The 144179-nt window shown below is 38.3% G+C and overlaps 12 protein-coding genes across 17 annotated transcripts in view; 4 read left to right on the top strand and 8 right to left on the bottom strand.

Annotated features, from left to right (window-relative positions):
* Window positions 1–24728: 24728 nt before the first annotated feature.
* LOC125234047 (protein ENL) lies at window positions 24729–28851 on the bottom strand. Its single transcript, XM_048140226.1, has 3 exons — window positions 28712–28851; window positions 28398–28588; window positions 24729–27518 (listed from the first exon to the last, which is right to left on the bottom strand). Exons 2-3 carry the CDS (start codon window positions 28579–28581, stop codon window positions 25453–25455), a joined length of 2250 nt encoding a protein of 749 aa, XP_047996183.1. The 5' UTR covers window positions 28582–28588; window positions 28712–28851; the 3' UTR covers window positions 24729–25452.
* Window positions 28852–29120: 269 nt separating this feature from the next.
* On the top strand, window positions 29121–29635 carry LOC125234036 (39S ribosomal protein L34, mitochondrial). The gene is made up of 2 exons (XM_048140218.1): window positions 29121–29272; window positions 29343–29635. Exons 1-2 carry the CDS (start codon window positions 29235–29237, stop codon window positions 29575–29577), a joined length of 273 nt encoding a protein of 90 aa, XP_047996175.1. The 5' UTR covers window positions 29121–29234; the 3' UTR covers window positions 29578–29635.
* On the bottom strand, window positions 29626–38845 carry LOC125234035 (mitochondrial outer membrane protein SLC25A46-like). Its single transcript, XM_048140217.1, has 7 exons — window positions 38579–38845; window positions 37418–37515; window positions 37042–37220; window positions 33518–33574; window positions 32831–33046; window positions 31981–32188; window positions 29626–31094 (listed from the first exon to the last, which is right to left on the bottom strand). The coding sequence occupies exons 1-7, from the start codon at window positions 38745–38747 to the stop codon at window positions 30810–30812; spliced, it is 1212 nt and encodes a 403-aa protein (XP_047996174.1). The 5' UTR covers window positions 38748–38845; the 3' UTR covers window positions 29626–30809.
* A 284-nt stretch (window positions 38846–39129) lies between these two features.
* LOC125234027 (nonsense-mediated mRNA decay factor SMG5) lies at window positions 39130–48891 on the top strand. Its single transcript, XM_048140206.1, has 6 exons — window positions 39130–39383; window positions 39568–41788; window positions 42295–42481; window positions 43128–43282; window positions 45886–46099; window positions 48427–48891. Exons 1-6 carry the CDS (start codon window positions 39310–39312, stop codon window positions 48480–48482), a joined length of 2907 nt encoding a protein of 968 aa, XP_047996163.1. The 5' UTR covers window positions 39130–39309; the 3' UTR covers window positions 48483–48891.
* Window positions 48892–49516: 625 nt separating this feature from the next.
* LOC125233997 (poly(U)-binding-splicing factor half pint) lies at window positions 49517–64221 on the bottom strand. Of its 3 annotated transcripts, none has more exons than XM_048140177.1 (12): window positions 64163–64221; window positions 60772–61015; window positions 59305–59361; window positions 58765–58984; window positions 56573–56693; window positions 55475–55624; window positions 54956–55099; window positions 53931–54131; window positions 52934–53206; window positions 51924–52178; window positions 51248–51368; window positions 49517–50699 (listed from the first exon to the last, which is right to left on the bottom strand). In XM_048140177.1, exons 1-12 carry the CDS (start codon window positions 64172–64174, stop codon window positions 50590–50592), a joined length of 1908 nt encoding a protein of 635 aa, XP_047996134.1. In that variant the 5' UTR covers window positions 64175–64221; the 3' UTR covers window positions 49517–50589. The 3 variants fall into 3 exon arrangements, with proteins under 3 accessions (XP_047996134.1, XP_047996132.1, XP_047996133.1); XM_048140175.1 differs by having other exon boundaries at window positions 60772–61021; window positions 64163–64192; XM_048140176.1 differs by having other exon boundaries at window positions 60772–61021; window positions 64045–64180.
* Window positions 64222–64541: 320 nt separating this feature from the next.
* LOC125233888 (ubiquitin-like protein 7) lies at window positions 64542–77126 on the top strand. Its single transcript, XM_048140043.1, has 8 exons — window positions 64542–64819; window positions 65747–65961; window positions 66532–66763; window positions 69651–69775; window positions 70776–70926; window positions 71363–71479; window positions 76168–76278; window positions 76665–77126. The coding sequence occupies exons 1-8, from the start codon at window positions 64669–64671 to the stop codon at window positions 76718–76720; spliced, it is 1158 nt and encodes a 385-aa protein (XP_047996000.1). The 5' UTR covers window positions 64542–64668; the 3' UTR covers window positions 76721–77126.
* Window positions 77127–77130: 4 nt separating this feature from the next.
* LOC125233889 lies at window positions 77131–84811 on the bottom strand. Its single transcript, XM_048140044.1, has 3 exons — window positions 84584–84811; window positions 84360–84490; window positions 77131–79571 (listed from the first exon to the last, which is right to left on the bottom strand). The coding sequence occupies exons 2-3, from the start codon at window positions 84479–84481 to the stop codon at window positions 78758–78760; spliced, it is 936 nt and encodes a 311-aa protein (XP_047996001.1). The 5' UTR covers window positions 84482–84490; window positions 84584–84811; the 3' UTR covers window positions 77131–78757.
* LOC125234199 lies at window positions 77994–78614 on the bottom strand. The gene has a single exon (XM_048140407.1). It carries the CDS (start codon window positions 78612–78614, stop codon window positions 77994–77996), a length of 621 nt encoding a protein of 206 aa, XP_047996364.1.
* Window positions 84812–85920: 1109 nt separating the features above from the next.
* On the bottom strand, window positions 85921–87389 carry LOC125233998 (2-oxoglutarate and iron-dependent oxygenase domain-containing protein 3-like). Of its 2 annotated transcripts, XM_048140178.1 has the most exons (4): window positions 87130–87389; window positions 86617–87046; window positions 86300–86452; window positions 85921–86222 (listed from the first exon to the last, which is right to left on the bottom strand). In XM_048140178.1, the coding sequence occupies exons 1-4, from the start codon at window positions 87228–87230 to the stop codon at window positions 85938–85940; spliced, it is 969 nt and encodes a 322-aa protein (XP_047996135.1). In that variant the 5' UTR covers window positions 87231–87389; the 3' UTR covers window positions 85921–85937. The 2 variants fall into 2 exon arrangements, with proteins under 2 accessions (XP_047996135.1, XP_047996136.1); XM_048140179.1 differs by lacking the exon at window positions 86617–87046 and having other exon boundaries at window positions 87102–87213.
* A 198-nt stretch (window positions 87390–87587) lies between these two features.
* On the top strand, window positions 87588–100490 carry LOC125233930 (conserved oligomeric Golgi complex subunit 1). Of its 2 annotated transcripts, none has more exons than XM_048140103.1 (13): window positions 87588–87874; window positions 87967–88134; window positions 89412–89557; window positions 89989–90143; window positions 90895–91123; window positions 91758–91890; window positions 92208–92380; window positions 93127–93417; window positions 94192–94432; window positions 95389–95713; window positions 96047–96487; window positions 97204–97383; window positions 99947–100490. In XM_048140103.1, the coding sequence occupies exons 1-13, from the start codon at window positions 87738–87740 to the stop codon at window positions 100103–100105; spliced, it is 2778 nt and encodes a 925-aa protein (XP_047996060.1). In that variant the 5' UTR covers window positions 87588–87737; the 3' UTR covers window positions 100106–100490. The 2 variants fall into 2 exon arrangements, with proteins under 2 accessions (XP_047996060.1, XP_047996059.1); XM_048140102.1 differs by lacking the exon at window positions 97204–97383 and adding an exon at window positions 96809–96988.
* Window positions 100491–101132: 642 nt separating this feature from the next.
* Window positions 101133–113172, bottom strand: LOC125233931 (glycine-rich cell wall structural protein-like). 2 transcript variants are annotated; one of them, XM_048140104.1, is made up of 6 exons: window positions 113043–113172; window positions 108090–108238; window positions 107501–107694; window positions 104490–104567; window positions 102029–102130; window positions 101133–101289 (listed from the first exon to the last, which is right to left on the bottom strand). In XM_048140104.1, exons 1-6 carry the CDS (start codon window positions 113052–113054, stop codon window positions 101171–101173), a joined length of 654 nt encoding a protein of 217 aa, XP_047996061.1. In that variant the 5' UTR covers window positions 113055–113172; the 3' UTR covers window positions 101133–101170. The 2 variants fall into 2 exon arrangements, with proteins under 2 accessions (XP_047996061.1, XP_047996062.1); XM_048140105.1 differs by lacking the exon at window positions 104490–104567.
* Window positions 113173–143489: 30317 nt separating this feature from the next.
* The window catches only part of LOC125233936, a 2769-nt gene continuing 2079 nt past the window's right edge, over window positions 143490–144179 (bottom strand). Inside the window, exon 2 of the mRNA XM_048140111.1 lies at window positions 143490–144179. This exon is cut by the window's right edge and continues 131 nt beyond it. Within this exon, the coding sequence (XP_047996068.1) occupies window positions 143792–144179 (388 nt within the window). The 3' untranslated portion in view covers window positions 143490–143791.

Raw genomic sequence — 144179 nt, 5'->3', positions numbered from 1 at the left:
AATTTTATTTGCGACTGATTATTTTAGTAAAATTTACTTGTTACCTGGTAAAAATGTTGACTTCTAAGCTTTCAACTTTTGGTTTATTAATCGTGAAGCAAAATACCATCATATTTCTCATATTATGTTGAAAACATACAAAAAAAGTTATTATTTGGGTAATTTTAATCCTCAAGGCCAATCCGGCCGGATCCGTCCGGATCCGCCGGATTGGGACCAAAATCCGGCCGGATCCGGCCGGATCCGGCCGGATTGGGTATCAGACCGGATTGCAATCCCTACTCCATACAAAGATAAAAAAATTTTTTGCGAAAAAAAAATTTTATCCTACTTTTTCCTAATGAGAATACGATACTGAATACGCCCTTAAACGGATCACCACCATTTTTGTTACACCCTGTATGATGACAGTCAATCTCCTTGCGTTATCTCGGCATTCGCCGCGGCTCATGGGACCCTGGGGTCCGCTTTGACAACTAATCCCAAGATTTGTCATAGGCACTAGTTTTACGAAAGCGACTGCCATCTGACCTTCCAACCCGAAGGGTAACTAGGCCTTATTGGAATTAGTCCGGTTTCCTCACGATGGTCGTTCGAGATTAATTCGTGGATCAATTGCAAATCCGTGGTTGTTGCAATATGTCTCTTTTATTAATACCTACGCCTTTTGTGCGAACTACTCTTAGACCTCGCGCCACACCTCTGTTTGTTATCCCAAGCACCAACACTGTAGCTTTAGATTCCAGCCCTTTGTATGTAGCACTGAATCACATTAATAATATTCTTTTGTTTGACCCCCAGACTGACATATTCTCATAAGGGGAACCGAAGCTTCTAGCCACTGCTATTCGGTATTTTGAGTCGATCTCCACTTCTACAACTATAACGTCATAGCGTCATTGTTATAATGTACTAATTATGTAGGTAGGCTAATTAGTTAGTAAGAATAGTAAGTAGTATAATAAGTTGGTATGTTTAAACTAAAACAGTGTATATGTAATATTGTGTAGTCCTGTCTAGTTCGTTAATTTTATTCAATGTACCTACAGAGTTGTGATTTAGTGCATAGTGTAATGTAACCTATAACTTACATGTATGGATTACCTGTTAATGTAAGTTTGTTGATAATAAATGAAATGATATTTTCCTTCACCGAAAAGCGACTGGTAAATATCGAATGACATTTCGCACATAAGTTCTGAAAAAAGAGCTCGTTGGTAAGAGCTGGGGTCGTTGGTATGACAATAAAAGTAAAATACAAAAAAAATTATAATTATAAAATCACAAAAACTATGGACGCTGCGCGCTGTAACCAAAACTACCGCCTGCAGCAACTGACTCACTTCGGCTAGATGGGCAGGATGCAAAATACCAACTTCAATCTCTCTTATTGAAGCAGAAAGCATTGCAAACGAGCCATACGTATTATATAAGTATTTTTTAAATATCATAATCGTTTTTCCCAAAGAGTAGCACAGCAACAGACCTTCTCGTTTGAATTCAGCCGTAACTAACTAGTTTCTAAAGTAGGTACCTATTACGCCGCTCGATTTACAGAGTGGCGTATCTCTTATGTAATTTTACCTGTTCTTTAGTTATAATACCGCGGTGAGCTCCAATATGTAGCTCATTTTTATTCTAATGCCTATCTATTAATGTAATAAGTAGGTAGGTACCTACTTATAGGTAATTGAATCAATTGTATTGTATCTTTTCTGGTAGTAACTGGGCTAGTCAATCGGAAAAATTACATTACCTAAGTAGCTATGTTTACTATTATTGCTAGCTACCATGCCATCAATGTCATGCTTATTTTTGCGAATTTGTATCAATATTTAGCTTCCACCTAAACTAAGTTTACATCGAATTAAATAGAATGAAGACAAAATGATAGACATTATTTTTCCATAGAAATATACGTATATCCGCACCATGTACCACGTGTCATTAAAAAGAGGTAAGGTGATTTCCGTCTTTATTAGAAGACAAACATATCATGAAACTGCCTTATCCCAACATCAATCTCATTATAATTACGACACGCTTTAGCTATTCTTTGAAAAGGTATGATTGCTGTATCAAAACATTCAAGTAAGTATATAAGTACGTATATCCAATTAACACGGTCCGTCGTGATATCGCTCCATAATCCGGGCCAGCAATCTGGCGAACGCCATATAAACCAGGGATCGGAACCCGTTCCCAAATACCATTTGATATCGTTCTTAAACCGTTACCTATAAATTTTGTTCAATGGGAACAAAATAATTTCGGTTACGGTTCTTATATCGTTCCCTAAACGAACGGTTCATTATAAATTTTGTTCAGTGGGAACAAAATAATTTCGGTTTCGGTTCTTATTTCGTTCCCTCAAAGAACAGTTCCTTACAGTAACGTTTAAATGAACGAACAGAATTTTAGCGTTCCTAAAACCAATATTATTTCGTTCCGAGCCGCGCGGGAGTAGGTATAGCGACTGTAGCGAGCGCCAGAGCCGAACGTTTTCGCCGACGCACGAGCCGCTTTTCGCTGTCTCTTTTTCACACGAAGTTCATGTATATTTCTGTTTCGGTTAGCCGGCCGGCCGCGGCCGGCAATGAAGGTGAAGGTAGGTTGTTTGTTTTGTTTACTTCATTTACTTGAGTTGCAACTTTCGGCGTATAAACAGCGAACGTGCAGTGATAGTGTATGCTTGATATTGAAACTATTAGGATAGGAAGTTAGGAAGAAACAGCATAGAATATACACCATGTATAAAGGGCGGCAAATTTTAAAATTGTAGGGCTCACCGGCCAATTGTCTTCATAAAACCTGTCTACTTAAAGTTTCACGTTAACGGAATTATTAAAGGATTAAGACGATACAGGAGGCAAGCACGAATTCAGATTTTTAGGTCTTTATCGCCGTCGCGTTGACGGGGGCGGAACCCACAGAGAGGCCCTGTATAGTAAAGTTGTGTGTGCGCATGGCGCACGCACACAGACGCGTACGCCGGCGGCGCAAGTACTCGCGCTCGAGCCGACCGGCGCCCGCAATCGCTCTCTATAGTCTCTATCTATATTTTTCTAGTTTTGGACTTCTGATTTGCGTATAGTTTTGGACTCCGTGAAGTATACTCGTACTGATTTGAATAGAATGCAAATTTGTCATATTTTAGGTATTCTAAATATTATTCCTTACCTTATACATAATGTAATTATCTTAAAAGGAATCATGATACCGAAATAAAGTTATTCGGTATGTAAAAAACTAAAGCCTTTTCGATGTCAAAAAGAAAGTTTAAAATAATTTTGTGATAAAGTAAATATTTTCTGAAAGGATTGGGTTATACCTAGGGATTGCAATAATATAAAATCCGGATTTTCGGATTATTTTTAGTGCAAAATCCGAACTCCGGATTAAATCCGGATTTTTTTTAGTAACTAAAGCCTGACAAGTTTTTATTTGACCCTGGAAGAGTGTCGCTACAAATCGTTTTCATATGGCAATAATGTGCCGACGTCATGTATAATCGGGACAGCGAGTACTGGGTTTCGTTTCGCGTTAATATTTGTAGAAAATTAAAGCATGGTTTTAGAGAATGACAATTTAATAAGCTAGGTTTGAAGACTTGCTACTTCCACACAGCCTAAAATTCATGAAGCTTGTGCCTGTATCGAAGTCGTCGATGTTTATTTTCTTCTTACGTGGGACCTTGTTTTGTACTGGTGGCGATGATGAAACGGCCTCCTTATTTCTTTAAATATTTTTCACGGCAGAGCTAAATACAGACACCATAAATAAGAACAAAAAATATATTAAGCTAAATCGAAACCAACTAATCATTGTACTAGTACAAATAAATCCTCTAACTCTTTCGTGTTGTTAAACACGGATGAGGCTGAAGTTGAAAGGATTATCATGAGCCTGAAAAACGATAGCGCAGTTGGTTGGGATGGCATATCGAATAAAATACTAAAATGTTTCAGACATATCCTAGTCCCCCCATTAGCGTTCATTTTCCAAATGTGCATCTCTGAAGGAATATTTCCTAAATGTCTAAAAAAGTCCATTATAATTCCGGTTCATAAATCTGGTAGCAAATTTCAAGTGACCAATTATAGACCCATCTCCATTTTACCGGCCACATCTAAAATTCTGGAAAAAATTATTAATAATAGACTTGTTCAATACCTAGAGATGCAGGCTCTATTAGCAAAGACGCAATTTGGCTTTAGAGCCAATTTATCAACCGCAGATGCTGTACACGAACTAACGGACTACTTAGTTCAGGAACTAGATAAGGGTAATAAGACAATCGGTATCTTCTTGGACCTTGCAAAAGCATTTGACACCGTTTCTACTGCAATCTTACTGCACAAGCTTGAATTACTTGGTATAAGGGGCACACAAAACAAATTAATCGCGAGCTACTTAGACGAAAGAACCCAATGTGTAAAAATAGATAACATTATCAGCTCCGACTTAAAAAACACAGTTTTTGGTTTACCACAAGGAAGCGTTTTGGCCTCTACCCTATTTTTGGTTTATATTAATGACTTATGCAATCTAAACTTGACTGTGGCAAAATTATTTCATACGCAGATGATACTGCCCTACTTTTTTCCGCAAAGTCAACAAATGAGGTACACGAGCATGCCCAGCACGGATTTAATATTGTAACTAACTGGCTAAAACTTCACCTACTAACATTGAACTCTGACAAAACGAATTTTATAAGTTTTGCCATGCGGAAATCCTACCCGATTCCCAATAATCTAAAACTCTACGCACATACTTGTGAGGATACGACAAACAACCATTGTTTATGCCCGTCTATAGCCTGTACAGATAAAATCAAGTATCTAGGAGTGATGATTGATGAAACCCTCTCTTTTAAAAATCATATTGAAGTACTGTGTAATAGAGTTAGGAAATTAATTTATGTATTCAAGAAACTTCGTTCTATCAGTGATCACAACTTAATCAAGCAAGTTTACTTTGCCCTGTGTCAATCGATATTAATATATTGCATTTCATCTTGGGGTGGCACAGCTAAAACCACTCTATTAAACTTAGAAAGAGCCCAGCGAGCGGTGCTAAAAGTAGCTACTTCCCGACCTTTTTTATACCCTACAGATCTTCTTTATCAATCATGTCAAGTACTAACTGTTCGTCAATTGTTTATTTTAAGCGCAACATTAAAGCAGCATGGCCGAATATCCTTCAACACAGATTATAATAACAAAAGGCGGAAAGATATCGTTTGTATTCAAACCGTACATAGAAAACACGTTTTCTCATCTAGATTTTTCGTCTTTCTGGGGCCATTTCTGTACAACAGGTTAAATGCAAAATTAGACTTATATCCACTTAGCTATGTTTGTTGTAAAAGTGCTCTACGACGAGGCCTGCAAAATATGACGTACGATGATACAGAAAAGTTACTTATGGTCGTAAAATAATTACCTATTGAATATACAATGAATATATATGTAATGTAATAGTTCGGAATCTACGAAAATAAGTCTTGTGTTTATTTTCTTATAAGTTTTATTTTAGTGAATAATTAAAAATAAATCACTAATTTAGTCCTTCCTCTGCCTGAAACACAGGAACTATCCTAGCTCAGGCATTTGTATAAAACATCTCTTATATGTATAACAATTCTTAGCCTTTAAGAACAATCACTGTACAATTATGTTTTTATTAATAAATTATTTGTATTTGTATTTGTATTTGTATTGCATGAGAACATTATTAGGGTGCCCGCCCCCCTACACGTAAAGTGGGGAGAGATTTTTTTTTCATTTCAACCCTGACGTGTGATATACCTATTGTTGGATAGGTATTAAAAAATGAATAGGGGTTTACTACTAACATTTTTTGATATTGTTAATTTTTTCGGAAATAATCGCTCGGAAATGTATGGGACATTTCAGAGGTAAACTTTTGTATGGGCTTTGTCAGTCCCGGTATCTATCGTCCTTGATATTAGGCAACTACTGAAATAATATTTGTGTGCTCTAATTCAATGTGCACCTCTAACGACTCTTACGCAGTGGCCATTGAGGCCAATCAATTAAAGGTGAGGAAACAGTCTCAGCTGTTGCCATTAGATTTGGTGAAAATAACATTGATCGCGTTGGATATGGTAAGTATGGTTAAGAAACTAAAGCCTGACCAGAAATATAAATAACTATTGTCAGGCAGGAGTGCGCTGTTATTCTGATGTATGGAGTGACAGTTCAGTATAGTATGATGACTATGAAGAAAATAGTTTTAATGAAATTCCGCTACATGGCGCGTAGTCATATATTTCTGGTCATGCTTTACATGTGTATAAAATAAAACAAAACTTATGAATCTTATGATATAATCTTTCCAGTAATTGCCTATGGGAAAATAACAACTTAGTGGTAACTCTGACTAGTGGAATAACCCTTATTTTATAACGATATTTCACTAACGAATGTACCAAAATATGATTGACTTTTACACTGAAGCTATAATTATGATAGAGTACACATAATCATGATACACATTTAATAATATTTTTCTATTTTATTTTCGAGATCTTCTAAACAAGCCCGTAAATTCTCTTCGGGAACTTGTTCTAACTTTTTTCTTATAACGACTGCAACTATATTACGCTTGCATGAACAAGGGCACATCGCGTCCGGTTCCGGTTCACTATATAAATGGATTGCATGGGTTGTGCTCTCTCAAGGACTGCATCTTGGTCCTTAAAAACATTTAAAAACATATCACTATTACAAATTCACACAGATTAAGTAACACACATATTTATACAAATTAGTGCAGATTATATTTTATACAGCTTTCTCACACTATAAGCACTTACATCCAACTCAAGGTCATCAGAATCGCTTGGATATGGGGTAGTTTTTTCTCTATATATATTTTTTTGAAGGCTAGATCTTCATCATCTATGTCAAAGCTTTTATCTGCAATAAAAATATCTTATTTATTTTGCATAAGTACTTACATTTCTAGAAAATTATTACAATAAGTTACAAGCTTTTGAGAATTGGGCCCTTGGTGTATCTACATGGAATACACAACTGTAGTTGGCGAGTGTATTAGTGTCTACACTGTCTACAGACGACCAAACCGAGCAAGGTCCAACAAGTACGGGATTGTAAGAGCGGGAGAGCTACGTCAACCGGGGTGGCTTTAGGAAAATTTGGGGTTACTTTGATGGTATTTGAACGGCTTTAAAATTAACATCATTCATTATTTACTGAAACTGTTCATGTAATTAGTAGATAGATAATAGATCAATAAATATTCTTGTAAATCTACCATAGGAAATCGCGAATTTACTTACAGTATGACTTTAAAACTAAATTTTCAAAGTCACCCCTGCGTTTTAAAGCCACCCCGGTTGACCGTATAAGGCTTTCTCATTTTTTTACAAATAACTGCGTCCCTAATTGACATATGTCGGTACGGTCGCCTGTAAGTACCTACTTTAGGAGTGACACCGAATAGGGCTTGTATTGTAATCCGGATATATCCGCTGATTTTGAAATTCGGATAATTTGCACGTTAAAATCCGGATAAAACGAATAATTCGAATATTGTGAATGACAGAAATACCATTGCAATTTTTAAGAAGCTCATTTGGAAAACAAATTTTAAAGTAAAATTAACACATTTACGATATTAAAGCGATTTATATCAAAAATTACTCCTTGAGTGGCACTACTACCTTATTTAATAATAGTCATACTAGTTATGAAAAGAAAGCTGCACTTTTGGATGGAAGCAAGTCGCTTTGCATGGTGATAGTAGACATCATAGTAAACGATTTTTTCCGAGGATATCGAAATTTCATCCCTTAGGAAGCCGAGCGTAGCGAGGTGTTTTATGAAAATGAAAAAAATTCTATCTTTTTATTGTATCGTCCGATTTTGACAAAACGTATCTCAAATGAAAGGTATTAATTTGTGTAATTAAAAAAAAATACAAAGAAAAAAATTTAAAATAAAAGTAAGAAAAAAATAAAAAAAGTAAATTTCCGTCTCGCACTGAATAACTTCAAAGAATGACAGACAAAATGTACAATGTCGATATACAAGTTTTTTTTTTAATCGAAGACAGATAAATTTTTAGTTGAAAACTGAAGACCGCATCGAAATCAGATCAGCATTTTTTAAGATACAAGTTGCCAAAGTTGGGAAAGATCGCTTTATATGGCCACTTTGAAATTCCTTTGCCAGAAAGTCAGAAATAATATGTTTTTCGGACACAGAAAAATACATAGTAACAGTACACATCAAAATAAAATTAAAAATTCCGAGGATATTATAATTTCATCCCTTAGAACGACGAGCGTAGCGAGGTCGGTTACGAAAACCGAAAAAAAAATCTCATTTTTTTGTACGTCGTCCGATTTTGACAAAACATGTTTCATTTGAAAGGTATTACTTTATGTAACTTAAAAAAAATATTGAAAAAAATTGGAAAAAAAATGTAAGATTTAAAAAAAAAACCTTAATTTTCGTATCACACTGAATAACCGCAAAAAACGGTAGACACGGTGTATAATTTCGATATATGATTTTTTTAAATTAAAGACAAATAAATGTATGATTATAAACTAAAAACCGAATCGAAATCGAATCAGTAGTTTTTAAGATGCAATTTGTCAAAGTTGGCTTAGTTTGTTTATATGGTCGCTTATAAATTCCTTAGCCAGAAAGTCAGAAACATTATATTTTTCTCACAGTTAAAAGTATGCATAGGTAATAGACATCATAATAAATAATTTTTTACGAGGATATAAAAAATTCATCCCTTGGAAAGCCGAGCGTAGCGATGTCTGTTACGAAAAACAAAAAAAAGGCAGTTTTTTTTATTGGATCGTCTTTGTAATGGTTTCTAAGGAATGAAATTTTTATATCCTTGTAAAAAAATGTTTATAATGATGTCTATTACCTATGCATACTTTTAACTGTAAGAAATATATAATGTTTCTGACTTTCTGGCTAAGGAATTTATATTATAACTATTATAAGCGACCATATAAACAAACTAAGCCAACTTTGACAACTTGCATCTTAAAAACTACTGATTCGATTTCGATTCGGTTTTTAGTTTATAATCATGCATTTATTTGTCTTTAATTTAAAAAAATCATATATCGAAATTATACACCGTGTCTACCGTTTTTTGCGGTTATTCAGTGTGATACGAAAATTAAGGTTTTTTTTTTAAATCTTACATTTTTTTCCAATTTTTTTTTAATATTTTTTTTAAGTTACATAAAGTAATACCTTTCAAATGAAACATGTTTTGTCAAAATCGGACGACGTACAAAAAAATGAGATTTTTTTTTCGGTTTTCGTAACCGACCTCGCTACGCTCGTCGTTCTAAGGGATGAAATTATAATATCCTCGGAATTTTTAATTTTAGTTTGATGTGTACTGTTACTATGTATTTTTCTGTGTCAGAAAAACATGTTATTTCTGACTTTCTGGCAAAGGAATTTCAAAGTGGCCATATAAAGCGATCTTTCCCAACTTTGGCAACTTGTATCTTAAAAAATGCTGATCTGATTTTTTTTTTATACCACGTCGGTGGCAAACAGGTATACGGCCCGCCTGATGGAAAGCGGTCACCGTAACCTATGGACGCCCGCAACTCAAGGGGTGTCACGTGCGCGTTGCCGACCCATTAGAAACTTGTACACTCCTTTTTTGAAGAACCCCATACTGTAGTTCATCGGGAATACCTCGACAGGGAGCTCATTCCACACCCGGAGCGTTCGTGGGAGGAAATTCCTCTGAAACCGCACGGTGCGCGACCATTTAGGTTGCAAGGTGTGTGGATGAGCGCCCTGTCGATGGCGAGCGGTGCGATGATGAAAAGTGGCCGTTGGCATCATGTCAAACAGTTCTTCAGAACACAACCCATTGTACAGGCGATAGAACACACATAAGGAGGCGAAGCGAATTTCGATGCGGTCTTCAGTTTTCAACTAAAAATTTATCTGTCTTCGATTAAAAAAAACTTGTATATCGACATTGTACATTTTGTCTGTCATTCTTTGAAGTTATTCAGTGCGAGACGGAAATTTACTTTTTTTATTTTTTTCTTACAGCTTGCAGCTAATCAAAAGTTATTTGACAAATAGACAGCAAGCTGTGCTTATTGAAAATTATGACAGGCAAAACAAAACGATTGAGTACATCCAATCTACTTTTCAAAAGGTTGTTCTGGGGGTACCCCAAGGAAGTGTGTTGGGACCACTTCTTTTCCTTATTTATTTGAATGAACTTCCAAATCAAATGGAAGAACCATGTGTGATGTTTGCGGATGACGCAACTATATTGTTCACAAGTGAAAATAGGGACACAGATATGAACGACATAATTAAGCGCAGCCTTAGATCACTTCTGGAGTGGCTGGACACTCTAAATCTAAAAGTCAATCTGTGTAAAACGAAGCTGATTCAATTTAGGCACTATAAAACTCCAGCAATTCCACTAGATGTATCGGATGCATTAACTCCTATTGAAGAAATTACCAGTGCTAGTTTTCTTGGGATGAAAATAGACTCTCACTTAAATTGGAAGTCTCATATTGAGCATATAAATAATAAGATATCCAGTAGTTGCTATGCCTTATCTCTACTTGCTCAAACATGTTCCGAAAATATTGTACTAAATGCTTACTATGGAAATGTCTATCCCTTACTTACATACGGAGTTATCTACTGGGGTAATTCTGTAGATGTTCATAAGACATTCAAATTACAGAAAAAATGCTTAAGAACTGTATATCGTATGTACACAGAAGATTCACTTCGTGACGTATTTAAAGAAAAACGTATTTTGACATTAGCAAGTATTTACATCTTAGAGCTATGTATATTTATAAAGAGTCAAGCTGCATATTTTGTTAAAAAGTCTTCATTAAAAAATAATATAAGAGACCAATACAAATATGACCTATATCTTCCACGGGTTAACAACTCTATGTACAAAAAGAGCACGTTTATTATGGCTATCCGTATTTTCAACCATCTTCCTCTCAATATCAAAGCGCTAGACGGAATTATGTTTAAATGTAAGCTCAAGAGTTGGCTGATTGAGCAAGTGTTTTATGACACAAAAGAATTTTTTGCTAGTTAATAAGACACCTATGTAATGTTAGATAATAAGCTTAGTTATAAAATGGGTAGGTTACCTACCATAATTGTACGCCCTAGCAGGCAACTGTTGATACTTCTTGTATAAAAAAACACCTATGCATGTACACAGTTATACAATAAAATTCTATTCTATTCTATTCTATTCTTACTTTTCTTTGTATTTTTTTTAAATTACACAAATTAATACCTTTCATTTGAGATACGTTTTGTCAAAATCGGACGATACAATAAAAAGATAGAATTTTTTTCATTTTCATAAAACACCTCGCTACGCTCGGCTTCCTAAGAGATGAAATTTCGATATCCTCGGAAAAAATCGTTTACTATAATGTCTACTATCACCATGCAAAGCGGCTTGCTTCCATCCAAAAGTGCAGCTTTTGGCCAAAAATTCTCCATAACAAGTATGACTATAAGTAAATAAATAATAAACAAAAATATTGGGGGACATCTTACATAGATCAACCTAGCCCCAAACTAAGCAAAGCTTGTACTATGGGTGCTAGGCGACGATACGAATACATACTTATATAGATAAATACATACTTATATACACAGAAAACATCCAAGACTCAGGAACAAATATCTATGCTCATCACACAAATAAATGCCCTTACCGGGATTCGAATCCGCCGGGACCGCGGCTTAGCAGGCAGGGTTTTTTTCATGAATATTTGTGGATAATCTCATGTAAATGTATATCAATTTAACTCAATCAATCAAGTGACACTGAGTACCGTATCAAACGCTGCACTTTCATTATTGTTAGCATCCGAATACATTATAAATAAATAAATAAATTGCAAACAGAACTAAAACTGTTCAAATTTTCTGACAAAAAGAAGTCTTCTATGTATCCCGCGGCGGAAGACCTGTTTAGTATTGAACTTCAGAACAAGATGAAGTAGTTAAGCAGATACGCTTTTACATTTTATCCTTTCAAAATAGGTTGCAAGTGTTGCAACACCAAAACTTTTTCGCTGTATACGTAACGTAAGGCCCTCTGGCTAAGAACGTCTACCCGAGAGTCCCAAGTGTAACTGGAATGGAGTCACGAAGTCATCAAAGATAAGAGGTGAAAATTATTAGAGAGAAAGATCATTCAGCCTTGTTATTTAACAAAGCTAAATGGTGTTTGTAATATGTCATAGTTCTTTTTGCATTTGAATAAATCGGCAATGAAAACCTCGTAAATGCAATCTGATATTTAAACAAGGAGTAGGTAGGTAATACCTTTTTTAGGTAATATTCGATCTAAACGATCACAACATGACGTTTTGCCTCATATGGCAATCAGATTATGTCTCTAGCATTAAAATTCATTAATATCAAATATTAGTCAAAATTACATAAAAATAAAATCATATATCTTATGGGCAACTGAAGTCATTTCATAAAAACCGGCCAAGAGCGTGTCGGGCCACGCTCAGTGTAGGGTTCCGTAGTTTTCCGTATTTTTCTCAAAAACTACTGAACCTATCAAGTTCAAAACAATTTTCCTAGAAAGTCTTTATAAAGTTCTACTTTTGTGATTTTTTTCATATTTTTTAAATATATGGTTCAAAAGTTAGAGGGGGGGGGGGGGGGGACGCACTTTTTTTCCTTTAAGAGCGATTATTTCCGAAAATATTAATATTATCAAAAAACGATCTAAGTAAACCCTTATTCATTTTTAAATACCTATCCAACGATGTATCACACGTTGGGGTTGGAATGAAAAAAAAATCTGCCCCCACTTTACATGTAGGGGTGGTACCCTAATAAAACATTTTTTTCCATTTTTTATTTTTGCACTTTGTTGGCGTGATTGATATACATATTGCTACCAAATTTCAGCTTTCTAGTGCTTACGGTTACTGAGATTATCCGCGGACGGACGGACGGACGGACGGACGGACGGACAGACAGACATGGCGAAGCTATAAGGGTTCCTAGTTGACTACGGAACCCTAAAAAAGGCAAGAATGAAATAACTAAGTAACCTAACCTAACATTAAGGTTACGAACAACAGCTCAAGCCTGATTATAAAATAACAATTTCCTACGACGTGTTTTTCGTATCGTAGTACATAATTATGTTACTAATTATGAGATTTATTAAATAAAATATAAAATATTCGAAATATCCATTTTATCCGAATATCCGGATTTTAAAATATCGAGTCGAATCATCCGGATTTCGAATTGGACGGATAATTGCAAGCCCTAACACCGAACCACCGGGCAGAGTTTCAGTATTTAGGTTTATGAAGGTTTAGTATAGGTAAGTACTTACTCAGTGGCTCATTCTGTGCATCGATCAAGTCATAAATATCATCATCATCAAATATATCATATCAAATATCATATATTAGTGCCCCTTTCACTCGCAGCAGTATAAGAACATTGGATGAATTGGGATTCTTCGAGTTCTGGGACACGGGAGTGTTGAATACTAAAAACAATTTATTTTTGTGACTAATTGCACATTTCACATCTTTCATTGTGACGTTTTTAGACTAAGGGCCCGTTGCATCAACCACATTTGACACACACATCATCGTCACGCAGCAGACGCCTATGGAACTGTCCATACAATAAAATTTAACGAATGCTTTAACGGTGACAGACGGTTTGGTGCAACTGACCCTAAAGGTCCATTGTTGATAGTAGCTGATGTATTTTCTATGGTAATTGACTATCTACAGTACCAACGACACAATTAATGGGAAAGTAGTGTATATTGTACACACGCACACGCACACGCACACGCACACGCACACGCACACGCACACGCACACACACACACACACACACACACACACACACACACACACACACACACACACACACACACACACCACACACACACACACACACACACACACACACACACACACACACACACACACACACACACACACACACACACACACACACACACACACACACACACACACACACACACACACACACACACACACACACACACACCTGAGATGACCGTACCAAGGTCAAATAAGGACGCTCGCTCTTGCTAATAGCGGCGTCCCGTCCTTATTTGACCTTGGACTGTACGATTGCCTGTAAATAAATACTTAAGCGTCGTGACATTACTTAAATTTTAAAATCGGTAAAATTGAAAGCACTAAGTTAAACGAAAAAAACTTACTTCATTGTGGTTGTGGTGCAGAATGTTTTCGACGTATTTGTTTCGTTCGACGCCACGTTTACTCACGCTAGTCTCAAATCAAACTAAAGTTACTAAAGTGATGGCCGTGGCCGACACCGCTTGCACTGTTCGTTCAAATTCTTGGAAATAGAAAAACCGAAATAATTTCGTTCCTGCGAACTGTTCTTTAAAGAACGTATCATTTAATTCCGTTCCCGCGAACTGTTCTTTAAAGAACGTATCATTTAATTCTGTTCTTCGGAACAGTTCTCACTCATAAACGTTCGTTCACTGAACGAAAAAGAATACCGGTTAATGGAACCAGAAACGCTAAAGTAAAGTTCTCGGGTCAACGTACGGAACCGTTCCGAAAAAAATACCGGTATCCGATCCCTGATATAAACACAACAACTCAAAGCCGTATTAAACTTACAACGAGACCCTTTCAGGTGAACACCGAGTAAGACAACTAAAGGGCTCCGCTTAAGAGCTCATTCCGCGAAATTAAGCAAGGGAACGCGTCTAAGTCGTAGGGTTACCGGTTCGGCGCGAGGGATGAACGGAGGCGGCGGAAGTCTGTTGCCTCGGCCACGAAACGTAAACTACTTGTAGGTACAATTGACTTAAAAATTTAATTAATTTATTAATTATTCTCAGTTATTATTTCATTATCTCTTTTGTTTGTTGTTATTGTTTTGTTACTTACCTTTTTATTGTTGACTATTTATAATGTACATATAATTGTATTTGCATGGCTTTCGTGTCTATATTAGCAAATAAAGAACTGAATACTGAATACTCGACGCTGACGCCGTCCGCCATGCACACTGGGTGGCTAGCCGAATGGCACAATCGCTCACGAAACGCTCACGAAACGAAGCGCTAGTAGATATCTATCTCTATCGCGCTTGCGTATTGGCGCGACAGAGCCAGCGGCGTATCGCTTTCGTTTGGCGTCGGAGAAATGCCATTTGGCTACGGGGCCTGGTGTCTTTCGGACGTTAGCAAAAACAAAAAACACTAGTCTCTTTCGAACGTCAGCGCCTGGACAGTGTCAGTGCTATGGAACATGAAGACGGAGTTGCTCGGATGTTGCGTCAGCGTCGAACAGCCTTGACCTTTCTGTTCGGTTTGCATCCATTACGCAATAGTGGCACAAGTGTGGAAAATTTGATGTGATGTGAAAAAAGTGATGATTTAAAAATTTTAAGTGTGATTAATTTAATCTATAAATATTAAAATAAAGAGGAAAAAGAATGACTTCCTGATTCTAATTTTAATTATTAAGTCTTTCGTGACACTGATCCGATCCAAATCGCGTCTAGAGTTAATTTTTAACACAATTCGAATCTGGATGTCCGATGGGTGACGATTACGTCTAAAATATAGATAACGAACTGTTGGATGCTGAAACCGGGCCATTCTAACTTTTTATCTCAAACCTGCCGTCGCCTGTGATCGACACCACAGCCGCCGGGCAGAGCCTTAAATCGCGTTAGTGTCGACCGAGTGTTTATAATCGGCCCTCCCCCGCACGTAGCGCTCAGAGCGCACTACTTACAAGCTTTACTAGATTTAAGCTTGTCAAATTGGCACGGGCAATTTGTTTTTAATTGATTACTGGGTTAGGTTAAGGAGGCGCTTGGAAGACCGTGATGAAATGACCTCGGCGACCTTCTTAAGCTGCACGTTCATATGATCAACCAAAGGATCTCTATTCTGTCCTGTGATATAAGTACTTAAAGCTCGCTCGAAGTTTAGTTTTGGAATATACCGCTTGCTCGGGTATCAATATGCCCGGGTATATTTTTGATTTGATTTGTATTTTTTTTTTGGTTCATTTTTGTATAATTTTAAGTTCATTGATCTTACTTGTATTCTTTGTTATCATTTTGTAAAATTTGGAATTGACGATCTTTAAGTGAAAGCCTTTGTTTTACAATTGTGTGAAATACTGTGTCTTTTTCTTTAAGAAATAAAGATCTATCTATCTATAATATGGGTACAATATACGCTCCGTAGAAACCAAACGTCAATTTCTCTGTCACACTTATGGAAAAGTGATTGCGATGATTACCCACGCTACGCTACCATACGGAGCGTAAAACGTTTGGCATTTTGGCTAAGCACCCAGAACACGCATGTGAAGTAAGAACTCGTACCTAATTACTTACCTACTGGTAACGCGACAATGGATAGAAACGAATTTTCAACTGAGAACATTGAACATAGGCATACAAAGGTAATTACTGTAATTAGGTAAGGTAGGTATTAACACTCCTCTTATTGTAGCTACGCTGATGAACTATTTTTATATAATCAAGTTTTTTAACAACTTTTAATTGACCGCAGCGATAGCAAGGTCTACGTTTTAACACGAGCAATTTGCTTTTGTATGTCCGGATGTCTCGCTCTACAGGTCGTAATTTTGAACTGATTCGCGTGAAATTTTGTGACCAGATTCTATGACTCAATAAAATTTTTTTGTCGTCCCAGATTTTGGAAATCGCTCAAAATGAGAAAGTCATGCGGCCTCGCGCCTTAACTAATAGCCTAATTGATATCAAAAAAGTTTTGTCTTTTAGGTACATGTAGATAGAGTCCTTTTTTAAAAAATTCAGACCTTTTGGAACACGGGTTTAGACGGTATATAAATATGTAAAATTGATTCGTTAGCATAAGTATTATAATTTCACCAGCCTACGTATGACACGCTATGGCGCAGTGATAAACCTTTTGCTTTGCAGTCACGAGATTGTAAGTTCCAATTTCCTGAATGCCATAACTTTTTGTATGTTTTTGATTTTTGTATTTTTGTTTTTGAATTTTAATATCATATCTTTAAGCTAGAGGAAAAAGAGGTTATTAAATATATATGTTTTTTATTTTATTTTCATATGTTCAACTGAATTTCATACTATTTGAGTTGAATCATTTTTGACATGAAATATGGGTAAACGTCTTCAAAAAGTAAAGGAATAAACCAGATTTATTCAAAATACATATTTTTGAATAAATAAATTGATTTATTTGAGCTCTAGAAAATACAATAAAATTCTTTCAGTCAAGATTGACTGCCATCTCTCGACAGAGGGCTAAAACATTTTCAACCTCAGTTTTGACATTTGTCTTTACTTAATACAACTTATTACGACCTGATATGTATCAATCCTAAAATCCTATATGGCGTTGTTACTACTGAAATAAATGCGTATTACCTATGGTATTACTGTTCACAAAGTCATGAGTCTCAATTAGCATTAAAATATTGCCAGGATATCAGAAATTGCCCATCCTTTCTTAGTATAAATCCCTAAAATGCGGGATGTCTATAAGATTTAGTTATTTTGCATTTATCAAACATCGTTGGTGCAAAACAAACATTTTTCACACACGCTGAGCTGGCGTTTTTAACAAGCTTTTATTAGATCGTCGTGTATATGTAACTATGTAATGGAATCTAAGGCAGCTAATTTAACCATCTTTCACGAGTCGTAGCGTAATGAAAATTGACAGCTGTATGTAATAGTTCTGATGAAAATACAATAATATGGTACTGTTGAACTGATCTGATGATGTAGCCGGAAGATATGAACTGGATCTACATGATGGAACATAGTATCATAGCTGTTTTGGGTTTCTTAGAAAAGTCTTGTAATGAACTTTGACTACGATTAGGCTTCAAGTTCTGATGATGGAGCCGGAAGATATGAACTGGAACTACGTGATGAAGTTTATTACAAGACTTTTCTAAGAAACCCAAAAACACCTATGATACGAACTTTGACAACGATTAGGTTTCAAGGTCTGATGATGAAGCCGGAAGATATGAACTGGAACTACGTGATGGAACATCATAGCTATTTTTGGGTTTCTTAAGGTGAAGCCCCCCGCAAAAAAGAAAGATAAACGTAGTGTTTAAAACATGTTGGATTAGGGTTTTCCTGTGACCCTTAAGAGCAAATACAGGGGGGCTCGGGGGGCGAAGCCCCCGCAAAAAATAAAGATATACGTAGTATTTAAAATAAGTTAGGCTAGGGTTTTTTTGTGACCCTTAACAGCAAATAAAGAGGGGGTTGGGGGGCGAAGCCCCCCGCATAAAAGAAAGATCAACGTAGTATTTCAAATATGTCGGGTTAGGGTTTTATTATGACCCCTAAGAGCAAATACAGGGGGCTCGGGGGGCGAAGCCCCCCGTAAAAAAGAAAGATCAAAGTAGTATTTGAAATAAGTTGGGTTAGGGTCTTCTTGTGACCCTTTAGAGCAGAAACGAGGGGGGCTCGAGGGGCGAAGCCCCCCGCATAAAAGAAAGATCAACGTAGTATTTAAAATATGTCGGTTTAGGGTTTTATTGTGACCCTTAAGAGCAAATACAGGGGGCTCGGGGGGCGAAGCCCTCCGTAAAAAAAAAAGATCAAAGTACTATTTGAAATAAGTTGGGTTAGGGTTTTTTTGTGACGCTAAGGTTCAAATACAGGGGGACTCGGGGGGCGAAGCCCCCCGCAAAAAATAAAGATAAACGTAGTATTTAAAATAAGTTGGGTAAGGGCTTTTTGTGACCCTTAACAGCAAATAAAGGGGGGCTCGGGGGGCGAAGCCTCCCGCAAAAAATAAAGGTAAACATAGTATTTAAAATAAGTTGGGTTAGGGTTTTTTTGTGACACTTTAGAGCAAAAAAGAGGGGGGTTCGGGGGGCGAAGCCCCCCGCTTAAAAGAAAGATCAACGTAGTATTTAAAATATATCAGGTTAGGGTTTTATTGTGACCCTCAACAGAAAACATAGGGGGGCTCGGGGGGCGAAGCCCCCAGTAAAAAAGAAAGATCAAAGTAGTATTTGAAATAAGTTGGGTTAGGGTTTTCTTGTGACCCTTAAGAGCAGAAACGAGGGGGGCTCGGGGGGCGAAGCCCCCGCATAAAAGAAAGATCAACTTAGTATTTAAAATATGTCGGTTTAGGGTTTTATTGTGACCCTTAAGAGCAAATACAGGGGGGCTCGGGGGGCGAAGCCCTCCGTAAATAAGAAAGATCAAAGTAGTATTTTAAATAAGTTGGGTTAGGGATTTTTTGTGACCCTAAGGTGCAAATACAGGGGGGCCCGGGGGGCGAAGCCTCCCGCAAAAAATAAAGATAAACATAGTATTTAAAATAAGTTGGGTTATGGTTTTTTTGTGACACTTTAGAGCAAAAAAGAGGGGGTTCGGGGGCGAAGCCCCCGCTCAAAAGAAAGATCAACTTAGTATTTAAAATATGTCGGTTTAGGGTTTTATTGTGACCCTTAAGAGCAAATACAGGGGGGCTCGGGGGTCGAAGCCCTCCGTAAATAAGAAAGATCAAAGTAGTATTTTAAATAAGTTGGGTTAGGGATTTTTTGTGACCCTAAGGTGCAAATACAGGGGGGCTCGGGGGGCGAAGCCTCCCGCAAAAAATAAAGATAAACATAGTATTTAAAAAAAGTTGGGTTAGGGTTTTTTTGTGACACTTTAGAGCAAAAAAGAGGGGGGTTCGGGGGGCGAAGCCCCCGCTTAAAAGAAAAATCAACGTAGTATTTAAAATATGTCGGGTTAGGGTTTTATTGTGACCCTTAACAGAAAATAAAGGGGGGCTCGTGGGGCGAAGCCCCCCGTAAAAAAGAAAGATCAAAGTATTATTTGAAATACATACACACATCGCGGCTGTGAAAAATCGTCAGGTCAACAAGTCTGCCGAGGCTGAACTTTTATTAGAGTCAGGACCAAACCACTGAATCGAACTACATGACCCTAAGGACTAAAGGACTTTACCTTTCCACGGAACGCTATTTCTACAGTAGAAAAGTGCGTGGAGACATTGAAATCAAAAAACATCGCAATTTCAATCGGGACGAAGGTTTTAGGATCTCATCCACATGGAATCCTGTCATTAATAAGTGTAAGCGGAAAATAATATCGACAGTCGTTAAATCGAATATCGTCAGTGTTGTATGTCGACAAAGTAACATCCCTAGTGCGCAAACAGTTCAAGTTGATAATCAAAACCAAGTGCGGGTAGTTCGAAAAACTCGCGCGGCTGTCAGAAGGTGATGTCATTTCAAGCCAGTCTTCTCCGAGACCACGGGGACAACACCGTCCTTGAAACGTTGGAGGTCAGTTTAATATGTAGTTATACGCGATTAAGTCCCGATTTTAAAAATAATTATGTGTAATAATCGTGAAAGTTTCAATCAGTGTTATTTGAAGTAAGTTGGGTTAGGGTTTTTTTGTGAGGAGGATGCTCCAAATGGGCTTGTAAAGCCCATTTGAGACGCATTTCGGAGGACTGCCGTGGGAGGGAAGATCCGGCAGTATGGGATGCCGCTCTGTGCCCTCCTTCGGTAGCCGAGGTGGGATCGCAGGGGGAGAGGCGTGATGGTATAGCGGTGCGCCACTCTCCCTACCCCCTGCGACCTTGGCGGGGCCGCTCCGCTGTAGCGGCATTGGTGGGGCCGCAAGGGAAGAGGAGTGCCGGTATTACGGTGCGCCGTTCTCCCTATCCTTTGCGGCCGACTTGGTTAGCGGTGGAACCAAAGACCATGTCCACCGCCGGGCGCCGGAACTCTTCTGGCGCCCATGGAACCTGCGGGTGATGGATCGGGAGTCCCATCACCCGCCTAAACGAGGTTCCGAGCTGGAAGGCCCTCCCGTGTTCCGAGGGCCTTTAGCGCAGTAAGCTGCATAAGCAGCCATTGAGAAGGGCCCGCAAGGGCAACGCTGACGGGGTATCGGAGGCCTACAACCGAGTGCCCGAAACCCCGTCCAAACAGCGAGCGGCGGAACGCCCCAGGGGGTTTAGTCCGTGCGAGTCGGACATACCCACTGGCTTCTCCCGGGCCAGTGGGATCCATAATGGATTCCCCCTGGGTCATCAAAAAAAAAAAAAAAAAAAAAAAAAAAAAAAAAAAAAAAAAAGGTTTTTTTGTGACCCTTAAGAGCAAAAATAAGGGGAGTTCGGGGGGCGAAGCCCCCCGTAAAAAAGAAAGACCAACGCAGTATTTAGAATAAGTTGGGTTAGGGTTTTCCTGCGACCTTGAGGAGCAAACAAAGGGGGGCTCGGGGGGCGAAGCCCCCGCCAAAAAGATAAACTAATTCAGCACCAATTTCAAATAAGTTAGGTTAGGGTAGTTCTTGGGACCCTTTAGACAGTTTAGACTATAAATAAGGGGGGCTAGGGGCGAAGGCCCCCGCAAAATAGAATGACCAATCTAAACTAAATTAGGTCAAGGTCTTTTTTGTGACCCTTATGAGCGAAAATAGGCAGCCCGCTTCCCGGGCTAGCGTCGATACGCTTACAAAACAAAAATTGATAGCAAAACTAAAATGTGGGACGGAAGGCGGAGCATCCACAAGGGGGGCAGCATTGCTAGCATGATAGCTCCGCAGTTTTTTATTAATTTTGTTAAATGCAGTAATTGCCATAAAAGGGTTTGAGTTAAGTTCCTACAGCGTACGAGTCATATGTCGCTTGAAACTGTCACAGTCGTGATTGGACTGTGACAATATCTAAATATTTTTCAGCTTTGCGTTCTCTAAGCATGTCGCGAAGGTCTACAGCTCACAGAGCCACTAGTTATAATTTAAAATAACAATTGTTATTAAAAATCAAACGATACCTACAGGTCAGATGAGGGCAAGGTGTCCATTCACAGGCGAATTAATTAAGATAAATAAACTTTAAAGTAAACTTAGATTTAGATAAGACATGAATCTGAAACCTTTTATCAAATTAAATTAATATTATTTTTAGCTCCGATGCCCTTCTATAATCCTGAAGGTAATTACTCATAATGAATTAATGTTACGATTTTTGAAAAGTCTATACATACATTATAGACGGTCAAGGGTCAAGCTAAGCAAGTCTTGTCACTGAAAAGGCGGCGAAAAATGTATGGCTCACCGGTAGGTTGTCTACATAAAACGCGTGCCGTGCCTTCTTACGCCGTGTCTTGCGTGGGCGATGGTCGCGCGACCAGCGCGCGACCGTCGCCCACGCAAGCCACGGCGTCAAACCTTGACGTAGGCGGAATCATCGACGAGCAGTAAACATTTAAAAAATATATTGGCGACTATTGAAAGAATAGTACATTGTGTCATTTGTGTCACAAGGGAGCAATTTACGGCGACGGCATCCATTGAAACCTGAATTAAGCAAAGGATCATATATAATTAAACCCTGAGCTTAGCGAAGGATTTAAAAATAGAACCCTGAGCATAGCGAAGGATTGAAGTGTCAACGGCATGCACTCAAAGTGAAAATTATTTTGATACCTACCATGTGACACATGTTGCTGTTCCCATAACCTACGAGAATATTATTATGTTCATTAATCTAAGATATAAGTAACCACTCATACAAATACGAACTTAATGGACAAAACATCGGTAAATGTTATGTGAAAACTTTTTAGATAAAAGTAAGGTAAGATAAAGGCTTGAATGGAATAATACTTACCACTTTGATTTTTCATAACAAGGAAGAAAAGTTATCTTCCCAGGTGTGACCTGAAAGAATATGTAAATAAGTATGAAGATAGCAACAATACTACGTCAGAAGATCTAGGTTCGCTTACCGGCTGCTGCGAGTGGAGTTGCTGACAGCGGCTGCTGGTAGTTCTTCTGCTGTATTTCCGGTTTAATTTGTAAGTATTCAATTTACAATGATATTTTTGGCTGTCGCATAAACAGATTTTTAACGTTTGACATTTATCTATATACTTAATAATTTTTACTAGCAGGCCAGTAATCGCGCTAGAGCCATGAGGTAGTATAGCTTTACCAAAGAAAAATGCTATATTCTAAACACCGGGCGATGTGAAAGCGAATCTTGAATTTGGAATGAGAACGTTGAACATTTTCATTAGCTCGCTCAGACCATTGTAAAAAGCTTTGTATCGTATGATAAAGTTCTCGTTTAACTTTGTCCGAACTAGCGGTGATTTCTCCCTGGAGGCCCAACTGTCGCGCAACTCGAGTTACAGTTCGAATCACAAGTTAAGTGCGAGCGCCAGGCGAGCGCCCTCGTCAGCCTGTCAAACTGTCAGCTCACCTGCTGTTCTCTAATCGGTCAAAGACGTGGCACGACTGTAAATGAGACACAGTTATTTGCTATGAATACCTACTTGAAGAAGAAACTGCCAACGAAACATAGCAAAATGGTTTCTAACGCCATTAAAAGCTATTGCCAACGTTTTAGGTAAGTGTTTTACAACGCCCATATCGTATCCATGGGTTAAATATGTATTAAAATTAGCCATTGTCATTGTAGGTACTAACTTCCGTTCACATAATCAAGTTTTCGTCCACTTGATGGAATAACGAATCACGATGTCGAGGAACTTTAACTTTAAAAAATGTAGTTATATGTAGTATTATATGAATAGTCGAACACAATGAATTAGGCCTAATTTAGGGTTTCTGCTTGAGACTCAATCTCGAGAATTCTCGAGAATTTCGTCTTCATTCGAGACGAGAAAAAAAGGCCAGGTACGCGAGACTCTCGAGTTCCGAATGTACCTAAAGTACGAACTGAAGCGAAATGCTATTTTTTGCCGGACTCATCGCGAGGCTGTGGTGGCGGCGTCGACGAACGGGGGCCATAAATTGAAACTAGATGAAGTGATTTAACCTCTTGTCCCCCCATTACTTACTTACAAAGCGCCTTTAGAAAACATAACATAGTAGTTAAATAATGTAATGAGTAAACTATAACGAATAATGAGTATAGAGAAGTATAGATAAATAGGTATGCAATTGCCGATTACTTAAGTACCTACTTTTCTTTAAAAAGGCAATGCATACGTAAAGTGTTTTTCTCCCATGGGGAGGGACTATTTTCCCCAGGACAGATCTCCCCTATTCGTAAGTATATGTATAACAGCGCCACCTACATGCTGCGACCGGAATCGAGACGCCGTCGGACGAAGAAGTCCTCGCTCGCGTTTGCTCTCTACATACATACTTACGACTTTGCTGCTAGATGACACGCTAAACACGAAATCAACTTTACATTTTTGATAAGAAAATGTATGCTCACCTCTCCGCTCGTAAATAATAGTGAATTTGGCGTTATAGTATTTACCCCATGGTATGGCCCTAGGCCCTATTAGCATAGGCCTCACAGTGGGCATCGTACTATAGGGCAGCTCCAAAGCGCCAAACCCGCCGAACACCTCCAATATATGGACGTTTGCGATATCGATGATTATCTGTTGATAATCAATAAATCGATAAAAATTTATGCCAGCCAAATGGGCAACAATATTGCAATATTGCAATGACAGCAATATTGGCGACACGTTTCTCTATAGTTATTATATTATAACCTAGGTGTGAGGAGCCGGATTCCCCCTTGTTTCACCCCGCTACTGCCGGACAAGCATTAATGTAATAAAATAAAACAAGTTATTTGTATCATACACTCTTTAATATATCCCTAAAATACTAGATAAATTAAAAAATAAGTTATGTAACAAACATAATTTACAACGGTGTCCAAGCTCAGTTTACAAAACTAGGGCCTATGAGCAAACACTGCCAGATAATTTCGAAGGAGAACCCTCAAGGTGAGATTTCTTCACATCCAATCGTTGGAACTGTTAATAATTACAGCAGTTAACCTAAGCAATGCAAAAATAATGCAATCTTTAGAGCTATAAAAAGAAGTTAAAATTAACAATGTGCACAAACTTAACCATGTGAAGTTTTAGAAATGCAGATTGTAAAATTCATTTACAATATTATATTATGTAATCATAATTAAATTTTTGTAGAAAGTCCTCACAAAAACAAGTATATCTAACCTTATAATGACAAAATATTAACATACTATAGTTAAAACCTCTGAGTTCAGTAACTTATATAATAATGAATAAATACAACAATAACGCACAATAAGTGCATTACCACTTTTATACAATCTTTCAACAGTCTTATATCTTTATAAAGGTATCTTTATACAGTATTGCACTCAAAACTCAAGTGAATGAGTGAAGGTATTAATTAAAATATTATGAGGTTTCCTTACTTATTCCATCGTTCAGGCTCAGTGACATATACCTTTAACAACTCTGTACAACTGCTTCGAACTATCTATAGCCATAATATTTACATTAAAAGATTGAAGTGAAAACTAGCATCCGACAAGTTGAATGAGCTGCTGTACAGTAGATCGATCTAATAGGCACAAATCAAAATCGAATGTTTGGGTTGTAACCTCATACCTCCCAGTTTCGGCTATTAGATTCACAACCCTTTCAAGTTCTTCATTGTTTTTAATCATCATTATCCTCTTCTGTAAGCCCTTTAGTTGCACCATGTAGTCTGGGGAAAGGTCTCCGGGTTCCGCATCCTCCCCTAAGCTGCTAGATACTCCGTTGTCCTGAACTTTAGTTTCAATGATGGATCCGCTGCTCTCGCCGCGTTCTGTCTCATGATTAGAAGGCCCGGTGTCGCTTTTGGCGAGTTTTCTTTTATCTGTGTCTTCTTCCTCGTTAGCTTTCCGTTTGCGTCGTTTCTCTTCTTTTTTATCTTTCTTGTCCTTGTGTTTCTTCACCTTTTCTTTATGAACAGGAGCTTCCACAACAGGTTCTGGATCCGGTTCCGGTTCCGGTTCTGGCTCAGGTTCAGGCTCTAATTCTGGTTCAGGCTCTGGTTCCGGAGAAGGATCACGTTTGTGTCTCGCTGGGGATGCTATTTCTGCTTTAACTTTGGTATCTTCTTCATCAGCAATCATAGAACTTTCCGAATCTGAATGGCTACTGTGGATGTCCTCTGCACCAATATGAGACATTTTTGCTACACCACTCTTTGAGCTGCACTGGGAAGCTGTATCTAGAGATATAGGAGAAGCTGGTTCGGGGGGAGGTCTTTCCTTGAAAGTGGGTGTTTCCCTGCGCTCAATGACTTCTGGTTTCTCTGGTGGCAATTCTCGATTTTTGTCATGCTTGTGTTTTTTCTCCTTACTAGAATCTTTGTGTTTTTCCTTAGATTCATCCCTCTTTTTATCTTTTTTCTTGTGCTTATGTTTTCTCTCAGATTCACCCTTTTCTTTAGATTTATGACTCTCGGATCTCTCTTCATTTTCTGGTGGTGGAGGGCTTTTCCTAAGGTTCTCAATAGAAAACTTATTGATAGGTTTGTCAGGTTTGACAGGTTTCTCTCTTACTGGTTCTTTAATGATTTCTTTTTCCTTTGGAATTTCTCTAGGTTTTGACATTTCTTTGATGATTTCTTTTGGAGTCTCTTTAGTTTTATGACTTTCTTTCTTATGTTCTTTTTTCTCTTTTCTTTCTTTGTCCTTGTCATGACTTTTCTTCTCCTTTTTCTTCTTTTCTTTGAGATCTTTATCAGGTTTGACTTCCTCTATTTTGGAAGGTTTTTCTTCAATTTTCGGTTTCTTATGTTCAATTGGATCTGTGCTGTGTTTGGGGGGCTTGTATTCTTCCTTGATGCTAGAGGCACTGCTAGAGCGAGGCACTGGACTAGCTGCTTTTCTGCTAGGGCTTACTGCAAGCCTTTTTTTAGGAACTTCAGGTGAAGGTGGCCTATCACTTTGCCTTTTTTTGCTCTTTTCTTTAGATCTCTCTGGTTCTTTGCTGTGACTTTTGACTTTCTCTGGTCGAATTTTCTCTTTTTCCTCTTTTAGTTTAGCCTTCTCTGGTTTTAATTCTTTATTCTCGTACTTCGACTTCTTATCAGAGCTGCTCTTGTCTTTTTCTTTTTTATCGGGTTTAACAACAGTACTAGATTTTTCAAGTTTCTTAGGGTCAGGTGACACTTTAGGTGGCTTCTGAATGGGTGGACCAAACAAGTTTTCAAAACTACTAGTTCTGTGTGGTAGTTCCTCTTTGTGCTCTTTAGATTTGTGTTTTTTGACATTATCTGAAGAAAGTTTTGACTTACTGAGTGGTTTCTCATTAGTAAATGAGTCTCGACTTTTATTCTCCTGATCTGGATTGGTATAAAATGAGTTATTAGGTAGAGGTATCCCTCCTCCTTTCAACAACTTCTTTCTGAACTCATCATTAGGGGTTTGAAAAATATACCGGTCCTTAAGAACACCACCATGTGCTAAATTTAAGTCATAAGTGAATGTTATTCTTTTAGGTTCATCCTTATTTTTCAGGAATATTTCAATTAGGATCATGAAACCAGCATATCCAGATTCCTTAACCGAAAATGGTGGTTCTTTAACAACTGAAAGAAAGACAAAAAAAATTTTTTTTATTAAAAATTCAAATGTCAGCAGAGCCATGCGTGACGGACTCCATACAGCTTTTAAATGTCAGGCTTTTGAAGCCTGACCAGAAATATATGACTATTGTCAGAAGGGCGTTGTTATTCTGATGTATGGAGTGACAGTTCAGTTTAGTATGAAGAAAATAGTTCTAATGAAATTCCGCAACATGGCGCGTTAGTCATGTATTTCTGTTCAGGCTTTAATTCTTGTTTACAGACCAATTTTTATTTTGTTTTTTATTTAATTAAAACTGACAACAAAATAAATATCAGGCTGTATAGTTTACATTTTTCAATCATTTTAAAGTTTGATAGAGTCAGTACAATATAATTTGGCAACAATTTTGAAATTTTGCCTCGACAGTGCAAATGTTATATTTACATCAATCTTCAATGAAATTAAGATGTTTACTTAACCCTTGGAGGCGGGGCTATCATAATCCTTGTCAACTTGTTTTCTAAATTTATAGACACAATAAGGTCATTGTGCTAGTGTCTACTCTAGTTTTCATCCAGTCGGAAATAATTTATTGACTTTATAATATTGACCATCTAAATATTAGTTTGATGAAGATCAGCTGATAGTTTTATACTGTTAAGACGATTTTGATTCAGATTCATTCTTATCACTTCAGGAAACACCAAATTAATAACTGATATGATAATAAAACTATTGCAATAATATTGACTAAGCAGATAATTGTACAAGTTGATTATATTACAATTGAAGGCCTCATCAAAAGTACCATACCATAATCAAAGTAATACCGCGAAAATACCATAATGTGGTATTAGATGACCATTTAGTTAATCTTATAAGATTGTGGATAATCTCACCTCTCTTAGGTTTCGGGAAAGTTTCATGCAGGTTGAATATCACTTTGTCAACAAAGTGGCTGATATCTACACCTTCCTGTCCCCGCAAGAAGACTTCCCAGTCATGAGTAAAACCTTCTGGGGTCTTCTTCGTGCGCAGTGATGTTTCGTGTCCGATCTCGAAGTTCACCTTTATTGCAGACATATTTATACTGGAAGGCAAAATAGAAAATGTAACATTAAAGAATTACACATAAAACAAATAAATCACGGAACATAAAAATCGGATTCTGTTTACAAGTCATGACTTGTGAAACGAACGTGAAAATACTTACATTTTAAAACATTTGAAAAATTAGCTATGTAAAAGACTGCATGTATCAAATCTATGATATAAAACATCAATCAGTCACTGGCTCGGCGATTCAATCACAATTTAGCGACAATATTCTTTTAGCGCCCTTGTTATTTTGGTCCGCCATATTAATTTTCATTTCGATATCGACACCGACAGTAGGGGTGCCCCGAAATTACCGGTTTTTTCTAATACAACGAAAAGGACGATAGTTTTGCTAGAAGTGCCTTAAAAATGTACAATAATAACGTCATATAATTGATAATATTCAATCATAAAATATCCTCAGTTAACGAAAATTAGTAATAATATAATATTGTGTACGCAAAGAGTAATATAATATATGTGTACGTCTCTTTGTGTATTACTTAGCAACACTGACCGTTTGTACGTCATGTATGACAGTGACATAACATCCATCGATTCGTACCGGAGTTTTATAGTCTAACACTGAATACAGTAATAAAATAACCTATACGTTGCACTAAAAGAACAAATTTATTATGTCGGGATTATTAGCAGCAGTGTTACAACCTTTGCGGTGAGTTATGCTCGATTTGAAAGCAATGGTACGCATTAAGTGCACATAATAAATAACAAACATATTTCAGGTTTCTACGACAAGGGCTGCATACTATCAGTCAAGTCACTCCAACCACTAGTTTAGTGAAGCCAGACAGCTTCTCATTGCAATCAATCAGGACAAATGTTCGCTGTTATTTCCCAAGACCCAACGAAGTGAAAAGAGTCCGTCGTCACGGTTGGAAAGCTAGGATGTCCACACCAGCGGGCAGAAGGATCATCATGAGGAGGTTATTGAAAGGCAGATTTGTTTTGACCCACTAAACATAAGCATTATCGGATAAATAGTTTTAGAAAATAAAAAAGCTTATAAAAATTGCAACAAATTCTTTATTGAATCTCTTTTTCCAACTTGGTTTTTATGATTAAAACTTCTTTTTACAGTTTTGAACTATAAGCATTTTACTTAACAATCTACTGTAGAAAAACATAAAAACAAACAATGACTATACATCATCTGAAATGACATGGTATTATAATGGTTTTTGTGAATATGAGAAGAAGGTTGTTGTGCCTAGTCAGATGTGATAATTAGGATTAGATTAATGCAATCAGTTATTTGACAATGGAAAGTATTTGCCTTTCATATTTCTGAAGATGTTTTTTTTTTGTCCTGTAGATATTTTGGGCATTCCACAAAAAATGTCTAGTTTGCTGAGGATGGGATGGGCATATGGCCTTCAATATGCAGAAATGTATATGTCGTATAATTATATTATACTGTTAAATTTAAAGCTACATTACTAAACCATATTTCTTGTTCGAATTATTGTATCAGTTGTTGGAATGCCCCATATGATGACTTGGACTTTAATAATCACTTTGTTATTATTGTATTTACCATTTGTCTAGAATCTCATAGTTTTACTAATATTTTAAGTTAAGAACAATCTGTATACTGACTTTGTTTCTAATTTGTTATCAAATTGCAGAATTAATGGGTTTTTTAGTAAACTATTTCAGGAAGCTCTCTCCAAGATACTCATATAGAACTCTTTGTAACTAAGCTGCAAAACAAATACAAGGGCTGCCTGCTATCCACACCCTCATGTTTAGTATTGATTCAGACAGTTGTTTTTAGAACCTAGACAATTGTCAATAGTATATCTCTATAATTTTAATTTTTTAAGTTGTTTTCTGTAAGTCTATAATTGAAGATTATTTTGTCTCATGGCAGCACTACATGGTATGCCTATTTGTCAGCAAAACAGCACATGAAGAATGTGTCATGTCCTAGATCTGACTTCCCTAGGAAAGCAGTGCCAACTGGTACTTTTCAGTGCCTATTTATTTATACTTTGTTCCAACATTTATTGAAAAACATCAACAACAATTATAAACCTGTGTTGTCACCATACCAAGTAACTAGTCTATACACCATTTTTCTCAGTAACAATGAGATAGTTGATCAATCCATATATAAAAATTGATTAATTATACAGAGTTAATTTCTGTGTATTACTCTTAAAACAAATCCCGAAATTGATCTATAATCTCTAGTTAAACAAGTATTTTTGCTGAGAGTGAGCAGAATCTTCACTTGTGGGAGTCTTGGCAGGTTTGAGAAGATTAGATACTTCCGACACAACCAAGGTTGTCAATTTGATTATGGCCAAATGGGCTGCTAGCTGCAGTACAAGGGCTCCGAAACCTTTGTAGAGTCCGGACAAGCCCTCCTTGGCTATTGTAGTGTTGTAGCAATCCATGAAGCCTTCGTAGCCGGTCAGGATCGGTGTCACGGACGTACCAGTGTCGAGATTGTCGATTATTGTTCTGGTACCCTAAAACAATTGTTAGATGAGTATATATTTGACTGATTATGAGAACAGTTAGCTCAATCTCGAGAACTCTAAGCTGAAAAAACTAAGAACATATTTCTTGTTGCACTTTAACACTTTCGAAACCGGGCTCTACGCGGCGCTACGACATTTTCGCTACATACGGGGAAACCCATGTAATCGGCTACGCTTCTACGAGCGGTGTGCCCGACAGTCGGGTTCTTGGTAGCGAAAGTGTTAACAGGGAATATACCTTACACCCCCAATGAGCCCTTCAGAAAACCCTGGCAAAGAGCTCATTTCAGTGGAGCATCCCTTTAATAGCTTTTTTTTATTCCAAGTAATTTCAATAACTAGACCATCATCATCCTCCTTGCGTTATCCCGGCACTTGCCACGTCTCATGGGAGCCTGGGGTCCGCTTTGACAACTAATCTGAAGATTCGGAATAGGCACTAGTTTTACGAAAGCAAATGCCATCTGACCTTTTACCCAATGGGTAACTAGGCCTATTGGGATTAGTCCGGTTTCCTCACGATGTTTTCCTTCACTGAAAAGCGACTAGCAAATATCACATGACATAAGTTCCGAAAAACTCATTGGTACGAGCCGGGGTTCGAACCCGCGACCTCTGGATTGAAAGTCGCAACCTCTTACCGCTGGGCCACCAGTGCTCAATAACTTAGACCATCTATACTAATATTATAAATGGGAAAGTGTGTATGTCTGTTTGTTTGTCCGTCTTTCATGGCAAAACGGAGCGACGAATTGATGTGATTTTTTAAGTGGAGATAGTTGAAGGAATGGAGAGTGACATAGGCTACTTTTTGACTCTTTCTAACGCGAGCGAAGCCGCGGATAAAAGCTAGTCTTACATAAATGAATAGTACCTGTATATGAAGTCTATGTATGATAGTCTCGACAGGATAGAACAGTATCTCCATGGTAATAAAGGAGAAGATGTTGGCCTTCAAGTTGATGTCCTCGATGAGCGGGTTCTGTGACTGCCTGTAGTTGACGTTGTACGAGTCGCTGAGCTCGTGGCGGTGGCGCTGTTGGAAGCGGAGGATGCGGACCGTTATGCTTTTTAAAGTTATGCTGAAACAGTAAAAAATAGTTTAAATATGCAGTGTCCAGGGTATCATTACTACACCTAAGGCTAGTTTTGGTGTCACGCGGACCGACCGCGACCGAGCGATCCGCACTGGACTATTATGTGTTAACTTCAGGAAGCGTTTTAGAGTGGCACGGACGACAACATCAACTTCATACTGTCACACTAAAACCAGCCTAAATGGTAGCGCACCGTGCGGTTTCAGAGGGATTTCCTCCCGCGAACGCTCCGACTGTGGAATGAGTTTCCTGCCGAGGTATTCCCATGAACTACAGTATGGGGTTCTTCAAAAAAGGAGTGTACAAGTTTCTAATGTGACACCCCTTGAGTTGCAGGTGTCCATAGGTTACGGTGACCGCTTTCCATCAGGCGGGCCGTATACCTGTTTGCTACGACGTGGTATAAAAAAAAAGGTATCATAATAAGAAAGTAACGTAAGTTTGGTAAGTCGATGGCAGCTGCTCGACGCAATACTGGCGCAAACAGTGCTGACTAGATGCCAACTAAAAAGAGGCTGTATAGGGTCTTTAACCAGAAAATGACCATACTAGCTGTGGTATGATCTAAGAGGAAGTCATCGTTGGCCATTTCAAGTTTTCATCTATACATCTCAAATGAGAACTTACTGAGCCAAATACTTCGTAACTCCAAACGCAGCAGTTGGTCCGACTATAGCCCAAATGGGGAGCATCCTGCCTCTGCTAGGCGTCCCCCACTCCAGTATACGCACGAAACCTTCTCTGAACACATCCAGGAGAGCTGGCTTGTCACTGGCGATGTCGCTTTGAACTGTTTCCACTAGACTTGCCGAGTAGAATGGAGTGATGATGGCTAGGCTTATGCTGAAAGTAGAAATGTACTAAAGTTGGGACTGGGAAATATAAATGAAAAAAATATTTTTATGCAGGTATAAAGTAACTATTTTTTCCTTCAAGAGGTCAAGCAATATTGATGGTCTTTCCTTAAAAGTAGCTATGGCATCTGAAGTTTTAGTATGTTTTTGGCAATATAGGCTGGTTTCAGTGTCACGCGGACCGACCGTGCGGATTAGGCTTGTGTAGGACATGTACCTACTAATAGTACAAAAGACACAATTCCCTGATGGCGATACTTTGCACGGTTAAATGTATATTCATTGTCTAGATCCGCGTCTGCGGTCGCTCGACGGCGGACGTCCGCGTAATATGTTCCTAGCTTAAAACGCTCCCTGAACTTGATACATATTCCGCTCCGCGCGGTCCGTCCGCGTGACACTAAAACCAGCCATATAAATATGCATTAACAACAATCTAATCAAGAAATTGAATAATTACCATTTTAGGGTAACATGTTGCAGAAACTGCAGTACTGAATTGCACTTTGAAGCTTCCCTGCAAATACAAAATTAATGAAAAATTAGTGGAACAGTGGTAAGTACGTCGACTACAAAAGATATCCAATCTTTTGTAGTCTGTTTTTTTTTTATATAAATAAATAAATATTATAGGACATTCTTACACAGATTGACTGAGGCCCACGGTAAGCTCAAGAAGGCTTGTGTTGTGGGTACTCAGACAACGATATATATAATATATAAATACTTATATACATAGAAAACATCCATGACTCAGGAACAGTTATCTGTGCTCATCACACTAATAAATGCCCTTACCGGGATTCGAACCCGGGACCGCGGCGTAGCAGGCAGGGTCACTACCGACTGCGCCAGACCTAAACCTATTTTAAACATAACTATGTTTAAAAATATTTTATGCACGTGTTAAGTCGATATAACGTTCGACATATTTCAATTATGTTTACAGCTCAAGCTTATGTTATTATTAATTAGTATCTATAGGTTTTCTAGCGCAACAGACTGAGGAAAGTCCGATATCTACATTCATTAGCTAGATCGGTAGATTGACAAGAACAATATCAATAAAATACTACAGGACAGGAACTAGTGTTGACGACCACTTTGGGTTGCGGAGACAGTGAAGTAAGTATATGAATTTGAGAATAAAGTGCACAAAACTCATTTGTTAAGCCCAGTGGTGGGCAAACTTTTTCCGTTCGAGGTCACAATTTGAAGAAATTTTAGGAGTTGGGCCATATTTACACCAAAAATGCATTATTTTCACTGTGCTGGCCATATACCACAGTATTTAGAATTTGCAATTGTTCTTTTAAAAATTTTAGTATAATTTCTCCATTCCTTTTTTTATGTAATATATTTTTCAGTACAGATGGTATTTTTTTAACGCACTAGTGCGAGAAGTGGCCTACAGGGAAAAGAAAACGCCATTGCATATGGCTTTTCTGGACCTACAGAAGGCTTTTGACTGCGTACCTCGACAGGTAATCTGGTGGGCTTTGAAGGAGAAGAATGTGCCACAAACCTATATTGACATTATCCGAGACATGTACCACAACTCGGAATCCATAGTGAGGACCGCCGTTGGCGACACTCACCCATTCCCGATCACAGTTGGTGTTCACCAAGGCTCAGCCCTGAGTCCTTTTCTGTTCAGTGTAGTGCTAGACGTAGTTTCAGCAAAAGTCCATGAACCATCTCCATGGCTTATGATGTACGCTGACGACATTGCACTGACAGATGAGGACAAACAGAAACTGGAGCACAAAGTGAACCAATGGAAGGGTGCGCTAGAGGACGGCGGTCTGAAACTAAATGTTGCGAAGACCGAGTACATGGCATGTGGCGGCACAGACCCCGACCCCATAACGGTAGGAGGCGAATCTGTTCTGAAAACAGATAAATTCAAATACCTTGGGTCTGTGCTGCACGAATCAGGCGAAATAGATCACGACGTCCAGGCCCGAATTAGCGCTGCTTGGGCAAAATGGCGAGAAGTAACCGGTGTCAGCACCGAAGACATATTTTCGTTACTGTAGTGTTTATGGGTGTATGGAAAGTTCTCAAAATGCGGAAATGTCATTCTTTAGAATTCCTAGACACCCAGAAAAGTAAGTGGTTGTTATATATTTGCAGTGTTAGGTACATTATTGCTTACGTAAATGGCGTAAAAGTGAGATTTAAAGCTAGAATGACACATTAAAATCAATAAGGATTTATCTGTAACGACATTTAGGTAGATGCTGCGATCTATCTAGCTCGAAAGTTTGGTACCTACTTAAATATTGTGCAAACATCTATTCAAACATTTTATGTAAATATGATTTCGTCAGTATTTAAGAAACAAATACGTACTTGAATCTTTATTAGATAAAAAGGTAGAAAGAGCGTTGGTACTAGCATAGCGCCATACACAGTTACTAATACGAGTAGGACAGTAGGTACCTACGTTTCTAGTTCAAACGAATCTTTTTTTTATTGTGATGGATTGGGTGTATTCTAGAGAAAACATATAAAATGAACACTTAAATTAACGCTTTTGCAATTATTGTTACACAATCTACTATTGCGCGTATGAGAGTAATATATTTATAATGATTTTTTGTGTCTTCAATACTGACTAATGTGGTGTCATGACGTGGTATTGTTATACTAAAACCTACTTACAGTTAATAGTACCTATTAGATTTACAACAACTTACATTGTACGAAGTCGATTATAGTAACGTTGTACATGTACAACCCTGCGTGACCTTGCGCAGTAGTAACGACCGCGCCGCCGCTGCCGGAGATTAACTACTGATATATCCTTTATACTGTGGTCTTGTGTACAAGAGCATCATCCGACCAGTCTTACTGTATGGTAGCGAGACCTGGCCTGCTCTCGGAAGGCATGTCCAGCAGCTTCACGTCACAGAGATGAAGATGTTGCGGTGGATGTGTGGCGTTACGCGACTAGATCGCATACGTAACGAACACATCCGTGGCAGCCTCGGAATCCGTGACGTGGCGGATAAGCTGCAGGAAAGTCGCCTCCGATGGTATGGCCACATACGCCGCAGACCGGTAGACTACGTCGGAAACAGATGCCTCAACCTCATCGTCCAAGGCCCTAGGTCACGCGGCCGCGGTAGGCCTAAGAAGCGCTGGCTGGACGTCGTGACAGCGGACATGGAAGAGAACAATCTTTCACCTCAGGATGCCGAAGACCGGGCAAAGTGGAGAAGGCTGAGCAGGAAAGCGGACCCTGGCGCTAGGCCGGGAAAACGCTAGGTTGAAGAAGAAGACTAGTGCGAGAAGTGGTTCATTATATGCCAGGTCGAAACTTCGGAGGCTCATCTGCACTGAAAAACGTCGTACGATACACGTGCAAAAAGGAAATTCGTAATACAAATCGTGCAAAAACTTCCTTTTTTACGCACTTGTATCGTAATGTACTATTTCAGTACAGATGGTGTTTTTTTTACGCACTAGTGCGAGAAGTGGTTCATTATATGTCAGGTCGAAACTTCGGAGGTCCATCTGTACTGAAAAACGTCGTTCGATACACGTGCGAAAAGGGAATTCGTAACTCGTGTCGATTTAAAACACGACCGAAGGGAGCCACTCGTTTCGAACTTCCTCTTTTTCGCACTTGTATCGAAATGTACTATTGTTTATACTCATAAATTATGTCAATTATGTGTGTATTTATTTAATTATTTGTCTTTCTGGTACCTTGACTACCTTGTTATACATGTTGCTGCATTTGTCACCCATGTTGTGCATCTCTTGTTAGTGAATGAGAATTCACTCAAAGGTTAACTGGCAGAAATCCCTCAAAGTGGATAGTTCGCCTTTGTACTGTTCTGTACTGTATATTTATTTATTTATTTACTACTACTACTATTTTGAAGGATTGGATAGCTTTCCTTCATGGGCCAAATTAGGCCCACAGGCCATACTTTGCCCACCAATGATTTAGCCACTACAATTTCTACTAACTTGGGCCACCCTGTTGCCTTAGCCACCACATCTTCCACAGCCAAATTGAGCCCTTTGACAATGCAGGTTGAGCCAATGCCCTTCCACAATGTTGTGAAGTCCTGTCGCCGATGCAGCCTCACCACAACCGGCATTAAAGTGTATGGCACTATATGGTAGTTGCGGAGATTATTGTGTACCTGTTTAAAAGATATATGAGATGAGTATCTATAGCTTTCACTGTTATAAATTATAACTAAGTTTTGTCCAAGATCAATATTTAAGGTCATTCACCTGACGCGGCACTACCTATTCCGATCACTATGAGTAAATCAAGGGCAGTATTGCTTCCCAAGGGTCTACTTAATTCACTAATTAGAACTAATAAAACACATACCTGGCATTGCCTCCTTAACACAATAAATGGATGGCTGAGGAGATTCTCAGTGATTAGACTGGCAACACTAATGGCTGTTGTAACATATGCATTGTTATCTGAAATAATAATGTTATGTAAAGATGTCAGCATTTAAGTTTTCATGAACAGTATATAACTAATTTCTAGCAAAAAGTACAAAAGGCAGATATAGTGCCTTGGTATACATCTTCCAGTCCAACATAGGTAAAGTAAAAAATGATAAAAAATATAGTGGTAGTGGTAAAAAGTAGTGGTAAAAAAAAACCGGCCAAGAGCGTGTCGGGCCACGCTCAGTGTAGGGTTCCGTAGTTTTCCGTATTTTTCTCAAAAACTACTGAACCTATCAAGTTCAAAACAATTTTCCTAGAAAGTTTTTATAAAGATCTACTATTGTGATTTTTTTCATATTTTTTGAACATAGGGTTCAAAAGTTAGAGGGGGGGAGACGCACTTTTTTTTCCTTTAGAAGCGATTATTTCCGAAAATATTAATATTATCAAAAAACGATCTTAGTAAACCCTTCTTCATTTTTTAATACCTATCCAACAATATATCACACGTTGGGGTTGGAATGAAAAAAAATATCCGCCCCCAGTTTACAGGTAGGGGGGGTACCCTAATAAAACATTTTTTTCCATTTTTTATTTTTGCACTTTGTTGGCGTGATTGATATACATATTGGTACCAAATTTCAGCTTTCTAGTGCTTACGGTTACTGAGATTATCCGCGAACGGACGGACGGACGGACGGACGGACGGACGGACGGACGGACGGACGGACAGACAGACATGGCGAAACTATAAGGGTTCCTAGTTGACTACGGAACCCTAAAAATTAGGTAACAGTACATATAAGTTAAGCATTTGTATTCCTAGTAAAGTAGTCTAAAGTAGTTTTGGACTACTGACAGATTTTAACCATTGATTTTTATTCTTAGGTCTTCTGGCCTTCATACATAAATAATCTATTGACAACTTTATAAAACAAAGTTAAGGGAAGAAGAAACAAAAACTGTAAAACAATTTGTCCATCAAAAGATCGAAGTTTCGCCAAACCAGAACGTGAGTACGTTTCATAGTAAAGTATTAAAAACAAACGAATGTATGCAAAATATGGTTCTCAAGAGGAAAATAGATTACCTTCTTCAGAATTATCATCCGTAACAAGAGGAGGACCCTGGTATTCTTCTGTTAGAGGTGTGTGATATCCGTATATTTGCTGATAGCGGGAATCGTACAAGTCATTGCTTTCTCTGTTGGGATCCAACCCATACGGCCTGTTGTAACCAGTGTAATCAAAACCAGCCATCTTAGCACATTATTTTTCTAATAAATATTGCCTAAAAATAAAATTAATAATACTTCTGTAAAAAAACGTCGGCCAAGAGAATGATTTCTGTTGACCAAACTTGACATTTCAGCTGTCAGACAGACTGATTGACCATACGATTCCTTTGACCAATAAGAAGACGTGTGCGATAATTATTCACTAATCAACGTTAAAATTCCCGACTTTAGTACTATTAAGATTTATGATTGGTCATTGAATGATAAAAGACAACAAATATAGTCTGACAAACACAATATTTCATGGAGTCCGGCTCACAGGTTGGATAATGAGTAGCATTCTTTAGTTTATGGTACAACTATTTTTCTTTTTTGTATTTGTATTTTATCTGTGTTTCTTATCAGCAACCATGCTTATGGAGGCTGATTGTCAAAGCAAAATTAAATTTTACGTAAACGAAAAAAAAGGAAAACCATGATCGTAGGGAAATGACCTGGAATTTAAGGATTGGTGAACAATTTCACCCCTGGGACTAACAGTGTTTTCAATCAACACCTTGACAAGTTCATAAAATGACTTGAGGATGCAGACAGGATGTAGCGATATTTTGGAGGCTAAAGTTGCTGAACGCAATGAAAAAGCCAAAAAGCTATATCGGTAAGTAATCTCAGTGTATTAGCTAAATATTATCAATTTGTATGGTCTCAGTAAATTAAATATCCAACTCTTTTTGAAAAGTAAAAGGTCAAAGGTGACAGCTGTGATGTGATTGTAAACAAGGTTTCCTAAATTGCGTGGGTTTTATTTTATGGCACGTAAATAACTTACATTTCTATTCCAGGTATGTGAGTGACGCCGCTAGGCGCGTTGACGAGGCGTCAGCGGCCAGCCGCTCTATCGTCGACCTATTTTCCACCAAAATAGAAGTTCTACGTCAAAAACTTAGAGACTATTGCGAAAAGTTGCTCTTCCTCGATCCAACAAACTATGGGAAAAAATCTCTTGAACTTCTATGGAGGAAGGGATACTATGAAACTGTATCCGCAGCAAGGAAATATCAGGAAACAGATGCTGCGATAGATAACTTTCTGTTTACTCATATTGGGTGTGGAATAGGTCATTTTCACCACATATTGAACAGGATGCAATCTATAATGAAAATTTTGCCTGGAGAATTGGACTATGAGCTTATGCTTGAGGATGGAGAGACAGAGAGTGAAACCCAACTTAGTGAAGAAGAGATACAGCTAGGCCGATATGTAATCTATCAATGCTTGATCTACCTTGGGGACTTGTGCCGGTATCAAGTAGAAATATTCCAAAATTATGAGCCTTCAACAGCCGCTCGCTATTATCTCCAGGCTGCTCATATTGACATGTGCTCCGGAATGCCGTTTAACCAACTAGGCAATCTATATCTCGATAAAAATTACAACTTGGACTCAGTTTGCTATTACATCCATTGCCTTAGCTGCACAACACCATTTGAAGGTGCTACTGGTAACTTGTTAAAGATTCTTGAGAAACAGACACAATATTGTGAAAATTTAAATGATGCTGAAACTTACACACAAGCAGAACATATACAAAACACTGTTGCAAACTTCCTATCGCTAATTGACATATGGTATAATAGCAAGAATGACACTAATGTGCCACAGAGGTGTAATAAGATAGCCCAAGATCTGAGAATAGCAATGGAATTCTCAAAGTCCCCTTTTCCTGACATGAATAAGAATTATACTGAATATACACAGGCAGTAGAAGAAGAAAGCACCACTCCTTCCTATTTAAATGGCAATCTTGTCCATAAAATGGTACAGATCTGCCTGTTCACAATATCAAAAATGATGGAAATAGACGAGCAAAAAGCATTTGCAGGTAAAGCTTTCACACTGGCATTACTATCCCAGCTGTTACAGAAATTACTTAAGCAAATGGAAGAACTTGGCTTTAAAAACCCTGCTCGAAAATATAGAACCAGATCTGTATCAATCAATGACATAGAATCTGAGAAATCAGACAATCAAGCAAATAATACTAATGATTCTGAAGTAATTGAAGATACAATTGATAAAGTGAAAACCCCACCACTGACTGAAACTGAAGATGCAAAAAACATGCCTAATGGGGATAGTAAAAAATTGGAAAATGGTGATAGTAAGCCTCTTAAAAAGACAAAGCGCAGACGCAGGAGGAGAGTTGATTCCTCTGAGAGTTCAGATTTCAGTGGTGCAGATAGTGAAAGTGCCAGCATGACTTCAGACGATGCAGGCTCTAATGATGACAATGATGATGATGATGTATCAGATTCAACTTACAAGTCTGATGATGATTCTAGAAGTGATGAATCCGTATTTGAGGATTCTGATGAAGAGGAAAGAGTAGAACAAAATGGAGATGTGGAAAAACATCCTACGCCAATTGAAGATGACAATGCTACTCCTGTTGCTAAAGTAAATGGCATAGATCATAGTCATAAGAATAACACTAAAAAACCCGAAATTGAATTGAAAGAAGAAGAAATTCAAGATTTCTTAATGGGTGATAACTACTTGCCAAGCATCAAGCTCTTGCTAGACTGGGTACTTTTAGAAAAAGAGTTGATTCTATCTTGCGGAGAAAGTGGTGAATCACTCTTTCAATGTGTTGTTGATCTGCTAAATATTTTCACATTCTACTTTTACCCCAAAAACAATGAAGTCCCTGGAAATTTGAAAATATTATCATATGCTAAACATATTGCTATGAAATTAAAGTTAGAATACAAAAAGATACCCCTACCGGAAGACCTAAATTTACGGGGAACTAACATCTGTAAATTTGACAAAGATGCTGCGGAATGGCAGATATTAAATAAGTACCAACCATCAGTATATGAAGAAAATGTAATAAGGATCCTGAATTTTATTGATTTTGGCAATCAAATTGCGAAAATTGTCCCTAAAATAAGATTTAACAGGTCCATGAAGATATTCTATTTCAAGAAGACATCTGCTCCGAAACTGAATACCAAAATAAACCACAAGAAAAGTAGAGAATGGCATAATTCAAAGACACCTGTAAGTATAAAATTATATAACAGTATGTGGTACATGGTTTATATCAAGATCATAAATACTTTCTATATAATACTATAAATTGATGTATAGCAGTATAGCAGAGATGACTCACCCAGTGACCCTTCTTGTAAACAACTTTTACAAAGTATCATGCTGCACTTGAATTGTGATTACACAAACTACATGGGACTCATAAATGATTCTTGTATTGAGGCATGTATGTGAGATTGATTAACTTCTCCATAATTTATTATATCCTATCTATCTTATTGTGATTAAAGTAAGATTAATTATCCTACCCAAGTTGTATATCTTGAGGGCTAGACATTAGACACAGTTGCTCAAAACAATGTGTGCTATGTATAAAAATAAACCATAACAAGGCTTTTTAAATTAGGTATTTTCCTAAGAATCTTTCCCTGAATAAACAAATTTAGATGGAAACAATTTGAAAGAAAGTTTACTTAGTGGATGTATGTATTTAACAAAATGTATTTATCATAAAGGAGGGCTCCGGCGGTCTACTCCGTCGTCTAGGGCGCCTCTGGCTGACCGCGCAAGTTCGCGAGCTAGAGCGCAGCCCGTCCGCGCCTTCGCTGCTTGCTCTGGATGCAGCGGCCATGCACCTACATCTGCGGAAGGTGAAGCAACTGCTGAAGGCGCGTTCGTTCGTGCTACTGGTGCCTACTGTTGGTAAGCGATAACACTGATAACCAAAGCCTAGGGAACAGTAAATTCACCATTGGTGCCAGGAGTTGATGGTACGTTCGTGAACTAGAACGCAGTCCCCCATACCGTACACTTTGCATATTATGTCATGGAAACATTACCATAACGTGCGTGCTGTCTCGCGACGTGCTTGCTTTGTGTGGGCGCAACTATTAATCAGACTGTTTTAAGTTTAACATTAGTGACAAACATTTAAATCCTCCTCATTTAAGAAATGATCCTTTTTTAACTTCTATGACAATTTTCATAATAAATAAATAAATATTGGGGGACACCTTACACAGATCAACCTAGCCCCAAACTAAGCAAAACTTGCACTATGGGTGCTAAGCGACGGTATACATACTTATATACATAGAAAACATCCATGACTCAGGAACAAATATCTGAGTTTATCACACAAATAAATGCCCTTACCGGATCCGAACCCGGGACCGCGGCTTAGCAGGCAGGGTCACTACAGGCCAGACCAGTCGTCAATAATAGCTGTGATAATAAAATTATTGCGATGATAAAATTCCTCTATAGAAAAATGTTCTGTGACAGGATTTATGATAAAATAATGCACATATTAAATAAGTATAATATAAATAAATACCTTCCATTGCAGTGTTACAAGAGCTAGACGACCTGAAGCGCTCTCAGCACAGCGCTCGCGACGCCATCCGCTGGCTCGAATCGGCCCTGCGGAGCGGATCGCGGTTTCTACGCGCGCAGAGACCCGGGCAGTCACGCCCGCTGCCTTTACTCAAGTATCCTAAGAAGGTGAGTATCCATAGGTTAGCTTACGAGCCCCAATGCAAATGATATCGTCTAGTCACACTTCAACGTGCGATATTTATTTCCGAAACTGGTATTTAAACCCAGATTGACTTTGATGATAAATGGAATACACGACACACTAAGCCATTAAAACTAGTTTAATCTTGCGCCGTACAAAATGCCCTAATGTTATATGTTTTAATATAATCATATCATAAAAATAACATATCTAAAGCAAAAAAATACGCCTAGTTCATATTTGAGGCATAATAGGTCGTCTATTTTAAATAAATATAGTTTAGTAAGATTAATATTATACAATAATATTTTAAATTGAATTAATAATATTATAAGTCGTCTGATATGATATACGGTTACATAAAAAGGTAAATTCTGTAAAAAATATAATTATTCTACAACATTTTTATACCAAAATAGCAAGAGGTATGTCGGTGCCTGAATCAGTGAGGAAAATTATAATTTCCAGTAACAATAGCGGCAAATCTACGTTCCAAAATATCCAAAGATCTTTTTTGCCAAGATCTACGGCGCATACAATCATCCAGCATCAACTAAAACACGGAACCGTCTCCTGTTTAAATAAATCTGGCCGTCGAAGAATAACTGCCAAAGAGAAAACAGGATTTTGAGGAGCATCATCAGGAAAAATCGTCATGCAAGAGCAGGAGAACTTACCTAACTATGGCATGACGCGATCAAAATAAACATTTCAGTCGATACCTGAAAGACAGTAATGAAAATAATGGGCTTCGGTTTTCACACCGCTAAACAGAAACCATTACTTACTCAAAAGCAGAAAACTAACAGGTTGAAATTTGCACAAAAGTACAGAAACTGGACTGCCGATCAGTGGCGAAAAATAATATGGAGCGACAAATCCAAATTTGAGGTCATAGTTGGCGATGAACGAAGTAAAGTCATTCAAGATAAAGGAGATGCATTTCACAAAGACTGTCTTGAACGCAAGGTGTAGTTTCCAGCATCTTTAAATGATTTGGGGCTGTATGTCGGCACAGGGTGTGGGATGTCTGCAATTTATAGATGGAACCGTCAATGCAGAGAAATACAAAAGCATCTTGGAATAGAGTTCACTACCGTCTATAAGAAAGTTCAAGTATATAAATGGATTTACTTTTCAACGAGATGGTGCCTTATGTCATGCTGGCAAGACAACGATGGAGTGGCTGAAACAAAAACAAATTCCTACCATATCATGGCCATCCAGCAGTCCAGACTTGTCTCCCATAAAAACTTTGTAGTGGTAAATGAAGAAAAAGTTGCGAAAAGATCCTTCTAAATCCAAAGCTGATTTTAAGGAGAAACTTGTGGGTGTCTGGAATGGAATAACCCCTGAGGAGTATAGACAGTTGGTAGATACAATGCCGCTCAGAATTAAGGCCGTTTTAGATGCAAAAGGTGACGCCACCAAGTGGTAGTTGTTCTTTTCTGCATCGGCTACGCTGAAGACGAACATTTTTGCGAGTGTTACATTTGGTGAAATTATGTTTTTTTGTTTACTAGTGAGGAAAATTGTTAATTTATGTTTTGAATAAATAAAATATGCATTATAAGCTCTCTTGTTTTTATGTTACATGTTCTACTAATCATCTAATTCATCCTGAATTTTGAGGTCGAAGTTAGGACATAATATTTTTTTCATACTAGACGATATCATTTGCATTGGGGCTCGTATAATAGTTATAATCAGGGCCCGCTGGGCCCGTAACTTTCATGCCGATGACATAAATTTGACGCCACGTGAGTGTTAATTAATAATTAATCATTAATCATCAATAGTTTTAATCATGACTTAAAAGTAATTTATCCATCCATCCATCCATCCATCGGTTCCATCTATCGGTTCGATGCGACGTCTACGACGTACTCTCTCAATTTAAAAGACCTCGGATATATAAACGGAACAAATAATAAATTATTTGTTTATTTTTTATACATATTTTTAATTAAATAGTTAGATTAATGAACTAAATAAAACTTTGAATTATCCTATATGCAGCATGCAGCGTGACGTCAAACTGATCTCATGCATGCATGCATGCATGATCTCATGCATGCATGCATGCATTTTCATCGGCATGAAAATGACGGGCCCTGGTTATAATTTTAGCTCATACGGGATATCAGAAGTGGGATATTTGAATTCTTAAAAAGTAACTACAAATCTAGTCAGGTCGAGTATTAAATTGTAGCTGGTGATGCTTGTAGTCTTGTTTTTTCAGGTCCCAAACAACAAGCCTAATTTATCAGGGGTAATCATTTCATAAGGTTTACGAATGATTACTAAGATACAGCGGGGCAAATCTCGACTGGGGGGCAATTGTAACTGATCCATTTTTCCATTATTACACTATGATGTTGAGTTCTACATGTATCCAGCGAACACGCCTACCATATATAACCGGTGGCCACTCTATTTAATAATGCAAACATTGTAAAACATGAAAAAATGGACCTAAATGGTCAGTCGAGATTTGCCCCGCTGTATCTTACTTGGTTGGCGTTATGCGCTCACTATATAACGTAACAAATCAGGATGTATTTAAAAATTAAATTCGTTTCAACAGGCCCCTCCACACGTGACAAACTTCATCCAAATCCTCGAGTTCTGCCACCATCTAACTGCAGACGAGAAGCAAAGCGGACAGGGCGAGCCCGACCGTGGGAAAAACAGCAACTTGCTTATACTACTGGTCGGCAACCAGCCGGGCAACGACGAGTATAAGGAGTTCAGCGTGACGGGCGCGGCTCAGGCGGCTGGCGTTACTGTGCAGTACATAGGTATGTAGTTGTCTTTAGTTAGTCTCACTCTAGAAGGAAGGCCAGTAACCTACTAATACTACTGGTGGGCAACCAGCCGGGCAATGACGAGTATAAGGAGTGATAGGCGCGGCTCAGGCGGCTGGCGTTACTGTGCAGTACATAGGTATGTTGTCTTTATCAGCATAGCATAAGTCTCACTCTAGAAGGATGGAAGGCCAGTCACCTACTAAAGCTACTGGTGGGAAACCAGCCAGGCAATGACTAGTAAAAGGAGTGATGGGCGCAGCGCAGGCGGCCGGCGTTACTGTGCAGTACATAGGTATGTTGTCTTTATCAGCATAGCATAAGTCTCACTCTAGAAGTATGAAAGACCAGTCACCTACTAATACTACTGGTGGGCAACCAGCCGGGTAATGACGAATATAGGGAGTGACAGGCGCAGCGCAGGCGGCCGGCGTTACTGTGCAGTACATAGGTATGTTGTCTTTATCAGCATAGCATAAGTCTCACTCTAGAAGGATGGAAGACCAGTCACCTACTAATTCTACTGGTGGGCAACCAGCCAGGCAATGACGAGTATAAGGTGTGATGGGCGCAGCGCAGGCGGCCGGCGTTACTGTGCAGTACATAGGTATGTTGTCTTTATCAGCATAGCATAAGTCTCACTCTAGAAGTATGAAAGACCAGTCACCTACTAATACTACTGGTGGGCAACCAGCCGGGTAATGACGAATATAGGGAGTGACAGGCGCAGCGCAGGCGGCCGGCGTTACTGTGCAGTACATACATGCAGTACATACCTATGTACTGGACAACATACCTATGTTGTCTTTATCAGCATAGCATAAGTCTCACTCTAGAAGGATGGAAGACCAGTCACCTACTAATTCTACTGGTGGGCAACCAGCCAGGCAATGACGAGTATAAGGTGTGATGGGCGCAGCGCAGGCGGCCGGCGTTACTGTGCAGTACATAGGTATGTTGTCTTTATCAGCATAGCATAAGTCTCACTCTAGAAGGATGGAAGACCAGTCACCTACTAATTCTACTGGTGGGCAACCAGCCGGGCAATGACGAATATAGGGAGTGACAGGCGCAGCGAAGGCGGCTGGCGTTACTGTGCAGTACATAGGTATGTTCTGTCTTTATCAGCATAGCATAAGTCTCACTCTAGAAGGATGGAAGACCAGTCACCTACTAATTCTACTGGTGGGCAACCAGCCGGGCAATGACGAATATAGGGAGTGACAGGCGCAGCGAAGGCGGCTGGCGTTACTGTGCAGTACATAGGTATGTTGTCTTTATCAGCATAGCATAAGTCTCACTCTAGAAGCCGGATGGAAGGCCATTAACCTACTAATACTACTGGTGGGCAACCAGCCGGACAATGACGAGTATAGGGAGTGACGGGCGCAGCGCAGGCGGCCGGCGTTACTGTGCAGTACATAGGTATGTTGTCTTTATCAGCATAGCATAAGTCTCACTCTAGAAGGATGGAAGACCAGTCACCTACTAATTCTACTGGTGGGCAACCAGCCGAGCAATGACGAATATAGGGAGTGACAGGCGCAGCGCAGGCGGCCGGCGTTACTGTGCAGTACATAGGTATGTTGTCTTTATCAGCATAGCATAAGTCTCACTCTAGAAGCCGGATGGAAGGCCATTAACCTACTAATACTACTGGTGGGCAACCAGCCGGGCAATGACGAATATAGGGAGTGACAGGCGCAGCGCAGGCGGCTGGCGTTACTGTGCAGTACATAGGTATGTTGTCTTTATCAGCATAGCATAAGTCTCACTCTAGAAGGATGGAAGACCAGTCACCTACTAATTCTACTATTCTACTGGTCGGCAACCAGCCAGGCAATGACTAGTATAAGGAGTTCAGTGTGACGGGCGCAGTGCAGGCCTCTGGCGTTACTCTGCAGTACATAGGTATGTTCTGTTTCTAACAGCAAGACAACTCAACCTAAGTACACGCCTTTAGCTAAGACAAAGTGTAGAGACTACAGATATCAGCCTATGAACATTATCTGTTAAAGATGGTGCAAAATCACGTGGACCACCTTGGATTTATTTCTTTAGATCAGTGGCCCGTTTCTCGAAAGGTACAAGCCTTGTATTACAAGTGCGCGAACTGTCAAATCGTATGGGTTGTCATGGAAACACACTTGTAATACAAGGCTTGTACCTTTCGAGAAACGGGCCCCAGGGGTTCCCAATCTTGTTCAGTCCTCGGCTCATTTAAAAGATTATATTTTTGTCTACGGCGCTCCAAGGACCCATGTTCACAGTTAGGGAACCTTGCTTTAATGATACTTATAATCGAAACTGCCCTTTTCCAGGTGACTTCTATGCGAAGTGGCGCCAGACCATAAACAAAACCGGCAAGAAAAGATGAACCCGGTTTTGTCGCGTCTCGGACTTGGCTGAACAAACGAGGATCGAATGGGAGATCGATGCGAATCGCCGCGGCGAACTAAGGGAATCGATATTCGGTCTATAATCGATGGTCATACATTATCTATGGTCTTTGTAACTTTTTTAATGGAACCATTTTTTTATTTTAGAAAACGTAATAGCATAATGCATTTTTATCTTTTCTAGAATTATCGTTGACAATATCATTCATTTTAAGAAATAACCATTTTACATCGTCATCATTCATTATCATTCGTGGGGATTTTTCATGAAAATATTCATTTTTGACTGCATAACATCCATTTCAGATTTTGTACGTTTTATTTGGCTTATGTATTGATTTCTTAAGATATAGTATTATTCATTTCAATAAATTTACGTTCACAAAATGATGTTTTATTAATCTGTAGGCCTAGCACTACATGATTGCCGCGAGAGCATGTCGCCGATGGTAGAGTAAATTGCCAGTAACTGGCCACCTTGTACTAAAAATGAACTCTGTATACTGATAAACAGAATTCATTTTAGCATAACGTGGCCAGTAATATACATTTTTAGTCTAGGGTGGTCAGTTACTGGCAATTTGACAATATTAGCGAAGGCTAATATTGCCGACAGAAGTGTCGGTCATACACATTTGAAAAACAGGCAGGTAGGAAAATAGATTACCTAATTTCACAACTTGGATTATAGTATGTTCCATTGAGCCTTTTCCATGCCCCACTAATTTCGCGAGATTCCCCAAAAATGCTAATTATATTCAAATCTAGTTTTGATGGTTAATAGATGCGAAATCCCTTTATCCAAAATTTTAATAAAATATTGACTCGTAAGGTTGATATTCTATTGGCGCCTTTGTAGTAGCTGGGTGAACTAAGTGCCAGTAAAAGGTGTAACTTAAAAACCATCTTGCTATGATATTAGATTTAGATATGATACTAGTTACTGGGTGTTTTTGCTCATAAACAGTAGAATGGGTTAAGTTTATTGGAGGATGTGAAAAGTAAACCAGAATTGTCTTACAAATAATTTATTAACAATTATAATCATACGTAAAACTAGTTTTATTATACTTAGATCTTTTGCCACCAATCTTCAGGGTCAAAACGAGTTAGCGTAAAAAAATCTAACAAGAGAAATTGTTAAGTGCAAAAATGTTATTTAAGAAGTATCTTAAACCCACAAATTATAAATACTCATTCTCTTGTTACAAAATGTGGTACTAATACGTTCTGACATACCAAGTAACATTTTACAGTTTATCAAACTAAGTCAAAAATTGTATACAACTTCCAATACATACTGGACACTAACTCATGGATAATTTTAGTAACTTTTTACCCGTTTACATAGTTTTATTTCATTGTTCCGTTTTCGTAACTTTTGATTTAAGAAATAAAATACAATTTACACATGAAAGAGTTCATTTAAACGATTTTTACTTCAGTAGATGTAAATAAAATAAATGTAAATTTTAAATATAAAGTCTTTGAAACGATCGAGCAAGATTCAATATTTCTGCCTTTAGTACATTAATCAGAAAATAGTAAGTATAGTTACGAAAAAGGAACTAAGTGTCACACATTACTATTCGAATACATTTTACAACCAATGTTCGTGGTGAGAGAAATACAGATATGTACATGTAGCATCGTATTTTCTCGTTATTTTTCATGCTAGTTCAGTCAACCGTAGTAAGTACTTATTTACTTTTGCATTAGACTGACTGAAATAGCATGACATATTTGTACGTTTTCCAAAAAAATACGACGGTAAAAGATTATGCACTATTTATCTGTATATAAACGATGCCAACGTACAACTTAGACGACAATTTTATACTTCGCTTTATTGTTGAGCCTAGATTACAACAGGAGTATTTACACGGCCGGTGGTGGCTAGCCGGAGGTCGCCATGGTCGTAGAACGCGAATGATACAAAGTGTACGCGTCATTGCAAATATGTCTCAAATCGTTGGCGTTACAGTCATGCACGGAGCGAATATCGATAACGATGTTTCTTCTCTTGTCAGTTGTCTCTTTATTGTTGAGCCTAGATTACGCGGGGAGTAACGCCACGGCTGGTGGCTAGCCGGAGAGGTCGCCGTGGTCGAAGAGTTCCTGGTCGTAGAGCGCGGCGCGCACGGTGCGGCCGCCGAAGTAGCGCCCGTTTAGCGCCGCCGCCGCCGCTGCCGCCTCTGTACAACATAACATAGATTCACTTTTAATCCTGACAGGGGTAATGCAAAATTGAAAATGTGATGGGGTCCGCTGTGACAACTAATCCCAAGATTTGGCGTAGGCGCTAGTTTTATGAAAGCGACTGCCATCTAACGTTCCAACCCAAAGGGTAACTAGGCCTTATTGGAATCAGTCCGGTTTCCTCACGATGTTTTCCTTCACCGGAAAGCGACTGGCAAATATCAAATGACATTTCGCACATAAGTTCTGAAAAACTCATTGATACGCGCCGGGATTCGGCGACCTCCGGATTGAAAGTCGCGCGCTCTTAGAGCTAGGCCACCAGCTCTTATTTTTGCACCCATTTAAATTTATTTTGTTTTTATTATGATTGCCCAAATAATTATAAAAAATAAAAATGATGAATATGGGCTGTGGGCTAAGAATAGGCAGGCTCTTTTGCCGAAAACGATATTTGATTTTACTTTAGTTTCTGTCAAAAAATGGATTTTATGCTCAAACTTGTCAGCATTTTTACTAACTATAGATACTAGTAGATACTGACCGTCGGGGTTTTGGAACTGCACGAATATCTTGACTAGTGCGTGCGCGGGGTCATCGTCCTCGCTCTGTCGCTCATTGTAGATCACTAGCCGCTCCACCGCGCCCCATTTGCCGCATTCCTCCTGTTAACAAAATATCAAGATAAGACTTCAGTTGCAATAATGTTACTAGTAAAATATTTCGAGATGAGAACAAATTTCGCGTAGCGGGCTGTTTCTTCTGTTTGTTTTTAATTTCTTGGCTTTTTACCCCCACTCAACTCTCTCTAATAGCCGGGTCCACACTGGCCGCACGCCTCGCGCGCAAATGGACCGTGCTCATGCGCGCACGTTTGCCTCGTCCGAGGAAAATTGCTCGGCAAGATGGCCGCCCTCGGTCAGCTGTTCAAAATAGTTCTGCACGAGAACCACTGCATGACTAAATGCCGCTCTGACTGCCGGAGATGGACAAAGATTCTTGCTGTTGCAGTGTGTTAGACAGTACTTATAGAGTATACTATACCTGAATTTCATGATTTAAGGCCTCGTCGACCTCCTCAGGCGCGACCATGTTGGCTAGTAACATAGTTCGGGACACACGCCGCCTCATCAGCCGCTGCATGACTAAAAGCCGCGCTGACTGGAGATGGACAGAGATTCTTGCTGCTGCAGTGTAGAGCAGGTATAAGTATACTGTACCTGAATCTCATGGTGTAAAGCTTCATCAACCTCCTCAGGAGCGACCATGTTGGCTAGTAACACAGTACGGGACACACGCCGCCTCATTAACCGCTGCATGACTAGATGCCGCGCTGACTGTCCGGAGATGGATAATGATTCTTGTTGTTGAAGTGTGTCGGGGGAGGAATCCAGGAGTTTCTTCTGAAGGGCTGCTTGAAGGCCGGCTTCGCCTGTGGCTGCTGCTGATGCGGCTGATACTGGTGGTGGTTGGGCCTGGAAAATTATCGTTTATTAAATACAGCTACGTAAGAAAATCGAGGTTAAAGAAATGCTTGACGGCAATTTTCACCCCACAAGATCCTTTTGAGACAGATCGTGGCAGATTTTTAGACAAGATAAAATAAAATAAAAAAAAGGGTACATTTCCACCAATTTCTCAGAAACGAATACATTTATTTAACAAAAATACATCAGTTTAATGAAGAGTTCAGGCAGCGCGTCCCCACTTAGGCGTCGCGTGTCTCGCGGCGCGCAACGAACGTCTCTGCCTGAATGTAATTCAAAAAACGTCTCCTCAGTACATTTTGTATAGGAAGGACGTAAGACGCGCCCCAGGCGGCGTGGCGGTGGCGTGGCGCGCGCCGCGCCGCCTATTGAGGAGACGTTTTTTGAATTACATTCAGGCGGCGTGGCGGAGACGTCCGTTGCGCGTCGCAAAACATGCGTCTTATGAGTGTGGATGGTAGCTTAAATCGGCGTTAATTCGGGTCGTTCGCATCCGATCGGCGGGGGATTTCCAACGTGGTGGTGCCGGGTGGTAATGTGGATAGTGACATTAGTGACACGCTGATAACGTCCAGCTTTGTAACATGTAAGTGCATTTTCACATTATCCGATCCGATATCGGATGTCGGACCGATATCCCATACATTACAGGCGCCATCTTGGATTTTTTCTATTGAAATTCTCCCGACTTCCGATATCGGATCGGATAATGTGAAAACGGACTAAGGCTTAGCTTAATTTACCTGTGGAGGCGGCTGCGGTCTCGCGGACACGGGCGGCGGCGGGATGACCACGCCGGGCGGCGGCAGCGCGGCGGGCAGCGCGGCCGGCAGCGCCGCGGGCAGCGTGACGGGCAGCGCCGGCAGCGCCGCCGGCAACGACACGGGCAGGCTGGCGGGCAGCGCCCCGGGCAGCGCGGCCGCGAGGGAGGGCAGCGCCGCGGCCGGGGACACGCCGAGCGCGTTCAGCTTGGTCAGGCCTAGTGCGACGGCGTTGCTGGCTACGGCGTCCATTGCCTAAGAATAAAGGTACGAGTAAGTAATTTTTCATCACACCCGCACTTTAAATGTGCTATTGCACAGAGGCGGACCGTGAGTTATAGAAAAATCGGTCTCCCAAGGGAATAATGACATTTCTTGTACCGTACTTAATTTTTTTACATCTATTTACATATTTTTTACATTGCGTGATGAAAAACATTGTGTGTAACTCGGGGAGTATAAATATTACTAACTTAAGCCTTTAAATCGCTCCGGCAAGCCGTCGCGATTTAACTTACTCTCGTTAGTAATATTCAACTTCCTCCCCTTGTTGCACAATGTACTATTATTGTACATGCAGTTATTAACTTACATCTTAGTGTCGTTCCGCTAACTTACATTCTTTACCATAGTTCACAGTTGTACTAATTACGACGAAAATGATGTTGTAATCTTTATTACAACCATATTTTCCGCATAATTAGTAGTAGGGTGAAGATTACAATGATATGAAAGAGACGATACTAACGATATTGCTACATGTTAATTAATATTTTGCGGGGCCGTAATGTACTTTTTAGGAAGTATTTAACTTTTTTATTTTATATAAAAAGTAATCGGCAGCAGCGGGCCCGCCCACGCATGCGGAGTAATAGCGCGGCCCACAAGGAGGTATCGACCGCCCAAATCGAACAGAGGTACTAATCATCTTCTAGTGAAGTATAGAAGACACGCGAGCAATCAGTTGATAAGTAGATACCTGTATCTTAGCAGTGGCGGCGGCGGCGGCCACGGCGGCGGCGGTGGGCATGGCCTGCGGCGGCGGCGGCCCGGCCAGCGCGTGCGGCGGCGTGATGGCGCGCCCCACGCGCAGGTACTGCCCGCCCAGGTCGAACAGGTTCATCGACGCTATGGCTTCTAGAGCCGCGTTCAGGGTCGCGTACTCTAGGAATCCGTAGCCCTGTGAAATGACTTTCAAGTTTTAAAAGCTTTATTCGAAAGGGTTGTAGAATCGATTTATAATTTACTTTTGATTTACAAGTCAACAAAGATGGATATAAATACGGTTTCGGCCCCATTTGCGTATGTATATTAATTAACAGGTTAACTGAAAAACCGGTTTAAGCCGTTCATTCACGCCAACCACATCGTTGGCGTCCAGAGTCCAGATATCGACCATAGCTATGAAAAGTGCCTACAAGGTGGACTGATGACCTGGTGAAAGTCGCAGGAGTCCACTGGATGCGGGTGGAGCAGGACAGGTCATTGTGGCAATCTTTCGGGGAAGCCTATGTCCAGCAGTGGACGTCTTTCGGCTGATTCTTCTTCTTCTTCCTCGTTCCCTCAATGCTGAGGATCGCGACCAGAAGTAGCGTGTCTCTATTGAACGCGGTCATAAGCCATGTGGACTGCACGATATAGGCTGCCGCCAGTTGACTGCTTCACACAGTCAGACCATCTCTTACGAGCCCCACCCCAAGCGCGTTTACCATTCATTCGCCCCAAGATGATACACTTCTCCATATTATGCATTGGTGATCTCATGATTTGACCGAAAAATCTAAGGGTTCGCTCCTGGCATATTTTGGAGAGACGTGTGGTGATATTAAGTTCTTCCAAAATAGAGATGTTAGTTCTTCTTGCTGTTCAAGGTATACGTAGCAGTCTTCGCCAGCTCATCTCAAAAGCATCAATCTTTTCGGCTGATATGATGATGAAAAGTGCACAATAATTTTAATAATATGAATTATGTAAGAAATGAAAGGGATAAGAAAAAGTTCTAACCTTATGCCTGGTAGCCTGCGCACCATGCGCCAGCCTGCAGTACGTGACGGGCCCAAACGCCTCGAATACGTTCTTGATGTCGTCTTCACTGAGTTCGGGGTGAACTGACGCTACGTAGATACGGTTGTATTGCTTTGCCTCCTCCTGCAATCAAATTGGTATTAGTCGTATCATAATTATGTACCAACATAGAAGCAATAAAGAATTGAATTGAATTGAATTATATTTAGTTGTGTCAGAAACAGTACCTACAATAAAATATTATAAGCTTTTAAGTGTAATAGTGCTGCACATATTTATTCCTGTGGCTCATGATTAGTGGTTTTTGGGTTTCTTTTAGATATGAATTGAAATTAAAAACACTTGTGCAGTATTATTTTGAATAGCTGACTGAGGGCCGCCATCTTGCCGAGCAAATTCGCTTACGAATACGGAATTGCCTCGCGAGGCTGTTAAATCAGCGTAGACAAAAATTTTCAAGACAGTATTCCAGTTACCTTATTATAATGTTAAACCCACCTGTATCTCATCAATGACGGCCTGAGCTTGTGGCATATTGCTGGGCCGCCCTACGACCTTGATGTTGCGCCCGCCCAGCATCACGCCGTTCATCTGTTCCAAGCTGAGCTGTGCCGCTTCTGGTATCTCGTATTCGACGAATGCAAAGCCCTGGAGAGAAAAAATTTAGTTTAAAAATTTAGTAAAATAGATGCAAGCTTCATTTATCAGGTCCACACAGAGCGAGGCAATGTGCTCGCCTACCAAATAGCCGAGACAAGTTGCTCGGCGAGCTGCCTCGGCCAACACACGCACGAGCTGCCTCGGCCGAGGCACGTCTTCATAGCATGTTTGCCGCGCGAGCAAATTGCCTCGCGGCACTCTGTTTGGACCCGGCTATTTGCTCAGCAGTCTTCGAATTTCTTAATCATAAAAGTGATTCCAAAATCACTGACTGTACACGAAATAAATGAATAAATTATTATAGAACCTTATTAGTTATTACACAGATCGCCTAAGCTTGATGGTAAGCTCAAGATGGCGTGTATTGTGAGTACTTTTCTTAGACAATGATATACAAAAACAAATACAAAAATACTTAATGTATCTAAACATCATTTTGCCCGTATGGTGACGGGTTAAGAATTTCACCACCCCCTTTCTTCCCGTGGGTGTCGTAGGAGGCGACTGTGGGATATGGGTTAAATTGTGGCGTAGGCGAGAGGCTGGCAACCTGTCACTGCAATGTCACAGTTTCGTTTTCTTTCAACCCCTTATTTGCCAAGAGTGGCACTGAAACCTAAGTAGTTTCATGTGCTCTGCCTACCCCTTCATGGAACACAGTCGTGATTGTATGTATATATGTATGTATGTATGTATCATTTTGATGTCTTGTATATTTTTTCTGGTAGGTAGTACAATAAAAAGTTTACTTACTTGCTTACATCCATGACACAAGAGTATACAGATATTCTGCTCTGCCAATGAGCACAGGCTCATCACACAAATAAGTCTCAAAGGGATTCGAACCCAGGACCATCGGCTTAGTGTTACTATCCACTAGGCCAGACTGGTCGTCAAACTAAAAATAATCTTGAGAAAATAAAAGTAAATTCATACCTTATGTTTTTGCGTGACAGGGTCCCAAGACATGTTGATGCTCTTGATCGGGCCGAACGGTAAAAACGCTTGCCGGATTGTGTCTTCCTTTAACTCGAATGAGATGGAGCCAACATATACTCTGCAACAAAATGAGTGATAACCGATTAATAATATTTTTACTGATTTCATGTTTAGATTTTATAATTGACTCGGTTTTATAATATCGTCTTCGGTTATCGCGATAGTTACTCATGAAATGAAACTATAAAAACTCTGTTTTATTTACGTCAAAGTCACGATTTAGAAAAAAATGTGTTTGCAAAACATGGAGCACACTCAATGCCTCGTAATTGGCGAAACGCTTGGAATTGGCTCAGATCTTTTCAGCTTTAGAGGTCACAGGTTCGACCAGCGCGAAGCGGGAGCCTACCGGTATCGCTCTCATCATTGCCATGATTACATTTATTCAAAATTAACATCGAAATAAACAATTGCATTAATAAAAAACCGGCCAAGAGCGTGTCGGGCCACGCTCAGTGTAGGGTTCCGTAGTTTTCCGTATTTTTCTCAAAAACTAACGAACCTATCAAGTTCAAAACATTTTCATTTTCCTAGAAAGTCTTTATAAAGTTATACTTTTGTGATTTTTTTTCATATTTTTTAAACATATGGTTCAAAAGTTAGAGGGGGGGGGACACTTTTTTTTCCTTTAGGAGCGATTATTTTCGAAAATATTAATATTATCAAAAAACGATTTTAGTAAACCCTTATTCATTTTTAAATACCTATCCAACAATATATCACAAGTTGGGGTTGGAATAAAAAAAAAAATCAGTCCCCACTTTACATGTAGGGGGGGATCCTAAGAAAACATTTTTTTCCACTTTTTATTTTACCACTTTGTCGGCGTGATTGATATACATATTGGTACCAAATTTCAGCTTTCTAGTGCTAACGGTTACTGAGATTATCCGCGGACGGACGGACGGACGGACAGACAGACATGGCGAAACTATAAGGGTTCCTAGTTGACTACGGAACCCTAAAAAAAGAACAAAGATTGGGTGTCATTCCAATAATCGGCTTCTGGAGTCTCAAGGCTGTTTATGCTTGGAATCATTGCAATATAATGGGCTCTTTATAGAATTCTCTACAGTCCCAGCGCGGGCTTAGTCGGGCACTGACTTATTGATATTAGATGTGATGATATTCATATTCATTTTATTGGTAGTGTTCAATTATATATTAACTGCACAATGATATAACTGGTTTTTGGCGACACTCACAGCTCAATGTAATATATGATATACCTACACATGAGAGCCAGCCAGCCAGCGCCAGCTGAACCAGCGTATCATCACCACCATCAGGACCATCTTGATGCTATGTAGGCTTGTGCAGTACATATACTAATAGTACAAAAGACACGATTCCCTGCACTGTACTAGACCGAACTACTCCCAAATGATTCTGCTCTCTAGTACATTTAGTACACTCACACACACGCAACAGAATGGGAGCGAAAGGAGCTGAGTCGAGAAGTCAGGGCATTTCTCAGAGCGTTAAATTTTTTTTTATTTCGGTGGCAGCATTTTTACGTGATTCAGATTCAGATTCAGATTCATTTATTTCTCAATAAGTATTACATGTTTTTATTACAAACGAATATAAAAATGAATACATATTAAGATCGTCAGAAATATAGAGATTCCAGTGAAAGTCACATGAAATTTTGTCAATTTAAATAGAAGTCGCGGATTTCTACCAGAAACAAAGAAAACTCATGCTACGCTTACGGGGTTCGGGTAATAATGCTGCCACCGAAATCAAAAAAGTTGAAACGCTCTGAGAAATGCCCGACAATGACAGCAAAGCGATCCGTGTGATCCGACCACAACCGAACTAGAACCGACTGACTCGGACCGAGAGCGCACGAAAACGGCCGATCAGCGCTCGGCTAGTACGAGCGAGCGTTACTGTACGTCAAATGCACAATTTGTCTCTCGCTATCTCGGTGTACTACTGTCCTAAATGTCCTAAAAGAACGAACTAGTACACTTCGGAGATCGTACTAGTTGGGAGCGATCTTTTCAGTGAACGAGCAGGCACAACTCTAATGCTCTGTTCCATCGCGTACTTCTTGGCTCGCTGGACAGACGAGGTAGTGAACGACCAAGGATTACAGGAAGAGTTAGGAACGTATGATATACCTGCACATGAGAGCCAGCGCCTGCTGCCGCTGCACCTGCGTCCTCTGCGAAGCCATCTGCTGCTGCTGGTGAGCTAGCGTCTGCTTCATCAGGACCATCTTGATGCTCTGTTCCATCGCATACTTCTTGGCGCGAGCGACCGCGTCCGCTTGCTCGCTGGATAGACGGGGTAGCGAGCCGCCGAGGATCGCGGGGAGAGTTGAGCATTTGGCGCCTGGGCCTGATGAGAAAAGTTAAAGTTAAACCAAACTGTTTTCATGCAGTGCTAATTCGGCCCGTAATCTCTGTGCTAAAAGTAATTGAAATCCGAATTCCACTCCTATTGAACAGATTAAATTGGACTCCCAAGGTTGAAATTCTATTGAGCTGAGGCGAAAAGTGAAACTAGTGAAAGGCATGTTATTGTTTTCTGCGTTATATAACAAGCTAGTTTCTACTCTTTCCTCGAAATTTGTTCTTGATTTTTTTTTAAATAGAACTATATTTATGTTACAACAAGGCTAAAAGCAAAGTTTCAGAATCAATTTATAAGTTACTTACCAGTGTAAACATCGCCGATCTGCTGCAAATCGTAGATAGGTGCATTGAAGTCCCCGCCTGCAACAGGAGTATGATTAGTGAAAGAGTTGGCATCTCGCCCTCGCGAGCCACACCACCGTACCGGATCTGGGATCTAAAGTAGTCCCTTAATGTCACCAACAACCTTTTTTGTCACATATCGTTAACCTTTTGAACGCCAGACTGTGAAGAAATGTGCCCTGCCCCGGTCGCCAGGAAATCGCAATTCTTTAAGCAAAATTGAACTTCTTGGAGTTCGTAATTGCATTGGCGAATCTGTCGGCTGTGGCCGTCATTGGATTCCTATGACGACCACAGCCGACTGAGACGGTCAAAAGGTTAACTATACATATTTGTAATTACAAACACCTATGGTAATTAGAGACCGTTTATCTGACATTTTAAATGTCATTAGTCGTTAGTGAAATAAGATCTGTATTAATTTTCGTGTGTTACCCAGTGTATCGGTATGGTGGTGTGGCCCCCATGGACACTGTATTAATGCACCCAACATACACACTTCTACTGTCATCCCGCGCGTCCTGGCCGGTATAGGAACCCAATTGGGCTAAACTTTCTTTGTCTTTCTCCATATCATTCTTTCATACATTCCCTTTCATGCTTTTTAACCTTTCATAGAAGGATGCAACGATAAAACCCTGTTTGGGATTAATTAGCCTGTGAAGGCTGTGAAAATTTATTCTAGTGTTGAGTTTTCAAAGCATGATTATTTAGTATTTTGATAAACGTAAATATCATTAACCCAATAATAGCTTAGAACCATAACAAGATTAGGTACGTATTTGTTTTGATCAAACAAATTTTTAATTACCTAATGAATGAAGTTACCTATTGTTATAATTGCGTGTTTTCGTCCACAAAATAAAATAAAACTACTTCTTCGAACCGCCAAACTTATCGAAAACTATCTTTGCGTCGTAAATTCTTCATATTTCTTCTGCTTTAAATGTACTAAAAATAAAGATACATGGAAAAATACGATTGTCGTGAACTCGTGAAATGATAGCTTCTTGAGTGTGTCATTGAATAGTATACTCTGCGATGTTCGATTCGTTACATCCCCACTCTCATTCAAACGGGAGAGCCCGTGAGACCGCAAACTGCGGAGAATCACCGGCCAGGCGGCGCCCTAGCACGCTCGCTCGGCCGAGTAGGGAAGGTAGGTACATTGTGCTGCAGCAGGCGGAGGCGGCGGGCGGCGTTGCTCGAAGCGTAACGCAAAAACCTAACTTAATATCTAGTCTGAAACAGAAAGCAGAAACACTGATCACTGAGGAGATGTTTCTCATGGCGAACACAACGAGACGAGACGGCGGCGGCGGGCGGCGGCGGCGGCGGCAGCGCCTGCAACAGCGAGCACAGGCACGCGGCGTTAGATGCGCCTTACACTTGGGCCGCTCGTACCGACCAATATCACTACGTACTTACCTGGAGGCGGAGCCGCGGGCAGTGGAGGCGCGCCCGGCAACGGCGCGGGCGGCATACCCGGCGGCATGGTCGGCATGGCAACGCCGGGCATGCCGATGTTGCCCATTGGTGCCATAGGCATGGTGTGGTGCATCATGCCGGGGTGCTGCATGCCTGGCATACCGCCCATCCCTGGCATGCCCATCATGGGCATACCGGGCATTCCAGGCATACCGGCCATCTGCATAGCACTTGTGTCACCACCCTGCAACTACAGACATTCTACATGTATAATAGGGTGGAGCGAAAAAACACTTTTCTGGAATTAGCAAACCTAATAGTTATCATTCAATGCCCCTTAGTCTATGAAACCTATGTGCAAAATTTCAGCTTTTTAAATCAACATCTTCAGCCTCCGCATTAGGTTTGAAATTTTGAAAATCTCATACAAACCTGAAAATTCAACTTCCAGATAAAAATTTTTTTTCGGCAACATTATGTTCAGTATACATTATTGATACATATTATTACAAGAAACTACCAAAAGTTGCGAAAATAGCGTTAAAAATCGCCAATTTTCAGTATTTTAGCGGCTATTTTGGCCAATGTACTGAAACTAGGCAAACTTTGGCGATTTTTGACGCTTTTTTCGCAACTTTTGGTAATTTCTTGTAATAATATGTATCAATAATGTATACTGAACATAATACTGTCGAAAAATTTTTTTTATCTGAAAGTTGAATTTTCAGGTTTGTATGAGTTTTTCAAAATTTCAAACCTAATGCGGAGGCTGAAGATGTTAATTTAAAAAGCTGAAAATTTGCACAACGGCTTCATAGACTAAGGGGCATTGATTGATAACTATTAGATTTGCTAATTCCAGAAAAGTGTTTTTTCGCTCCACCCTAATGTATAAGTAGGTATGTATAAGAGATCATCAATGCCAAAAATTAAATTTTTACAGTCTGAGGTAATAAAATTGTCTTTGACTTTTTAACAATAAATACAACCCATTTTGAAACCTCTTTCAGTACTTGAAGTCAGAACACCTTCAAATATAAAGTAATCAAAAAGTTTCTAAATGAGTACAAAATAACATGTCTTTCATGTATTAGTGAAGATAGAAGCCCGGTTCAGACAGAGTAAGCAGCAACATGAGTTACTATATAAACATACCTCGGCCAAAGCATGTCTACATTACAAAATAATAAAGCCAAGCCATACATTATATTATTACTGTACTAGGTGTTTGTACACCTATGATGGAGCCATTAACCATTTATAATTTAATTATGATCACATCAATTAATTACACCCATGTTTTTTCTCAACCACTATTACAGTGAAACCTGGATAAGTGAGACTTCAAGGGGCGAAAGAATATGTGTCACTTAAGGAGGTATTCCTCTTACAAAGGGTCTCAGTCACACAGGTATAATAAAATGTCTGTCTCATTTACAGAGGGTATCACTAACAGAGGTTAGAAAGAGGATGTGTCAGTTATAGAGGTGATAAATAAGGTGTTTTGGAACAAAAATATAGTGTAGTTGACCTCTCTAAAAAGGTATAAAATAAACCTTCTCTTAACCCTTCGAGTCCCAAGCATCTATATGTATTTACTTATATTTACTGACATCATATGATGTCGCTGCGATTCGAAGGGTTAAACGTCATTGCGTGTTCGACTTTTATATTATGATTATTATGAAATTTTTTTTTTAAATGTTTTTTATGTATTTTTTATCAAGATTTTAGTTTTTAGTTCGTTAGTTTAGTTCAATTATAATAATAATAAGCCTTTATTTCCTTAACTTACAAAAAAAATGCATTTTTTTACATGTAGTTATTTTAGGTATATAAGTTTTTATTTACGCTAAGGTCCCATTCTGGGTATAGGCCTCCTCCAATAATTGCCAGGCTTTTCGGTCTCCTGCTATTGTTTTCCAATCACGTCCTGCTGTTCTTTCTACATCGTGAGTTTTTAGTTAGTTCAATTACATACTAAAAATAAATGACAAAACCCTTCTACTCGCCTAAACACACAAATAACCGACATGGATGGAATAATAATTACTTATTAAAAACATGGAAATAGATTTTCAATAAAATCCAAGTTACAGAGGTTATAGTTTGACAGTGTCTCAAATACAGAAGTAAATTCCTATAAAATTCTAAAGAAACAAGTAAGTTAAGTAAATGTAATTTTTAATTTTTTTTGTCTCCGTAACAGAGGTAAAATACACTCTGTCTCACTAAATAGGTGAGGTAAATGTGACTATGTAGTCGAAAAAGCTTATCTCAGTTATAGAGGTCTGTTTTGTCTCACTAATAGAGGTAAAGCAGGGCAAAAGTGTCTGGATCGCACCTTTTGTCCCAACTGAGGTTTCTCACTTATCCAAGTCCCACTTACCCAGGTTTCACTGTATTAGTTGGCAGCCCTTCAAAGTTTCATGGCGGCCAATGTTTTTGAAAATATTTTGATACAATTGTTTTTATATTAAACACTCAAAGCTACACAACATTTGAAGTTAATGAAATATGTAATTTTATAATTGTATGAGTTAGGAGCATTTAAATATCAAGTCGGTTTTTAACTCTCGAACTCCTAACCCATTAAAAAAAAATGAAATAGTCAAACGTCTGGGCACACCTCGGACACTGGCAATCAAATATATGAAAGAGGCGCGTTCCTAGCACACAGTCTAAGCTCGTGTAGGTGAACGCGTACTATGCTTGTATGAGTGACATATGACAGGTCGACTGTTCACGTTTTTGACAGGCGGTAACTGTCAGGTAACCGAGGGGGTGGGCGGCACTTTCAGTGGGGAGCGGAAGTGGCCATATTGTATGATAATACTCTTTTTACTTGTGGTCTGGGCATGGTGTCTATAGTTGATATACATTCAATTATGTAAAAGTATAATCCATGGTATCAATATCCAGGGAGGAAAATAAGAACTACTTTGTACGGATAATCGACCGTCCCCTCATACCATAATGAGGTACAGCAGTATTACGCAGGTAAATAGTGAAGGTGTAAGGCGATAAACTTTACTGATCTACAACAACCCGCATTAAAAACAAATTTATTTGAACCGCAATAGTCAGGCTACGTAGTTACATAGTTCGTAATGCAAGTACATAGTGCCATATCTGTTATACAAATTAAATGGCAATATTAAAGCCACGAAGGAATACCTTTAGAAAAAGCAAAGGAGCAATTTTATTGTAAAAGAACTAGGTTATGTTACTTCGTGACATTTCGTGTCAGTATATAAAATCTGTTTTGCTTACCAGTGCCATGTTGTCTTAATTCACTCGATGAAAGACTATATTTAATTAAAACGATCTAGAACTCAATGCCGCTTAGACAACACTATCTCTAGTATGTATTAAAAAATGTGGAAATTACCGTGTACACCATCACAACAAGACACTAAACTAAAATAAGATGGCCGTCGTTGCCCACCAATCACGATGCCCTTTCTGTATAGTGTTACCAGTTTATGAACGTATATAGTTTGGCAAGTACCGTCAAGAAGTACTTCCGGTTGCATCGTTCAAAAAGTCTGATAATGAATGGGTCACTTTAAAAAAATCTATTGTCTGTGGACTTTGCGTTGACAGCTTGAAAAACGAGACTCCAATCTCCAATCCCAAAAGGCGTAAACGCTATTCAACGTAATGATAAATACGCCGTTTGAGAATCAATGAAATCGGACATTTATGTCAAGTCAAATCTCAAAATTTCACGATTCACACAGTGACGTGTGTGTAAAGTGATATTGGGATGAATTGTGGTTTTGTTAGCAAACGCAAGAAAATACACATTCGTTTTTCTGGAGCATATTTTGTGTCTTACATTAATACAAGCGGAATACTATTCCTTTTGTTGGAGTTATCTGTAGTTAAATAAATATGGATAGTGCACCCTGTGTATTTTTAGGCATCAAAGTAAAGCCGGGGCCTATTGAACGGTTTAAATTAGAAAACTTCGGCCTCGATAACACTGTCGAGAATTTAAAAATTGAGGCCGAAAAGAAGTCTAACGTACCGTCTGCATCTCTGGGCAAGTATCCAAAATGTTGCACTTTCAATATATTCGAAAATTGAACATTACTGTACATGCATTTGTTTACGTTGTAAGTTTCTTTTGTGTAGCTATAATTATAACATTTATTACGTATCAGGTTTGTATTATTTTTGTCAGACATTATCTACTTTATAGGAATATTCTGATTGAATTACTATACCTATCTTGTTCAGTGGTTTTATTATTATTATTATTTGTATGTCTTTCCCATCACGGAACAATGGTATTCCGGACCTTTGGGAGGCGTGCGCGGGGCCGAAGCCAACACGTAGAGGCCCTTTCGACACTTTAATGAAATGTAAGGGGTACACCGAGCGGATGTTGCCCTTGCCCGTATCATGGGACACACGCAGAGGCAACACCCGCCAGGGTGTAAGGACTATTTGAGAGTTAATGGAATCTAAAATGAACTGGTCTATTTTGATAAAAGTGATGGACTAAATACTGAGCTATGGATAAAAAAACCGGACGTCTGCCTAATAAAACGGTATCCAATTTTATTTCCGGCAGACGGTGACTCGTCCCCACAAGATGGGCCCCCACAAAAAGCGACATCCAAGATAGCTCAAGGGCAACACCGGTTATTATTATTATTATTATTTCGTTTTAGACAGGCAGCTGATGCTGGTACGTCTAAATCATAGTTCACTTTGCACGATTTCACTACTTAGATAGTTTGTCTAGTCTATTTTTAAATTGATTAACACTGGTAGAGTTCACAACTTCAGAGGGTAATTTGTTCCAAGCTTGCACTATTCTGTTTGTAATGAATATTATGTTTGCATATAATAAGTATTTGCCGTCTTGTCCGTTGTCCAAGCCAAATGATATTTGTATATAAATCATGTCTTTTTTCTTCCATTTTGCTATTTTATTAATAAAATTATCAATCTAACATTATAGAATTAATTCACCATGGAAAAATTCTCAAACCTGAGGCCACATTGCAAGACTGCGGGGTGAAGAGTGGTGAAATGGTGCATGTTGTCAAAAAGAAAGTGCCGGCTGCTGCGCCTCCACCTCCCACTTACTCGGACGCTGAGTTGCAACAGATAGCTAACTCGCTGAGAACTTTGGGATGCACACCCAATGCTCCTGGGTGGACTAGAGCTATGCAGGTAGATAGATAGTTATGTAAATAATAAATAAATATAATAGGACATTCTTACACAGATTGACTGAGCCCCATGGTAAGCTTAAAAAGGCTTTATTCAGGCAGAATACTTATATACATAGAAACATCCATGACTCAGGAACAAATATCATGCTCATCACACAAATAAATGCCCTTACCAGGATTCGAACCCGGGACCGTGACAAGACCTTTAACTAATTTTTTGTATTTTGTTTATAATCAAAGTAGATTGAAAATTTTGAATGCCAAGTAAGCAAGAACTCACAGCCTTTCATATCGAGGGTTTACTGGTAAGTTGAGCGAACTGGTTTTTGAAATTTGAACTGTGTGCAATTTCCACAATGTTATTATTTCAATAACAAATTATCTCGATTTATCGGGTTTCACCAGTAACCCCTCAATATTTTCCTTCAATTTAAGAATTAAAACAACATAATTATGTGATATAATTTTACTAAGAGTCTGTAGGGAAAAGGAAGAGGTATGGAATATATATTTTGTTCTCATACATTCATTTCTGCATGGGCTCTATTAAAGGATTCGTCTTTTACAGCTATTAAATGATGAATCAGCCATGAACGAAATTCTCGAACACGCCCCATCTCTCAGAGAGGATTGTGTCACGCTGTCAATGCTACACGAAGTCGAGTTGCTAGCCGCGTTGGGTGCCAACGTAAGCACCATGAGGCGAGCAGCCAACGCTCATCCAGACTTGCCAGCAGCCCTAAGGCATCTTACGAGACTGGTGCATACAAGAGCCAATACTTCTACGTCTAATGACAATGGTATGTGTTTTTCAATTTCAATTATATTTAAAGTAAAAATTACAGACAAAATATTTAAGTACTAAGTTTGCAGTGGTGACTTTGTTCAAGGATTTAAAGAAATCTCCTTGACACCATCAGGGATCCTAGGGCTGGTTCATTCCTGGGGCAGAAGATTGGCATTGCCATTCAGGGGGGAAATGTGGCCAGCATTATGGGTACTTTTCCGCAGGGATCGGATTTGGGAGATTTTATTTGGTAGTTTAGTTTGTAAGGGAAATTTTAGGTATCAAGACTGATGTATGTATGATTATGTTTAATGAATGTGTATTCCGTATTTGAAATAAATTTATTAGCTGGAGTACTATTGAAGATTGACCGATATGTGTGATTGTACCATGGATATATGGCAGCTGGTAACCCTAGCTATAAACATAATGTTTACATGTTCTTATCATGTTCATGCAATCTTTGCCATGTCAGTGCAAACTCTACTAACTTTAGTTCGCAATTTACACATGTAAGTGATAACCAATCGTAAACCTAAGGAATATTTCATGTACATCAGTATGTTAACAAAAGTAACCCTTCCTGCATAGTAATTAGTTCACAGGATGGCAACATGACTCATTGTAGGATGAGTAACATTAAAAAAAATTAAAATTTTGAAAAAACCCCCGTCCGCGACATAGTGGACCGATTTTTATGAAACATGGCTAAGAACACTCCCGACCAACTCAGCTTTCAAACAAAAAAAAAAATCGAAATCGGTTCATCCGTTCGGAAGCTACGATGCCACAGACAGACACACACACACACAGACAGACAGACAGACACGTCAAACTTATAACACCCCGTCGTTTTTGCGTCGGGGGTTAAATTAAATTAAATCATTTATTTCAGGCAACTTTTAGTCCATAGGTACACATATTCACAAAAGAAAAGAAAGAAAGAAAAGAAAATTACAACGAAAACTTAGGTACTTTATATCAAATTAAATTAAATTAAATCAAGGATATACATTTAAAACAATTTCACTGTGCACTGATTCATCAAATAATTCGATAACTCAATAATTCTTATAATCAAAAATAAAAACCGGCCAAGAGCGTGTCGGGCCACGCTCAGTGTAGGGTTCCGTAGTTTTCCGTATTTTTCTCAAAACTACTGAACCTATCAAGTTCAAAACAATTTTCCTAGAAAGTCTTTATAAAGTTCTACTTTTGTGATTTTTTTCATATTTTTTAAACATATGGTTCAAAAGTTAGAGGGGGGGGACGCACTTTTTTTTCCTTTAGGAGCGATTATTTCCGAAAATATAAATATTATCAAAAAACGATCTTAGCAAACCCTTATTCATTTTTAAATACCTATCCAACAATGTATCACACGTTAGGGTTGGAATGAAAAAAAAATTCAACCCCCACTTTACATGTAGGGGGGGTACCCTAATAAAACATTTTTTTCCATTTTTTATTTTTGCACTTTGTCGGCGTGATTCATATACATATTGGCACCAAATTTCAGCTTTCTAGTGCTAACGGTTACTGAGATTATCCGCGGACGGACGGACGGACGGACGGACGGACGGACAGACAGACATGGCGAAACTATAAGGGTTCCTAGTTGACTACGGAACCCTAAAAATGTATAACAACCAATAATAATAATAAATTAATGGCGAACACTTTAAAGGCGTAGGGATGTGACGACCCCATCGCCCATTGGTTTTACCAGTGCAATCAGTCAACGCAGGGCAGCTTGTGGCGAGCTGTTGGGGAACAGCGACCCCACGTACCCGAGTGCTCCTGGGGAGTCCTGTTACCCGTAAGGCGGGTGGGTGGGACAGTACTCTCTACCTCTGGCTTGCCTTGGCTGGCCGTCCAGAGTGGAGTCGTTAGGGCTACATGCCCCAGGGGTGGAAGTGAAAATTTGCATAAGACGCGAGTTGGTGCAGTGGCTTCACAGCCACTGGGCAGAAAGCGGTGTACACCTCTCGACACCCTTGAGTTCTCACACCGGTGTTGCCCTTGAGCCATCTTGGATGTCGCTTTTTGTGGGGGCCCATCTTGTGGGGACGAGTCACCGTCTGCCGGAAATAAAATTGGATACCGTTTTATTAGGCAGGCGTCCGGTTTTTTATCCATAGCCCAGTATTTAGTCCATCACTTTCATCAAAATAGACCAGTTCATTTTAGATTCCATTAACTCTCAAATAGTCCTTACACCCTGGCGGGTGTTGCCTCTGCGTGTGTCCCATGATACGGGCAAGGGCAACATCCGCTCGGTGTACCCCTTACATTCCATTAAAGTGTCGAAAGGGCCTCTACGTGTTGGCTTCGGCCCCGCGCACGCCTCCCAAAGGTCCGGAATACCATTGTTCCGTGATGGGAAAGACATACAAATAAATTAATAATATTCAATAATTTATAAAACATTAAAATTTGCAAGCATGCGCAGTCAAATTCTATTCAAATGTCCGAACCTTAAGAACTAAAGTACAGAACATAAATTAAGGAAGTGGGGGAACATGGAGACTATCCCAGTGCCTTGCTATAGGACAATCCAGCCTATTAGCCACCAGACTCAGAATGCTGTTGGGGCTCACACGAACGCGGCTCATAAGGGAAGCAGTCCGTTTGCGGATAATGGCCTGGAAGCCATCTATTCGTGTATCCGCAAACATATATACCTGCCTACATACCATTAAAAACAACAAATTTGAACATTCTCTGGGCAATTGTCTTCATAAAGCCGATGCCTTTCTATACGTTGACGTTGGCGGAATCATCGACGAGCCACTTAAAACATTCTTGAAAATGGAGGGGCAAAGGTTTGTTTTCCATAGAAAATTTCGCGCGTCGCGCGTCTATCTGTAATTTACTAATTAGCTCTTTCTTTCTTCCAGTGCCAACATCAGGTTTCGCATATTCTCTCGAAGCATTGTCTGAAGATGAAGATGCGGATGAAGAAGAAAATGAAGAAGGGGAAAGGAATACTATTACTCAAGAGCAGTTCGCTGCTGCGTTGCAGGTATATATCCTTGAACATTTTCGCAACCAAAAACCCGCGCGGTGGGCACTCGTGAACTTTGCTCAGATGCCCGAGCACTATACCAGGGTATAAATTACGACGTGGTTCCTAACGTAGTGCGCCATCTTTTGTCTGGTAGCAAATGTGTTCTCCTTCTTCCTCGTTCCCTCAATGCTGAGGATCGGGACCACAAGTAGCGTGTCTCCATTGAACGCGGTCATAAGCCATGTGGACTGCACGGTATAGGCTGCCGCCAGTTGACTGCTTCACACAGTCAGACCATCTTACGAGCCCCACCCCAAGCGCGTTTACCATTCATTCGCCCCAGAATGATACACTTGGAGTTCTCCATATTGGTGATTTCATAATGTGATCGAAAAATCTAAGAGCATATTTTGGAGAAGCGTGTGGTGATATTAAGTTCTTCCAAAATAGAGATGTTAGTTCTTCTAGCTGTCCGAGGTATACGTAGCAGTCTTCGCCAGCATCACATCTCAAAAGTCACAGCTTTTGTGTCAGCAACAAATGTGTTAATGGTATGATAACATGAACGACACGATCTATAGGTATCGTTAGCTATACGAACATTAATTGGCTATTATATTAGTTATCGAACCCTCTAAGTAAAACCTAGGTACAGTCAACCAATTGAAACCCTAGGCCACAGTAGAACTATGTCATAGTGATGTTATAAATAGATTGTAAGAAATCTCTTACTGATTGTTATTTTGAATTGGTTGTAGAGTGGCCTAGGGTTCCAATTGGTTTACTGTACGTGTTTGAGAGCCTTTCGAGTAGATAAGTTAAAGGATATTAAATTGATTGCGCCTTTCATGCCGTCAATAATGTATCGAATGTATTCCTTAACTCTAGCACGCTGATGTTATTACTATACAGGACTTCATATTATGCGAATTTGACCTACTTATATGAATTTAAACAAATTTCAAAGTTACTTCCTTCAAGTATCCGACCATACAGCATACTTTTTATGCGTTAGGCGGCGACCGAGGCAGTTTCAGCCTCTTCAAGCCGCGGCGGCAGCGCCGGCGGCGGTCAAGACTCCCTGCTGCGATTGCTGCAGGCGGCCGGCGCTGGCTCCGGCCGCAGTGACAGCAATGAAGAGACGCCTGCTGCTAGTTCTAACACAGGTACCCAACCTAAGTTTGTACAAATCGAGGCTCAAACTCGTATAGTTGGGCGAATCAACTTTGACATTTTTGGAGTCTACCAAGACTCCAAAAATGAACCAAGACCAAGAAATCGAATTTCTAATGAAAACAAATTCAGTTGGAACTAACAGGTGGGGTTAAGTTATGTTCTAATATACAGCTTAAAGTGAAAAATACCAATACAATTCATAATAAAATAAACTGAGGCTCTAGTGAAAAAGGGTACAAGTCACGCGGAGCGCAGGTGAAAAAGGGTTTATCTCCCATATATGACTTATGCCTCAACCTCGTATCGCCAATCAATCTGCAGACTATTTAAAGTTTAAAGCAATTATTTTACGAGATTGAGTCACAAAGCCAGCAATATAGTAAATTCATCCAGATCTAAGTTGCATTATCAATTTGTATTCTCTAGGCACCGGTCGCTCTGTGATCACTCCGGAAATGTTCAGCGAAGCCATCTCAGAGGTGTTCAACCGAGGAGGAACAGCCAACCGGCCCTCTGGCACGCCTATGGAGCAAAGTACTGCAGGTAAGAAGCAATTGATTACTCTATAACAGTCATATTTCGTAAAAATAATATAAGGTAGGACTATCTAGGGTAGGTACTTATTAACCCTTAAATGCATGATTTTTTTTTTAATTAAAAAAAAATGTGGATACCTAATGGCGTAAAAAACACGAGAAAAATACGAAAAAAATCTAAAGACATATTTTGGGTGAATTTTGTACTACTATCCAAAATGTGGATACATCCTAGATTAGGTATGCACTCCCCGCAAAATCAAATAGCCCTATACATGGTCTATGACAGATCTGAAATCCGCAATGTTTGTAGGTACGAATTAAACATTTACGAAAATATGTGCTTGTAACATACGTAATTAATATAATAACACGTTGTTTCCCTTAAATGATGCACTCCTATGCAACCAAAACCAGGTTTCGCGTTTTTTTTTAAGCTTTTATTTAACTTGCACTGTAACTATGTATGTAAATATTTAAATATGTACCTAATATTTGTTCGGGTGGAATCTTGCAACTCAATTTTGAGGCAGATATCTTTAACCAATTGAGCTGAAATTTTTCACACGTGTGTATATCACGTGACTATCCAATATTATGATGATAGTGCCGACATGGGGTCTCATCCGGAACAGTGCAAAATTATTTCCAAATAGAAATCATAGATGGCGCTAAGTGTCACGATTGACGATTATTATTTTTTTATCAAATAGATTTAAAGGTATTTGAAGCGTCATAAATTAAGTACATTATAAATTAAATACAAACATCGATGACAACACAAATTTAATGCATTATTTTAGAAATTTTCAAAGAAATAATATCACGTAATATATTGCTACTGACTATGACGCAACAACGTGAACAACCTGCGCGCGACAGTATCGAGCTACCTAAATTTTATTGCATATTGTCACTAGATGGAGCTGTCACTATCTACAGTATACTGCCAACGAAACGGTGCGATTGTGTGCGTTCCGTTCATTGGATATATGTACTACGTACTATAGGCGACGTTGCCAGACGGAAACTCTGCACAAGCTGACAAATGCGCGGAGTGCGCGAAGCGGTAATTTACGCGTAGAGTAGTAAGTCCACCATCAGATGTGACACATTATTATATTCCGCCTGTCAAAATTATTTATTTATTTATTTACAACTTAAAAAATACAAAGTAAGCGATCACTGCCGCCCATGGACACCCGAAACACCAGGGGTGTTGGAGGTGCGTTGCCGGCCTTTAAGATGGATGTACGCTCTTTTCTTGAAGATTTATCTTCTTCTTTAAAATACAAATATATACTTATATATAATAATATATATATATAGTGCGGTCAGTTTTTTTGGACAAAGCGTAGGTATCCATTGTTCTCTTTTTTCATGACCAGGCCAAAGAAAACAGCAAAAAGTGAGCGTGCTAAAAATACAATTTTACTCAATAACTGTTAACAATCAATAAACAAATTAACTTTTTTTTTTATATTATAGTAACATAATTCATAAAGTAGTAAGTAGTTACCTAACAATTTTCCAAATTGAAATAAATATATTTCGCAAATCTATTAGAGGTGAAACACATTAGTAGGAACAATGAAAATGGCACATCTGCGCGGTTAACTTTTTAGTCTATGATTGCGTCACCAAAATCGCGCAGCCTCGCTCCCGCTCGCGTGTTCGTAGAATATTCAGCTGCAGCCGATAATATTTGTTTGTGTACGTTAATAATGTAGGTATACGTTTGTAGTAGTGTGCGTGACAAAAATGTCGTCTATTTCTATTAAACAGCTGCCAATGATCGAAATTCAAATTAGTTGAACAATTTCCATTGAAAAAAAAAGTTTGTAATGCATCGGTCCGAATTGTGGATACTAGTTTTATCATCTTTTAGTAGATACAATTGAATGTAAAATTATTTATTTTGCCTGACACTCTTGAGTATTTTTTATGCCGTTATTTTAATTTTACAATATAATATTTGGAATATAGTGCTTATAATTATTAAATATAAAACATTTTTTAAATACTTTTTGATACAAAATCATACTTCATTGATTTGGAACAATGCTTTTTATCGGACCTACAGTCAACCAATTGGAACCCTAGGCCACTGTAGAACTATGTCATAGTAACGTTATAAATCAGATTGTAAGAAACCTCTTACTGCTTGTCATTTTGACATGGTTGTAGAGTGGCCTAGGGTTCCAATTGGTTGACTGTACATCCGACATTATCGGAAGCGTTTATCGGATGTAGGATGTCGATCTGACACCCGATATCGGATCGGATAATGTGAAAACGGCCTAAGCATTAACCGTTAGTGCGTTTTCACATTATCCGATCCGATATCGGATGTAGGACCGATATCCCATACATTGAAGCCGCCATCTTTGATTTTTGCCTTTGAAATCCTTCCGACATTTGCTACATGCACGACCGATGCGATGCATGCGAAATCAAACCTTATCGATATGGAAGTATGAGACGCGACGATTGCCGACTGGCTAGGATTTCCGAACGCACACGAATGCGCGCTCGGTCGCCGATTTGCGGCGGAGTGGGCCTAGACCTCGACGCCACGCCGCACTTGCTAGACGATAAAATAGCAGGCCGTCCCTACCGCACTATCAGTAAGTGCAATAGGGACGGCCTGATATTTTATCGTCTATCGCGCGACCATGCTTCCCGTGCAGGAGTTCCACAGGTGGTAAAACATATCGTCATCACTAGATTCACTATATGACTATATTCAAGGTCAAATTACTTTATCCACTAGTGGGTTTTTACCTGCTGGTATTGAAGGACAAAACGCGTGTTTCCGACCTAGCAGTGATAAACGCGTTTTTTGCGTTGTACTTTCCTCGCTATAGTGAGGGAAAATGTTGTTGTGTATCGTGGTTCAACTATAGAATACTTTCGCTTGCTCGTTTTTCAATTCCACACTCGCCGTTAAAATACAACTTTGCACTCTTGTATAACAAATAACTATGTATTTTATATTTTTGAATATATTTTTTCAGACTGGCACTTAAAAAGAGTTTAAACGTTTTTTTTTCTAAAAACCTAAATTTTTCAACAAAGGTTTTACTTTTCACTTTTCGACATCTATCAATGAGAAAGGACCTTTTGTAGTAAGAAACAATACGATTTTTTTATGTAAAAACGATAATGTAAAAACGGCCTAAGGGTTACCAAGGCTCGATCGGCGCGCCTAGTGGACGCCAGGCTTAAATTGTCTGGTCTTGGTGTTTTAATAATTTTATGTGTTTATAGTCGTAATTTATTTGCGAAGTATTAATTTTATATCTGTATTTTTAAATTACACTATGTTGTGGTACCGGGAAGCATATTTTAACTTAAAAGGACGTAATGACAACATTTCATACCATGTTTCAGAAAATAAATAGTTTCGGAGTTTAAATTAAGTTTGCAGTGTTTGCACAATTTTATGAATAAAAATATTACTCTCGAAAATGTTTTATCAAATACGTACTTTACATTTTGTTCATTATGTTTACTACATGTACATTCTTAGCTATTATACTTATGTATTTCTTACATAATAATATTCATTTCCATATTTCTAATTAACTACGCGCCTGCTTTAGAGTGCTTTAAATTTTAACAAATCAATGCATCCTTTGGTCGGGGGCTGGGGCCTCTCAATTCAAGGTCGCCGGCGCCGTGGTCGCGGGGCGTGGGGCGCGGGGTGGGGATCTCGTTCATTCAATTCCGCGGATCTCGTTCATTCAATTCCGCTTGCATGTGTTGCGGACAGAGCGAGTATATTATACGTACGCGGCGAGCACACATACAAGCCGCACGGCATAGGTTTAGTGCGTGAAAGCTAAAACAGATGTCGCAAGATGTTGCAGTTTGATGACTATTTCGACGTAGGATACTGATAAGAGTTTTGTTGGCCACGCGTGGCTACTGGCGCCATCTAGCTCTTTGAGTGTGGATTAAATTTAGCCTACAGGTCTAGAATACTTAGGACGGCGCCCATTTTTAGTATGGGATTAGGTATCTGTACTAGTATTATTTGATCTGTGGTGCCGATAATAATTGCAAAGTGCCGGGAGTGCATAATGTAGGCTAGATCCTACAAGATCAAATATGTAAATATTATTTACTTTCTGGCTGAGACCTTAATTAAAGTTTGTAAAAGTAAAATCGTTATGAAATAAGTTACAGAATTGTAATAGAAAATAATAAAGAATTGTAAAGAAAACCTTCAATATTCAACTTTTTCTAAATTGCCGCCACTTGGGTTACAAACATTTATAACTTTTTTTATATTCAGTTTTGCCAACAAATCGTTAATAAATGTGAAAATGTGTTAGTTTTTTTTGCAAAATCATACAAGAACATAATACATACATATCTAGATTTCAAACACTAACCATGTTTTGGTTATGTAGGATGCATCCTACACCATGCATTTAAGGGTTAAGTTAACCAATTCGAACTGAATGTAACAGCCAATATCTTTTGAAATTACGTACGTTGTTGTTCCCATATTTAGCACACTATCACAAACCCAAACTTAACGGCCACTCGAATCAAACTAAAATATTGAATTAACGCTCGATATTATCGTATTCCGTACAGTACAATTTTCAAAATGTAGACTAGCTAAATATGTAACCAAAAATGGGTTGGAAAAACATACTTTGATTATATTTTATTTGTACCCAGCATCCTCGTCAGCGAGCCCTGGAGAAGACTTCTCATCTCAGCTGACGCGTATGCACGAGATGGGGTTACTGGACGACGCACTCAACGTGCGTGCTCTACTCATCTGCTCGGGTATGTTACTACCAACATAACATGTCTGTGGCCGGCAAACCATCCCACTTTCTCGTTTGCCATATAAATAGACCCGGATACGAACAGGTTTCCACAGTCAAAATAGGGACTAGTTTCATGGGGGGCGATGATTGAATTTACATTTTTTATGTGTTTTGGTGGCTACTATTCCTCAGCCCACCATCAAAGCGCCAGCTGACCTTCATGAGGGTTAATTATTCATGTCCGTTATACGTATAACTATTCGAAGTATGGGACGCGATGATTGACGAATTACGTATAAAGATCGAGTTAGTCACGTATTTATGGGTAGCGACAAATTGGGACATTTTGGCAGCCATATTGACAACATAAAGGAATCTGTATAACAGATCATTTTGTTTCAGGCGATGTCAACGCAGCTATCAACCTGGTGTTCAGTGGCGCTATTGCTGACGAATAGGTCTTTTGATTTAATACCCTGTACTAGATGCACCGATGGGACAGTCATACATTGAAATCTCATTGTAAATCACCTATTAAACCCAATGATACTTGATAGATTTACTTTTAAAATGGAATTTGAAAATGTTTGAGGGGATATTCTGTGACTGATTATGCAAGATTCCCACCGACCGACCGACCGGTTGGCGCCGGACCGCATTTTCAACGCGCCTGATAAATTTTGTATCCGCGAGGATAAGACCGGCTTATGGACATACAATTTAAAAGCGCCCGTTTAGTGGGAATCTTATTGTAGCAATAGACATGAGTCCAACAGTTTATAAAAACTAAACTTTCTCCTTGTGATTTTGCTTTGAATAACTATGATGATATAATTCGTGACGAATAAAATTGAAGTGAAACAATATAGATTTTTAATCGAATTTAATTAATACCTGTAAATTTTGAAGTTGCTTAAAATTAAATATCACTGGATTGTATGAATCCATAAGGGCAAGTGTAAATATATACCTACAAAATAAACTAATACTATTTATCAAGTGTTTTTATAGGGGTCAACCCTTTTACACAAATACTATCATTAGTCATGTCAAGAAAATAAAATACTTTAAAATTAAGTAGTCAATTAGTGTCCACGGGAGCTATTCGAGTCGCACGTGTAAGGCGTGGCCTAGTCTTTGGCCATTCGTGTACATTTGAGTAGATTAGTCGTATCATACTTGCACTTTTACGGGTCGAATAGGCCCCTGTGTAGTGAAAATGAGCTATATTACGTGCTCAACAGCTAAAAAGTAAACAGTAGGTGTCACTAAGTAATATTAGCCTATTGTAACAGTAACACTGATAGAAATAGTATAAAATGTAGAATTGACTTGATGTCAAAGAAACAACAAGCACTGAAAAAGCTTAATAATGACCACATAAAAATGTAGTCAGCAGCAAATTGCTGAGTGAACAAAGTATAAAAAGATCTGCACCACTTTCCCTCACATTCTCTGGAACTCTTCTCTATTTGACACAGGCCAACTTTGCCCGCTCAGCTACATCTGCTGCTAACTTCACAAAGTAAGCACCTTTCTAAGAAAGATCTCTCGATGCTTATAATAGCAAATGCAATATAATACATCAGCAGATAGTGTAGAATGAAGTGAAGAATATCAAAGCCAGCAACCAGCCCGATCTTAAACTTTCTACGAACAACATCACATCAATCTACATGGAACCATTCTAATCTGCTTTAAATACTCGCAGTGTAATCAAATCTTAATTTACTAGCGTTTGGTCTTGAAATTCATGGCCCGCTTCGATTTTTCGTGCTTTCGGTGAGTACTGTTGTCTCCCTTTACGCGACATTGCTCTCTTTTCTGCATGCGCTTGAAATACCAGCCACTGTTTGAGTTGTCCCCAAATAATTCATGCTCTAGTTTCTTTCTTGCCTCAGTACGAAGCATGGCACGTTTCTCATACCACGAAGCATCTTTTTCTTTAGGTTTGTCATATTTCTCTCCCTTTGAGGACTTTTCTTTGCGCTTGGCATCAGTTTGAGTAGCTCTCGTGTCTTTAGCTTCGCCAAACTGGTCTATATAAATGGTTCGTTCAAAATCACGACTACGGTCGTTCTTGTCTTGTTTGAGAATGAAGTCATTTTCTTGAGAAGAAGTTACTGAGAATTCATCATCGTTGATATAGTTGTTGATTTCAAATTTTTCATACTTATTTTTCCTTTTTTGCTTCTTGTTCGGGTGGTGGCGATCACGTTTCCTTTCCTGTCTGGGCCTTGGTGCCATATATCTGTCGTCTTTTTTGAACTCTTCCTCACTTTCTTCTGCTAAAGTTTTTTCATGTGAGACAATGGATCGCTTTGGTCTTTTCTTGCGGTAATTTATCCTCATTCCTTCACCTTCAAAGTTATCTTTATCGAAAGTTTGTTTTGTCTTGTTATCTGACCTTAGTGAGTCCGCGTATGTGATTTTCTTTAGTTGTGAAGGTTTGACGTCGTCATCAACTGTTGTTATCTCAATTTCTGGAATGATGTTTATATTGAAACCTTCGTTTTTTCTCCTTTTTGTTGATGTAATTTCTCCTCGACTAGTACGCTTCTGAAACTCTTTTTATCTTTTATAGCCTGTTGCTTTTCATTTTTCAACCTCCTTGCGATAGCTTCATCCAACCAGCTTCTATTCTGCATGTAAACATTTTTAAGCTTATCTACATCACGCAGATAGTCTTTCTCATACGGGGGTTGTGTGTTATCCAGTAACTTCTTCTCATTATCTTCATCAAGGCATTTGGTCAGTTTGTTCACGTTTTCGCTGTTTAGCGGAGCTTCAAACATTTTTTTACAACGAGGCGGTTTTAGGCCTTTATCGGCTGTTTTTTGCAATTTTATATTATTGAGCAAAGTCAATTCTTTCAGCTTGTTGCGTAAGTAGGCGTTTTCTTCTTGAAGCTTATAGAGGTTGGATAGTATTTTGTTTACAGACGGTGTAGTGTGCATGCAGCAGTCATCTCTGACCCCCCACATATGGCCGATGGCAACGCCTGCCGCCGTGATGACACTGCCGAGCATTATGATGTTGAGAACGGTGCTCAGCCTTTTATTCCTCCTGTGGACGTAAGTTTTGAACTTTCTGCTGTTGTCTCCGAGTAGGTCATCTGTGCTTCTTATGGATTCGTCATGTTTATTGTCGGGGAACGGGACCGAAATGAACTGCGGTAAGTCTGTTGGACGGTTCTCTGGTTTGGGCGCTTCGTCAGTGATTTCACACGGAATGGACTCCGGTTCGCTGTCGGTGATGACGGAGATGCCGTCGGTGTCTTCATCTCTGTCGATATTCTCCGCGGTGTCCCTGAAGCAATCAAAAGATAAACTTTGAACGCATTTTTATGACTGTAAACAACCGAAACTGCCAAACAAACACGGAATGTGAACAAAGAATGTTATTTATACGGCCCATATTTTTTATGGCTAGATAATATACTATGGTCATTCAAGATAAAGATATCAGTGTGCTGATTATGGAACAAAGTTTATGACTAGATTCGACTTTCCTACTAAAATGAAAATTCTAGCGATTCATAACCCAAAAGACACTGAACCTGAACCGGACAACAATTTGATGTAAATACAATGTGCAAGGGGTTTTGTCCCTTTAACGCACGTTCCATTCTCACTATGCAAGTATTATTAAAACGTGTCGCACTAGCAACGTGTGTGACAAGCATTATGATAACTGCTCGCAACTTCTTAAGGCGTCATTGGCATTACCTCGGCATAAGTAGATCAAGGAAATAGTGTCGAAACAGTACAACTTGTAGGTACATGCCAATTCAATTCCTTTTGCAAGCAAGAGTGTAATGACTGAGCCAATTAAAATTTGATCTGGTCATTCACCTATACTTCGATACCTACAACAAGCCTACACCTATTGCGGTCGTCGATTCAAAGTACGGAATTCGCAATCGACTAAATACGGATACGGCAAACAACCTAGAATACCGACTGTGTATTTAATTGACGAAATGCGCTATCCATATACCTAACAGTTTTTTTTTATACCAACAAGGCTATAATTTGGTATGTTAAGCCTGACCAGAAATGTATGACTATTGCCAAGAGGGCGCTGCGCTATTATTCTGATGTATGCGCTGAGAGTTCAGTATAGTGTGAAGAAAATAGTTGTAATGAAATTCCGCAACATGGCGCTTAGTCATATATTTCTAGTCAGACTTTAAGGGATCGGTGATTGCCTGTTATGCACAAAATTGCCAACGTATTTTTTTTATACTTACATAGGTACTTATAGGTAACAATAATGGTTAATTATTAATTACAAATGTAAATATCTAGACACCTAAATGCAAAATGCAGATTGTATGTAAATTATTGCAATTACTTGACGATAGACATATTGTTATGTTCAGACACTACTAAATCTTATATCTTTATTTATTATAAAACTCTTGGCCACAGACTACTACTAGATTTGCGGAATATCTACAAAGTAAGGATGGAAACTGACCGTGCGTCTAAGAGTCCGATGGTAGATTGGGGACGGTGGAATAAATTACAATATTAATATCATGACATGACGTTAATCTTGTTCATTGTTTTTTAAATAATGCCAGGGTGGCTAGCCGAATGGCACAATCGCTCACGAAACGCTCACGAAACGAAGCGCTAGTAGATATCTATCTCTATCGCGCTTGCGTATTGGCGCGACAGAGCCAGCGGCGTATCGCTTTCGTTTGGCGTCGGAGAAATGCCATTCGGCTACGGGGCCAGAAATAATTAATATTGTAGTTAAACCGTAAAATATAATGGATGGATAAGTTGGATTGCTAAAAACTTATTATTAAGTAACATTATTATTCTCAGTATTTATTTTCACTCTCTAGGCTACTAGGTTTTTTACAATATGTATATAAAAATAAAATATAAAAACATTTACAAAACAATATAAAAACATATAAACATATTATAAAAAACCTAACCTAGGGTGCCGCCAGCAGCGGGGCAGGGCCCAAGCTGCCGGTGGTTAGGGCTGCAGAGAGAGGAACCGTCGGACTATCCGCGCCGTGTCCAAGATCACCGCCTTCTGCATCTGGCCCTTGATCCAGCCACCTAGCGAGAGTCTCTTAAGATGTTGGTCGAGACTCTTCGCTATGAGACAGTAAGTAGACTATAAGTAACATAATTATTATGTATCCGTATCCGTACATATCCACGGGTAAATGCGCCGCAGTTAACTGACGTACCTATAGCATTAGACAATAGTATACTTAAGATAATAATCATACATTTTACAACTCTTACATCAACGCCGTCCCTGTGTAAATACCTACCTTACCTACGTTACCTAAATGTTATGTTACGATTACGCGAAAGAAAAACAATGATAAGACTTATCAAAGGAAAGTAAGTCAATGTTAGTGAAGTAGGTAATGTTATTAAGGAGACAGGTAAACCATTTATGCACTGGTTTGTTAAAGTCCGTTTTGCATAATATCTTATATTCTGTCAAACAAGTCTCTCAGTAAATAAGAACTAAGAAAACTATAGGTATCCTTTTCTCTAGCACCCTAAAGAAAAGGATGCATATAGTTTTCTTTGTTCTTATTTACTGACAGACTTGGTTGACAGAGTATATTTCAGAATTTTCAGAGCACTTTGAGGTACTATCAGCTGCAAAAGTGCATGGCGAATTTATCAATGAATTCATTCATAAATTCTCCATGCACTTTTGCAGGTGGTAGTACCTAAACCTACCAAAAAAACCGGCCAAGAGCGTGTCGGGCCACGCTCAGTGTAGGGTTCCGTAGTTTTCCGTATTTTTCTCAAAAACTACTGAACCTATCATGTTCAAAACAATTTTCCTAGAAAGTATTCATAAAGTTCTACTTTTGTGATTTTTTTCATATTTTTTAAACATATGGTTCAAAAGTTAGAGGGGGGGGACGCACTTTTTTTTCCTTTAGGAGCGATTATTTCCGAAACTATTAATATTATCAAAAAACGATATTAGTAAACCCTTATTCATTTTTTAATACCTATCCAACGATATATCACACGTTGGGCTTGGAATGAAAAAAAATATCAGCCCCCACTTTACATGTAGGGGGGGTGCCCTAACGAAACATTTTTTTCCACTTTTTATTTTTGCACTTTGTTGGCGTGATTGATATACATATTGGTACCAAATTTCAGCTTTCTAGTGCTAACGGTTACTGAGATTATCCGCGGACGGACGGACGGACGGACGGACGGACGGACAGACAGACATGGCGAAACTATAAGGGTTCCTAGTTGACTACGGAACCCTAAAAATAGCATTTCGAAAAACTGACTGGACATACACTTCACCGTGTACCTGTACTAAATCCTATTAGGATTGAAAAATTTCGGTTCTGACATAAAATTGCATAAAATCATTCGGTTTAGGTCGCAACTGGAGCAAAATCGAACCCGGTTTGTAGACTTTTGTTTTGCACGAAACGAATCCTATCTTATTTACTGTTCAAATAAACTTCCGTATGAATATATTCGAAGTAAAACAAAGGCCTCCAGGTCATTCACAGTTGTTTGGCACCATTCCAAAACAAATGCGGCCGAAACATTCTCGCCCGACTTTCCAAAGTAGGTATGGTTTTTGCAGCAAATTTGTTTATTTCGAGTCTGTTAAATATGCGCATTTAGTTAAGACTGATGAGTTCGCGTGACCTTTAACCGAATGGAAAAATAGACACCAAACAGATATTGGCATAATGATGGGTTTCATGTTCGTTTCGTTAAAGAAGTCGCGTGCTCTTGTACAAATTGAGCATAATCATGAATTACTACCTAAGTAATGTACAGCAGTCGAAGAGCGTAAAAGGAATAGAGCGCTCTTACCTAATTTTTAGGTAATTGTGCGATTTATTTATAATAATCTTATCCTATTGGTAATACTGGTATCAAGGGAAAAGTAGACTAAACGAGCCCAGACAGAGGGAGGTAGGGTAGGCAGGTGCAATTAACGCACCAACTTGGGCAAGTACTCAGGAATGCTGACAGGTAAACCGATATTTACGCACACATATAAATACGTATGTGGATGTCGTAAGAAATTACATGATCAACCTAGAACCCATTTAGCTGCCGAAATGTAATTATAAGTACTTCGAAAAGTTCGAAACTGATCAATGAATAAGTATGTAATTACTTAATTAATAATATCTTACACATTTTGTCACTAGTCTATTTGGAGATGCATTCACCTTGTATTTTTTGCAAGTTTGCCGTGCTAAAATATACCTACCTAAAATCTTCATCTCCCTTCAATTTAAAACAGAAAAGTCCATTTCTTACAAACATACAATTACGTCGAAAAATACGATAAGGGTGCAGGTGACTGTAGGTCTGCAGGTGCAATGTAATGCACCCCTAGTATGTAACAAAAGGTGACGAAATAAAGTTCAACACAATGTAAGTAAATTGATAATAAGTATAGAGGTTGAGTGGAGCTACCTATAATATTCGCACGTGTACAAATATTTATCATACGGCGGCATGCCTATTATGGCAAAATCGCAAGTTTGTAGTAAATTAAGGAGATCTTACGCGCATTACAGTAATCTATAAATTTGACCGTATTGCACTCAAATGAAGGTCTATTTTCCAACCTTATCATAAGTCCCACTAAGGCCCTTTCCGAGGACGCATAATTGCTAAATCGAACGGAATAAGTACCGCGTGGTAATTTAATTAAAACTATTAAATGGGGCCCAGCCCAGCCCAGTGAACGGTGTTTAACAATGGACCCTTTTCTTTACCTGACTAGGTATGTGTACCTGAGATAGGTAGGTAGTACCTAGAAGGTATTTGACACAGGTAGACTTGGTAGATACGTACCTTCATTACCATTGTATTTTATTAGGTTTGATATTTCATGGTTGTTAATGTTGTTATTGAGTAATTAATTTAATACAAAATGTCCTGGTAAATTACATAGGCTCACGTTACAGCAATATTGATTTCGCTCTAGGACATCAAGTCAAGGTCGTCGCAATACAGTGGGTTAAGTAGGTATATCCAAGTTATATAGCGGATGTTGCTGTGTAAAATTTCACAATAATAATAATATTTAACATTTTCTTACCCTTGTTTGGGAACTATTTCGCAGTAGTCTAGAGCCTCCTCGGCGTAAGTTGGGGCATCTTCCAGCAAAGTCCAGCTTTCACCGGAGTCTGAATCACTGTGATCGATGTTCGAGCCGTCCATTTGTATTTTCTGAAATAATTTAATATTTACAAAAATCAAGGACAAATCCAAAAGCAACTACGCAAGTGCGCAAAACAACAAATCAGCCAAAACTTCGCCCACCTTTGCGCACTGTCGCGGAGAATTTATATTTGCCTAAAAATTATTGTTATGTTCTGGTTACACTAGAATTTTGATTTAACAAAAATAGTAAACGACATGTTTGAAATCACTTGAGATTTTTTGTTTGGAAAGGCGACAGTTCGATTAGACACGATTATGTTTTGTTTTGAGTCAACACAACACACATGCATTCAACCTTCGCGTTCACTTGAGAATGAATGGAATGAAATGAAAACGTGATTTTCTTTTCGCACATTTTTCGATATTATTGTCTGTGCTGGGACCCACAGAGTATGAATAGGGTTCATCGGGTTACCACGATAGGTTAGGTTTGTTATGTTGGCTGTAATGTATCTATATAGTAATTTGTCTCGATTAGATTTTAAATTATACTAAAACTCACGCAACTTTTAAGTAGAAAAAGGCGCGTAACTACTATTTTTAATGGGATTTTTTCTCTGCACACGTTTTTATTACTAACAATGTGCCAGCGATCTCAGTTCTAAAACTGAATGAGAGAAATTGTCTAGTGGCCCCTGTACACACATGGCCAACGGTTCCACCAGCCCTTTGTGAAACCCCTTGGCCAAGATAAGAGCCGCTGTTTACACATTGGCGAACCAATCACTTGGCATTGGCTCTTCATGAAAGATGGACGTGTAATGAAAAATCTAGGAAATTCTTGGTCATAGACGTTGTCAGAAAAAAAATATTAAAAAATAATAACCCCGTAGTAAAATTAAATTATTTGCAATATTAACAATTTTTTGAATATTCTGATAAGAACATTTATCTTTTTTAGGAAATACATTAAACATTTGCAAGGTTATTTTATTTCCTAAAATCTACACTATTATTGGCATAGATAAACTTATTATTTTCGTAAATATATCACTACTGTCCTCTCTGACGGCTGACGACCAACTGAATGAAGCGCCAACGTGTAAACGCAGTTGGCCATTGGCGCCAAGATCCTTTGATGTGTGGACAAAAAACCGACACGAATCGGTTAGCCGGCAAGCGCAAGCGCCAACTGCCAACTTACGGCCAAGTAGCCCTCTACACACATGGCCAAGGGGGTTGGTGGAACTGTTGGCCATGTGTGTACAGCGGCCATAGAACTTACTTAGTTTTTTTTTTTAACTTTTCTAAATACCAATAGTTGTATGAAACGTAGTGATTCAATGCTCTTTGGTATGAACCAAATATTTGGATAAAATCATTAAATGATTTAAACCTTTTACAATCATAAATAACATACAACTAGGGAATTATCAAATTATTTTATTGAATAAATAACATCCATTGTAGACAGTTTGTAAATTAAAACACCAGTGTGTAATCATTTTAGTATTTAATTGGAATGTTTAATTTCATACTTATTTACACTAGGATCCTCAATAGCATATCTCCTGTCACAAGTAAAAGATACTGTTATGGCATATCTTACGCCTGATGTAACTTTCTCTACAAAGTGCAGGTTCTCAGCACCGCTGGTGAACATGCTCACTCTGCCCTTCCTGGGTTCCACTGTTCTATTGTATTTCTCGTCGATAAACACAAATCTTCCTCCTTTGAAGTCTTTCTCATAATCTCCCAAATATAGCAATGTAGTGTAGTGAAATGACTTGTAAGTTTCCTGAAAATATGTAAATGTTTTTATTTATGTTTTAAAACTATTAAATATATCTAAAACTGTAAATAATAAATCCATACTTTATCAACATGAGGATGCCAGTATTCATCATGTACTGTGACTGCGTCTTTTGAGGTAATTTCAGAGAAAAATGTTGGATGTGTCAAATACAGAAAATCTGGAGATACTCCAAAATGATGAGCAACACTGTGTTTGATTTTGTCTTTGACCACCTGGAAATTAAACACAAAAATAACATACAACATACAATCACGCCTGTATCCCATAAAGGGGTAGGCAGAACACATGAAACCACTAAAGCTAAACACAAAAATAAATATAGGGTTATCCAAAATTATGGTTTTATTTATATTTAATTGCCTAGTTTTGTACTGACCCTGTAAGCATTAAAATCACTTTCATCAAAAACATTTCTCAGTTCAGGTATTTTGTAAAAATTAACAAAATACTGTCCTTTTGACATTGCGCCACTGTGCAGATCCAATATTGAGGCACCGCCAGTTGAGCCACCATGTTTCAGCCCTTTCTTAGCTATAGCTAGCAGCTTATCAGCTTCAATTTCCGATACCACCATGTCAGTCACAAATCTTTTACAGTACTTTGGGAAGCAGCCATCATATATGTCTACCTCTTTCATATATGATGCAGAACATTCCACTACTTGACCCTTTCCTTGTATTTTTTCGGACTGTTTAGCAAACACTTTTATGTTTTCATCTTTAGAGGAAAAATAGACTATTAAGAGAAGAGAAAATATGACTACAGAGCGAGATAATATTTTCAAAGACAAATTCCGGTTAGGAGTCCTGAAAACAGAAAATATTTGTTTTTACCAAAACTACTGTTAAAATAACAACTTACACAACTTGCCTGACGCATGAATACTCACTCAGCTTTCTTAGGTTTTAATTTATCACTTGTTTCATTTATATTTCCCTTTTTATTATCTTTATCTTTGGTTACATTTCGTCTTTGTTTAATTTCTGGCATGATATGTATTATAGTTCTGCTTTATTTATTGGGATGCTCATTAAGATACACGCTCTTCAGTGAATACAATCTTGCAACGTCGACTACGAATTAGTTTTATTAGTTTAACAAGAAAATTCAATAATAACCAAAGGAAATTGAAATCGATGATAACATTGATTTGATTTGACAAGCATTTGAGCGAATGAAATGAACGGAAAATTGAAAATTACACAATGGTACCAACCTAACAAAATTAGAATTACGTCTTGCTGTTCCAGTTATAAAAAAAAGCGTGAATATTTTGAAAGTTAAAAGTTAAGTTTTACCTTTAAAAAAAAAACATTGACACTGACAGTTGACAGACACGTCTATCCTGCCTGTTTGTGTAGTTATTTGGAATTCATTCCTTCGGCAGAATTAAAATGTTTATTCAACAAAAATAGTATTTAAGTTAATAATATTCACAGGTCCTGAAGTACATTTATTGTTTAATATCAGGCTAGAATTTTCCAACAATATCTGAAAATGTCACAGCCTAACTTACTTGAAATAGTGCCTGAACAACTATTTCAAAATTACTTTATCACCGAAATAGACCAAGTGCAGAAAAAATTACAATATGAAATTGAAAGGAAGAGGGAAGAGTTACGAGCTATGGTGGGGTAAGTAGAAGTTCCGAGGTACTAGGGGTCTTCATCAACTTAATATAATATTCTAAAGTTTAACAATGTTATGTTCCTGTTTAATATTACAGGGAAAGATACCGAGACCTGATACATGCGGCTGACACTATTGAGGAAATGAAGACAACGACAGAAAGCACTCTAAACCACATCACTGGTATGATGGAAACATGTAAGAGCCTTCATGACACTCATCTTGTTGGCTTTAAAGTTGATAAAAAGCAGACACAAACTTCAAGGTAATATTTATAAACATGATGATGATGATGATGATTTTATCCTGTTGTCCCTCATCAGGGGCATAGGGCTCTCAGGAAGGATTTCCACTGTTCCCGGTCCGACGCGGCCTCCTCCAGGCGCGCCCAGCCGAGGCCCACTGAGCCAGCCTCCTTTTCCACCGTGCGCCTCCAGGTCGTCCGCGGGCGACCTCTCCCCCTTGATCCGGGAATACTCCAAGTCAACCCTTGCTTGGACAGGTGGTTGTTTGGTCTTCGTAAGACATGACCTATCCAGCGCCATTTCCGCAGAAGTATCTCTTTGGCTATAGGGTTTTGTCCAGTTAATTCCCACAATTTCGCATTAGAGATGGTCCGTGGCCAGAAGACTCCAACGATTCGCCGCAAACACTTGTTTACAAACACCTGTAGTCTTCTGCTTATGTCTTGTGTCACGGGCCATGTTTCACAGCCGTATAGTAGAACCGACTTGACATTGGATTCAAAAACCCTTAGCTTGGTGCGGCGAGTGATGACTGTAGAAGTCCACACGGGTTTCATTAGCGCATATGCGGCACGGGCTTTATTAATTCGAGCTTCGACATCCGCTTCCGCACCTCCCAGTGGGTCCATTTATAAACATATTAAGGTAAAATTTAAAATATGATATTCAGGCTTAGAACTCTTACGTGAAGCGCCGGTAGCCTAGTGGTAAGAGCGTGCAACTTTCGATCTGGAGGTCGCGGGTTCGAACCCCGGCTAGTACCAATGAGTTTTTCAGAACATATGTGCGAAATGTCATTTGATATTTGCCAGTCGCTTTTCGGTGAAGGAAAACATCATGAGGAAACCGGACTAATTCCAATAAGGCCTAGTTACCCTTCGGGTTGGAAGGTCAGATGGCAGTTGCTTTCGTAAAACTAGTGTCTATGCCAAATCTTGGGATTAGTTGCCAGAGCGGACCCCAGGCTCCCATGAGTGGCAAATGCCGGGGTAACGCAAGGAGGATGATGATGAGGCTTAGAACTCTTTATCACAATATTATGGTTCTAAAATCCTTGAAACCGCCATGTGAAAAATTTTCAAAGTCAAAGTCACACAATATGATGTCATATTAAATATAAATATTTATAGATACCGTCACATTCTAATAAATAAGTACTTCAGTGGCAGTTTTACATGTTTACTTAACCTGATAGTTGACTCGTAGAATAATGCCATAGACAAGGCTGTAATTGTCTTTAATGTCTCTTTGTCTTGTAACTGTTCTGAAAATTTTGATATTCAATATTCTATTTCAGTTTCATAAATGTAAACCCAATGAACGGTATATCAGTGCAAGTTAAGATGCTGATGGAGATTCCGGAGAAGATTTGGAAATGCATTGAAGCTGAGGACTTTGTGAAGGCTACAAGATTGTTTATAATGGCACGCCATATTAATACTGGTCAGTGTAAAATAATATTATAATAATAACTATAAGTAAAAAGTCGGCTCTATTTAAATCTGCTCCTTGTGCAAGGTGCCAAGAAGGCACGTGTGCCGTGTGCCTATACGTTGCGCTAGGACCTAGTGAAGCGCCTCGTCTATGCGACAGGAGACAAGAAGGCTGGCAGTTACCTATATTTAATTTTAGTGTTTTATTTATTTTAGTATTTAATTATAAAATTGAAACTAATCAATTTCTAGATGACTGAATCGCCGTAAACCCAGGCTCCTGCAAATCTGCATACCACATTATGAGGAACACTTTTCTCAGATATTTCTGATCGTTATTACGATCCTTCTTTTCTTAAGCCACTACTACACTGGAGATCTCTATCATACAATCTTTACTCTTTGTTATCAAAATAGAAATCCTGTGTACCATACTTTCAGGGCTCCAACTGCAAATAGGTGGCAAGAATGTGAAACCGGGCATGCAGTCTCTACAGAGGCTGATACACGCGCAGTGGAGTTCTGTGTCCAACTTCAACCAGACAATCATAGATGTCTGCAGGCAGAGATTGCAAGATGTTGACATCAGTGTCGAGGTATACTGCTGCTCTTTAAAAATACTTTTTCTTATACTATGTCGGTGGCAAACAAGCATACGGTCCACCTGATGGGAAGCGGTCACCGTCACTTATTGTTACTTATTGTTACGTGTTGCCAACCCATTAGAAACGTGTACACTCCTTTTTGCTGTGTTAAGTACACAGCGAAAGAGAGTGTACAAGTACTAAGGAGGGTTCGGGTTGCCAACGACTCAAAGGACAATAGACGGAACAAATTAGTTCCGCAGGTCCTTCCGTCACCAGCACACCGCACCCTCGTTGAGCTCTGGCAGCCTTATTCACCGGCAGGACATTAAATTATAAGTTTTAAAAAATACTTAGATATTTCTCATGTGAACTCGTGCAGTAATATAAGTTCAGGTCTGTCTCTGCTGGTTGCTAAGATTCTAAAAACTAAATGGTCAGCCAACTCAGCCTTAAATTTAACTGTTTTGATTACTACACATGGTTCCAATTTTGCTGACCTCCACACTAGGCAATGCCAGCGTGCGTAGCCGATGGCACAAACGCTCACGAAACGAAACGCTCGTAGATATCTATCTCTATCGCTCTTGCGTATTGGCGTGACAGAGCCAGACTGCCTTGCGTTTCGTTTTCGTTTCGCGTCGTAGAAATGCCATTCGGCTACGGGGCCTGTCCTGTGGAGGAGAGATCTAACTTATTCTAAATAAACAGAGATATTCAATATAGAATCATCATCAAAATATAAAGTAATTTCAATTTATAGGTGGCCAGTTCTTGCCTCACAAGTCTCTACATTCTCGACTCTCAAAACATGGTGGAACTCCTGAACACCTTCATTAGTCTCCATAGCAACAGTAGCCTGAAGTCGACCCTGCAGTTTGATTTGCAGCACATTCTAGAAGGAGATGTTAAAGCGCAGATCAAGGAGAAAATTGTGAATGCCGTGAAAATTGTTCTGAAGACTGTTGTTTTGGTTTATGCTTGTTTTGTTGGTGAGTTTTTTAATACTGGTTACCATACGAAAGACATTTGATTATTGTTGAATAGTGAAAGTAATATAGGCTCTCTCGGCCTACGCTCTCAAAACGCGCATGTGTCGTTTTGAGAGCGTAGGCGGAGCGTTAGCGGACGCAATGATAGCGGTGCGCCGGACGAACGCTGGCGTTGCGCCCACGAACGCCGGCGGGAACTAAGCGCGGATTGCGAGCGGAATGCGCGCGCATTCCGCTCCGCTATCGCTCGCTACGCTTTCAAAACGCTTTATGAGTGGCGGAGGCTTAAGTCTTCGTGTACGACGCGTCATCCCGTTTCTAATATGCCATTCATATGAGCACACTAAATTAAACCGTGAGACTTTCTAATTAGTCTGCAGCAAAGTCACAGGCAGTATTTTCAACAAACAGATTTTTTCAGTCTTATTCAATTCGCCGTCTCTTACCTAAACCCTTTAACCACCATAGTCAAGTAAATCCAGCTCATTTCGCCGAAATCTGACAAATAAGACAAATCTCCGCATAACCTTCCTTTGTGCGTATTTCATAAGCACGCTTGAAGGAAATTCCTAAGTGCTTATAAAATTAAAAAAAAAATGGATGAATATGATACTCACTAATTGTTTTATTTCAGAAAACAATGGAGGTGCCGTGCTTACCAAGTTGAAAAATTTGTTCCGAGCGGATTCCGAGACTTTGGTTGAAATAGTGCAGTTCAGTGACCCTTCTGCGCTGAAACTTTTACCGCCTGTCATTGCCAACTATAGGTTAGTCAATGATTGATTACGTATAAAATTAATTATACAGCACGTGTTTGTATTTTCCGCACCACATATTTAGACAACTCGTCATCTTAACATGAGTTTTATGAAAATTCTTTTACAACAGTTTTATTTTAATCATACCTTAGTCATATTGACTTAGAAAGAAAACAAATTCAAAGTCAATGTCCTTGAGCGACATCAAGAGTAAAGAATCAAAATCGTAAGTTAGTTATCTGGCTCTCTATCGCTTTTCCATTTTCATGGGAGAGCCTACCTTCAGTAAACCAGTACCTAAATGTACAAACACTTTGTAATTTCAGATTATCATCAAACAAAGAAATCCAAGAACTAGCAAAAGATGAAATAACTAACTGCGTTCAAAAATGGAGTGTATGGGTCAAATCGTTTATAGATGAGAGTGTGAAGAGTCTACTGCATAATGTCACCAGGGTCAAAATTCTGCACGAGATACGGGAAGAAGCATTTAAGATTGGTAAGAATAAAAATATATATATCTATTATATAACATACTTTGATTTTGACAGCAATTGTAGATGTTAATGTTCTCATCATGGACGATAACTCACAGCGGTTAAAGGCGATGAGTAACCTTCATAGACGTCAGCTGTCACTTCCTTGGTAAAAAAAAAAAAAAAAATTTAAACTGTTTATTTCTTTAAATAACTACAAATAACATGTTTTTTCTTAACCCTTCGAGTCCCAGCGACATCATATGATGTCAGTAAAATATAAGTAAATACATATAGATGCTTGGGGCTCGAAGGGTTAACTACTAATCTTAACTAATAAAGATTTTTTGAGTTAAGGAGTCCTGCCTTTTATGACTAAGTAATTATACTAATTATTGCATTAATTTTTACATATTTGAGGGTTAATTATTCAATTAATTGGCGTCGTTAGACTGCCTTATCTTAAACAAATATTTCTTTACAATATTTCTTACCTGCTTATTCGTTCGTCCCTCCAAGGAATTTAATAGTTTGTTTGAAAATCTATTCAAAATATGCGGTAGCATACACTTCCCTAACCTTTGCCCGTACACATTATTACTTTTTGTTAATTCAAATGTTGGAAGGTTGGCTAGTTTACGTAATCGCGCCATACCATACACGTAAAAAAATCATGTCGTCCTGATTGAAACTTTGTAAAGTTAACAGTAGTTTGTAACTGTATTTTGTTTGTAGCAAAACAGTATCTTTTAATCCACTTTTTTTTCAGAAATCCCCGAAAACTGGAGCGCCTTATGCTCATCCCTGGACATCCCAGAAGTCCACGTCTGGTGTCACTACTTCCAGCCGCTCCTCACCGCTCGCGTCAAGGTCATCATAGACAACCGATGGACTAAAGTCTATGACGCCTTTAAAACACAAATACTGGTCGATTTGACCAGATCGGGGGATAGCGAAGGAGAGATTGATATAAATTGGTTCGTGTGGAAGGACCTTATTGGGGATACTGTAATAGAATCGAGGAATGAAGTCATAAAGGTCATGAATTCGCTTATGAGAGGTAATTCTTTATTTTTACTTTGTCGAAAGTACTATCTTCGTCAGACAAATGATCTTTTATTTGTACCTAAAGAACCTCATGGTTTGCAAAAATAACACTATTGGGCTTATAATGTTAATTTGATCCTATTTGTGTTATACTCGTGAGTAGTCTAACATTGTCCTTATACTCCGTATTCTAAAGAAAAACCCAGATTTTTCAGTTACAATATAAAATTTAAGTACTTGTACAATAGGCTACTAGAGTCATATCGAATTTGGCACAATAGGTAAATGATGGTCTTCTGTAGTATTTGACATAAAAAACCAATATTTATAGAGTTTGGGTATTAAAAGTGTATCATGACTACGTATTTTCGATTAAAAATGTGTATAATTTTTTTTTGACCACCGAAAACGATGTCAACGATGTAGTGACGTCATCGAATTCGAACTTACTTCATGTCAAAATAATCACTGACACAATGAACTTTATGCCTCAGGCTTAAAATTTAGAAAGTATTGTTTTCAAATATGTAATGACCTGATGCACAGATAATCTATAGATTAACATGACTGTGTTGTTTTCGCCTGATTACGTAAAAGTATACTTTAAAAACATTTTTTGCTGTTTTTAGGTCATAATAAAATATGCTAATATTTTATTTCGGTTAATTGGACAGAACTTAACCATATAAGACAGATTTAAAAAAGGGTCAAGTAGCCTATTCTTGTTTTCCCCTTTATTTTAACTGTTGTAAGTTTGGTGTTTAACATCTATTTCTGTAACATTTAGGTATGTCCCTCCAAGACCGTGGTTTCACGACCAACCTAGAGAAACTCTGCCAAGACTTAGACAGCGAGCTACAGAAGCTTCTAGAAGACCTCAGAGTGTACTTATATCGGGACAAAAAGGGGACAATTCGGGACAAATTGTTGTTCACATATGAGGATGAGGAGGATATCGCGCAGATGTATAGCGATAGAGAAGAAATTGAAGTGTATTTGAGGGATACAGCTGATAGCAGTGTTGACAGGTAAAGAAACTCCTTGGTTTTTTTTGTTAGCCTATTTGGGTGTCCCACTGCTGGGCAAAGGTCTCTCCCCTGGCTCTCCATGACTCCCGATTCTCCGTCCATGACTCCAGTTCTTCGTCGGCATCCACTTGGTGGCTATGTTAGTAGTGTGTTTAGCCTAGCGGTTTTTTGCCAACATCAGCAATGCGAGTTTTGGAACGCAGCGTAGTGTTTCGGACTCGATCGGTCCTTTTGACACTTAGAATGCTGCGCTCCATAACGCGTTGGCAAACCTTCAGTTTGGACTTCTTAATCTCTGTGAGAGACCATGTTTGAGCACCGTAGGTTAGGACAGGCACAACACATTGGAAATTCTACTTCTTAAAATTTAAGTTTGGTGAATTTTTTCACACTGTATCCAAATGAGCGAGGAAGCTAAATTTTTTTCGGTGATCGCACTACATAGTTGTAGGGATTATGCTTCAAACAACATTATAAAGGGGCGCGGGACCGTGGGTCAAGTGCACACATCACCCGTTACCTAACTAATAGTATGAGGTAAGGGTCTGGACACTTCATTTTTGATAACAGTGGGGAGTGCTCAAAAAAGTTTGGGAACCCCTGGACTAAAGTGAATGATTACTAATCAGATGGGCTGTATGTTTATTTGCCACCAACTTCATTTAAATAGATTAAATGTTTATTCCTCTGTATTCTTTGTTGTTGTATGTATTGTGTCCTTAAAAGTACCTAATTATAGTTCTTTTGTGTTTGTAATTTTGCACCGCCTACAACTTCTCTGCTTGGCCTAAAGGTTGACTGGTAGAGAATGCCTTATGGCATTAAGTTCGCCTATTGTACATTGTGTTTCTTTGTTCAATAAAGATTAAATAAATAAATAAATTCACATGAAATACGAAATGCGTCATAACCACTTTAACAGGAATCTGATTTACAATTTTCCAACTTTATTTCAGTATGCTCCAATACATAAAAGTGTGCTTCGAAGAGCCAACTCTCCAATCATCAGAAAGCCAAAGAAAAACAACAGCCATATACACCGCCCGTTTCATCCAAGCGATTCCCATAATCATGCTGAACCTTCGCAAATGCTACATCCCTGAAGCTTCTATGGATGAAAATGGGATGAAAAGGTGGAATGACTTGTGTGGGATTCTGAAGCAGAATTGTTTAATTTGTTGGGGGAAATGGGTGGATATAGTGATGGAAAAAGTTGAGGAGTTGATGAAGGATTTGCCTCAGCAGTTTACTTTGGAGGCTAATGTTGATTATTTGATGATGGTATGTAGATTTATTCAGCATTACCTTATTTTAGCATTACCTTAGATCGCCGTACATATTGGAAAGTCGGAATGATTGATATTGGGCTTTAGGCACTGGTCACACTATGGGCTATCGGCATAATTTAAGTTATGTTGCTTTACTTTTCGACTGCTGCGCTATAAGGAAAGATAATGTTGTTGCAGTGCATGAAATTGACATTTTTTCAACTTGATTTTGACTCCTTTCCTTAAATAGCTTGAAATGAAATACCTAAATACCTACAATTTGTTATGTGGTAAGACAGATTTTTACATGTACCTAGTCAGAATTTATAAATTAAACTTGTTACAGCAATGGGACGTCATAAAAATAGAAGAAAAAGACGACGAAGGCAAAACTATCGAGTCCACAATCAAAGTACCGGCCGGACCATCCTTAAAACTACAAGAGTACCTTTACGCAGTCAGCAGAATACTCGATGAAGTCGTCCCACACACATTACCAGTAGAAATCCACACATTATTCATAGAGAAAATCACAACTATCACTTTCGCACACTACGATAAAGTGATAAGAGAGAAAGAGGCAGATATAAATCAGAGGTGTGCGCTTCAGTTACTGATGGACGTGCGACATTTGACCTTATTGCTTATGCCGCGAGAGAATAAGAAGTCAATGGACTTTTCTCATGAGATTTGCGAGTTTTTAAGGTCGAAAATAGATCCGTTCGACTATGACGTCTTCTATCCGTACGTCCAGACTAATTTGAAGCGATCCGTACAAAGAGTTCAGGTGAGTCTTTTACTTCAGAAGTGAATAAGGTCTCCCGTTGGTTGTCAAGTCTCTATCGAAAGAGTAAAATTAGCAGAAATAAATCATTTTTAGTTAACCGAACTTCATTTACTCCTACTTACTAATTATTCATGTCAACTGATTCAGTTGGGGAAATTATAACTATGATTATAGTAACAGAAAAAAACTATGTATATCTGCGTAAAATGAGCGTTGTTCGACTGTTGTCGATTTCGCATCGATAGTTGCTGCGAGTAAAAAGGCTTTCTTCATATCACATTACATGTTGAACATAATTTACCCACTTTATTTCATTTCCAGACACTACTAGGCAGTCTAATCCTCCAGCACTCCCAACTGTCGGGTATAATCGGTCCCGCACCAGTGTCGTCAGGCGGCAGCGGCGACCGCGCCGCGGCGCTGTTAGCCGCCGGCAACGCGCACTGGTTCTCACTACTGCCCGTGGCCGCGCAGCCCAGCCGGGAGAAACTGGACAAGCCGGTATGTTACACTACTACACACACACTGCTAGGCAGTCTAATCCTCTAACACTCGCAACTGTCTGGTATAATCGGGCCAGCACCAGTGTCATCAGGCGGTAGCGGCGATCGCGCCGCGGCGCTGTTAGCCGCCGGCAACGCGCACTGGTTCTCACTACTGCCCGTGGCCGCGCAGCCTAGTCGGGAGAAACCGGACAAGCCGGTATGTTACACTACACACTACTAGGCAGTATAATCCTTCAGCACTCTCAACTGTCTGGTATAATCGGGCCAGCACCAGTGTCGTCAAGCGGCAGCGGCGACCGCGCCGCGGCGCTGTTAGCCGCCGGCAACGCGCACTGGTTCTCACTACTGCCCGTGGCCGCGCAGCCTAGTCGGGAGAAACTGGACAAGCCGGTATGTTACACTACTCGCTACTAGGCAGTCTGATCCTCTAGCACTCGCAACTGTCTGGTATAATCGGTCCCGCACCAGTGTCGTCAGGCGGCAGCGGCGACCGCGCCGCGGCGCTGTTAGCCGCCGGCAATGCGCACTGGTTCTCACTACTGCCCGTGGCCGCGCAGCCTAGTCGGGAGAAACTGGACAAGCCGGTATTATGTTACACTACTCACTACTAGGCAGTCTAATCCTCCAGCACTCGCAACTGTCTGGTATAATCGGGCCAGCACCAGTGTCGTCAGGCGGCAGCGGCGACCGCGCCGCGGCGCTGTTAGCCGCCGGCAACGCGCACTGGTTCTCACTACTGCCCGTGGCCGCGCAGCCTAGTCGGGAGAAACTGGACAAGCCGGTATGTTACACTACTACACACACACTGCTAGGCAGTCTAATCCTCTAACACTCGCAACTGTCTGGTATAATCGGGCCAGCACCAGTGTCATCAGGCGGTAGCGGCGATCGCGCCGCGGCGCTGTTAGCCGCCGGCAACGCGCACTGGTTCTCACTACTGCCCGTGGCCGCGCAGCCTAGTCGGGAGAAACCGGACAAGCCGGTATGTTACACTACACACTACTAGGCAGTATAATCCTTCAGCACTCTCAACTGTCTGGTATAATCGGGCCAGCACCAGTGTCGTCAAGCGGCAGCGGCGACCGCGCCGCGGCGCTGTTAGCCGCCGGCAACGCGCACTGGTTCTCACTACTGCCCGTGGCCGCGCAGCCTAGTCGGGAGAAACTGGACAAGCCGGTATGTTACACTACTCGCTACTAGGCAGTCTGATCCTCCAACACTCGCAACTGTCTGGTATAATCGGGCCAGCACCAGTGTCGTCAGGCGGCAGCGGCGACCGCGCCGCGGCGCTGTTAGCCGCCGGCAACGCGCACTGGTTCTCACTACTGCCCGTGGCCGCGCAGCCCAGCCGGGAGAAACTGGACAAGCCGGTATGTTACACTACTACACACACACTCACTAGGTAGCATGAGTGTGAGTGTAGGATGCATGCATGCGCTGTGGCATTAACTGCCAACCGCATTCCCTCGCACCTCAGATCAACCGGAAAAGACGACAAACTTAATAATATGGCGACCAAGATGCTTACAAATATACGACCGATATGTACTGTTGTATATATTCATAGCTGGCAACATGCACTCCCACCGTCATGATGTTTGTGTCGTATGTCATCTGTCTTTCCTGTTTCCTTACTGTATGGTAGCATCTTAACTGTTGAAATACACATGTATTTCAACAGTTAAGATGCTACCATACCATGTTAGTAACAGGTAACCAGATGGTTACCTGTTACTACTCCATAAAAACTGATTTTACAAACTAGTTTCACCCAACCAGAAAAAATCTAATGCCTTTCTTTAATTTGGTTTACTTCTACTAGTTCCAACGGAGTATTATTCCCTCTGCGAAGCTGTTTCGGTATGAAAAGTGTGATAGTGGCGTTATAAAACCCTAAACCATGCATGAATATTATTTATAATATGTGATGTGTTTAACTATGTTTTCAGTACAGATGGTGTTTTTTTACGCACTAGTGCGAGAAGTGGTTCATTATATGTCAGGTCGAAACTTCGGATGGCCATCTGTACTGAAAAACGTCGTACGATACACGTGCAAAAAGGAAATTCGTAACTCGTGTCGATTTAAAACACTCCCTTCGTGTTTTAATTTATCGCCACTCGTTTCGAACTTCTTTTTTTACGCACTTGTATCGTAATGTACTATTTTGAGTTTCTGAATTAATTTTGTCCGTTTTTTTCTCATAAAATTTATAAAATAAAATAAATAAAATGAAATGAAATAATCCTTGTGACTACATTTTTGAACTGAGAATTAAACAATACATGTAATTAGAATTGCTGTGCGAAGACCTGCACGTTGTAATATACACATCTTTATGAAAGATGCCACATCGCCTGCGTGACTTGGGCGTGAACGGCTCCAATATAACGCATGTCCACGCACACGCAATGGTGTGCTCTAGCCTCTATAGTTTATTACCATAGTAACGTCCATATAACCTATCATTCTAACACATTATAATCCATATAACCTGCTACAGAAGTTCAAAACGCCTTAGTGTAAACAATTGAAGCTCATACAAGTATCCCTAAGGCGGCGCTGCATAGGTTGAAAATGAAAATGAAAATGAAATGAAATGAAATATTTATTTATTGTTGTGGTTGGGCAGCGTTCCCACTTAAGCGTCGCGTGTCTCGGGGCGCGCAACGGACGTCTCCGCCACGCCGCCTGAATGTAATTCAAAAAACGTCTCCTCAGTACATTTTGTATAGGAAGGACGTAAGACGCGCCCCCAGGCGGCGTTTAAGTTTCAATTACATTCAGGCGGCGTGGCGTGGACATCCGTTCCGCACCTCAGGACATGCGGCTCTTAAGTGTGGCTGGTCCCTTGGACATACGCTCGCCTGCCCCGCTGCATGTCCCGCCGAACGCTCCGCTCCGAGCGCTCAATCAGGCCTTACCTTACACTTACACTTGATTGAATTTCCAGATAAAGAAAAAGCCAATGACGTCAGCTAGCCCCAACAAGCCGCGGGGAGACATATCGGACCTGATGACGTCATCACTGCCCATCAACTTCGCCAATGCCCGTTCTGGCGCTGCGTCGTTCTTCAACCAGATGGCTTCCGATTGGTTCAGCGGGTCTTAACTTCTAGTGTAGGTAAAGAAAAGACCTACAAGGATTTTCTTATGTTGATGCGTAGGTACTGTCTCTAAATCACGCGCAAAAGGGTACTGAAAGATGTAACGTTTGTACGGGAATGCCCCGTAGAACTCTTCTTCATTGTCTTTATTTAATTCCAGTGACTATTTTGTTTATTCCTGAGTAAGTTAAGCTAATAAAATGTGATGTTATCTGGGTAAAGGGACCTTATTGTCGATGACGCTTACGGCGTTATGAACGATGTTCGTATACAAATACGACGCCGCGGGACGTATGTAAGCGCCATCGACAATAACGTCCCTTTACCCAGATAACGGCACAAATATATTTAAACAGTGATGATTATATTGTCATACATAGAAATATTTAACAAGTTTGTTTTATTATTGTGTCTAAAACCGGGTGCAGAACGCAGTTTCTTTTTCCAAAATATCTTGGTCTATTTTGACCCCCTGATTAGGGGCCGTCAAAGGCGCGACTCCTTTATACGTCTATCTTAATTTGGAATTTGCATTGCCAAGCCATTTAATGGTTGATATTTAACCACAGGAGACGTCAACGGAGGCGCATATATGCATCGGAATTCAATCAATCAATATCAAACGAATTAATTCTTCGTCTTGCATTCCGATAAGGTTTTTGATGTCACAGGAGTACAGTCGGCCAAGAAAGTGGTCTACCAGTTTTTACAAAAGTTTCTGTGAGCTCTAACGATCGCTAAGGTTGACTTGACACACGGCATGACGTAAACATCATATATAGACAGAGCGATTGTCACTGACATAATATTATTGCAAGCGGAAATCGACCTTGTTGTCTCATGACGTTTAAACGAACCTCACCCGTAGGGTGGTAAACCACATTTTTGGTCGACTGTACCTATCAACACTAAAATTGGATTTCATCTGTATGCACATAAGTCTACGGTGCTCTAAAGTCTGTGACGGATTCCGTCGCAGTGGTGCCAATAGATAAGTTGTCGAGGTGGAAATGGTTAACGAAATCAAGCAGATATATAAACAAATAATTTAATGAACAACAAAAGTGAGATTACACTGTGAACTTCTCTTCGGAGCTGGTCTTCTTGTCCTCGCCCACCTTGCGTCCCACCAACCTGAAGTTGTCGGTGAAACCGTCGTAGCCACCGCCGAGGTAGTTGCCAGAGTTACCTGCACAACAGGTAGAATATAACACTGATTTAAACTTTTACGATTATTACACATAATTATTTGTAAATCGGGACTTAATCTTAAAGGGAAGACGGTGAGTCTTCGCCGAGACCACGGGGACAACGCCGTCCCTGAAACGTTGGAGGTCAGTTAAATATGTAGTCATACGCGATTAAGTCCCGATTTAAAAATAATTAGGTAGGATATAAGCATTGAAGTGATCATTATTATCACCACGATGAACAATTGTTTGAGTGCTGACGACAGACATGTAGAAAATTGACACCACGTCAAAGGCACATCTTGTCCACCTCAATCTGATTTTGGTATGCTACTAAACTTGGACATGTGCTTCGGCAGAGGGGAAATATTAAGACTAAATTCAAAATTACCTTCCATGTTGCTTACATGTTGCGTAGGTGTTCCCGATTTATAATTAAATATAAAGCTAATGCAAGCAAGCAAGTTTCTAATGGGTTGGCAACGCGCATCTGACACGCCTTGAGTTGCATGCGTCCATAGGTTGCGGTGACCGCTTTCCATCAGGCGGGCCGTATGCATGTTTGCCACTGACGTGGTATAAGCTAATGTACAGATTACCGGGATATTGTCTTTCGAAACCTGGTATTGGTTGTACCTGGGCCTCCACTGGTTTTATTCCATCAGTCGTTGGAATGGTAGTTTTCGGATTATATAAAGTTACCCCCTTAAAATGAAGTTAGTGTTATACATTTCTTACCGGGATATTGTCGGTCGAAGCCCGGTCGGTATTGGTTGTAGCTGGGCCTCCACTGGTTGTAGCCCGGGTAATAGTTGTTCGGCCTGGAGTTCGGACGGTACCCTAAAATGAGTGCAATTTTATAGGTAGGGTACATTTGAGTGAATCAACTTTTTCTTGCCTGTTATTGCCATGGTTACGGTCCCCTGTGGTTTTATGGTCACGGTGGTTTTATGGAAAATTATGCTACTTAAACTATGCAAACATGCATGGTGTTAACAAGCCCTTTCCTTAATTTGCCACTTATAAACATGGACTAAATGCATGCTTACATAATTTCAGTAGCATAATTTTGCATAAAACCAGCGTGACTCAGGGGACCGTAACCATGGCAATAACAGGCAAGAAAAAGTTGATTCACCCATTTAATGTTAACAACGTTGTATTTTCGACTTTTTCGACGGTATTTACGGTCAAATTTGAACCCTAGGCCAATCTAGATCTAGAACCTGTGTTATTGACACCACCGTGCTGCATTTGTCTTAGATGTCACTTTGAAGTTTACCGTGAAAGGGTTCTACAGTGACCTAGATCAAAATGGTTGACTGTAGAGTTTTCATCAAGAGGGCCAGGTCAATAATATACGATTGCCCAAAGCAAATAATTAGTTAACAACGGAAAAGTAAGCTGAGGTATTTAAACCATCTTCTTTGTTAACAAATAACTTTGTGTTTGACGTTTATGACCGCGATTCCTTTGTTTTAATAACATTTTATGAACATCACGTGTTTACGGGCCCTGGTAATAAAACTGCCAGTAATTTCTAGCCCAGAAGTCAGGATTTTCATGAGATAAAGGATAGGTAGACATTTCATGAGCACTAAAACGCGATGAAGCTACGTTTTATCAACCTCTGGCTTAATCATTCTCGGATGTGAATTGAGATATCGGAATTATATTGAAAATGCATTATTCGTTGCCTTTTTCACTACAAATAAAGAAAGGTGGTGAAGTGACCGTAGTAATTTTTTGTTGCAAAAAATATTAGAAAATGCAAAAATCGAGCCTCGCTCTAATTTCTTTAGATTTTGTAATTTAAATAAATAAATATTATATATTATTATGTTACGTGAATGTTTATGTTACTTCGCTATGAATATTAGTATACACGTCCCAACGCAACTTGTTCAATCCTTCCTCCAGTTCCGCTAACTTTTCGTCGGTCCGCAGTGTACGCGTGTTGTATGTTGCCAGGGCCAAAGGTTGTCGGTGGTGGTAGCCGGATCTTTGCCTGAGATTCTTCGCACCCCTGACCCTGGCCGCTACCTTGACCAGCGCACCGGGGGTCGCGGGAACCTCGGGGGCGTGGCTTACTTGTGTATTAGTAGTTTTTAAATGAGAGCGCAAAGTTCGAATGCATGAGTTCATGTGACATACCTATTTCAATCATTATTACCGTGTCCAGAAAATATTTGGCATGCCACAACATGTTTTAATTAAATTACAATTTTTTTGAGTTTCCGAATTTACCCTCTGGGGCGTGTGTAAGTCGGTAAAATCAGTGAAGCATGGACTGTCAGTAGAACAAAGAATGTGCTATGCATGAGTAACGCTGGAGGAAAACGAAAGTTTGTAGTCTGTTCGCTTTTCTAAGATCAAGTAAGCCATAGTAAATGTATGGGGATCTTAGAAAACGAACAAGCTAATAGTCGTTCTAATAAATCTGAGATGGGGATTACAGTTGAGGTTACCCGAGCAAAAATACAGGGTAAGTATTTTTTTTTTGTTTCGGGCCGTATTTCCCCCTATACTCACAAGGCCCGGGCCTAAAGACAGCATTGGTTTTGAAGATGTCGAAAGGTGCTGGATTTTTATTGCTTTTTCAAGTGCACAGGGGCCCTAGAGCTATAAATCTGTGCGTCTCTTACTTAGTTGTGTTATTTCGCTAATTATGTAAAAGACACCAAAAACCAAGGTCGGACCAATGATAGTATGTTAGTTCAGAGAGTAGTAAATTATTGTCCACGCCCATAAATAGCACCCATTGTGCGTGCCTTATTGGCACGTTTAATAAAAATATCGTACAAGATGTTTCGATAAAGTGTTCCAACGGCACTTTCGGCGATATTGACAGTTATCATCAATACATCAAGCAAACGACGGAATAAATTGGTGTAGGTATGTTCGGTATTGTAGTACCAGCACTATCACTATAACATGACTGTAGTACTAGCACTGCACGTCAATTTAAAACATTCAGAAACGTGGTAGGTACAAGGTGTGAATTCAATAAATCCTCTCTGATTTGGAAGCTGCAGCTTAGCCTACCCAACTACCTATACTTCCGTTTTAAATAAATCAACGGAAATAATGTGTTTTCCAGGAACATTAATTTACAAGATCTACATTTTCCATTAATTTACTACTCCCTAGGTTTGTTCATGGTTTATGTGATGATGGGTACACACATGTATGTACAAACCTCCGAAACCGGGGTACCCGCCGTATCCCGGATACCCGGGTCCCGGGTAACCAGCACCGGGATACCCAGGATATCCGCCTGGAGACATTAATCCATGTTAAATATTTAATCTAACCTTTGAACGGGTTAAATCCTATTGAGAGTCTGTTGTTATTTCTATATATCGATCCGATTTACACTTCCTGTTCGTGTAGGTAGGTATAATATCTTAGTGGATTATCGTCTTATCTACAATTTTACATACAAGATTAGTGAAATATCGATACGAAAGTAGGTCATAAAATACGATAGGATAGGCCCTATCTATCTACAAATTTTTAAGGAGATTTAGCACCTGCGCTGCGCTTAAAATAATAGAATATAAATAAAATACTTCTTAGTTCTAATGTTAGAGGGAAGATATCATTGAACATACATACATACATACATACAATCACGCCTGTATCCCGTAAAGGGGTAGGCAGAGCACATGAACTACTAAGTTTCAGTGCCACTCCTGGCAAAAAGGGGTTAAAAGAAATCCAAATTGTGTCATTGCAGTGACAGGTTGCCAGCCTCTCGCCTATGCCACAATCTAACCCATCATCATATCATTGAAGTTCTACCTTAAGTATATTTTTTTACATTAAGACAAGAAAATCCTATTCGTGCAGTAGGTAAGTACTTTATAAAAAAAACCGGCCAAGTGCGAGTCGGACTCGCCCACCGAGGGTTCCGTACAAACTTTCTTTCAAACTACCTAGTAAAAATAATCTCATATTTTCATATAACTCTAATGACTTGACTAGAAGACAAAAGTATAGGCACTAATGAGTATTATTGTGTATAGCGCCATCTTACGGTCAATTTGCTAACTAATTTGCGCGACCTGGTTTTTCAGGGATAATTCTTTATAATGTTAACCGATTTAAACAGTTTTTACTTTATTGGACAGAAGATGGTTTACGTAACATCTCGTATTAATTTGAAGTACGATGTGCATCCGCAAGGGCGGGTAAATTGAAAGTAAAAATCTGAAAAGTTTTTTGTGAATAAAAAAAAAAGTATTCAAAATACAAACACGATTATATTTTTCCTGTAATATTTAGCATAAAACCAATGTTTACTAAAATTTTGATAATTTTTCGTTGGTAAACTTCGGAGATAAGGGGGGGGGGGGACGGTATTTTTTTACATTTTCCTTCAAAATTCATTTTTTTTCCACAACAAAAAAAATATGAAAAATAGCTTATTTACGTTCAATTTGAGCTCTTTCCAACGATACCCCACTTGACCTAGTAACTTGAAATTTACAGTTTGCCCCCCTTTCATTTTGGCCATTTTCTACAATTAAAATTAATATATTTAAAAAAATTATACTTTCTACTCGGAGGAAATATAGACTGGAGTAGCCTTCATGTTGCGTCTACGTACAAATAATTCTGCCAAGATTCGCGGGAGGTGAGGAAATAACACATGTAAAGGAGTACTCACAAATGCAAAAAATATTATTGTCAATACACACGCACATTATGATAAAAAAATAACACATGCTCATTATGATGCACACAGACATATCACACATGGAAATACTTCGTAGAAACACAGTGTGTACGGACACTAAATGCGCACGTGTGTGTCTCAAATTATAGGGATGAGGCAGGCATCGATAACAGAAGTCGATAATAATTAATCAAGCAAATTATAATTTTAATGATGTCGTTGTTTTATCTAGATCTGTTTAATGTTTGGCACTATTATAATCATATTAAGATTCACTAATGACAATCCTGGGTAGTAGGTATCACGCGGGTGGACTAGCGATGGATAATACGATTAGTAGGTAAAGAAATATTTGACATTTTGACAAAACATTAATTTATTTTTCCAGACTAACTAATCAACAACGTTTACTGCGGTTGGTGGTACTAAATCATTATAAATAAACTTGGTTAAATAAATAAACTAAAAATGGTTTAGTCTTCATTAACTGTTATCAATACTGGTTCAAAGTGAAAAGTTTATTAAGTACATGTAATAAAACTCAAATCATTCTCTTTCGGAAAATTGCAAATATATTTCAAATGATGAATTGTGTGATCAAGGTTTGCAAATCATACTTTTTTATCGATATTTGGTATTTTATCGACCATGCCCACATCTCTAAGACAAGTCTCGGTCAAATGATTTTTCTAATTTTCAATTATCCTTGTCAATATTATTATATGCTCTATTCTAATTGCAATGAGGTTAATTCTTACAAAATATATAAATGAAGTCTCGTGGGGAGTGCGTCTTTTTATGAATAAATTGATATATAAATATCGACCCTATTTTAAACCACATTAGGTAACTTCTTAAAAAGCAAAATATCGAAGTCTCGTGGGGAGTGTTCGTGACGTAATTTCTACCCACCAACAAATTTCGAATCGATTGCATTCGATCACATAAATCGATATTCGATGACGTATGACAAAAATATTATCATTTAGATAATAAAAACAGTAATACAACAATATTAAAATTACTTACAAATGGAATATTATGCCATCTTTTTGCAAACTTGAGGTATTTGAGCGCTTATTACAAGTGTTCACAGCACACGCGGGCATTTTTAATTACCAGTGATATGTGTCGTGGCGATTCTGTGAATGAGCATGAATCGATTGTGAAATTGTATTTACGTGACTTTATGAACATTTGTTCAAGTTTTTTGGCAGAGGGGTAAGTAACTGAAAGGCTACTCCAGTCTATATTTCCTCCGAGACTTTCTATTTGTAGAGGTTTACAATGTTCACAACTATTCCAAATTTCAAGTTGATAGTATTAGTAGTTCTCGAGATATTTAGGAATGTGACAGACGGACAGACTGTAGACGGACAGAGTCGCACCATAAGGGTTCCTGTTGTACCTTTTTGGTACGGAACCCTAAAAAGAATCAATAGTAATAAAACGTGTACAGTATGAATATATCTGGGAATAATCTGAGTATGGGTACACATATCAAAATTGTCATGATATAATGTCCTTACCTCCAAATCCTCCTTGGTATCCCGGATATCCCCCTTGGTAACCACCGAACCCTCCAGGTTGGTAACCACCACCATAGCCTCCTTGACCGTAGCCGGGTTGGTAACCACCGTAGCCACCCTGTCCGTAGCCGGGTTGATATCCGCCTCCGTAACCTCCGCCGTAATAACCACCTCCGTAACCGCCACCGTAGCCACTATAAAGCAATAATAATAGTAACTATGAATTACTTGTTGCGCGGATAGTGGAAAGGAGGAAGGAGTGGTTATAACTGTTGTAAGTATGATTTTTGTAACATATTAAGATTTACTTAGCTTTTAGAATTTGTACAATACTCAAGTTACAATATGGCTATAAAGCAGACCTACTCAGACACTAGTAAGCGTTTGTCGTCTTCCTGTACCTAACAGTAATGACTAAATCCTTTATATCCGCCATCTAGCATCGTAGACCGGGTTGCCGGGACTCAATATACCGTTGCAGAAACCTGTCCGATTATATCCACCACCAGGGTCCTCGTAGCTAGATCTTCAAGTTGATCAAGTTACTTATGTGTAGGATAGTTTAATAAAGGTTTTATTTCTAACATACCCGTTATACCCGCCGCCGTAGCCAGGGTTCCCGTAGCCGGGTCTCAGCAGACCGTAGCCACCAGTGCTCCTTCTTTGACCATCCGTGCTGTTGTCGTCCAGCCGCTGCGTAGCCGCAACGGCCAGCGAGCACGATATTAAAAGTATGTTCTGAAAATAAATGTTAAATACGTTCAATATTGTTTAATGGAATAAGATCTTTAAGTTCTTTTTCACCACACCAATTAGTAAAAGCTGTCTAGAGACTTCAAAAACGGATGAGAATATTGCTTTTTTACCACAAAAGTGTAAAAGTAATTTCATAATTACAAATTTTAACTTGATGACCAAAGATGACGACCGGTCTGGCTCAGTCGGTAGTGACCCTGCCTGCTAAGCCGCGGTACTGGGTTCGAATTCCGGTAAGGTCATTTATTTGTGTGATGAGCACAGATATTTGTTCCTGTCATGGATGTTTCCTATGTATATAAGTATGTATTTATATATTTAAGTATGTATATCGTCGCTTAGCACACATAGTACAAGCTTTGCTTAGTTTGGGGCTAAGTTGATCTGTGTAAGGTGTCCTCAATATTTATTTATATTTATTTGGATGTTTAAAGTTGTTATTTTCTTATTTGTGTTAGTGTAGCAAGATTTGTTTAACCTACAAGCCTTGAGACCCTCATCCCGCTCAAGATTCCACATTTTGAATATTGGAATCTTTCGCCTGCTCGGGTATCAATATTGACACGTGCGGTTAAACAACAACTTTTCCCCCTGAAAACTAATAATTATTATTTGTCCTATAAATAAGATACCTACTAATACATTCTGGTAAATTAATTTAGCACTATACTATCACGTGCTACCACCGTTGGTGTAAGGTAAGCAACACCTATGCAACATCAACCTTTGTGTTGCGCGTGTGCTGGCAGCTTTTAACCGACACCGATGCCTCTGCCAACGCGCGTCATAGGTAGTAGAATCAGTTCTGTGACAGCACAGCAAATAAATATTGTGCTTTGTAAACGATGTATTTTCTTGTGTAAATGTGAATATTATTGTGTCATATACAGTTCAGTGAAAGTGTGACTCGTTTTCATTCACCATCGGTGGCCTGGTAAAATACAGGTAACCTACAATTTCTTTTGAATTCATTGATATGTAAACCGCCGAATTGATATTTGCTCGGTGGCATCGTTGATCGAGCCGCAGCCTCCAAAAATATGGCAAACGGACGCGATAAGGAAAGTTATTCACAAGACAATACCAGTATTACGATGAAACCAGCGTAAAACTGTCAGTTTCAAAACTCTGCACTTTTACCGTCGACGGCATGACTTGGAAATTGGGGTTACTTTGCGATAGTTACAAATTAGTGCGAGTGGTATTCTTTTCTTCCTTACTCGAACTGTTTGTTTGAGATAATTGAGATCTTAGGTACAAAAAAATTCCTAATTCAAAATATCGAAATTTAAAAATCAAGTCGACCCTATACGTTTCTGTCCATCATCTCATCGTAGAGTGCATCGCACAAATAATAGTTATTTGTTATACAAGGGGCAAAGTTGTATTTTAACGCCGAGTGTGGAATTGAAAAACGAGCAAGTGAAAGGATTCTATAGTTGAACCACGAGCGAAGCGAGTGGTTCGAGAATAGAATCCTGAACTTGCGAGTTTTTTAACACACGAGAAGTAAAATACATTTGCACCCGAGTGTAACACAAAACTTTTCCCCTCACTATAACGAGGAAACTACAACGCAAAAAATGCGTTTATCATTGCTTCCAGTAGTTCCACAGGTGGTAAATCATCTTTATTACTAGATTCACCTACTTTTATCAATTTTAAAGCAGTTAATTTGACTTTATTCAAGGTCAAATTACTTTACCCACTAGTGGATAAAATGCGTTTTTACCCGCTGGTATTAAAGGACAAAACACGTGTTTCCGAGCTAGTGAGGGGAAAAACAAATATTTTAGGACATTTTTACACAAATTGACTGAGTCCCATTCCCATTTGAGTTTAGACGTGCAAATTATTGCTGCAAGTTGAGACAGAAGTATATGCAAGAAAGCGATGCAGATATTTGCTACTCACTCTTACCTATAGCGTCTCAAAACTTGCAGCAATAACTTGCTGGTCTAAACTCAGTTAAGATCAAGAAGACTTGTATTGTGGGTACAGTCAACCAATTAGAATCGTAGGCCACTCTAGAACCTTATCGTCTTGACACCGTGCATCGTGCTTTATTTGATATAGCAGTCACGTTGACTCTTACTGTGAAAGAGTTCTACAGTGGCCTAGGATTCAGATTGGTTAACTGTACTCAGACAACGATATATTATATATATTATATACAAATAATTATATACATAGAGAGCATCCATGACTCAGGAATGTGTGTTGATCACACAAATAAATGCCCTTACCGGGATTCGAACACGGGACCGCGGCGTAGCAGGCAGGGTCACTACCGACTAGGCCAGACCGGTCGTCAAATGCACAAATGTGCACGTATTCATACAAAACATAAGAAACAGATTTAATTTTGATTCAATACAGTATGTATGTGTACGTCAGGATCTTGTAATCTTTATAAACGTACTCGTAGTCTATGAAGTTGAGTTGGCAGCAATTTTGATAGTCCGACCGGTGCACGTGTTCCATTAAAAAACGTCAAACCCTCACAAAATTCTGACGTTTACCGAACCCGTACACTGGCGGGACCGTGCACTACCAACTTGGTCCAATCCTAATAATTCTAGAAGCAAACTACGAAGCGCTCACAAAACGTTTCGTGAATATTGTAGGTTGAGATACGCGTCATGCCCGGGCCGCTTGTGGGCTGCTTGCAAGCGCAGTGTAATTTAATTTAATGGTGTGAAAATCATAATTTAACGCCAGTAACTCGGCATTTTCGCTTAAATGCATCTTCTTTGTGCTCTTTAGGGATATTTTAGCACGATTGGGTATAAATCGGGAATATTTTTAGCGGCAAAACGCATAGGCATGATGAAGATTTTGAGCCGTTTATTTTTTTTTACAATATGTTGATGGCCCTCTTTGTAGCGCTTAATATACGACAATCAAATACCTACATGTACACAAATGTCTTTAAAATAATTGAGTTAGGTATTTATTTTATATTTAAACTAGGTTTTGCCCGCGGCTTCAGTCGCATACTAAAGTCATACAATTATGTTTAGGAATACCCCTGTGAAGTTTTGAATAAAATAATCTTGTTTTCCCATACAAACTTTGGACCCCATTTTACGAATGAATTTATGAATTTTGAGAAATCCTTTCTTAGTCCCGTTGAAGAGATTCCGTTGATGTAAAACTTTAGTATTAGTAGTGTTCGCTAACTATATGTGATTGATTTACTGCTTTTGACCAAGGAACCGTGCGTGATAATCTAGAATTCCATTATAGATCTCAATCGTCTCTATCAATACTGTTAAACAGACCGATTATCTAGTTACACAAATCCAACAAGACGTATCACTGATAATCTTAACTAATCGATTTATTACTAGTAATCATGCAGTTCACAATACTACATTGGAATGTAAGTTACTTATTATAATATAAATAAGTAAATATTGAGGGAAATATTAAGTAAATATTATTACACAGATCAATCTAGCCCCAAACTAAGCAAAGCTTGTACTATGGGTGCTAGGCGACGAAATACATAGGTACTTATATAGATAAATACATATATACATAGAAAACATCCATGACTCAGGAACAAATATCTGTGCTCATCACACAAATAAATGCCCTTACCGGGATTCGAACCCGGGACCGCGGCTTATCAGGCAGGGTCACTACCAACTACGACGCCAGACCATATACCTACTGATATTCTAAAAATATAACGCTAAACAAATTATTATTTGTATACTATGATTTTTGTGGGACATGTAGTTTTCTTGTTGTAAATTTAATTAAATGATATATAACTGCAAATCTTAATTTCGAATTAAAATGTTATGTGTTAAATGCGGGTCAGAATTAGAGCCAAGAGTTTAAACTTTGAACATCGTCACATGACATTTTATAAAAAATAGATAAGTAATTATTTAACTTATTAATTACATATTACTTACGAGTAAAATCTGTGTAAAAAGTTCTAAAACGGTACCTATTAATTATTTTTTACGACACCAACTGGTAAAGGCTTAGTGCGTTTTCACATTATCCGATCCGATATCGGATGTCGGACCGATATCCCATACATTACAGGCGCCATCTTGGATTTTTTCTATTGAAATCCTTCCGACATCCGATATCGGATCGGATAATGTGAAAACGGACTTATACGTTGCTATTCGAAAACAGATAGCAAAATTGCATTTTATCCACAAGAGTGCAAAGTAATTTCATACAAATTTTACCTTGATGTCTTGAGCTGGCTGGTATAATTTACGTGTAAATGATGATTTTGAATCATAAATATTGTTTAGATTGATAGATTTGATTTAGTTTGATTTAGATTTGATTTACTCGCTACGCTCGCGGCTCAATATTAGAATCTTTCGCTTGCTCGGGTGTCAATATTGGCACGTGCGGTTAAACAACAACTTTGCCCCCTTGTAAAACAAATAACTAATGTTTGTAGGCGACTCTATATAAAAATAAATAAACAGTAATATGTTTTTGTTTGCGTTACACTACAAAACTGACATCGATTTAACTTTTTCTTAACAACTCACGCTAATTATTAGTCCCAATTTTTGAAAACGCCCACCGGGCACCTACTAATTTAATTATCGATTATTACAAGAATGATTTCATAAGAAGTAGTACCTAAACTAAAATGGGTACATTATTAAGTGATGATGCTACTTAATGTTTTTTAGTACCATAATACGAACGGATTGTTTTCACTTATCTGAATTTAAATATCCTAATTTTTTTTTCACTTATCACTGCACTTTAATATAAAAAAAAAAAAATATCTCACCAAATAATTCATCTCAATTTGCAACAGTAATCCGCACGCGTCGTTCTATTTCGCCGCATTGATCTGTCTCCACGCATCTCGGTCTTTATATTACACCGTCGGAGCAGCTCGGGTTTTTGCGCCCACAATTATTGTAATTATTGAAATCATCTCATTGTTGTTTAGTTCAACGACTTGTTATGACATGTATTGATTACCAATTAGAAATTGTCCTCAGTAATTGAGGAAATGTGATCGCGCGATTCGGAAGTCGATTATTATTGGTATTACATTGTTTATAGGCTGTTTATTGAGATGCTAAAGATGTGTGATGGTTTTTGCGGTTGGCTGTTCTCATGTTTGTTAATGAGAGACAATCTTGTATCATTTGTAGCTCATAAATCTAAATTGTTGTTAATTAATTAAAAGTAGATAAGTAACACTCCTCACTTTTTCATATCGGATAATCTACAAGTAGGATATGAAATGTGTGTTGGGGAAGTACCTAAATGGGTAATATTTTGGGTGTTGTCTTTACTACTTATAGTCTGTCAAGATTAGGATTATCATAATCTGATTAAAAAGCTACACCAATTGGTGTCATTAAATTGAAAATATGCCTTCACTCAAATAAAAAAACCGGCCAAGAGCGTGTCGGGCCACGCTCAGTGTAGGGTTCTGTAGTTTTCCGTATTTTTCTCGAACCTATCAAGTTCAAAACAATTTTCCTAGAAAGTCTTTATAAAGTTCTACTTTTGTGATTTTTTTCATATTTTTTAAAAATATGGTTCAAAAGGTAGAGCTTTAGGAGCGATTATTTCCGAAAATATAAATATTATCAAAAAACGATCTTAGTAAACCCTCATTCATTTATAAATACCTATCCAACAATATATCACACGTTGGGGTTGGAATGAAAAAAATATCAGCCCCCACTTTACATGTAGGGGGGGGGGGGGGCGTACCCCAATAAAACATTTTTTTCCATTTTTTATTTTTGCACTTTGTTGGCGTGATTGATATACATATTGGTACCAAATTTCAGCTTTCTAGTGCTAACAGTTACTGAGATTATCCGCGGACGGACGGACGGACGGACGGACAGACAGACAGACAGACTACGGAACCCTAAAAAGAACCTACTGCCTACTCGAATACGTTATGGATAGGATTTGATAGTGACAAAAGAAAAATTTCAGTAGAAACATCATAATATATTTTTTAAGTAAATCAAAAGCAAATTTGATAAACTGTATAATACGCGTTTACACATAAATATTGAAATGGGATAAACATAACACCTTGAAGTCATCGTTGTACAATATCCTATGGGAATAGTAAGGACGGGAATCACTTATAATTTTAATAGAAAACAAACACGCGGAAGGCGCGCATGCGCCGGCCGTAGCTGACAAGGATAATGGCGGTACAAGGATGGAATTTATAATTGGCTAATAACGTTATATAATTTTAGATAATAATATCATTGTTTGTAGTCCCTTGAACAAAGAAATCGAAATTGCTGTGAGCTAAAAAACGGTTGGTGACTCATTCGTGAAGAGCGTGTGATATGTATAAAATTGTCATAGTTTATAAAACTTTTTTGATATTTCGTAATGTATCTTTAATAGTGCAAGCACGCGTAAACGTGACTAGTAAACTCAAAATTTGCGTGAAATAAGTTCGCCACTCTAGAGGATGAAATGATTTTTTTATATATGTAATAAGTATATATTTAAAAAATAAAAATAAAAACCTTTCGAAGCTGGTGTGGTCAATTAAACAATTTTGGCCGTTAGTTTGCTTTTTCTTCTTAGAAAATGTAGAAATCATAAATAATTTATTTTCGTGAATAGGGTCAGATTACAGGTGTTGCATATACAAAATAATATATGTAGGTACTTTGCTATAGGTATTCTAAAGATAATTAACTAATAAAATATAGGATATGTAATATATATTTAAAAAAAAACTTTCGAAGCTGATGTGGCCAACTAAACAATTATGGCCGTTAGTTTGCTATTTCTTCTTAGAAAATTTATACATCATAAATCATTTATTTTCTTAAATAGGGTCAGATTACAGGTGCAAAGAGAATTAACTAGTAAAATATAGGCAGGTCCATTTCTTATATTGCACAAAATTGATCAATGCACAAGATTGCCATTAAATATTTAATTTAAAACCGACCAAGTGCGTGTCGGGCCACGCTCAGTGTAGGGTTCGGTAGTTTTACGTATTTTTCTCAAAAACTACTGAACCTATCAAGTTCAAAATAATTTTCCTAGAAAGTCTTTATAAAGTTCTACTTTTGTGATTTTTTTCATATTTTTGAAACATATGGTTCAAAAGTTAGAGGGGGACACACACACTTTTTTTTCCTTTAAGAGCGATTATTTCCGGAAATATTAATATTATTAAAAAACGATTTAAGTGAACCCTTATTCATTTTTAAATCCTATCCAACAATATATCACACGTTGGGGTTGGAATGAAAAAAAAAACAGTCCCCACTTTACATGTAGGGGGGGGGGGGTACCCTAACAAAACATTTTTTTTCCACTTTTTATTTTACCACTTTGTCGGCGTGATTGATATACATATTGGTACCAAATTTCAGCTTTCTTGCTAACGGTCACTGAGATTATCCGCGGACGGACGGACAGACAGAAATGGCGTAACTATAAGGGCTCCTAGTTGACTACGGAACCCTAAAAACGCTCGAAATTGTCCCTTTTAATTAAGTACGCTGGCATCTTGAAAGCGAAGTAGCTACTCGGTACTCATTCTATTTCCTCCGCCAACATTTTCGCTCATTGTTACTCGTATATTTAACAAAGTTAAAGAATAAACATTAGCTTCGCAGAGTAAAGGAAACATTGTCTCTGAAACTTTGCTGCGAAAACATCTTTCAAAGCAGTTGGCTAATGAGTGAAATTAATACAGTTATATTTCCTGTTTACGTGTTAGCAGGGGCGGCTCACTCCGCGATTCTATCGCCGCGCTACAAGTACATGTCGGCGGCCGCGAGTTCGCGGCCTAATCAGGGGTGGCGCGCGTTCTCACGGAACGCACGTTCGCACTTTCTAATGTTACTTTACGTCGCGAGTTTTTTTTAAGGTTCATATACGATGTCCGCGTGTGGAATGGCTAGTAATGCTTAGTTAAATAGATATCATGAATAAAATAAATACCATAGGACATTTTTAAACAGATCTACTACTGATTAACTCCCCCAAAAAGATTCAATAAGGCTTGTGATGTTGGAACTCAAACAAAAATATATAAATACTATTTAAATATATCTATAAAGTAACCAAGACTTGAATATAATAGTTATGTACAGTACATTTTATCTGAGTATTAATTCGTTTTAGTCCATAGGCAACCCTATTGCCGGGCGCCGCGCACGTGCGGCTCGTTTCTTTGTAAGAGTTTTGTAGGCATTTAAAAAGGCGGCATGTCGTGAACATCAAAGCAGTGGGCCTTCTGTACTTGTACTATTATGTATTCTGTGGTGTTAGTTCCGAGTAAACACGGCATGTTTAATTGGGGGAGACGGAAATGGTATTTTAAATAGTTTTATTTTTGAAAATAATATACTGGACAATGCTTTTAAGATGTGAATAGTTACTGCTACAATGATATAATATGTCAGTGTCAATAATGACCTTTGTTCAAACCAAAATATGAGTGGGATAGTAATTTTCGAGTAGATAGAACTTTGATTTTATTCCAATCAACCAAATTTTAAAGTTGATTGACGATATCGGTCGGGACTCGATTGCTGACACACCAAAGGTTTAACATATAGCATGGTATCTATATTAAATATTTATTTGTACAAAGTGATACAAAGTTTAAAACTATATTTCACGATAAAAAAGTAGGTACATATAGCCGGACTTAATGCCTGTAATATTTGATGTAGTTTAAAGTCTCATTCGGGCCGAAATATTACCGCATTGACGAGCTTCATAACTTTAATAAGTTAAAAAAGACTATATCAAGGATATATCCAGTTAAGACTCCTAAACCACTCGGCTGCGGCAATCGTCCTCGCGAGAATCATTTTATCTCTTCATATGAAATGTGCATAAAAAGGCGACGACCTCCCGTTCAAACACGAACATTATAATTTAAATATCACCACCCATAAAGAGAGAATGAACTTAAGGAATCCCCAAGGACCTACACTTTATCAGCGGATTTTGCATTAAAGGTCTCGCTGCCTACGTGATTTTATGGCGTAGTAGTAAAACCTCTTTATGATCGCTCTAACTCCTCTAGACGCTAAATTGAGGTTTGTAATTATGCTCGCGTTAAATTTGTATTGTTTTTGTTTAATTTCTTTTATGATACGAAGTTTATAGCTTTAATAAGCTTTGCATCACGGAATTGCCTTTGCTTATCAGTCTTACTCCCTGTCCTCGCTTTATATTGTTACCCCCTTATTCATAAACGTGATCTAAAGTTATCAAACCGATAAAATTCGTTTGTCCCTTTCCGACATATAGGTGTGATAGAAAAGGACAAACAAACTTTATCGGCTTGATAACTTTAGAGTATGTTTATGAATAAGGGGGTAAGTGTCTGCAGTGTTTACCAGCCATCATTTTTTTTAATTAGCCTCTTTTAGTGCCCCACTGCTGGGCAAAAAGGCCTCCCCTCGTTTTTTCCACTCGACCCTGTTATCAGCGTTTTCCCACCAGTTTGGGTAGAATGCGTCTAGGTTGTCCCGCCATCTCCTTTTTGGTCTGCCCGAACCCCGGCCTGCATCGGCTATGGTATTCCGCGGGTCCCAGTCTGTCACCATTTTGGCCCACCTTTCCGGATGCATACGGTAGACATGTCCGGCCCAGTCCCACTTTAACTTAGCGGTATTGACGTCCACATCTACAACTCCCGTTCTGGAGCGTAGTTCCGTGTTTCTGAAGCGATCATTATTTAAAATTATTTGGACGATTGGGCGTTTTGAAGTACGTACCTAAACTAAGGAATGATAATGATGGGGAGACATTGTAAGACAAAAGACAAAATGGAGCATTAACTTTGTGTTTTGTTTCACCGTGGACAACACCAATCAAATATCGCAATGTATTGGGTTGGTAAGAAAGTAATGAGCGAATCATAACCAATATTGTAATTTTTATTTAATTTATTATTTTAATCATTTATCAAAAATATAACGGCCTTCGTTATCTACTACTTGTCTCCATCGTTCTGGTAAATAATGAATAGCATCGGCGAAGAAGTTCTTAGGTTTAGATTCAAAAACTCAGCTATGTACTGTCGTAGATGGGCTTGATCATCGAACTTTTTTTCATTCAAGGCATTGCTTAGCGATCTGAACAATGCGTAATCCGTAGGTGCCAAGTCTGGAGAGTACGGTGGATGAGGTATCACTTTCCAACCTAGCTCCAATAGCTTTAGCCGAGTCACTTTTGCAATGTGTGGGCGAGCATTGTCGTGTAAGAAAAAACTTTAGCATGCTGTGGACGATTCTGACAGATTTTTTGGTTTAAATTTTCAAGCTGATTACAGTATACTGATGCGGTAACAGTCATTCCACTTGGTAGGAGTTCCCAGTGAATAATACCATGAATATCCCACCAAACGGACAGCATAACTTTTTTCGGGTGAGGCTCTGTTTTTGGTGCCTCTATTCCTTTTTCGTTTGGAGCTAGCCACTGACGTTTGCGTGTGTGATTTATATATAAGACCCATTTTTCATCTCCAGTGATAAGATGGTCCAACCAGTTGAATGTGCGGCGAAAAGACAGAAGTTGTACGCAGATATCGGCACGGCGGTTTAGTTGATCTCTATCAAGTTCGTGCGGTATCCAAACACTGTATTTGTAGTTTTTTCCCAACTCGTGTTTCTATGGTGACATGAGAGCAGCCTAACTCGGTAGCAAGAGTACGACTCGTTAGCCTCGGATCTCCTTCAATTAAGGTTTTTAATTTGGCTACATCAATCTTCACCGGTCGACTAGACTTAGGTTGATCTGATAATGAAAAGTCGCCACTACGAAACCGCTGGAACCATCGTTTTGCCGTGGCCTCAGACACAACTTCAGGAGCAACACGCTAACATATATTACGCACTGCTTCGGCGGATGAATGGCCAGACTGAAATTCATATAGTAAGCAATACACATGTGCATATATTACATGCACTTTTAATTCGTCCATTTTCTTCCTTCTATTAGCTCGGCGACAGCTAGTGAATGACTGACGAGAAACTGTGCGACTCGCCCTTTATATACTTTCGACCATAGAAGATTCTAGAACTCTCTCAAAAATTTTATGTGGAATTCAATCGATCGCTCATTACTTTCTTACCAACCCAATAATTAAACCTGTGTCCTCGCTCCGTGTAAATGGGCTATGGGTAGAAACATCTATTCATCCATCACTAGTTACACACACATCTTAGTAACATTCTTACAAGTAATTTCGAAACTATTTACTAAGACCAAGTTAATTGAATAGTTAGTCTACTTCTGCAAAAACGGGCGCCATCTGAATAGAGTTGCCTTAATTAGTTCGGATGGCGCGGAAACGCTCTCGTTTCCTGCGCCATTGTGTGCCGTGATTTTTGCCGCGGCCAGGTGCGGATATTTATGGAGACAATAAAAGAGAAGTGCTGTTTGTAGCTACGCATCGCTTGGCTGAAATATTTAGTATTTTTTTATTGAGTAGAATAAGCTGCATAAGTTGCAATGTTGCACTAACTGACGCTAATAAAAAAAATATCGCCAATATTTTCGTAGCGCTCCGTTCGTTGCCGATTACAGTTTTTTCCCGCTTTGAAGAATGTTGTCAAATCTCTACGACGAGAAAAATGGGAGCTTATAGAAATACCTACACACCTAATTTTAAAACTATGCTATATAAATATATTATGGGACATTCTTACATCACTGATTGACTGAGTCCCACTGTAAGCTCGAGAAGGCTTGTGCTAGACAACGATATAATATAATATATAAATACTTATATACATAGAAAACATCCATGACTCAAGAACAAATATCCGTGCTCATCACACAAATAAATGCCCTTACCAGGATTCGAACCCGGGACCTCGGCTTAGCATCAGGCAGGGTCACTGCCGACTTGGCGTAGTCATTCATAAAGCAGCCATGTTTTGAAATTCGATAGGTCTAAAAGTACCAACAAACAGTTATTTTCCAAACCATAGGTAGTTCTACTACATCCCTCTCCCGTGTGGGTGTTGCAGAAACAGACTTATGAGTAAACAGTATTATGAGTAATTGAACCAACCGCCCACACCTCAATTGTGTGGTGTAGGCGATGTGCCAGCAACATGTCACTGAGAATATTTGCCTTATTTGCAAACGCACTAGCACTGAAATCCGAGCAGTTTTATGTGCTTTGCCCTTTTAAGAATCCAGGCGTCTTAGACGTACGGCCGGTTTCCATCCTTACTTGGTAGATATTCCACGAATTCGCACGAAGCGCTTTGCTTCTTCTTTTCTTATGCGCACTGTCAAGGAGTGGAAATCCCTTGCCGGCTATATTTCCGAGCTCATATTAACCCGGAAACTTTCAAATCAAGAGAAGTAAGAAGTAAGAAATCAAGAGTAGTGAACAGGCATCTTCTGGGCGAGCTCACTCCATCGTAGCCCACGTCTTTGCCTTTGGCTAGTCTGTGGCCAAGAGTCAGCCCATTTATAATAATAATAAAAAAAAGTTTATTTATGTATGTTCCTATATCATATTTTCTTTTTTCTGAAGTTAATTTTCTTTTTTCATTTTCCATATTTTCTAAAGTTAATTTCATGTAATGGATTAAATGAGTCTAAAAATCTTGACATAAAAAAGAAATCTGAAATCAGAATGATGCCCCTGTGCCTACTTGATAGAAAATTATAACGCCTATTTATTCTTATACCAAGAAATTACCGGGCCTTCCTACATGAAAAAGGCCGTGATATATTTCCGGAGGTTGCGAAACGACTTTATCTTTGCGCTAATATCATCGCCGGGAAAACAATTTCGCTTATATTAGGAGCAGGAAAATTGCGTTTTTATAAGCGGAGGTACAGATTTTTTACTTGAAAATGGCCCGTGTCATTGTTGCGGATGCTTATCAAAGTAGTCTTAATGAAGGTATGAAGACGCCACTGTGCCTTTTTGTGATAATTGCGATATTTTTCTGTGCAATAGATGTTTATGATACAATAATATCTTACGGGCAACAGGTGTCTAAATAACCAAGAAACCAGGCAACAACGAAGAAAGAATATTTAGCGTTGCCAAACGTTCAGATGAGGAATTTACCTAAGTACTTGTCAAATCTTCACCATTTTTGGTGGCCGCACTTGCCGTAAGAAACTACATTTATAAATATGTAACAAAACTGTTACGCGTGTCGACACAAAGTGACAATGTTACGCTTTGTTTTGTTTCTTAAAAAGTTTATCGGGGCTGTTAGGTATAGTCCACAATCTGTACATAAAACCTACCGTTTGATGTAGGTATTGAGGACATTCAATGGTTCAACACAATAGGGCAAATCTTCAATATAGTCTAATAAGTTCTCTACGGAAGGCTTGATTTTGATTTCCTCGAGTCTTTGAAATTCAGCCAAGGCTTAACTATATAACTTTAATAAGTTATTTTATAAGATTTGTATACGCTATTCAAAACCGAACGTGCTTTACCCAGCTCCGAATAAAATCCTCGAACATTTTTCCTACATAATGCCTGGCGCAAATTGCGCTTCTTATTCATCTCTACTTTCACGTTATCTGCCCCGGTAGAGCTGAAATGTGTCTATTGTCTACGGATCTAGTTCCCGGTTCTGACCTGCCCTTGCATAGGCAAGACAATCTACACTTTTAGCTTAATGGGGTTAAAAAAATGTTCTAACTCTTGAAAAAACCTATAATATACCTACATATTTTTTCAACGTTATTTTCTTAGAAATTATACTTACACGTCTTTTAGACCATGTACCTTACCTACGATCATTTAGCTAAATGAAATAGTTTTATCTTAAAAATAGGTATGTTCACAATTATTAAATGATCATAATATAAAAATATAATTATGTAATACAGATAAATAAATAAGAGCGTACCTATTATGTAAGTACCTAGTTACCTACATCCCTTAGTGATCGTATTGCTATTTTTACTCTGTGGTTGGTATAATTGCTGTATATTTTTGGTTTGATACTATATATCTGGCTTGTTGTATATTACTATTTAAGTATGTTTATGTAAGTCTATTTATATTCTCTTATTGTATGTTTATTCAATTTGTGTGTTGGAAATTAGAATAATTATGATTTTTTGTTTCGAAGCACCTACTCTTTTTGGTTATGTTTTTTATTTCCGCTACCCAAAGGTTGTCTGGTAGAGATCGCTCTTTAGCGATAAGACCGCCTGTTGTCTGCCTCTATTTATAATCATTTGTTTTGTCTCCACTGTATCTTTTGCTGAGGTGTGCCAATAAAGAGTATTCTATCTATCTATCTATCTATTATATGATTTATATGTATGCACATGTCAACACGTCATGAAAAAGCATTTGTAATTAATAATAATAATTATTACACGAATAAAGTAGCTAATTAGAAGGCCGTTCAATATCGCTAAAATCAAGTACGTAGCATTTTTCCTCTTCATACTTATTTAAAAATAATCTAATTTCTGCGTAACCTTAATTTAACAGGTACTTTCTATTTTCCCCATTAGATAAATAAATCCAGCAAATTAAAAATAACCCCGAAGAAAAAATTTAAGTGCTTTTATAATAAAAAGAAGTCTTACTAGTTAGCTCATCCACTAAAAGAATGGAACAATGTTCCCCCAGTGAACTGCCCTCTAAGACATTCGCTGAAGCGGATAATACTCTGCATTAGTTTCCGATTATTAAGTGTACTCGCCTCCCCTTTTATATTACTTGATCATGATTGACAGATTGAAAATGTAAGGTGCTTAATACAGTTTTCTACTTATTTAGGAACAAAGAGTTTAACTAGGGTGAATTTGATATCTGCGTCTCCTTGTATTTAACATCTCGCTCGCACTAGTATGCTATTACGAGCCAAATGCATAAAATATTATGACAGTCGTGAGATAGGTTAGGAAGTGCAATAGATTGATACTTACCTATAGGCAATAGGCATATCAAAACGAATGTCAATCAAATTATATTAATATTAACAAAAACCTATGTTAATACCTATTTGCACAATCTGAAATGTGATCGTTTTATTGGCTGTAATTTGTGTAAACATTCATATGATTTCATTTCAAAATACTCATACAATATGTGAAATTTTCTACATCAGTGCCGATTTCCAAAAGGGGGGATACCCCCATTTGCCAGAATTTCATTTGCCATAATTTTATTTGCCATCCTATTCAACAATCATAATATTGTTTCTCATAACATCTTATGCCATAATCATTGTTTACTATATTAATCTAGTGCCAGAAACTTTGTTTCCCTTAAAGTCAGTTTCCATAATGTCATTTGTCAGAATCATCGAAATCCGTAATTACCACATTCCATACCATCATTTGTCATACAAATTAGCGTCCAGAAAAGTCAATTTCCATAATGTGCTTTGGCAGAATCGAAAACTACTATAATAGGTACTAGAAGGACTAGAGAATGAAACTGCTATCAGAAAGTAGGTTAGGTTAGGTTAGAACTGTGACCCCCTGGAAAATGAAACTGCTATCAGAAAGTAGGTTAGGTTAGAACTGTGAACCTCTGGAAAAGGAAACTGCTTGAAAAGTAGGTTAGGTTAGGTTAGAACTGTGACCCCTGGAAAATGAAACTGCTATCAGAAAGTAGGTTAGGTTAGGTAATAATATGGGCAACAATTAATATGGCAATAATTGCTTATGGCGTTTGAATATTCTATGAAACCATATTATTGCACTTAATAATATGGCTAACAAATAGTATGGCATTGTATGATTATGGAAGGTAATATTCGGATAAACAACGAGTATGTCATATGATTTTTATGGTAAACAAATCATTCGGGCAAATGAAATTCAGGCAAGTTAGATTCGGGCAAATGAATATTATGTTAAATGACTGTCGGGCAAACAATAGACAACCCCAAAAGGGTGCTTCTGGTAAACTAAAAAAAAAAAAAAAAAACGTTTTTGTATAAACTTCAGCCTATTTTTTGTAGAATGGGCTATTTTCCTTAAACAAAACGCCATAAGTGGGTACTTAATTACGAACTACTGAAGTGTCCCGCGACGGCACATTCATTTTATCTTGTTTTTCATCTTTCGCGAGCAATTATCTCAGTGGCTCGTAGGGAATCTTCCAGGGTACCTAGCCAACGTCGCAATAGCTTACGATAGTATCCTTGTCGAAGCTAGCTCTCCCTATCGCTCTTCTGTAGTGGCGAGACAGAGCCAGACTGCGTTTCGTTCGCCACGTAGCGTCAACGATTGCCGCTTCGGCTAGGACGGCGGGGAGTTTTTAATTTCATTCGGTGTCCCACTTATATTTAGCTGGCGATCAAACGGCAAACTCGTAACTAGATTTATTTGTGAAGTCTAGCAATTACGTGTTTGAAAAAAACCTTTTTAATGTTGCTTATAAATGGTATATAATTATAATAGGCGAGACAACTAAAAAGAAACTATTTAGTCCGTCAGATATAGATTATCAAAGAATTTTGGTATTTTTTCTCATAAACCAAAAATGACGGCGGTACAGTGCGTTGAAGTTTCACGTGACGTCACGCCTAGTAAAAGTAAAAGTGACTACACAAGCTCCCAATCCTGCACTTTGATGCTCTTTTTATTATACCTTTGTATTTTTTTACTAATTAGATAAATTGGAAAATATGTGTTCAGTATTTTTGGTAGTCGTCATCCTTATTAAAGAGATTTATGTAAGTAATCAATTTTGTGGGTAAGTATATCCTGCAACAGGTTGTAAGTACCTTCTACAGTTTCAAAAATTCAAGCCAGGATAAGAATCCAAATAAGTCTAACTCTGCTGTTAAATTAATTCATTCTACTGGGTATGTATACATATAAATATTTATGGTGATGACTGAGAGCTCATGAAATCCACTCTCATTAATCAGTGCTAAACGTAGCCGTGGTCGAAATCGGCCAGCGTAGTAGGTACCTATAATATTATTGTGATTACTGATTAGTACCAGTACCTAATATTAGCATGCTTTATTAGTATGTCCGATATTAAAAATTACCTACATTAAAGATTTCCATAAGCTTACCTTTCTGAACTGACAACGTTATGACCCCTTGCCTCAGAACGATGCATTCGTAAATAAACTTTTTAACAAAAAATAAAACCGCCTTCAAAAATAAGCGCGTTACAAAACACGGAGAAACTAAAAAGCCAAAAATAATAAACCTTTCAATTCAGATTTCTTATCGTATTGCAATAAGCTAAACATCCAAATTATAAACAAATCAATTATTTTTGTAGTCGGTACCAGACCTGTTCGTCGCCTTGCTATTGCCTGTTTGCCCCACCCAACCATACACAGGCTGGTACCGACTCCAAAAATAATTGATTTGTTTATAATTTGGATGTTTAGCTTATTGCAATACGATAAGAAATCTGAATTGAAAGGTTTATTATTTTTGGCTTTTTAGTTTCTCCGTGTTTTGTAACGCGCTTATTTTTGAAGGCGGTTTTATTTTTTGTTAAAAAGTTTATTTATTTGTTGATTTTTAGTGGTTCCTAGTGATATTATATGTATCAGTCCGAATACATGTACAGTAGTGAAAGAATTATCCTTTAACTCCTAACCATTGAGGAGTTGACCTTCCATCATCAGCTCAGTTGATTTTTAGTGGTTCCTAGTGATATTATATGTATCAGTTCGAATACATGTACAGTAGTGAAAGAATTATCCTTAAACTCCTAACCATTGAGGAGTTGACCTTCCATCATCAGCTCAGTCACATAAAATTATTACCATCAGACGTAAATACTGGTGTACCTTTGAAAAATAGACTAAAAACATTACATAAGCCTATAACATTTGAAGAGTTCCCTCGATTTCTCCAGGATCCCATCATCAGACCCTGACTTGGTGCCAATGGGACCATCTCGGGGTTATACCGGTTCGAAAAAAAAAAAATTTTGAAAATCGGTCCACGATTCTCGGAGATATCGAGTAACATACATACAAAAAAAAAATAAAAAAAAAAATAAAAAAAAAAAACATTCAGTCGAATTGAGAACCTCCTCCTTTTTTGAAGTCGGTTAAAAACGGGTGTCTCAGGTGCTCTGCCAACGGATTTATCCAACTTCCAGAATAAACCAGCAATTTTTCCAACCGTTTTACTTTACTTTTTACGATGGCGATCGTTCTCTGCTTAATAAAGTGATATTGATATACGTGTTTCCATCAAATTTTCTTTCTAATGACCCGGTCACGGCCGTTACCAATTGCGAGATAAATTTGACCTACAAACACTTTCCATGGTAATGACTTCAGCCCGCCATTATGTGGCCGTCCATTTGCTTTGTTTTCCAACGACTCCAAAAATAAACTACAACCTTGTAGGCAGAATGAACTTTTGTCCTTCAAAGATACGAGGTAAACAAAAGGGACGGGAAGACAAAACCCAAAGAAAATGGGAGACATTAGATAAAAAATATTCTCCTTCACTGATGCCCGACCAAGATGGCAGAAGCAATTTGCTTATTATTTGATGTTCCTAAACGTTAATTAAGGACGCCCGATATGAAAAAGTCTCGTTTCCTTAATTTTTCGTTAATGTTAATTTATGCTGAGTTTCGATGAGGCATTTGTAAGTTTAGGATTTCGTGGGCAAATAAAAAAGCGACTTGAAAAGGCGCATTAAAAGTACAAATACTTAATATAGGTTTTTTTTTGTATATGTACAGTAACCGTCATAAATTCAGTACCTACTCGTATAGCGTAAAATTAGAATTAATTTAAACAATTAACTTTGCATGCTTAGTTATTATAGCTAATAATGGTGATTTAAAAATTGCATGATATTATGTATAACTTGACACAACTTGTACCTACTCAGTAATCACTAATCAATCAAGAGCAATCATAACTGCCAACAAACTGTTTTGCAGTTTGGCGGTATTTTGTAAACTGTAATATCAATGTAACTATTGTGTCTGAAGAAAAAAAAAAGTGATGATTTCTATACAGTCAACCAATTGGATCCCTAGGCCACTCTACAACCATGTCAAAATGACAAGCAGTGAGAAATTTCTTACAATCTGATTTATAACGTCACTATGATATAGTTTTACAGTGGCGTAGGGTTTCAATTGGTTGACTGGACCTTGTCGCTTTTAATCGTTTGACGATTTCGTATGACATTTCAGACAAGACAATGTGAAAAGGTACCTATAGAAATCATCACTTCATGCCGGTGACTGTAATGTACTACCTAGGAAAAATTTTCTATGGTATTGATCCGTGGTTGCACGTAAAATCGACGCAGTAATTTATTCAAATATCAAAATATACTTATTATGATGCATGTAAGTACTTATACACATACTCGCATGTGAATAATTTGATTTATTCAGTTTATTCTAGGTAGGTATATTTCATTTTCAATCCGCTATAATTCGCAAATGGTACACCTTTGTTGGTCGAATTTGATCTACGAAGTAATTACAAAATTGATGGATGATGATGGGCAAGCAATGCATAATGCAATTTAATCAGCGCCGGATTGTTTGTGTGTAGAACGCATATTATTATGTAATACTATGTATGTGTTGTCTATGCAAGCTTTACATTAATAAAGCTGGAAAAAAAATTGTTAAAAATAGAGTGCTCAAAATTCCGTTCATCAGTTTTCGTACCAGCATAATTGTTATCATGTTTCATAGGTTCTTCTTCTTCTTATCGTGTCGAGGTTCCTTTTTTTATACAGTAGATGCCCAATAGGCAGCAGCACAGCTGAATCTAGTATACCTACTTTCATAATTTTTAGAGTACATTGCAATATCTGTAAGGATTTTCAGGGAGAGAAACCAGGATTTGATAAAGATTTGACATGAATCTAACGAATAATCATGTAAAAAATAGGTAATTACTTATCTGACATAATTACTAATTTTAATGGCATGGCCTATTAATACAAAATTGAAGCACATGGTACTAAACGATGACTGGATCATGTCAAGCTAAGTTGCCACTGTTAAAGCTCGGCCACACATGCGCGTTTTGAGAGCGTAGATAGCGTTAGCGGAGCGCAATGATAGCGGTGCTCCGGACGAACGCCGGCGTTGCACCCAGCGGACGTACATCGCGAGGCAATGTGCTCGCGCAGTAAACGTCGAATGTAGACGTGCCTGTGCCTCGGCCGACAGGCAAGTTGATCAACCAAGCTAAAAGCGCGCACTGGGCCTAGGCAAGTTTACACTGGACGTTTGCCGCGAGGAAATTGCCTCACAATGTGCCTCGCTCTGTGTGGACCCGGCTATTGGCGTCGTGATCCATATGGGCGAAGACAGGACGGGACGATTATTTTGTGCATGTGTCAGTGCCAGCCTCGGCCGTGTTACGTCACCTCCATTGTATGTATTTCATGGCAAGCCCTTGGGCATTACTTGCCCTATTATCTTTTTTCGTATTGTATAAATAATTGGTTAATTCCTATATTCATGTGTGATGGAATGTTATTTGGGCGAGTCATTTAAATATGATAAGATATCGCTATAATTAGATCTGTACACAAGTATGAAAGTATTTTTTAATTAATAGCAAATGTAAAAATTGGTATTATTACAAAATATAGACTATTAAATTAAGGCTTATTTTCAGGTTCAGATACTGTAAACATATTATCTATCTTACTTCTTCTGTTTTCTAGGTAAGTACTTATTTCTTTTGCTCAAAATGCATCCTTAGTTCTAGTAATTAGTAAACACATTTTTTAATATACTAGATTTTTTTACATAGCTACTTGAATGCTATTAAGTGTTTTGCCAAATTTCAAAACACTTTGCAGATACTGCAGCGGCATCTATCATGCGGTTACTATCATGATTGCTATTTAAATTATATAGATTAGATTTTATTTAAGATAAGATTAAATCTCACGCCGTATTCAGCTTATAGCGATCTGAATTATTGATGTAGTTTGTAAACATTTACAGCTTTGCAAAAAATAGTAGCAATATGCAAAACGAATTACATAGACAGTGGTTCCCCTATTATTTTCTTTTTAGGGTTCCGTACCAAAAAGGTACAACAGGAACCCTTATGGTGCGACTCTGTCCGTCTGTCTGTCCGTCTGTCACATTCCTAAATATCTCGAGAACTACTAATGCTATCAACTTGAAATTTGGAATAGTTGTGAACATTGTGAACCTCTACAAATAGAAGGTATAATTTTTTTAAATTTATTAATTGTAATTGTAGAAAATGGCCAAAATGAAAGGGGGGCAAACTGTAAATTTCAAGTTACTAGGTTAAGTGGGGTATCGTTAGAAAGAGCTCAAATTGAACGTAAATAAACTGTTTTTTATAATTTTTTTGTTGTGGAAAAAAAAAGAATTTTGAAGGAAAATGTAAAAAAAAATACCGTTCCCCCCTTATCTCCGAAGTTTACCAACGAAAAATTATGAAAATTTTAGGAAACATTGGTTTTATGCTAAATATTACAGGAAAAATATAATCGTGTTTGTATCTTGAAAACTTTTTTTTTATTTACAAAAAATTTTTCAGATTTTTACTTTTAATTTACCCACCTTTGCGGATGTATATAGTACTTCAAATTAATACGAGATGTTACGTAAATCATCTACTTTCCAATAAAGTAAAAATTGTTTAAATCGGTTAACATTATAAAGAATAATCCCTGAAAAACCAACATACTATGGTCGCGCAAATTAGTTAGCGCATTCACCGAGAGATGGCGCTATACACAATAATGCTCATTAGTACCTATACTTTTGTCTTCTAGTCAAGTCGTTAGAGTTATGTGAAAACATGAGATTATTTTAACTGGGGAGTTTGAAAGTTTGTACGGAACCCTCGGTGGGCGAGTCCGACTCGCACTTGACCGGTTTTTTTTTCAGGCTGTAAATATACAGAATGTATTTAAGTACCTCACTCGATATTAAAATTAATTGGACGATGCGGTTCGCTGTCAGGAGTCTGAATTCATATACCTAGTCTAGTTTGAAACCGAAGCTTTTCACATGTCATAAAACTTTTTGAAATATCCGGATTTGTGCCGAAAATGGTTAATTTAATGCATTTCCGTGAGTTTAAATTCAAATTCAGATTTTGTTAAGGGTACACAGGAAATAATATGTCTCGTCCATTATTTTTAAGAATGACATATTACCTAATCTCAAATGTTGAGTTTGCAATTAACTTACAACCTGAAATTGTCGTTGTATTTATACTTATAAGTGTTATTAATTTGACGACCGGTCTGGCGCAGTCGGTAGTGACCCTGCCTGCTGCGCCGCGGTCCCGGGTTCGAATCCCGGTAAGGGCATTTATTTGTGTGATGAGCACAGATATTTGTTCCTGAGTCATGGATGTTTTCTATGTATATAAGTATTTATATATTATATATATCTTTGTCTGAGTACCCACAACACAAGCCTTCTTGAGCTTACCGTGGGCCTCAGTCAATCTGTGTAAGAATGTCCTATAATATTTATTTATTTATTTATTTCTCTGTTTATTAAATAGTCGAAAATATTATGGATGACTAACTATGATTAATAAGATCGTTCCTTTCAAACCGCGATAACTCAAAAAGTTGTCAACATATTATGTCGTGTACTTTCCATGTACTCTTCCGTTATAGGCGTAGGCAGAGCACATGAAACTACTCAAGTTTCAATGCCACTCGTGGCAATTAAGGGGTTGAAAGAAAACGAAATAGTGACCCATATCCCACAGTCGAATTTTACGACATATGACGCTAAGTTGTCGCGCTTTGTACACATATTTCAGTATTCAGTATTCAGTATTCAGTTCTTTATTTGCCAATATAGACACGAAAGCCATGCAAATACAATTATATATTATAAATAATCAACACTAAAAGGTAAGTAACAAAACAATAACAACAAACAACGAGATAATGAAATAATAAGTGAATTAATAAATAAATTAAATTTTTAGTCAATTGTAATTAATAATTTTTTTTTTTTTTTAGTATTTTAGTCAACAAGTAATAATAGTAATAAATGTCAGTTTCACTTACCATTTGACCCATAAAATAAATGCAATATTAAATGTCAACCAGAAAACTGTAAAAACCTGTATGAAGCTAAATGAAATATGATGAGAGGGATTAGTCAAAAAATCTAGTATAATATTCATCCAGGCTGTAGAAAGGCCTGCACATAAGGTAGTTTTTAAGTTTTTTACTAAATTGTTGAACATTTTCAGCATTCTTTATGTCGTCATCTAGTTCGTTATATATTTTTAATGATACTCTAGAGACACTATTTTTAAAATGCGTATAGTTTGACGTCGGTAGAGCTAGTTGCACCCTACGCCTTAATGGATAATTCATTTCTTGACAAGTCAATTTAAATAAGTCAATGTTTTTATACACATACATACTAATGTGATATATGTACAAAGCTACAACTGTCAGGATTTTATTCTCCACAAAAAGGTCTCTATGCGTTTCTGGAAAGTAACCAACAATGAGTCTTAAACTTTTTTCTGTAATAACAAGATTTGATTTGCTTGCGTACAATTTCCCCAAACTTCAATGCCGTACCTAACGATGCTTTCAAAATAGGCATGGTATACTGATTTTAATGTTTCTATATCGGTAAGTTTTGACAGAGATTTTAATGAAAAGCATGCACTTGCAAGTTTTTTACGCAATATCTCTATGTGCTCATGCCATTTTAAATAAGGATCTAATTCTATTCCAAGAAATCTTACACTGTCACATTTAGTAATTGGCAGATCAATGGAATAATCGGGGGTGTGTACTGCTCGTCTAAAAGTCATATAATTACTCTTGTTTAAATTTAATTGCAAGCCATTAGCCTTAAACCAATTTTCTATACTATCCCAACACAGCATAGCCTTATGGCACAGATCGTTAGAGCTAGTGCCTTTTATAATGATACTAGTATCGTCTGCATACAGATAGGGGTCCCACAAGGCAAACAGTCCGGTAAGTCGTTAATAAAGATGATGAACAGTAAGGGCCCAAGTACTGAGCCTTGAGGGACGCCGCACTTTAACAATCTTTGTTCTGATTTGTTCAGTACTTCTCTTCCAGTTTGATCAATATTTTTAATTTCGACATACTGAGTACGATAGCTAAGATATGATGTAAACAAATCTAGGACAGAACCACGTACTCCGTAATATTCGAGCTTGCTAATTAATATTTTGTGATCAACACAGTCGAAAGCTTTGCTTAGATCACAAAATATTCCTGCGCATTTATCGCCTTCATTAAGGTTATCAATGACCTCTGTAACCAAACCCACCATAGCAGATATGGTATTTTTACCCTTACTGAACCCATGCTGATGCATTGATAAGAAATTATTATCATTAAGGTGTTTAACGAGCCGTTCTGCCAGGCATTTTTCGTACACTTTCGCAATGACGGATAATAGAGATATGGGCCGATAGTTATTAACATCTGATTTACAGCCTCTTTTGTGAACTGGCACTACACGGGCTGTTTTAAGGATTGCAGGAAAGATACCTTCTTTAAAATACTCGTTGAAGATGTGGCAAAGTGGAATACAAAGTAGTTCTATATTATTTTTCAGCAGTGCGGTGTTCACGTTGTCAGGGCCACATGAATTACTATTTTTTAAACCTTTTACAATTCTAATAATTTCTATCTCATCTATTGGACGAAGAAACATAGACTTACAATTACTTAAGCGTTTTTTAAAAAGAAATTGTTTGAATGCCATTGGGTCCGTATTTGCGCCTTTTAAATCACAGCCTACGTTTATAAAAAAGTCATTAAAAGTGTTACATACTGTCATAGGGTCTTGCAATATCGTATTATCTGTTTTTAAAATCAAATTCTGACTTATAGTTGATTTATATTTGCCTGTGTTGGTTTTTATTATTTGCCACGTAGTTCTTGATTTGTTTTTAGATTTTTCAATAGACTTTTTAATATGTAATCTCTTAGCCGTAGTAAGCGTAGTTTTAAATATTGATTGATACAAGTTTAAATGTGATCTTAGGGTTTCATCGTGAGCATTCCTTTTTAATTTTGAATACAACTGACGTTTAGTCCTGCTGCTCCTCCTTATACCCTTTGTTACCCATTTTTTAGACTGTTGTTGTACAAAGGTTTTTTTTACAGGGTAGTGTTTATCTATCAAATTATAAATGACGTCATAAAATTTGTCTAATTGTTGCTTGCAATTTAGTGATTGCAAAATATCATACCACTTAATTTCTTTTAACTCTTCATAGAATTTAGCATTCGATTCTTTAGTATAATGCCTTTTCATAATTATTTTCCTCGCAGGTTTTTGGTCTACATTTTGACCTTTTTATATAAATTACCTGAGCATTGTGATCTGAGAATGAACAAGGCAAAATGACAGAGTCAGTATCCGTGCAATCTGTAAATATATTGTCTATTGTTGTAGCCGACTTTTGTGTACTTCTAGTAGGTTCGGTGATTGTCAGCTTCAAATTATGTTCTAGAAATGTTTGGATTAGTTTTTTCGCTGCCAATAATTTGTCATCAGATAAATTAATATTAAAATCACCGCATACAATAATATTATGTTTATCAAAGCTACACAAAAAACTTTCCAACTTTTCTATGAATAAGATCGGATTACATTGTGGACTACGATATACAACAAAAACGTGGTAAGTAATCCCAGTAAGGTCTACTGTAATTCCACATATTTCACATGTCTTTTCCAAGTAAAAATTTGACATGTCTATTATTTTTAATTTATTTCGAAGGTCTTTTCTAATAAATATGAGTGTTCCTCCGCCTCGTGAAAGAATACGATTTGTTTGTGTTGCTACCTGATAATCTGGAAGACATATTGATTTATATTCGTCTTCTTCTAACCATGTCTCTGTTATAGCAATAATGGTAGGTTTGGTTATGATGTCATATTCTATAAAAGCTTCTAGACTTAGCAGCTTGTTTCTAAGGCGATTGATGTTTAAGTGCATTACGGAGTATTGTGTCGATCCAGCTGGAATAGAAGTAGTTATAAAAAATTTAGACTATTATAATGTTTTTCATTTATACATTTTAATGTTTCATTTAAAGCTAGTGCAATTTTGTATTTCCCACTTATATTTAATTTATATCCGTCAGTCTTGTAGTCCATGTCCTTAAGTTTTTCATCTATACTTTTTATATGTAAATTGTCATATTTATCTTCTAATGTTATCAGTCTTAAGTTTAATTTAGTTACAAAATTATTAAAACTAACCGCATCGGAATTAATGCTATTGGGTATTGTGCATATTACTACATGACAGTGAGATAATGACTTAACCGCGTCATCCAATTGCTGTATAACTACATCAGTACTATTAATCCCAAAATCACTTCCGCCGCACAGTACTACCACACAATCACTCTTTGTAAAATCCTCGGTCTTTTCCTTGAGATTCTGAAGAACCCTGTCTGTTGTTCCAAAGTAAACCACATCTGTATAGACATCATAATCTTTTTTGCGGATTTTTGATAGATTATATGATAGTTCTGTTCCATGGAAGTCTGACAAGATTAGCAATCTAGGTTTAGTCTTTACGTAGCTATTTGATTCAAGATTGCCTTGATTGTCTGAAGTTTCCTTACATATTTTCTCGCTGCTGTATCTCCTCGGATCTTGATATTCTTGTTTCTTATTAACAGATTCTTTGTTAAAACTTTTGTTTTCAGCAATAAATTTCGAAAGTGTGTCAACATTTTTTTCGAGCTTATGTAATGATCTATGCGTGTTACGCCACGTCAATTTTATCCCTTCCAGTTCTTTGTATTTCTTTTGAAGTTGTTGATAATCTTGTGTTATTTTATTTAGCCGTTTAAGGAGTACTCTAATTTTTTCCCTTGTTTTTTTGGATTCATATTCAGAGTCCCGCATGGGCTCTTGTTGTAACCCAGCAGTTGTTCTAACACATATATGTTCAGCAATTTTTTTACTTAGTTCTGAATTTTGTGCTTCTAATTCTTCAATGTGCATAGCTAGAGTCATATTCTGCTGCTCAGTTTTTTTAAGTTTCGATTTAATTGGTGTTAGAATTTCCATGTTGTCAGTTTCAAAATTACTTATCTCCAATGTTAAGTTGCTGTCAGTTTTTCCATTTTCCTTAATTAATACTTTTAATGATTTATTTTCTTCGCATATCTTTTCGTAATTTATTTTCTGCTCGACTTGCTTATCAGATTCTAATTTAATTCGGTTTTTAAGCTCGTTTATTTCTAGTTTTAAACTAGCGACTACCTTATCTTTTTCATTAATAATCTTTAGGCACTTTGAATGGTCATGGTGAGCCTCATCGTCACTTTGGGTGACATTTTTACTGCTAGTGGATACCAGTTTTTGCGATCTAGTGGTTTTTCGTGGTATTTTATCCATTGTGTAGCTTAATTTTAGTCTTAGTCTATTATGCTCATATACTCGCAGTCAATACTAGTTAAAACTATTATTTAATTATCACTTACACCCAAATACTGCCCTGTATAGTCAACTTGGTATCAAAGAAATATACTACCAAACTTGTTGCGTAAACTGGAACGTAATTTTGTCCTGCAAGTTGGTATTGGTCTCCTCAATATCGTCACTTATCCGTTGTGTATTCTGTGATGTTTTGTTATGACAGTTATGTCAAGTCTCCTGTGGTGTCAGTTTATTTAACGAAAGCAGCCGATCATTTTCAAAATATATTCGTTAATTTTGATTGCATATGTGTGCGTGAGTTGACGTGAAGTGTTTTTTTGATAATATAGTAATATCACTCACCAATTTGTCAGATATATTATGTGCCCATGTTTTGGAGGTTAAGTGCTTCAAGTCTCGTACCGGTATGAACGTGATAAGTAGGTTTGTATCAATATTTCAATTTTTTTTTTTGAGCAGCGATTTTAATAGAACTTAACTTGACAGCTGTCAACTGTCAACTGGTATTTAAAGTCACTTACATTACAGTGACTGACAGGTTGCACTGCAACCACGGCCAGTGCAACGTTGGGAAAAAAGGTAAAATAATGTTAATTAATCGCGTTCGACTTGTATGTGACTTGAAATATGTTTTACGACATACTTTTACATTTAGAAACCTATAACCTACCGGCGGTTAAAAGTACACGAGCAAGAAGTTAGAATCGGTCTCGGTAATTTTCGTAAACTTTTGCGAGAACTGAGTGCAAGTTATTGTTAAGAAACTATCTCAATAAAGGTTCTAACTTTAGTGAAAAGTTTCCTGACTTTACAAATTATTTTTGCTTGGCGCTAAAACTTTTTAACTTCACTGTCTTTTATTTAAGTAATAGATAATTTAATTTTTTTAGAAGAATTCTATATTTTTTTTTAAAAGCAGGCTGATTGACTGCGAAATCATAAGTATAAAAAAAAGGCTCGTCGCCTCAACAGGCGCCTGCCTTCGTTATTTATCATGCTCTTGCTAGTATTGCCTTAGATACTCTGCTTTTTTATTCATTCATGCATTAACATTGTAAATAGTATTTTGATCAACTAGCCACTTGACAGCGTTTTAACGCCTTCACTGCAACCCTCTTTTCCTGGCCCTGTAGCCGAATGGCATTTCTGCGACGCCAAACGCCAAAGAGCGATAGAGATAGATAGCTACGAAAATAGTTATTTGTTATACAAGGGGGCAAAGTTGTATTTTAACGCCGAGTGTGGAATTGAAAAACGAGCAAGTGAAAGGATTCTATAGTTGAACCACGAGCGAAGCGAGTGGTTCGAGAATAGAATCCTGAACTTGCGAGTTTTGTAACACACGAGAAGTAAAATACATTTGCACCCGAGTGTAACACAAAACTTTTCCCCTCACTATAGCGAGGAAACTACAACGCAAAAAATGCGTTTATCACTGCTTCCAGTAGTTCCACAGGTGGTAAATCATCTTTATTACTAGATTCACCTACTTTTATCAATTTTAAAGCAGTTAATTTGACTTTATTCAAGGTCAAATTACTTTACTCACTAGTGGATAAAATGCGTTTTTACCCGCTGGTATTAAAGGACAAAACACGTGTTTCCGAGCTAGTGAGGGGAAAATATACTTATTATTTGCATTGAACTACTATGTACTACGTACTAGAAATGACAACTCGAACATATTCTGTGCTCCGACCGGCAGCGGCGGCAGCGCGAGGCGCATGCGCGTGAAGCGAACCGTGTCATAGAGTAAGACTTGACCACCTAGACGCGACACTTTTAGTGTAGACCTTTGTTTTATACTTTGTGTGTGAAATACTAAGTAGTTTACTTTTAGCACTATTATACATTGTGTTATATTTAATTTCTACTCAGTGAAATAAAAATAAGTAATTGTTTTTTTCATAAATTTTAATTTCCTTTGAATAAAATTAGTTTTGTAAGTTTCTGTCGCTCAGAATAATAATCGCGCCATTCACTTTGTTTTACCTCCCTTAAACACCGGTTGCATTAAATACTATTTCAGTTTTGGTGTCATTATTTTTCGTCAATAATGAGAATTATAATTCAGAAATAATTCAAAATCATGCTTATTGTATAATATTATCGACTAAAATTCGTATTAGAACCGTGTAATATTAAAAACTATAAATTGAAATAAATATTTTTATATTATATATTGAAAACAGAATATGATCACAATTATTATCTACATGTCATGTCTGCGCGATTCATCTATGATTCCAGTTGTCAAAATGGCGGCCATAGCATCGCGTTTAAGGAGCCCGTCCCTTCATTATAATAATTACTTAAATTAAGTTAGATCAAAATAGCTTGTCTACTAACCGATGAAATGTGACACCGTCACTTTTATTAGATTTTCTCGTATGGCTTCAACAGTATCTTATAGCACAGGAAGGCATTTTTTCATTTTATTTGTGTGCAGTCAGAGACAACCTCCTCCCACCACGCGCAGTGACTGACTGAGGCAACATAAGTCCACTGGACTTATGTTCGTGGCGCAAACTTTTTGTTCGCCGTGTCCTCTCTAGTACATTATACCTCAATGATTATTTGTAAGTATTATCGTGAGCGTTTCGTGACCGTTTGTGCATTCGGCTACGCACAGTCGCACACTGGACTTTGGTCAGGTGCCGCACATTGAGGTAGGTATGCCCCAAACACACATGTGAGTTCAACCGACTTTTACCCAGGCACAGTGTAAAAGTCACTAAATATTACAAACGCGTCTGTGGGCCATTTTTTTTTTCAAAGTTTCCACTCCACTTTTTTGGATTTGGAAATTTTTATGTGGTTTCCACTCAGAATCGCGTGCTCTTTCGATCCTGATAGGAGAAAAAATGTTTTTTCTCCATTCCGTTACCATCTTTTCATACATTTTGTAATTTGTATGGCGGTAACGGAATGGAAGGTCTGAAAAATGTATTGAAATCTTGGACCATTTTTTTTTCTCCTATCAGGATCGAAAGACCTCGCGATTCTGAGTATAAATCGCGTAAAAAATACCCATGTCACAAAAAAAGTGAGGTGGACAAAATGGCCCCTGTACGTCCAAGACACTGCATGAAAGAAACGAAAACCCTTCTATCATACGTCGGTCGGTGGCTGTGAATGCCTTGTTTAGCTTTTACACACTACGAACCCTAAAACTACTCAATAACCACTTTGTGTCATTAAACACTTGAAGTTATCATATCTTTCTGTTTAAGACAATAACTTTAGCAACATAAGGTGACATAGTAAAATGCTTTCTTTCATACGGTTATTTATGAACAGTCATAATTAGGTAAGTATAGTATACATTGATAAGATAAGTATTTTTCATTTTAAAAGTTAACATCTACTTCTTTATCAATTGCATTCTATGTGTCATTGATACTAGTCAGATACTAATCAAGATAATATTGCAATATCCGTATAGATATCGAGGACTGATTATATATGTAATTAGCAATTTCGGTAGCATAATTATTTGAATATCTGTAGATGCTTGAGTGATTCAATATGTCGATACGAATCAACCCATAAACTAAAGGAATACTTCGTCTTTTTCTGAGGTATTAATGTGAAAATAGTGTCAAAGGGAATCAGTGGAAATCTGCGGTAACTTTTAGGCTGGTGTCCACTTAGGCTCACCGAATCGTATCGCAAAAATACGCCGTCTATTAATTTACTATGAACGGTGAAATTCGATGCGTCGTCAATGTAGAAGGCAATTTATTGATATTCGAATCGGCGAGTCTAGTGGAAGCTAGCCTAAAGATGGTAGAATTGCCTCGAAGAGCATTGAGCAGACCGGTACTAGTTGCATGTTGAAAGAAAAGCATAAATAGTCAAAGATAAAAGTGGTGTCAAACTGATATTAAACTACTTATTTTGCCTTATATTTTTATGATTACAGAAGTGCTACTTGGCAAGTTCCACTTGCATATCAAGGCTTGTTTATTTGTCCTAGCGTACGTACTTTAAGGTCTTTATATAGTTTAATGTGCAGGGTATTCCATGTCTTGACTCTGCAACAACAAAATATGACATAACTTGTAGTCCTTGCCCTCGTTCGCTGCACTGGTTCTGCACACACATTATGCAAATGAATAAGGATTAGTCTAGCAGGCATATATTTTCATTCTATTATATTCTAGACGATACTAGTGTGTGTACTCAATGTGTCAATATGTTTGTATTTTTCAGGCGTGTGCGTTTTTTTATCTAGTATCTTAGCCTAGAAGGTATCTTGACAGCTTGTTAACGTAAAATGTTTATAAAATTATGTCGTTTGCTTAACCCTTCTCCAGGCTTTTAAAAACGTTGGCAATAGGGATGACGACTACATTTAAAAAAATGGCATTCTGTTTAGTCCGTCAGTTAGATCGTCCAAAAGTACTGAACACATATTTTTCGCTTTTTATAATTAATGAAAAAGTACAAAGATATAGAGCATCAAAGTTCCGGAGTGGGAGCTTCTGACGCCACTTCTAAGTAAAAATTGTACCAAGGCGTGACGTCACGCGAAACTTCAACGCACTGTACCGTCGTCGGTACAGTGCCGTCGTCATTTTTCGTTTACGAGAAAAAAGAAAAAATACGTGTCTAAATTCCTTGATAATCTAACTGACGGACTAAGTAATTCGTTTTTTTTTATGCCTGCCTGCCCATGCCCTGTTGGGCGTGTTATTATTAGTATTTATATTAGGTAGTTACATATCGCCATTTCAAATATTTACGAGTAAAAACTAGTAAATACAACCATATTTGAAGACATCGAGATTTGGTACTAATTACGACTTCTATATCTGTGTTCGCACAGTCAGCATCAATATGCGATAAAAGGGAATGCAGAATAGGTACAACATATAACAGCTATCTTGTATAAATTTTATAATTACAAATATAAATGAACTAAAAGTCACGTTTATTATAACTATTACAGTCTTCATTGCTCTACATAATACTACACTTGTCATTTGGCACTTTCATGATCTGTTACTTTTAATGCTGATTGTACCAACATGCCAAAGACCTATAAAAGGGCAGAGCGCGAATAAGTTGAAACGAGTTCGCCTGACCTCTGACACCCACGCATAGCCTTGCCAGGCCAAAATCAAAGGTTAACGTTTTTACCATATCGGTCAAGTTTACTCACTCACTAAGGACATTTTTATTACTAAGTCATAGAAATACGTCACTACATCGACCGTTGTAATAATATAAACAAGGTTGGAGTCAACTTGGTCTAAATTAATGTTGTAATCCAATTTGATTCAGGTTCAAGGCCATTTGTCAATATCACATGAATATTTAATCGGTTATCGTTAATTTATTTTGGTTGGTTTATGGAAATCCCGTAACACTTCGACTTTCTAATAGATATGTAAAATTAAGGGATAAACAAGGGCAGGACAGGATCTTGAAGAGTTGTGTGACAAACCATTATGATACGTATAGGTGATGTTCGGATGACAACGGCAGCTGCATTACTCCGGATTACCGGTCTGGCCTAGCGGGTTCGAATCCCGATAAGGGCATTTTTTTTGTGTGATGAGTACAGATATTTCCTGAGTCATGGATGTTTTCTATGTATATAAGTATTTGTATATTAAATATATCGTTGTCTGAGTACGCACAACACAAACCTTCTTGAGCTTACCGTGGGACTCAGTCGATCTGTGTAAGAATGTCCTATAATATTTATTTATTAATTATTTATTACTGTTGCAGTAATACTAGTGACCTTAACATAACATTGATTTTCACTCTTCCATTCCGATGACTATTACGCGTTGATAAGGTCGAACATTCATATGATACAATAAATAAATATTGGGGGACATCTTACACAGAGCAATCTATTAGCATAGTACCTATGCTTAGTTTAAGGTTTCCGCGCTGTACCTGCTGTGGGTACTATGAACCATGCTATGAGTTTGTAATGACTGGCAGTAAAATTGTAGGTAAACTTTTCAGGGATTTTGTTAAGATCATTGATAAATGGGTAGGGTAAGGTTTGTTTTTTGACAATCCTGAAAAGCTCTCAATTATGGTCCAAAATTCACTGTAAATATTTCTTCAGGTGTGCCCTTTACAATTTTTTTTTGTAGTTCTAAGGCTGACATTATAATTATATAAATGGGTGAAAGGACTAAACCAAATGACCATTGGTATCTGAGAATACCTACGAAATTATGACTAACGTAACGTTAAAACAATGCTGACTAACATCTCATAAAGATTTAAACACATATCACAAACATCTTTAAGAGAAACAATACAGACTCGTTGAAGAACAACCTGACTATTTACGTCATGCGTGACGTGAGAGGATTCTGCAATACGTCGACTGGAATAAAAATGTCGGAAATGCTCGTCAGAGAATAAAAACCTTGACATAATACTGTCAGACGCGACGATTACCTGATTACGCTTCACAGCTAGCTAGTTTTGTCGGGATTAAAAAAAACTCACATGGCGGTTAGCAAGTATCATTATATTTCATGTCTAGACTCGCAATAGACTGTAATAAACATTAATTACATTTTTAAATTAGGTATATTAGGCCTACACTGAATAATCATCAGTAAAATATGACTTCTAACGTAAAATACCCTGTTATGGACGGTGATGCCATTATGGACAAAATAATTTACACAAATCCTTAAAAATAAGTATCTAAAATTAGTTCCTAAAAACCGACGGCATTGTACCATAAACAAGAGTCATTTACTTCGGTTATTTCTGAAGGATTTGGCGGCAAGATAAAAGTCATCAGTTTATTGAAAAAAAAAATCACGATGAATTCTTAGTAATGTTGCTAAGAGAGTTGAGTTCATGTATAAAGTAATAAAAAAATAATACTCTGTGTAAACTTGAATGAGTTTTACTTACTGCATTAACCATGAGATAAGGTATAAAACATACTAGTTTGTTACACCAAAGATATAAAGAAATAGTGTTATTTTAAGAGTGTCCATAACTGGAACCGGAAAACAGGGTACCTCCTATGATGGAAAAGGAACAATTTACGAAACCAAAATTTACAAGAAACAATCCTACTTATGTTAAAATAACCCAAACTAATTTTATTTGGGGTATATAAAATTGACTAATTAAGTCTCAGTTGGCTTTAAAAGTAAAATTTTAAACTTATTTCACTGTCCATGATGGGGGATCCATTACTGGAGAACTGCCGTCCATGATTGGAGAAAAAACACCTCATTTTAATTTGTTAACTATGAAGAAACCAATAGGAGTATCTATTCTGCAGTATGCTTAAAATGTAAGAGAAGGATAAGACATTCAAGTTTTAACACACTTAGCGGTAAAATGTATTACATGTATCAGTGAAATATCAAAAATAGGCAAAATTTTATCTTAAACTGTCCATGATTGGGTCCTTTACCTTAACGGTTACTTGCCAGAACCAAAATTATATTTCTACATTTTCCGTAATGTTTTCACTATCCAGTAACATTTTAAAACTCACACTCACATACATTAAATAAATTAATAATTAAATCATTTTCTAGTGTAAATTAAAGGTCATTCATTCAAAAAGGGTAACATTCTAGCGCTGAATCAAAATATCATAAATTACTATTGTCACTAGGTTTTTCGTTTTATTTTATAACAGGCAGGCAAGTATGGTCGCGCGATAAATGATAAAACATCAGTAGGCCTAGCACATGATGGCCGCGAGAGTATGTCGCCGCGAGATAGACTACCCGTCCTTATGTCATTAATACAGTTAGAAGAAGACGTGTGATCTATCTCGCGGCGACATACTCCCGCGGCCATCATGTGCTAGGCCTACAGGCCGTCCCTATCGCACTATTCGTAAGCCTGCCGGCCTGATGATTTATCATTTACCGAGCGACTATGCTTGCCTGCCAGCAGGGTTAGCACATGATTGCCGCGAGAGTATGTCGCCGCGAGATAGACTACCCGTCCTTATGTCATTAATACAGTTAGAAGAAGATGTGTCATCTATCTCGCGGCGACATACTCCCGCGGCAATCATGTGCTAGGCCTGCTGGTATAGTCAAAATTATCTAGCGTTGTTATCGGCCTTATTAAAACTATTACACGTGTTTTGATACTAGAATTATTGTTTTATCTCACTAGCTATATCTATCGTACGGAACTTCCGAGAAAACACTTCTCGCTCGAGGAATTATACTAGGAGCTTCTTGTGTTTCTACATCTAGTGGAAGGTCGGGGCTTACACCCCTGCTCTTCCCTAAGTAATACGCTCCTACGCCTACCAATCCTACTACCGTAAAGGCACCAACTGACACAATTGTGATAGTGAAGGGATTCCAAAATCCATTGTTTTCAGGATCTTCACGATCTCCCGGAGATGGTTCTTCAGTGCTTGCACCTGTATCTGGTCCCTCAGTGTTATCAGGTTCACCTGACCCATCTATTAAATCGCCATCTGTATATACTTCATCAAAAGCGAAAATGAACTCATCAGAATCACTTAACTCTTCTGTATTTGCATGAGGT

The sequence above is a fragment of the Leguminivora glycinivorella genome, chromosome 15 (genome assembly GCF_023078275.1).
Source record: "Leguminivora glycinivorella isolate SPB_JAAS2020 chromosome 15, LegGlyc_1.1, whole genome shotgun sequence".
Taxonomy (NCBI): domain Eukaryota; kingdom Metazoa; phylum Arthropoda; class Insecta; order Lepidoptera; family Tortricidae; genus Leguminivora; species Leguminivora glycinivorella.
Note: the sequence above shows the minus strand (reverse complement) of the source record. Positions and strands in the feature narration are given on the sequence as shown.

Excerpts from the sequence above, each read along its gene's own strand:
- LOC125233931 (XM_048140104.1), bottom strand. Across the intron at positions 104,568-107,500 it reads ATACCAAGGAGGATTTGGAG|GCGGATATCCTGGGTATCCC; the intron begins GTAAGGACATTA and ends TAATGTCTCCAG. Across the intron at positions 102,131-104,489 it reads CGGGTACCCCGGTTTCGGAG|GGTACCGTCCGAACTCCAGG; the intron begins GTTTGTACATAC and ends CACTCATTTTAG.
- LOC125233998 (XM_048140178.1), bottom strand. The coding sequence starts at position 87,230 with ATGCCAGAAATTAAACAAAGACGAAATGTAACCAAAGATAAAGATAAT. Across the intron at positions 86,453-86,616 it reads GTGATTTTAATGCTTACAGG|GTGGTCAAAGACAAAATCAA; the intron begins GTCAGTACAAAA and ends TTTAATTTCCAG. Across the intron at positions 86,223-86,299 it reads GGCATCCTCATGTTGATAAA|GAAACTTACAAGTCATTTCA; the intron begins GTATGGATTTAT and ends ACATATTTTCAG.
- LOC125233930 (XM_048140103.1), top strand. The coding sequence starts at position 87,738 with ATGTCACAGCCTAACTTACTTGAAATAGTGCCTGAACAACTATTTCAA. Across the intron at positions 88,135-89,411 it reads AAGCAGACACAAACTTCAAG|TTTCATAAATGTAAACCCAA; the intron begins GTAATATTTATA and ends ATTCTATTTCAG. Across the intron at positions 96,488-97,203 it reads GATCCGTACAAAGAGTTCAG|ACACTACTAGGCAGTATAAT; the intron begins GTGAGTCTTTTA and ends ATGTTACACTAC.
- LOC125234035 (XM_048140217.1), bottom strand. The coding sequence starts at position 38,747 with ATGGCTGGTTTTGATTACACTGGTTACAACAGGCCGTATGGGTTGGAT. Across the intron at positions 37,221-37,417 it reads TGTTAAGGAGGCAATGCCAG|GTACACAATAATCTCCGCAA; the intron begins GTATGTGTTTTA and ends TCTTTTAAACAG. Across the intron at positions 33,575-37,041 it reads AAGGCAACAGGGTGGCCCAA|GGAAGCTTCAAAGTGCAATT; the intron begins GTTAGTAGAAAT and ends TTGTATTTGCAG.
- LOC125234036 (XM_048140218.1), top strand. The coding sequence starts at position 29,235 with ATGTCGGGATTATTAGCAGCAGTGTTACAACCTTTGCG. Across the intron at positions 29,273-29,342 it reads GCAGTGTTACAACCTTTGCG|GTTTCTACGACAAGGGCTGC; the intron begins GTGAGTTATGCT and ends AACATATTTCAG.
- LOC125234047 (XM_048140226.1), bottom strand. The coding sequence starts at position 28,581 with ATGTCTGCAATAAAGGTGAACTTCGAGATCGGACACGAAACATCACTG. Across the intron at positions 27,519-28,397 it reads TTTCCCGAAACCTAAGAGAG|TTGTTAAAGAACCACCATTT; the intron begins GTGAGATTATCC and ends TCTTTCTTTCAG.
- LOC125234027 (XM_048140206.1), top strand. The coding sequence starts at position 39,310 with ATGCAGACAGGATGTAGCGATATTTTGGAGGCTAAAGTTGCTGAACGC. Across the intron at positions 43,283-45,885 it reads TACTCAAGTATCCTAAGAAG|GCCCCTCCACACGTGACAAA; the intron begins GTGAGTATCCAT and ends TCGTTTCAACAG. Across the intron at positions 46,100-48,426 it reads CGTTACTGTGCAGTACATAG|GTGACTTCTATGCGAAGTGG; the intron begins GTATGTAGTTGT and ends GCCCTTTTCCAG.
- LOC125234199 (XM_048140407.1), bottom strand. The coding sequence starts at position 78,614 with ATGAGGATAAATTACCGCAAGAAAAGACCAAAGCGATCCATTGTCTCA.
- LOC125233997 (XM_048140175.1), bottom strand. Across the intron at positions 59,362-60,771 it reads GCCCGCGGCTCCGCCTCCAG|GCGGGGACTTCAATGCACCT; the intron begins GTAAGTACGTAG and ends CTCCTGTTGCAG. Across the intron at positions 58,985-59,304 it reads GATCGGCGATGTTTACACTG|GCCCAGGCGCCAAATGCTCA; the intron begins GTAAGTAACTTA and ends TTTTCTCATCAG.
- LOC125233888 (XM_048140043.1), top strand. The coding sequence starts at position 64,669 with ATGGATAGTGCACCCTGTGTATTTTTAGGCATCAAAGTAAAGCCGGGG. Across the intron at positions 64,820-65,746 it reads CGTACCGTCTGCATCTCTGG|AATTAATTCACCATGGAAAA; the intron begins GCAAGTATCCAA and ends CTAACATTATAG. Across the intron at positions 76,279-76,664 it reads TGCTCTACTCATCTGCTCGG|GCGATGTCAACGCAGCTATC; the intron begins GTATGTTACTAC and ends ATTTTGTTTCAG.
- LOC125233889 (XM_048140044.1), bottom strand. The coding sequence starts at position 84,481 with ATGGACGGCTCGAACATCGATCACAGTGATTCAGACTCCGGTGAAAGC. Across the intron at positions 79,572-84,359 it reads GAAATAGTTCCCAAACAAGG|GGACACCGCGGAGAATATCG; the intron begins GTAAGAAAATGT and ends TGATTGCTTCAG.